The sequence below is a fragment of the Leuresthes tenuis genome, unplaced genomic scaffold (genome assembly GCF_036924035.1).
Source record: "Leuresthes tenuis unplaced genomic scaffold, fLeuTen1.0.hap1 SCAF_15, whole genome shotgun sequence".
Lineage (NCBI taxonomy): Eukaryota > Metazoa > Chordata > Actinopteri > Atheriniformes > Atherinopsidae > Leuresthes > Leuresthes tenuis.
Window position 1 is genome coordinate 21842841 of NW_027325369.1, and position 121896 is coordinate 21964736.

A 121896-nucleotide genomic window follows, 5' to 3' on the forward strand; every position below is an offset into this window, starting at 1 on the left:
AACAAACGAGCTTATAATGTCGCAAAAGAATCACAGCAAACTGTTCAGTATCCAGGTTCCAAAGTAACAGCACCCCCATAACATGTTAAGGATAACAAGATCTGTTGTTAATGAGCCCTGCAAGTCTTTCCTTCTTTACTCATTCTGCTCTGTCTGCAGTCTCTGTCTGCCTGTACAGTCTGCTTCTCTCCAGTGCCAGGTAGAGAGGCATTAAAGTCTGAAATATGCTCCCGTAGTCATGTCTCAGTGAAACACATCATACTACATTTCCAATATTCCCACAGTGTTCTTGACAGCTCTACAAGCTCATCCATTTTATTTACCAGTGATTCATCATAATGATCAAGAGAAGAAATTATATGAACTTCCTCCTCGTTGTTCTTCATTTTGCTCTTTCTCTATATCCTAGACATCTCTTATGAAACTAGTCTGGATTTGATCTGATTTGGATCTGATTAGGATTAAACAAACAAGAATAATATGAATCTTATCATCAAGCTTTTGAAGAAAAGGTGCTGAAATATTGCTGTAATTGACAGTCAGATTGTTAGAGGCAGACAATCTTAACACCTTCTAGAATTCAGTTACAGGGGGGATTATTTTGTAGTTCTTGTGTCTTTGAGGTTTGAGGTTGAGTTGCGTGTGTGTGGTTTACAAGAAAATTCATGAAAGAATTTCTGCCATATAATCGACTTTTTTTTCCCAAATGTTTCCTTTTTTCCACGTTCCCTGTAGCATACACTTGTTGACAGATTGCTCATTAGTGTGACACAAACCTTCAGCACTGTCTGCAGTTTCTGGAGTTCAGCAACTCTCTCTCATCCCACAGCAGAGGGGAAAGCTATGAGCAAGTCTGCGCTCTACCTGTATGTGATAGCTATGGCCTAAGGGTTAATGGTATCTAATCACAGCCTCAACAGGTGAGGAGAGGAGATGGCTCAGACATCATGGCACCACATGGAATTCCTTCACTATCATAACGTAGATCAAGCCACACACACAGTAACCGGGATTTACAGTGAATATACTGCTTTCTTCTGTGATTCTGAATACAGTAAATAGTGTGTACTATAAAACAGAATCAAATCCACAAGAATTCATATCAAAAGCAAAACAAAATCAGCATTGTTCAGGCACCTGTTCCAGTGCACACAAACATTATCATTGCATTAATCTTTATTTATTTACAAAGTGATCTTCCTGAGGGCAGCGTTTGAAGTCGTTTGACCTCATCCTCACCTCTACAGCACAGAGCCTCATCAGACATAAAAGCCAACCAAAGGGGGCTGAAGAGGCCGAACCTCCCCAGGGGAGGGAAAAGCAGAGGAGTGGGAGGAGATGGAGGAGGAGAAGGAGGAGGATGGGTGTCACTGTCTCTACAAAGGCCTCTTATCCTCTTGATATCAAAGTGCTGTACTCCCAGCTTAAAATATAGTCAGAATGCTCTGAGTCATGATGAAAGAAAGAAAGAAAGAAAGAAAGAAAGAAAGAAAGAAAGAAAGAAAGAAAGAAAGAAAGAAAGAAAGAAAGAAAGAAAGAAAGAAAGAAAGAAAGAAAGAAAGAAAGAAAGAAAGAAAGAAAGAAAGAAAGAAAGAAAGAAAGAAAGAAAGAAAGAAAGAAAGAAAGAACTGATTCCAAACATCTCTGTACTGCTCTAGTCTCACTCAAGAAGATTATGTCAGCAACACTCAGATGACTGACTAATAAGGAATATATTGTATAAAATTGTGTTTTATATACTGTATATGTACATATGTATATATATATATATATATATATATATATATATATATATATATACATTCCTTACCTGTTTCTAAGGCACAACTGGTTGCTCTGCCCTTTTTTTATTTGCTCTCTAAAGAGGAAGTATTTAGGATGTAGGCCAGATGGGTACACAGCACTATTGTGTGGTTGACAGAGAGACGACCTTGTTGCGCCTGTGTGTGTACTTGTGTGTGCACATGTTCGTGTGTGTGTTTGTGTGTGTGTGTTTAATCAGACAGAGAGGGGGGATTAGAGACCAGGCACCTGGCAGGTGGAAACAGTCTGTACTCATCTGATGTCCTCCTGTCCTTCTGCACTGTCTCTCAAACAAACACACACACATACACACATAGAATATGTAACTTGCTCGTAACCGTACTGTCATATCAAAGCGCTTACAACGATGAATTTTGTGTTTGTTTCAGAAGTAAGCATACATGATAACTTGTGACCAGAAGCAGATGCTGAAATACTTAAAAGAGTCTGGGAGTCTTCTAGTTTCAGAGTTTAAGTGAGTTACAAGTCAGCAAAAGACACCATGAGATTTCGTAATCCATTTTGGTGGTACCTCGGTTTTTTTTTAACCACAATAGGTTGCAAGATGAAACTTCTGTAAGAAGTTGCTCCTTAATGTTGAACTACTGTAACATAACCAGAGTGCATGGTTGTTTGTCTGTGTTGGCCATGCGAGCCCGGCGACCTGTCCAGGGTGTACCCCGCATATCGCCAAATGGTAGCTACGATTGCCTCCTGTCTAGATTCTTAAAGAGTGCCTGTGGCCAACCAGAAACTGTAAATTATGAGCATTTGTCCACATGTCCAATTTGTAGTATTTTAACAACCAAAGCTTCAAAAATAGTGTATTTTTGTTTGTTTGTTTTTTCATCCCAAACTACAAATCATTTAATTTTTGGTCACTATTTTTCCTTTGAACAGCTATTTCTCTTTTGATTCTAACTTTGTCTCTTAATTTAAGTTAAACTGTTTTTTAGTTACAGTCAGCTGACAAACATTAAGCTCAAAATGCCGCTCCATACTGACTTCTGTCAGCTATCCCAAAGGAGTACTAAGCACTCCATCTGTTACGGCCTGCTCAAAGATAGTGGCTGAACAAGAGTTATCTGTGTTAAGTTTAAGTAAATATTGTAATTAAAGTGTGAGATATCTCATTAGCTTAGGTTAAAAGTAACCTACTGAGGACCGGATGTCAGATGAGAGAGAGGAAGCTCTGAAGATGTCAAAAAGAGGAGAAAAGAGGGGACAAATAGGAAGGAGACACATTTTTAAAAAGAGAAAAAGAAATTAGGGAATGAGGAGTGAGTACAAACTTATTTTTGTTCGAAACGTGCAGCAACAAAGGCTGTTAAAGTGCAAGGACGTACGTTATACTCCGGTGGTAAGGAGGGGGAGAAGAGAAGAAAAGGAAGGAAGGTGCATCGGCAGTGATCAAGAAAGCCGGCGATCAAGGAGGGCTTTTTTCGGCTACACAAGTAGTAAATGGCTCTGCAGGCGCCTGTCACTCTGGAGACCAGCATGGGATGATCAGCGATGATGACGGGAGCACAGACCTATGTCAAGATGCCGAACCCAGCTGTCAATCAAACCCTTCTGCCCTCTGGGATGACAAGCATGGGCCTTAATGCTCCTGAAGAGGCGGAAAGATGAAGATGAATGATGGAAAGGCAGGACAGAGAAATCAGAGAGATTAAAATGAGACATTCTCATCTAACTAAGCAGCATAATGTTACATCACTTTGTGTGAAAAATCAACCAGGTAATTGTGTTACTTTGTGATATTAGCGATATTAGTGAGTGAAACTCACAGCTATTTTCAATCTGGGCTTCATCATGGAGCTATCCATCTGGAGGAATGAAGAATTTGATGTCCCTATCCTTAGTAGGCAATGTGACACTGTGTGAACTTGTAATTTGACAGCCAGAAAAGGCCCTTATGAGTCATCCTGCAGCTATCTTGGACTGTGACCCTTTAGGCCTCTGGGGATCACTGAGGAATGACCAGAGAACTAGTACATAACAGCACAATGGAGAAAGAGACTCTATCCCACAGTCAGTATTTGCTGGAACTGTTTTCAATTAGTGCTTGCTGACTCTCAGTGTTGGTCTACCACATCATTTCAACTAAAAGCAACTATAACTTATAAGCACAATGTTTGGTTTGGCGAGGGGAACTTCATCCTCATCTCCTGTCTCTTGTCAGTTATAATCCTCAAACATTTGTGCTGTACCTAGCCTTCAGCAGTATTTTTTCGTAAGTTATGAAAATGTAGTTCCAAACAGTACTGCATACGAATATCACAGACCACACAACTAGCAAAATGTACAAATAAAAGTTAAACAAATAACAAAATACAATTAAATTTGCATACAGTAGTGCTTCGATAGCAAACTGAAGTCAATTTTATTCGTTTATTAGTATCAGAAATACATGTAATTGAAGGTTTCTGGACCAGAAAAGCCTACTCTTACATTCAGGGTTTATGAAAAGCTGTATCTTACGCCAAACCATGATCTGTTTCTGACGCTAGCTGAGTCATTTCACTGCCTAAACCTTACATACTTATAAGGGATTAATCTGTAAGGGACCAAAAACATTTGCCTCTGACACAGGCCTCCAGGACAAAGGACCTGTGACTTATACCACCATCACCTCTTCCTACCTCCTTTTAGGATCTTTGTTATTGATTTATACAGGAAACGCTGGAAGGTTAACTCTTTTCTGTCAATATATCGCTGCAGCTAGTGTGTTGCCTAACCAATTCTAATGCCTTGTGTGTGCATATACGTGGACTTTAGATGTCAAAATGATGTATCTCTGGTTTGAGGGAAACATGAAAGTAGCTTTTCAGATGAAAACTTGGTTAGACATCAAAGTTTTAGTCACAGGAAAAAGCTTTAGTGAGATTTTAATTCAGCAAGTGCATTTAAGGTGAATTAGGCAAATGGAACAAGTGCTTCCAAGCTCAAAAAAAGAGCCATTAATGTTCAGAGATTTGTCTCTTTTCTATTTTACATACCGTAAGCAAAAGAAATGACCTACTGCAGCATATGAGGTGGAGCTTTTTCTGCACGTGTGTGCTTAACAGTTATGTTCTGCAGTGAATGTACTGTTATGTAAATTAAGTTATGATATGTACCCAACAATAGATTTGGTCCAGTATGATATCCATTTCAATGCCAGGATTTTATTCAATTTCCATTTCAACCACGGAGTCAACCCAGTAGATGTTTACATTCAGTTATCCCAACACTTTGTCAGTCTGGTTCACAATCCAAGACAATTTGACCAAGAGCTTTGATCTCGACATCAGAGTCTGCAAATTGCACTTTATGCCAGAAATATTTGTATTTTTACTTAGTGTGTGTATATGGACGTGGCACAGAGACACACACAGTCTGAAACAGCTTTCAGGGTACACTGTGAACCAAGAGAAATAGGCAAGAATCTTTCGGGGGCCCAGATGTACAGTGTCCCTGAGGTGATCAGAGCCATGACCTGACACGCCAATGTCCCAGCATGCTCTGCAGATGTGGGTCAACTGACATCTGTTTCTCACTGCAGCCTGGGCTCAGCTCGGCCCAACCAGCCCGGCTGCCATATTCATCCTAATAACCACTCCCATAATCACCAGGGATTATTCTAATATTAGTGAGCGTGCACACACACACACACACACACACACACACACACAGATGAACACAAACATGGCGATTGCTCTGATTAAGGTATAGTGCTCCATATGGTTTTTTGGAGGGTTTTGGGGAGGATTTGTATGTTTTTAGCCTTTCAGTGAAAAGCCTTGAAAAAGCCAGCTTAGCGAAGACTAAAGAGAGTCCCTGCATAAATAATATTGGAAAATAGCCTGAACAAGGAGGGGTCAGGGCGGGTGAGATGGGGCCTGCCAGCAGAGGTGCTCTAACAATGAGAACGCATCATGAGGCTGCTGCATGGAGATCTGGCCTTGAAGCTATGACGAGAGAAGGGAGACAGCGGTGTGCTATTCTGTCTCCATAAAGGAGGGATTATGAACCACTGACAGGATGTGTGAATCAAGATGGCACACTCAACACACAACAGGACTAGAAAGAGACCCTGCAGGGGGCTGTCAAGACAGAGCCCGAGTGAGCTGGGAGGATTACCATATAATGATGAAAGATGATGAAGACTGATGAATAGATCATTGGCGGTTTAGATGATGGTGGGGCAACTTGCTTCTGTGAGGAGCTGGGTTCTTAAAGCCATGAGTTTCATTGTAATGAACAGATCTTATATGTTTCTTTCATGTAAATAGGCTTTTTATTTTCCACTTATCCATCACAAGTCTTGTTTTGAGTTTTTTTTTTCTCTAAGAGATCTATTTGTGGAAGTCATGGCCTGCTGGTGTTTATGACTCTCACCGGAGCCGTAGTATGGCTTTTTTTCACACACACACACGCACGCTCACACACACACCCACACACACACACACTGTTGGTCCTTACTGCTGACGCTCAACTTCATTCTTTGCTGCATTTGCATCTGCAGTCACTACAAAGACCTTGTTTATGACTTAAACGTCCCCCCTGCTAAAAAAAACACACACACACACACTATGATAGAGACTTAGACTGGCTGCATCTCCCTCTTTGTTTGATTCGGTGTTATGGGACCCATCGGATCACAGCCCCCTGCAATCCCAAGCCTATATGCACAAACACACATGCACAGCAGTTGGCCTGGATGGTTGCAACAGCCTCATACTAACGACAGAGCCATAAGCAGCACACCACCTAATCACCTCCAGGCTGGTCTGGATAATGACATTTGTTAAGGCTTTGACTCAACCCGTCTGAGTAAGAAGGCCAGTCTGGCCACCTTTCCTCTCACTCATCACTTGTATAAATTGAGAAACTAACAAACAGCAACCCAAATGATTCAAAGCAGTTGGAGGCTTTACATTAAATTAGCGAGTCTCTGGTGTTTATGTGCATGCACTCTGTGTGTGAGTATAGAGGGCGTTAGTGAAAGGCCGTCCTGCTTAGCGGGTGGTGGCATGCAGGCAGGTTTTTCATGAGAGGGGGAATCTGTTATGCAACATGTGAGAGCCTGCTAATCTTGCCAAACAGCCTGCTCCTCCTGGCCACCTCTCGGCCCGCACACACACAAATATGCACCCGCGTACACCTCCTGGCCATCATTCTAGCCATGCATGGCTACACACCCAGGTGGCCTTAATGGGTTTAAGAGCAGTCGGAGCTCCTACTGCACTTCTGTCCAGACCTGAGCCCTCCTGTCTCTGCATGTGACTGCACAAGAGGACGCGTGAGAAGTCACAGTGCCAAGAAATCACCTAAACACACCAATGTCTTAGCTTGTTTAAAACGGAATGGGATAATGATTTAAAGATATTTTTGCTTTGTTTTTACTTCACTGTTTGTCAAGATGAATTTGAAATGGCTTGCAGGTACAATGACAAAGGTGTTTAAATGTTATAGGAACAAAAAGTTGTCCTCTTTGGTTTCCAACCCTTAATGATAGTCCTAGCATCTGGCAGTTGACAATTCTGGATACAGTATGTGCACTTCATCAAAATGAAGGGGAAAATAGCATCAGGTGACCTGTCAGGGTCAGGTGGACTCACTCACCAAACTACCTCTAGGAAGCATTACTCAACATAATGACATATGCTAACGGGCTCCCAACTGAGAAGCTCAATCTGCAGCACGTGCACTTAGACTCACCTTTATGATGCACAGACAGAGATCCAGTCCAAGAACACCTGCAGGGTATAGACACCCTGCTGTAATTCCCTGATCTCACATGTGCGACTCCACAAGCCTCCCCTGATGAGCAGTGAAGTGCGGCAAGGCTTGAGTTGTTATTATTCCTAAAGTTGGACAGCACTATTCCAAGTTCAGCTTAATAATCAGTTACTTATCATTATTCTGCAATGCTACTTTTATTTTCAATTATTGCACCCTTTGAACATGTGAATTAAACTAAACTCAGTCGCTCTGTAAAGTCAGCAACGTGTTAGATGTCTGTGAATATTAACCAGTGGCCTAAACTTCCAGGGCACAATCAACCCTGAGAGAGTTTTTCAAAGTGGTTTATCAGTTACAGTTCTGGCTTATTTAATTTGTGCCCACAGCATTTCTTGCCATTTGGCCCCTGCTCCACATTATGACAACTTTGATGTGTTGCAAAGCTTTAGGCCCTCTCTACATCCACAACTGCATCACAGGGGCACAATAAATACTTTGATAACAGCTCAATCCGTAACTCAGGCAAAAACAAATAACACAGCGGTCCTTACAAGACTTCTTTTGTCGTGGTTTGGTTCTGGATTCGTGAACCGAACAAAACAATCGGTTCCAGATTGAGTCAGACTTCTGTTCTCCCCAGGGGGATGGTTTAAATATATCAGAGTAGAGAGAAGCAGGAATAACAGTGGAAATGGTGAGAAAGCAATTGAGTGGGGAGGAATGAGTGAAACGGAAAAGAATTCGACCATAGTAGTGTGGGAACATTTGGGTTTAAAGGGAAAATGGATGCAAGGGATGGACGGTCGATAAAATGTATAAAATAAACCAAATCTTTGAAAAAGGAATGAGACGTTTAAGAAACAGCAACTCAAACATAAAAGAGAGTTTAATTTATTACACTCAAAGCAGTCATTAAGGAAGCTTAAACTGGGCACAACTTGAAAAGAACTGAGTTTCAAGTGAGTTGTAAGGTAAACACACAAATGAGTGCTCAACAAACCAACTGGTCACTGTACCAAACTAAACATATTTGTGTCCACACAAACAAAAGAATATACTGCGAAATAATTTCCTCCCAGTGCCGATTTTAAATTTTTTCTACACCATATGATCCCTTTTTTCACTTGATTGTGTATACAGGTTTTTGGGGAAAGTCAGTAGAAAGAAGTGACGTTGATATCAGTGTCTTTTAAAAAATGTTGTAAATCTCATCTATTACTTGTGCCTACGCCATTCCAACTAAATAGAAGTATTTGCATCAACTCCAATTTGAAAATGAATGCAAAACTGACTCGGGAATCAACCTGCTGTGGCAAAAATGACGTTTTGTGTTTCTGCAATGAAAAAAAAAAAATACAAAGTGGGTGAGCATTTCTGAATTGCATACTCCTGGCTGCTGCATGCCAAGGCCATGTCACTATCTGGAGCCAAGAGCCAAACCTGCGATTAAGGAATGAGTGCAGTACCACATTAGTCGCAGGCGCCAAGATGTTAATCATGTCCTTGTTGGTAATCTTAGGCTTACAATAGGGACAAAACAACACAAAATGGCACACAAAAATCTTCAAATTGGATTTGTAATGTCCCTAAAAGGGACATGCTTTGTTTAGTGAGCTGCATTTTGTCATTTAGGATATGGAGGCTAAACTAAATGCCGCTAATGAAAAGATGCTAATTTATTCTGATGCCAAAGTTTTTGTTTTATTGCATTTGTGTTAACACGAAAGACTGTCCCATACCAGATTAAAAGATTAAGTTTAATTATGATAATGCAACCAGAGGTTGTACAATGAAAATATACAGTCGATATGTCGAAGCATTTGTGCTTCGACATATCGACTGCACAGCACAAATTTATGGATTAAGGAATCAATTATCAAGCCAGAACACTACCATTTTTTTCATGATGGAGTGAGGAAAGAAACTGCTTCAAAGTCTGATGGAAACAGTTTCATGAATTGCATCGAGATCAGGTTGCAATCGAGAAATGTCTGAACGAGCTCAAGTCCTGTGCATGCTACTTAAGGTCAAGTCAAGTCATATCATTTCAAAACAAAACCAATTCTTGTCATATTTCTTTCTGTACTAGTTTAGGCATTCCCAATCTTATATGGTAATAAGAGAGGTCGCTCTCAATTGACCTCCATGCATAAATAAAGGTTCTTAATGAGGGTTTGTTTGGTGGAACTGCTGAGTTTGATACAACTTTAGAAGGTTTTCAAGGCTAACACGCAGATTCACACTGATTAGCCCTGTGGATCTTGAAAGAAATGGAGAGCTCCAGAGGCAACGATCAATAGCTGTATTGAATCATTAACTTTTCAACTTCCCATATTGGAATACAAACAGCTTTACAAAAGATGACACAGCTATGAAGCAAAAGGTAGTTGTACATCATTTGAACTTGTCACATTTGGAACGTGGCTAACTTTAACGAACCTGATAGTTTGGTGTGTTTGGGAGATAGTTTGTGGCAGAGTGCAAGTGAATTATTGGGGTGAAGCAGAGTTCATTTTCAATCTCAGATATGGTTAAATTGAACTTGCTACACACATTAATTTCTCATCAACTAGCTTCACATTCCACTTTCAGCATCTAACAAAGCTTACCGTGGCCTCGTTTTGACAGTGCTGTTCTGCAACATCAAAACTGATCGACGCTGTTTCTTGTTTTGTAGCTTACAGGAAATAAGGAGGTCACATTCATAAGATTATAAGAATCAATGTTCCCTCTCTCACATGCGCAAACACTCGCACGAGTGCGTGCTTCACTCTTGAGAGGACGGAGCAAAAAGGACCTGGCATGGGTTTGGCTAAGGTCCAGCTGCCTTCACACATACATGCACTCACCAAAACACACACACTTAGTCCCCATCTTGGGTGATTACATAGCCTTTCAAACTCATTTACACACGCAAGCAGTCAAGCTGAAAACTAATTTGTTACAACATACACAAACAAGCACACACTCATGCTCTGACACTCACACCTACTGATATGGACATAACATCAGTGGGGCATGGATAAGAGAGGTGGTACAATGTAGGCTAAAAAAAAAAAAACAACACAAATTAGCACACATGAATGCTCACACATAAACCATAACCATGTCCAATTTCAATTCCAAATGGTGATAAGTGACAGCAAATTGACACGACAACCATGAATTGTAACATCAGACAATATGAATCCCGTCACAGAAAGATTTCAGTTTCCACTGGATCTCTCCCTCCTACTTCTCAACCTCAGCGCTGCATCCTCCATCATTAGGTCAGGCAGTGCCTCTTTGGTCAGCTAATTACTCATCATCAGAGTTTCCACAGGTGTGGTTGTGGACTTTTTCATGTGTGCAGATAAGAGGTAGGGACACACTGTGCAGGAAAGAGGCTGGTGTCAACTGAGCTTCCATGCAGGGCAGTGGGGGAATTTAGACAAACTGCTGCTGTGATGTAAAGATAAAAGTTTTTGGGTGTGCGTGGGTGCATGTGTGTGTGGAGGACAAAGACAGTTCTTCAGTTGTTGTGTCCCAGAGATGCATCCCCAGGCCATCTGACACCTCTTCCTGTTTGGACATAAGGCCCCTTAGGACACACACAGCTGTGTGCAAAGCTCGCTGACTCTTTATGTGTCCTCATCCACTCACACGGTCACTCACACACACACACATACATCTCAGCGTTGCCTGTTAGCTTGCATACATCAGCCTTGTTGGTGACACATTCTCCTTTTCATGTGTGACCAGCAGCTCTCGGTCACATGAAGGATCTAACAGCAGCTGTGAGGAGCACACAGAGCAGCATCTGTGTAGAAACATGAGTGTGTGTGGATATGCATGAATGTATGTGTGCAGTTTAGTCTGAGCCAAAACAATTTTTTTCCTGACATCCCCATCACCTCTGTTGTATTCAGAAAGTGACTTTGACTTAAGAAAAGACTGCAGCAATTGAATTTAGAACCACAGCTGCATCTTTGAGTAGGATGAGTCGACTATCACAAAGTACAGACACAAAAAGGATTATACAAGGTCTCGTATCAGCTCTGTCTGAACAATTTCAGCCATAATGGGATATTTTTCTTTACCATCAGCATGTTAATATTAAGTGAAAATGACATTCATACAAGCTATAAGCCACAATCCTGTCCACGCACTAGATGATCGCATGTGATCAGGACTTCTAAACAGTACAGTACAAGTCATCTCACTGAAATAATAATGTAAGTCATTATAAGAAGCCACAAAGTCCACAAAAGGAAGAAGAAGGGAGTTTAATGGAACAGCAAAATGCACCCTCAACCATGAGCCTCTGTGTGATGTAATAAACATATCTCAAAAATATATGGGAAGCCCTCTCATCGGGAGCCCACTACAGCAGCATGTTAATGCTCATGGTTTAGGTGTGATTTATCAAAAATGCACATAAGAGTATACAGTTTTGGAATCCACACAGTGTGCTCTGAAGGACATTCATTTAATCATGTGGGTTAGTAACTATTTTGGGTTATAGCAGAATTTGTGAGCAGAATCAGAAGTTTTAACTAGCCACATTTTAGTGTCCCAGATTCTTATCTCTTGAGCTTATTATAAATCCAGGATAAGTATTATAAGGTTTGGAACCCAACTGAATGTCTCCTTTCTTATTCATAGTGATAATAGCATCATTTTGATTATCACTACACTCAAAATCATTATCTTAGGAAACAGCATGAGTCTGACACCTTTTTTTCTTATACACAAATAAGTAAATAAACAAAATTGATAAAAATATTGAAATACAGTGCCCACTATTGCTTTAAAAAATATGGTATCTAACAGGAGTCAATAGATCCCTGGGCAATGTGCAGGTTAATATGTCAGTAAATGTCAAAGAGTTCAAAACTGCATCTCCTACAATTTCAGAATATCCTCTAACAAAAAAACTAAGAAAAACAAATTTTCTTGTCAAAGAGTCTTGTACAACCTGCAAAGTAGAAACTCGGTGTCACAAAAGTGAGTACACTTGTGATATCTATCAAACTGTGAGAAATCTTGAAATCCTTCAAGCAATTTTGAGTAATCCTTTGACCTTCAGCCATCCAAGCTAAATATAGATTGTTACAAAATGACCTGCGAATACCACAACTTTTACAAGTTTGACTTGGGCTGTTCGTCTCCGTATGCCGTGCTCCACATGGTGAAGAATCACCGGACGAAATGAAAAGACTGCCTGTGAATCGTCACAAAGATAAAAGAGTACTCGAAAGCCGCGGCAGTGAAGCACAGTGGTACCATGGCTTTCACAAAACTAGCCACAGGATTAATAATAAGAGCAGCAGTGATGCCATGGACAGTGTACTACCGGCATTATTTTGCTCTGAAATGCAGATGGGTGAGTGCTTCAGACATGGTGCAAATCAAACTTTTCTCCCATAGAGTCTTACTTTCTCAATCTGAACTATTAGTTTGCAATTTTTCATAAGCCCACTCTTTCAACATAAAAGTAATGCACTTATTGAAAGGTGAAACCATTTCAACTCATTCAACATTTCAGCAGTATTGGACAGGTGCATACTTACTGCTTTGGTTTACTGTATATGAATTAGTCTAGAACTGCCAGAGCATTTCCATCTATGTTCTTGTGTCTGCAAGCTTTGCTGCCGTTCTAGCCTTGGGCACTCTCTAGCATGGTTTAGCATTTATCCCATCCACACAAACCTTGATAAGGGAGAAGACATGGTGCATTAGTGTAGCATCTTAGCCACCAAATGCACGTACTCCCTGCTTTGATATGAGTGAACCTGAGAAAGACGAAGGGGATATCTTAGCTGACAGTGTCATGTCAGCTGGCCTTGATATGGGACTTGACACCTAGTATGTGGGAGATAGAGGAAGAGCGGAGAGACCCTTCTCCTCATCTCTTGGAAGCAGGATTAGAATGTTTACTCACTAAGGTCTTTAGCCACGCTGGGGCAAGACACACGTGCAAAAATGTACACACTCTGAGACACATACAGAGATACTGTACATGCAAACACAGACGAAAGAACAGACATGCGGTGTGTATGTATGATTTCAGTTATATGAATACACGCTTGTATCAATCCAGTACGTTCAGCTGGCCTGGCCTTGTTTTGTGTATTTGTTGGTGCTGAGGTCTGCACCCATCTGCTCCTATGTGTGTGTAATCTGCCTCAGACAGGCTACAGCGCTTAGAGGGGCCAGACTGCAAACACTGCACTGGGATGAGACACCTGCCACAGGGCTAAGACCACAACCCTGACGCACAAACACACACACAGATGGAGGGGCCACGGTTACTAGGGACAAACGTGTCCACAGTCACTTAATTATTGCCTAAGCGACGCAACATTCGAGTGTTTTGTGCTGTTTAAAATCAAATTTTTTGCACTGAGAACTGTGTGTTTTCTGCATAGTGTGGATTTTGCATCCCAACCAAATATTCTAATTGGTTGAAATTAATCGGAGGTACATTTGACAGTTCCCTAACTACAGTGTTCGTAATGCTCCTGGTGAAGAAAGAAAAAAATCTCCACTTATCCTCGTCTTGAAGTCTAGCTTTGAGCATCTGCTGTCAGGGTGTCACTTCTGAATTTAGCAAATGCCCAGGCACGAGGTGGCTGCGTTCTAAACGCCCAATGCTCAAAGGAGTGTCTGTCGTGCCGCGGCTCTGCGTGCCAAATCAGAGCTGGCTAGGAGCTCCCTATAGGCGAACAGATGGCCATTACTATCATTTATAACTTATTAGGGCCTATAATCCTACCTGCGTCAAACACGTCCCAACGCTTGGGGCTGGCTCTCGAATTTTTCTGTTTTTTGTTTTTTTTTCGCCTCATTTAAAACTGTTCCGTGTGCCAGAAAACTCCCTGTCACGATTTTCTCAGTTTTTTTTTTCTATCTCTATCTGTATTTATAATCTGCAAACTGCATGATTGACACATATGTGCAGAGATAATATAATATGGGGTTATCGTTTCGTTAAATCAACATTCAACAGATTGCCCCGTGATGGCGCAGAGCTGGAAACTGATAGTGCTGGATGGTAATGCCGGCACAACATGTGGTAGATAATCATTTTCACCAACTGTAAATAAGAATCATACAGTTATATGTATTTTCATAACATTGCAGTGTTTTTCCCAATATACTGTAATCATTGCACTAATGAGCAGATCTCCTCTTAAAGTCATATGTCACGAGCTCAGAATACTGAATGTGTTTATGAAAGTGCATCTCTCTTGACTGAGAATTTTTCAGATTTTCATTTTTTATCACAGTGCTGATGGTGTACCACACTGATATTCTTAATGCTGGCAGAAATCTGCGTCCTAGCAAAGTCCTTCCTCCTACTTTGTCAGTCTCTCAGTCTGGCTCCACGAAGGCAATCGTCAGTGATGCCTCACATTCACCACCTAAGCAGGTGTGGGCATTGACGTTTCTCCTGTGAACAGGCTGCATCTGTCATGTGGCAAAGAAGAAATAGCTCCAATCAATGTCCCCCTTGGACACACACACACACACACACTCATACACTAACACACATGTTACACTAATGCACAACCCAGGCACATCTGCAGCAGACAAAGATCTGTGGAACAATCACTGTAAACCGACCCAGCGAACACTGAGAGCGATCGATGAGACTGTCTTCTGTAGAGAGTCAGCATCCTCTCTGAACTTCAACATAATCACCACCAAGAAAGGCCTGAGACATCCTGAACCTTTGACTTAATGTCACACCTCCCATCTGTCACCATTTTGCAGCAGCTACTTTGTTGCAGCCATTTTGTGTCCCCGCCATTTAGCACTCCGTTGAGTTTCAGCTGGGGATGCCAAATGGCGCATGTGAAACACCCCCCCTCCACACACATACATACCCAACCCCATCATTTGTGACCATTTGGATGACAGACAAATAGATGGGCAGACAAGCAGGCAGACAGAGAGACAGAAGGAAGGCAGATGACTGGCTTTGGTGAGCTTTATGGGGATGTGTGCGGAAAGACGGACGGACGAATGTGTGTCGACAAACAGACAGACAGATAGACAGACAGACGGTATATATACATGTGTGTCTGTGCTTGCGCACGTATGTGTGTGTGTGTGTGTGAGCGGATGTCATACCAGGTTGTGTGTTCCTGCAGTGGCAGAGATGAGAGGGAGAGAACAGGAAACTGCTCTCCTGGAGACAGATGGACTGCCATGCTGTGGACACACACATGCACGTAGTCGCACAAACTCACACACACTCAAAGTAACACACAACAGTGCAGCCAACAAGAGAACATATCAGAGCACGACTGTTGAAAACAGAAAAACACACCAACATGCTGGCCTAAACAGGCACCACGGACACAGATTACACACAACCGAGATAAAACAGATGAGAAACGGAAAGTATGTGAATTCCCTTCCTTTGAAATCCTCAGAGTCAGCTGCATAGAACTTCTTTGTACGGATTAATAAGGGAAACTAGCCTTGTTTGACAAACTCATTGCAACTTTGTTTCTGTTAAAAATCGAATGAATGCCTAAAATGCTAAATCCACAATGAATGCAGCGAGATGCTGGTTGACAAACACACTCAAGCTTATAACAGGTGTTAATCCTGCCAGCTTCAGGTATGTGGTGACAACCTTCTCACACCCAACTTGAGAGCTCTGGCGGATCTAGGCTAGGCCAGGTTGTCACACAGGATGTGTTATGTGTACACACACATGCACACGCTCACACACGTGCTCTGCTTTTCTCTTCACTTTTTCTGCCTCTCTTTTGAAGAGCGACACATAGGAAAGGAAAGGAACAGGAGAGTGAGGGAGAGAAGATGAGAGAGTTTTCACAGACATCGACTCCAGCGGCGACAACAGCAGAGTCACACCGTGTGTTTGGGTGTTTCAGCGAGTGTGTGAGCGAGCATCTGTATGCATGTGTGTGTGTGTGTGTACCCGAGTGTGTTTTAGGTGTGTTTCACAGGATTGCCAACACATCTCCTCGCAGCAAGAGCCCTATAGGAACAGAGACATCTGTGGAGTGAAAGGACGCCAGCTTGCATGGCCGTCTCTGGAGATAGGATGGAGAGGAGAGGAGAGGAGGGGAGAGTAGAGTAGAGGAGAGAGGATCTCCAAACCTTGTCTGTCAGCTGATAATTAGAGGGGAAATACTGTGTACTTTAGATGGAGATGAAATAGTTTAATCTGAAAAAGTTGTCCAATTATGCATTAAGTTATAAAAAAAAAAAAAACTAGTGTCTGTTAATTTGAAATTTGTACCCATTTTGCAAAATATTTTAGTGAAAAGGATTGAAAAAGACAAACAAACATTAATGCCACACTTTAAAATTAAGAAAGAAAAGTCAGGTATGCTCCTCCCTGCTGATGAGTGAGAGCTGTTATAGCTTATTGCTTGGTAGCAACGTGTACCTTCAGTGAATATAAATGGTTGAGCGAATAGATATTGAAGATGTTGGCCTTCCTCAGCAATTCATCCATAACCCTGCGGCCAGGGACTTCCACCGCAAATGGAGTTGATGACAATACAAGCAAATGTCCTCCTTGTGTGTACAAGCAGGCGCACTCAAGCAGATGTGCACCACAGACCTTGGGAGTATGAGCCAGGGAAGAGGACACAGGTGCACCTGCTCTGTGCTCTCGATGAAAGGTCAGCCAAACTCAGACAGATGCAACTTTCCAATACTAGAGTCTAAACTATGATATTACAAGAACTGTTATAATAAATGCATCTCATTATGCACCATTAATATATACTAAGCTTTGTTGTGTGCACAATTAGTGCTAAAAGTTTTTTCCTGCATCTAATCTCCCTCTTTTTCAAGAACACTTCTTTTTTTTTTCTAAATAGCCATCATTGCCACACGTGGCTCCAACTTGGTTGCCAAAGTGCATTTCCAACGATCTGAGCAGGTATACATGAAAAAACATGTGCAGCCGGACTAGTGCCAGGAGAGACAGAAGGTCCGCAATGATGTTTCACTACATAGATTATGCAGATACTGCGGTCAGAACTAGGAACAGACAGCATGTGGGGAAACAGAGAGTTGGAGAAAGAGAAGACAAGAAACAGACGCAGAGACAGACAATTACAGACAGAAAGAAAAGACAGAGATGGGCGCAAACACAGAAAAAACTAGCAAGTGTACGCATGAGAGGGAGAACATGTGAGACAGGGAGAGGGGAATGAAGCAGAGCATGTGTGTGTGTGTGTGTGTGTGTGTGTGTGTGTGCAGGCTACAGCTGGCAGAGGGATTCCCAGAGCCAACTGCCAGTGTAGTGGAGCTCCTTAACAACTTCACAGGCCTCTCAGAAAGGAGCTTTAAAGTGGCCACATGGCCTGGCCAGCACAGCAGAGCAGAGCAGCAGGCTTTACTTGGGCTCTGCATACACACACACACACACACACACACACTCATTTGTGCAAAAGCATTCATACACACACAAGCTCAAACAAGACTGAACCCGCCAGCTGCTGACAGGGACAAGAGTGTCCAGAGCGATAAATCTGTGAGCTTGTGTGCATGTGAGTGCGGAAGGGGGTTAAGCAAGAAATAGCAAAAGAGCAAAAAGCCTCATCTAACTTGAAATGCTATATGAATAATCAAACAGTTTCAAGCAACATTTTTGTATTTTTTTTAAAAATAAGAATCTAGGCTGATATTCTACTCGAAGCAGCTTTGGTGATGTGCGCCTCACAGGTATCTGCTAACCTTTTCATCTCTTAGAGAGCCACCTCTGTGCACTAAACAGAAAACCGAATTCCGACAACTGCTGTCCTCTCCCTCCTCTGAGCAGGAGTGAAAACATGTGGTACATGCAGTTAAGCAAAGCAGCTTTGCTCTTCGTCGTTTGATTCCTCTGATAACAGTAAGCAGTGGCTGATCATCAAATGTTCTCAACGAATTAAGCCTCCTAATTTCAGAATCTCTGCCTGATCCCTTAAATGCTTGGTGCAAAGTAGAAATTGGTTCTTTTATCGCTCCATTCATATGCTAGATTATCATTATCCCTCTTTGGAGTTGGACTTTGAGGAAGAGGTTTGGAGACTGGGGAAGAGAGAGGAGGAGGAGGAGGAGGAGGAGAAGGAGGAGGAGGCCAGTGCATGAGATGCCATCACACTGTGGTGAGACAAATATCTCCTTCTCTTGCTTTCTCTTTCTCAGACCTCTACTAGACGCTTGTCTGTCTGGATCAGCAGAGTATATTTTCCAGGGGTTGTTCAGTGACAAAGGTTTTTCAGTCAGGATTGCGGTCTTCCCTTTTTTTCCCACCATCACTATGCCAGACCACCACTATACTAATGGTGGGGCATTAGCATTTCAAGGAGCCTCCATTAAGGAGGGCAAGAAAAGCTGCTCTCTGCGGGGGGAAATCCATTTTGTCCCAGGCTCCAACATCTGCTGCAGCCGTCCCAGCCAGAAGGACGCTCGGATAAAGCCGAAGAGCCCTCTGATTTACTGTAATGACAGACAGACAGATAGACAGGCAGAATGGATGACCATATGCGGAAAGAGGGAGAAAAAGGAAAAGACAAAAACAACTTCTGTCTCACTGTCTGTCATTTTCTGGTGCTTTCTGTGTGCATGTGTCGATAGTGGGGTGGGGGGGTCATGGGAAAGGCAGGCTGCCAGACTCTGACAGTAGAATCTGCTCGGCAGAATCGTTTATGCCACCAGGATGGAAAATGATATTAAAAAAACCACATACACGGATGATAAAATGACATTTTAAGAGAGGTGGTAAGAGGACATCTGTAGTCATAATGAGAGGGCTCACAAGCTGGTTGTCATCTGGCCCCACATAATGGCTGAAAGACCTGAACCAGAAAGAGAAGACAAGTCAAAGAGAGTGACAGAGGGACACAGGGCCTTGATCCTCGCCCCATCTGTCCTCTTCATGTAACTCCTTCTATCTCCTTCATCCCTCCCTCCCTCTACAGTGGTCTCCTGTTTGTTTTGGTCTAAACCTACTATAGCGTCACCATACTAAAGCCGGAACAGCATGGAGGTGAGCTGAATGACACCCTGGCCAGCTGGGAGTTTTTAGAAGAAAACAGAGACAGAAAGACATGTTCAAACTGAGAAACAGAAAAACACCAGCACCAATTTCAGGTCAAAGCCAGAGAAGAATGCATATTTTATCTATACTGTCCTTATAAAGACAGAGCATATTGCAATTCTGTGACTTTTTCCTCAGCCAGATAGAGTACTTGTGATGTCATGGCGCCACAGTGCCGATATTTTTGTCCATCTAAATAATGCACGATTGATAATGGCACATTCTCAAAGACGAACAGCATCAGGAGATACTTAACCACCTCTGGATTGCTGTGACACAACACGACCCCGCTATGATTGATACTGACTGTTGCCACACAGCAAAACAAGAAACTCACTCCAGAAGATAAACACTGCATTTTTATTTTTTTATTATTTTCACAGCAGCATATCTGACTGTTTGGTTGGATAAGTCACGCACGCTCCTGTGTCTCTGTTTTGTACCATCTTCAAGAAGTAAAGATACAGACACAAGGTGTCTGCTGGAGTTTAAACAGATGGAGGGCCTCTGCTGGGAAGGCTTTTAAAAGGGATTTCTGACAAAAAAGAAAAAGAAATGGAGCGAAAAATGTCTCAGCAAGACTTTTATTCTTATATTCAGTTTTAAAATATTCATTGTTCTGCCTCTAAATGTTTGATTAAGACACAGAATACACTGTGAGGATGAGCTGTTTTTCTTCAGAAGAGGTGACATGTCCGAGATATTGCCTTGCATCAGGAAAATCTCGAACCAGTTGGAAACAACTAAACAATATGCAAATTAGCTTCTGAAAGATTGTTGTCATTTACAAAAAAATAAAATACCATTTTAATCACTCAATATTTGATTTAGTGGCTTAATTAAGATATTTTTCACAGTGTGCACACATGCCCACAAGCTGCTCGGTCAGCCTCAATAAGTCTGTTGAGAGGAAGGAAAAGGGCGATGATGTCATCAAGTCGAGCCAGTGCATCGCATCATCGGCTGACCCCAGTGATGTCGCCTGTGGTGAGCACCTGGCTGCTTTCACCACAAGAGAGCCATTACATGTTAGAGGGGTGTTTAGAGCGCACAGTCATTACACACACAAGCACAACCACACACACGTAGAGCCAGCAGCTGGTATGCAACTCCAACTGGACAAAACAATAAAACTTGGAACACCACAGCTTGTTGGATAGTAGAAAAAAACCTGGCAAATTTGGAGAGATCTCTTTCTGTCGCTGTCTGCCTGCCTGTCTCTTTCTCTCACACACTTTGGTGCCACCCAGCCTTGACAGCACAGCTTTCATGCAGCACCACCCTGAGTAATGCCTTTTTACTCTGTGTGGTCCAGACGTAAGTCATCCAGGCCACTTGCTCTGCTCTGTTTACTGGTGGGTTACTTCTCACACGCAGACACCCGTCATCTCTTGCACTATCTCTGCAGGTCTGGTTCTGAGCTCCATCCCTCCTAACTATCATCTTTGGTGTTAGCTCACAGATCAGGCACCTCAAAGTCTGGAGCTGTTGCAGATGAAGCACATGCTGGCTCAGAGATGTGTTTACAAGAACTGTGTGTGTGTGTGTGTTGGGGGGGGGGGTAAAGTGTGTGTGTGAGAGAGAGAGAGAGAGAGAGAGAGAGAGAGAGAGAGAGAGAGAGAGAGAGAGAGAGAGAGAGAGAGAGAGAGAGAGAGAGAGAGAGAGAGAGAAAGAAAATGTATGAGATGTAAGAGCAGAAGGCTAGCTTAAAGTGTGCTACAGTCAGCAACACTTTAAAAGGAAGGCTTGTAGCGCTCTTCCCGCTACTGGATCACGTCCAGTGTCTATACACGTGCGCGCAAACACGCACATACACAGAGCCAGATGGACAGCAGTGCTAAGGCTTAGTTTAATGACAAAAGGACCCTCAATCTGGACATGGATTTATCACTCACTTTAAAGTCCATCTGCGAGAAGTTTGGACTGAAAACACAACTGCTCAATCTCTCTGTTTTTCTTCCGCTTGCGTTTCAGTCAAACCACACTCACACACTTTACAACACAATAAGTCCCATGCCTTCCTCGCCCGCATCTGTAACAAATCTGAATGATAAATGTTTGAAGACAGAGGGGAGCTGCAGGACTCAGATTCTCAGGCTGGTGGCAATATCATAAAGGCATGTAAGCATAGGTCTTTATTTCATGGGTATAGTGGCGTCCAGAGGCCTGGCAGCATGTGAGGTGGGGGGACGGGGGGTTGAGAGGCAGATAGACAAGTAGAGTGACAGCACGGAGATAGACTAGCTACCTATTTATAGCCCAGGCCATCTGCAGAGCTCCCTCTTGTCTTTGGTCATCCTGTTCACAAAGGCTTGGAGGCAGATTCCAGCAGCCCAGCGCCCAGCCGCTCCATTCACTATTCATTCCAGAGCCGGCAGCACCATATGGATCCGGCCCCACTGCTGGGCCCTGGCCGGCCTGTTTCTCCCTCTCTATCTCTCTCCTCAGATTGACATGGTAATGAAGCCTGGGTGGCTTGCAAAGCGTTCTCCTTTCTTTTTCCGCTCTTTCTCCCTGTGTCTTTCCCCTCTTCACTCTCAAAGACGCTGTGCTTGAGCATGACCGGACACCCCCTCCTCCTCCTTCCCTCCTGCTCTCTTCCTATTACCCTGCCTCCTCCTCCTTTTGCAGTGCTCTCCTTCTGTCTTTCTTTATAAGCAGCCCAGACACTCTCCCCCCTGTGCCCACTCTCAGACATTCAAATGATCTCATTTGATTCCCTCACACCTGTGAAGAGCTAATGTGACCTTAAGTGGCCAAGATGCGCTCTTGCCAGTTTTACTAAACACATGAACATCTCCATACCCATGAAGACAGTCGTATATTCAAATAGCAATGAGTCAAAATGTTGTGTTTTTTTAATCACCATTTTCACATGTTGGGAGGAAGACTGGATACTCCCCAAAACCACATCCTCTTTTTCAGCTCACATCCCCTTTCCAGCTTGACTATCTCACTTCAGTGAGGCATAAGAGGCATAAAGCGGAAATGGACTCAGAAAAGGGGATTCCACACAAGGAAAACTATGAATGATGCTACAAAGAGCAGCCCCTTGAGGGAAGTTGGATGACTGTGTAACTGAACCCAAACAGACCTGTGAGCCTCACTCTGTCCTGCTTGGTCTTAGTTAACAAAAAACAAATGTGGCACTTTGATAATGAGTCAGCGTGTTTTTCTTTATGAAGATTTTTTGGATATCTCTTATGTAAGAAGAGAACTTGAAGGTGAGCAGTAAAATAGTGACATTATTACGCAAACTGGGAAAACTTCCCAATCCAGCTTCGACCCAATGCATTTGTTGTACTCTTTGTATTCTGATTTATTCACAGCGTCTTCCAGCATAACATGGGATTACCAACGGTGGGTTTGTGTTCACTCATGCGGTTTTATCTTCTAATAATGATGCAGCTAATCTGGAAAATTTCTCGGCTTGTTTACAGCTTCCGGCCACGCATGTCCCAAGCTGATGAGTGCGGTCTTACTACTACTGATACCAAGCAAGGCAAAAACATGTTAAAGCTCTCACTAAAGACATTTTTCTGAGTTTTTGTCCTATCTTAATGTCAACAGGGGAAAAATAACAAACTGAATCATGTTCTTGGACATGAGTTTTCCTTTCTTTCCCATACATGAAAAACAACACCATAAAGGATATTTCTCCAGTCAGAAAGAGTTTCTTTCTCAGTAGACTGCGATTTGTGTTTCATGAGGGATCCTTATTTTTTTTAACACGGTTTGGGTTATGATGGACCTCCTCATTACACCTAAGAAACCTCCATGCTGTAGGTTACCGGAGTAGCAAGTCCCACCTCATCTAAAAACAAAATACAGTGCAAGCACAAAAAACACTTCTCGTTGAAATATGTTCTCTTTTTCCCTATTAATCACAGAGGGGCATGAAACATAACTGTGGTGGCATGTAGTTGCTGTGGTAATATTTTTAGAGGTTAGATAACATTAAAAGTACATTAGTAGTCAAAGGTATCACTCTTGCTGTGGTGTGGCAGTCACCTTGGGATCTATGGAGCCTGAGGCCTAGGCCAGCCTAGTTAACCATGCATGCTGTGCTAAGCCTAACCTAATTAGGTGCCATCCCAATGTCAACACTGCTGTGTTCAGAGCCTGATAAAAGACAAGCCTTTTCTTCTGCTACTCATACTGTGGCAGGGCTACGAAGAGTCGAGTTAGAGAGACCCTACCATCTGCAAGCTCCGTGTGTGTGCGTGTAGGTGCGCGCACGAGTGCATGATGCGCTCATGCTGTTATTTTGCTTTCAACTCTTAAAACACTTGCTGAGACCTAAGATAACTATCTCTCTGAAAAAAAATGAATAATAACACGATACTTTACATCTTATGTACAGCAGCTCCTGACATTGTATACTATATATATATATATATACACATATATATATATATATATATATATAGTACTGTGAAAAGGAAGAAACATTTTTATTACAATGTTTTATGTATCCGGACTAGACAAAAAAAGAATAAAATATATTCTCCTTACCAGGTCTTAAAGTTATGTAAATAAAACATCAGATGATCGAACAAACAACACATGACAGAAAAGAAATCCAGATGCAGAAGTGAGTGAAAAACTACACACATCCTCACTGCTTCCAGGGAGTTAAGACGGTAAGTAGCAGCCAAAGAGGAAAGACATCAGCAATTATCTTAAAAAAGCAATTGTTGCTGCCCATCAATCTGGAAAGGATTTAGAGTTCATCAGTCTCCAGTGAAAAAAGATTATTCACAACTTGAAAACATGCAAGACAGCTAACTTGCCAAGAGACGCCCCACAAGTTTACCCCAAGGTCAGACTGCACAATGCTCAGTGAAACTGAAAAAAAACTCACATCTCAGACTCTACATGCCTTACTATGTTAAATGTTAAAGTTTATGGCAGTACAATCAGAAAATGACTGAACAAGTATGACTTGTTTGGGAGGGCTGCAAGAGAGAGCGTCTTTAGGTTGATTTGGGCTCGTTTTGCAGCTACAGGACATGGGCATCTTCCTCTTATTGAGTTGACTATGAAGTCCTCTGTATTCCAAAGTGTTCTAGAGTCAAATGTGAGGGCATCTGTCCAATATCTAAAACTTGGCTGAAACAGGGTCATACAGCAGGACAGTGATCCCAAGTACAGCAGCAAATCTACAACAGAATGACTGAAAAAGAAAAGAACTGGAGTGTTGCCATGATCCAGTCAGACTCCAGACCTCAACCTCATTGAAATGCAGAGCTGGATCTTAAGAGAGCGATGCACCAAACTAATGTTGCAAACCTCAATGAACTAAAGCAGCATTGTTAACAAGAATGGAACAATTTTTTTACAACAATGTGAGAGACTGACAACATCCATCCATACAGTTTCTATACCTGCTTAATCTAATTCAGGGTCATGGGGAGGCTAGGCCTATACCAGCTGTCATTGGGCAGGAAGCTGTGTACACCCTGGATGGGTCACCAGTCCATCACTGGGCAACGCAAAGACAAACAATGTGCACCCCTACTCACTCCTACGTCTACATCAATATAGAATCACCAGTCAACCTAACATGCATGTTCTTTGGGACGGTGGGAAGAATCCGGAATGCCCAGAGAGAACCCCAGCGATGAAATATCCGCACAGAAAGGCCAGTATTCAAACCAGGAACCCTCTTACTGTGAGGTGACTGTGCTAACCGCCACACCACTGCACCATACAGAAATTATTACTTCAAGGTATTGCTGCTGAGGGTGGCTGTACAAGTCATTGAGTCAAGAGGTGTATTTAGTTTTTCACACGCTGCTTTGGTATTTTGTTTTGGTTTTTGTTAAACAAATAATGATATGGTGTAATATGACATGTACTGTTGCTTATCCAAGGTTGTACTTACCTCACTTGAAGACCTAGGAGGGACCTGATGATCTTTTTTCATTTTGTCCTGAGACACAAAACCGTAGAATTGACAGAGGGTGTACTTTTTTACCATGACTGTACCTCTCTCAGCTGTGATTTCATGCCATGTGTATTTTGTGATTCCTCTTCAGTCTGTGTGCACTCTGATTTAATTCCAATGTGTTCGTTTATCATTTCTCATTTAACCTCACATCCTGAGCATCATCAAAGCATGGAAACACTTTGCATAGAAATCCCAATTAGGGTCGATCAAATATGGCTCCTCAAACACACACACACACACACACACAGACAGACACGTACACATGCACTCAATGCTGCCTTTTTAATGTTTTCCACTAATTCCATTTATACGGATAAAACACTCACAAATAGATTACCTGCTACATACGATCCTCCCTTTCACAGTGAAATGGTGGCACAGAGCCACATCCTCCCACTGCTTCTTCGTCCATTAAAATACAGATGAGAGCATTTTACAGCGCGGGCCAACAGCAACGCCTCCCAGCTAATCCACCGACAAACACAAACATCAGATGAATTATCTGTAATGGAGAGGGCTCTGTTCTGGCACCGCTGACGGAGAAATGAAACAAAACACGAGTTTATTTTGGTAAATATTTGGATTTAATTTTGATTCTGCTTTTCATGTACGTAATTAGCTGGCAAATATAGATCTGCATGGAAACACTTGCTTTTTCATCGAGGGTGTTGGTGTCTTTAGGTACCCTTCCAGCAGTTTTTTTCACTTCATGTGCTTCCTTTCTGTCATGGTGAAAGTTTCTTTGCTGTCAGCATTTGAAGAGTTTGTCAACTTCAGCTTCTAAAAATGCACTTTAAGAGGGGAAATCCGCTCTCTGAATACTCCATGCATCCATCTATCCGTGGCCAGCAGCACACTTGACAGTTTCACTGGCTCAGGAGCCAAGCAAACAATGCTGCTCTGACAAGCGAATCTCTCCCGTGTCGGAATCTCATCTACTTAAAGCACTATTTATTCAGCACACATCCTTTTAATGCCGAATCTTGGCAACGGTGCATGAAATTCAGCACCTTAATTCCATTAGCTTGTTACTCCAATAAGTCCCAATAATCTAAGCCTAACTGCAACACATACACTGACTCAGGAAATACACAAACCATAGCTGCTCCCTTAGGGGCATTTTAATAACACTAATAGCTTTTAAAGGTTGATTCATTCTGTTGATATCTAGGTAAATGGCCACATTAACCTGTTGGCTGAGACTAACTGCAGTGGGGTTTATCATATGGAGGACATTAAAAACCGGTGGCAATATGAGACACAGTAGGTTTTAGGGATGTTTGATATAATCACACCGCAAAGATGCCACTGCTGAAGAAGAGCTGTGATACAAATGCTTTCGCTCTCCTGTTTGCAGCTTAGATTCCCACCATCGTGAATGAGCCGCCTTGTGCTTGATCATAGTCCACAAACAGGTCTGAGGCTATTGTTGATAAGAGACTGAAGCGTCTCTTCAAATGGGGCTTAGCGAGTGTCATTCAAAGGCTCTGCTCTTCATCTCAAAAGTGACTCAGCTTTTGTTAGTCAAGGCGAGAAGAGGGTCCTTTAAGACCCAGATGCCATTGGTGGGAAAGAACAGATCAAACCCCCCCCCCTGACTGAGAGAACCTCAACGGCACAAGACAGATAATCTATGTGGAAAGTGAACAAGAAAGTAATAGGGATATTAGGAGCACGGCAGAGGAGAAAGGCATGAGAGAAAGTGTGTGCTGGTAGGTCTGATCCAATGTGAGCCGATGAGATGGGTGACGGGCAAGGAGGGGTGAGAGATAAGAGCCAAAAGAGGATTAAGGCCGTGAGAACCTTTGTTGTTGTGATCAGTTAAAAGCACTGGCTCTCAATGATCCACCTGACCACTTCAGTGTGCTTGCAGCAGCGAATCTGCATGCGAGAGATGACAAGACACCTTCAGCAGCCCATAGAAACGCTGCACACGGGGCCACGTCCACAGCAGTTTGGACAGATCTTTAAGAGCTTTGGCTGTTGTTTTGTTTAAGAGTCTGAAAATAAAAATGGCACATAGCAGTGAGAAATATTTATCATTTCTGTTGTGTATTCCAACTATGTCTTGCTTTCCACTAACTCTCCTCTGTTAACTCAACGTCTCTACTTTGATACTTATCGCTGACACTTATCACATGACTTTGTTGCTGGGAGTGACCCCTTCCACAAACATCATTTGATTCACAGTTAAAACTTTAAAAAAGTTTAAGATTGAAAACATTTGAAATGATAAATGACAGATTGGGAGGATTTTCTCCAGCTTGAAAGGAGCTTTGAAACAGCATTTAGACCTTCGTGTTGGGAAATAAAACCATAATGCCTTATTTCATAACTTCCTGGAAGAATCCTGGAGAGAACAAGTTATAGATGTGATTTAGCACAGGGGGGAATAGATAGAAACCTCTTAGAGAATTGCATGTGTTGGGTTCATAAGCAGTTGTTGACTTGTTTGAAAGGGTTTTTCCAGTTACGAAAATCAAAAGTGAAACTTCCAAACCATCAAAAAATTGATCTCCTCTGCATTTTATGGGGAGCTGTCTGGGGCGTTTTGACCAATGACCTCCATTTGTTGTTGTCACTGAATTGTCTATATACAGTGGTGTGTCCTGAACCAGCGAATAGGTTGTTAAGTAAATGATTTAGAGAATTTGGACTTTTGCTACTGCAACACATATTTTTTCACATGCTCTGTAAACAATAAGTAACGCTTCAAAGACAGTCGAAAGCATCTTGGCAGGAGTGTTGTAAAGCTGAAGGCATGCAGGGGAACAGACTTTGTTGTTCTTGTATTGTTTGAGCATTAAGAAAAATGCTTGTAATATTAAAAGAATCAGGGGGGGGTTCATTAGTAAAGACATTTGTAGGGAGGCCCTGGAGTGCACAACATGCCAACAAAACCAAACTGGAGTTTTTCTGGGTTTTTTTTTTTTTAATGCTGAGCTCTCTGCTTTATATCTTTACTATGAATTTTGTTTTTTCCTGAGGTGTCATGTACTTTTGTTTTATTTCCTATTTTGGTATTGTGTTGTGTGATTTTGTTGATTGTACCTCAGAGCTACCATACATATCTTTAGTGTGACCACATTTGCTAAAGCCCATAAAAAGCAGCAGAAATCACTCAAACTTTTCCTGTCATTGTATGTCAATTCAAAAAGCTCTTGAGGAATGAGCATTACGAACATATTCCCACATTAGACTTAAATAAACGTGCCGCTCACAGCCTCCTGGTGCGGCCATACTCCAAACACCAGACACATCATTTACCCCAGAAGATATAACACGAGCACGGGTGGTCAGAGATGGCACAGGACGCTGCAGTAAATCAGCCAAGACTGGCCTGTTCTCCATTTTCACAGAAACAAGAGTGTTTTCTACATTAACTCTCTCTTCCCTTTGTGCTGTATAAATAGATAAAGATTGAGTAAGAGCGAGAAGACTGTGGTTAGAGGGAAGTGGGCTCTGCTGCAACAAAGAGATACAGCAGAAGGGAACAGAGCTCTCCTGAAGGTCGAACTCAGTCCGAAGAGTTTTTCCTCTTCCGCTCTTTGGTGCTCTGCTCTGTCTGCACAGATGTACGACATGAGCTTGAAGTGGCTATATAAATAGAAAGTAGGAGTAAAAGTTACAGAAATTTCTCATCAAGTTTCCTCTCTTAATACCACAGTTTGTTAGTTTTGATGAAATATTTCGTGATTAATCTGATCGGGTTTGAAAGTGAACAAAAACAAAACATGAGTTCGTTTAACATACATCAAAGACAAAGAACACATTTTCACGATCCATCCAAGTCTCTGGAGAGTTTTTGCTCTAGGAGAAGGCCAAAATCTCTTTCTTTTTCCCTTTTAATTTGCCAAAGAAACTCCTGCAGCTTGTTTATTGAGCTATTTCAAATTAAAAGACATCTAAAATGCTCAGACTGGAAGTTTCTGTAACTGCTGGAGGACATATCCTCTCCTTCTTCTTCTTCTTCTTTTTTTTTAAAATGAGTGTGGCAGTCCACACTGATTGCTGCTCTAAGATTCAAAATAACCATACTCTGTGGGAACCAATCACACATGACTCACAACATAGGAACAAGGCCTAAAATATTGCTTACAAATAAAAACGTGTGCATTATGTCACTTGAAAAGAGAGGTGAAAATGCAATCATAAGATCTTTATCTTGTTATACTAACGGCCTTGACTGAGAGCAGCAATTAACGAATGCTACGAAACAGAAAAATGATCATGCGTTATGGAATTTTTGTCATTACTGAGTCTACTTGACCTTATACATGCAGGAGTGATTTGATCTCCAATTTTGTATGACTTTGGCTGGACTACCATGTTCACATGCATTTTAAAAGTCCAGTTTTGGTCAGAATAAAACAACAATTTGTTTTTCTCTGGTGTCATAGATGTGCTTTGTGACTTACCTCTTGTACACAGCCATCAGAAGTCTGTCAGGATTCGTTACCTGACAACACACATGCAAAAGGAAATATCACTTTAAGTTTACCCTGTGTGTATCAGATTAAGTCTCAGTTGCAACCGTAAAAGAGTCGTCATTGTGCGTCACAAATAATGTGAAAAATTGGATAATGCTGGAGTGTATCCCTGTTACTAACACAATGCAAGCAAGGAAGCAGACTTAACATTACCCAAGTTTAGAATCATCCATGATCTGCTTCCATGCAGTGACCAAATGACTCACATACCACACAGTAGATGTTTCAGTCTTGAATGAGACATTTTATTCAACTTGTAGCCTAAAAAACTACTGAGGTTATTGATTTATTTCTTGGGTGTTGAGACTTTGTTACTGTAAGTTACTGTAAGTGGTGAGCTGTTTAGCCAAATGCTAACAATTGCAAAACTAAAATCCATTTCACATTGTGCATCAGATTTGGGAAGACCAGGAAAAAGTGTAGCCTTTAAAAATCGGAAAAGTCATCAAAATGTATCCAAAGAGGAACAGACCTGAGGCTGTAGAGTGAAAAATCACAGTTTATGGAAGATGTTGGCTGATGTTTCTAGCTGCTCACACTGACATTTCTCTGGGCAGCTTGTGGGCTTCTCAACCACTTTGGTTGAAAAATTGATCATTTGATCCAATCAAAAGCTCTAAATGAAATAGGTCCTGCATTGAGATGGTTCCATCTGCTATTGTTTCCCATGGAGGGGCAACACACACCATGAGAAAGAACAACCTCATTGAAGAAAAAAAACTGAACATAGAATACAGTTTCCAGCTAGGTGTTATGACCATCCACAGGGGATTTTAGTAAAACTGGGTTAAACCTAGCGATAGAAGTGTGATGGGAAGCATGACCAGGAGTGAAATTCCCAGAAATTAAACTCAACAACCAACCAAAACTTGGTTTGTCACACCCTTGCACACAACAGTGTTACCACATAATCCAAGAAGCCTGTGGGCTAGGTGGTATTAGAGCCTAGTTTCAGGTCTCATTTACAAGTTCTCAATTCCCCTTGGAATAGAGGAACCTGATAAACTGTACCCTGGGATTGAAATAACCCCTGCATCGTCACAGCACTCACTGAAACGTCTGTTAGGGAAGAGAAGCCCAGACCCAGCGACATGACACTGTTACTGCCTGCACCTACTGCATCCGAACAGTAACCGACTCGGTGGTCATTAACACAGCAGTGTTAATTTTGCTAATTTACCGCAACACAACTCTGACAGATAAGCCGTCCCAGCTTCAAATATACACACAGTCTCAACTCTCATCTCCCTGCCTCAGAGAAAATCTGATTTCCACAATCAGCCTCTAACAGTTTGTTCAACTAGTAACCACACTGCCACAGTCACTGTGAGAAAGTAGAGATATGCAGATATCTGATCACGGGGGCTCAGACTGCTCGCTGCAGCGGCAGCTGTGCCGCAGTGATAGGTGGGCGACGCAGCAAAGTTAACCTGTGATTGTGTGCCAACGGGCAATATTGCCCAAAAAGTTAGACTGCAGCCAACTTTTCCACAATGACAACTGTTTGGCAGTTGCCTTCCACGGGATCTGATTTGAGTAACTTTGGATGACTGTTTGCTTGGATTTTTCACATTATGATTGCAGGTTACAACATCACTCTGGATCTCTGTGGCTCAGCTGTCCACCTCCATCCTTTAGCCAGCGGTGTGTTGCTGGTGTGTGTGTGTGTGGGAGGGGGGGGGGTTGGAGTGGCCACTCCACGGCCAGCCAGGAAGGCACTCCGGCGACCATGGTGCCTTTTGTCTCCCTGTCCAATCTGGCCACCTCCTCCCTTGCATCCACCCAGTGTGTTCTGCCTGTCTGTGCTCCTGCTGCTGCCACCTCTCGACCTGCAGAGCCAGGCCACAGTGGATGCTGCTCAGAGAGCAGAGAGAGTCCCATCTAGACAGAAGGAGAAGGTGAAAAGAGGATGAAGGTTGATGGAGAGAGAGATATACCAGGTGTGTTTTAGTCAAGTCCAAAAAAGCTGGTTAAAATCAGGACTATTCTTTACCTTGGTGTAGAAGCTTCTTTTTTCTTTTTTTTGAGAAAAAAAGAAACGTACCAATTCATGTTTCATACCACTTTGGCACCTTGCAAATTAGCATTTTTTTTGCACTATTTTGCACCAACCTCTTACGCGATCAAGTGCCATCCAGTCAACTAAATAATACAAAGATCAACTGCTAAACTAATCTGATTATCTGGAGGTGGTGAAAGTAATCCGGCTCGTAGAATGTGCTGCAGTCACATCAGCCCGTTTGTTTTGTTGTGTGCGGCGGTTTTTAGGGACCGAACATGAACACACCACAACGCCGCTGTTTGGGGGTGTATGATAAGAAACCCCGCCCCGCAGGGTCGACGCTGCTACAAGAGTCCCAGCGCCACTGTGGTGTGTACACTCCTCCACGCGACAGGCGCGTGGCATCCAGATGAAGAGGAGTGGAACACGAGACTCATTTCTCTGGGACCGTGGAAGCAAACTATTACTTAGACTTCTCGGTTGATATCACGTAGAAGGACTGTCAAAGAAGTGTTATCCAGGGTGTGAGGCGTTTTTATTTTTTATTTCTAAAGCGCGAGTTTTGCACAAATTTGTAATGTGTAGGCTACATATAGCCTATAGATAGATTTATACAACTGTCTAGTTATATCTATCTGTCTATATATATCCTTCAATCGCGCCGTTGTTTTCGCCCCAACTTAATTATCATTTAAAGTTCAGCTACTTTTTTTGGAATTGAAACTACGCACAAAATAGTGTCACTTGAGTCCATGGAGACGTTTTATCTTAACATCATTTTCTGTGTCGGGACTTTGATTTCAGGCGAGGTCACGGAAAGAAAAAAAAAACTTATTTTTTTGCTCTTCCTTTTATTGTGCTCATTCGGAATTTTCTGTGACCAAATTAATATAATTTGGTCATGAGGAGAAAATGAGCGAATCAGCCTCATGTCTACCCTGAAATTTAAGTGCAGCTGCAGGGAGGAGAACCAACATGAAGACCGGAGCGCAGACAGTGTGACGCCGGGCTGCAGGGCGCACTGCAGCCGGCTGGCAGCTCCGCTTTGTTCTCCGCACCTTATCTCCTGAACCCAAACTAATAGGCTGGTGACCGAGAAAAGCAGGGGGGGAATAAAGAGGCTTTTATTTGTTTGCTGAGACTGAGGAATGTCTTTGAGTTTCAGAGGGACATAAGAAACGTTAGGGAGAGTTTAGGAGACTCGTAACTCTGCTTGAGCCTGGGAAAGTTCAGCCGTTTGCTTACAAACTTTTCTCCTGGTTCTCGCCTTGGTAAAGCAAGCTGGTCATCATAATATGCAGCTTAATGGATATAAAACGCGCATTAAATACGATCTGCCACAACAATAAGCTCGTTCAAAGTTCATAAACGTGTGAAATGTCAACCTTTCATTTCTTGCATCATTTTCCGTCTTTCATATTGTGCCAAAAGTTGAGTTACCGGCCCCCACAAAGCAGCAACTGTGACTGCAGTGAAAGGGAAACAAAATGATGGATTTCAGTGGAGGAGGCGTTCAGCTCCATTACCCCCATCAACAGTCGCACTTGTGCAAAGTAAAACTACTTTGCTGAGAACATGAAATGTGTCCATACATGTGTTTCATTGACAACCTATTTAGGCTACTTTTAGTTTTACATTCAAGCTTCTGTCTTGAGATTCAGGTCGAGATCGTTTGAGCCGCTTTAACCTCTTTAAAAAACTCCCTTTCATAACTTTGCATCACATTTTGTAAAATCATCTCGTGCTCTGAGCGTCTAATCTTCCAGAGAGCAGAGAATGGTGTCAAAAGTAGACATAAAGTCAAATATTTTCCCATGAACCCTAACGGGGTTCAGCAGAAAAAGGAGCAGAAACTGAAATCACCCCACTTCACATTAGCCTATGTGACAAAACTTGGTTGCATTCCATTACATTTGTTTCGAGGTTGCGCCGGCCCCTAAAGACAGTCCCGCGGAGACCCGAAGCCGTCCCGAGTTCTCACTTCCCTGGTTCGGCCCCCGGGTTGATCAGCTGAGAACCACCTCGGACTGACATCCCCGAAACCCCGTCTCCATGGAAACCGCCTCAGCGGCGCCGCGAGGGCTTGGCTCGAGGGCTGCTGTGAATGGGGTGACGTCACGGCGCCGGCGCCAGAGAGTCTGCTCCAAAAGGCAGAGCGAGACGAAGAGGGGAGGGGAGAGAGAAGGAGGCAAGGAGAAACAGGGAAGAGGAGGAGGAGGAGAGATTGGGTGAGGCTGCCGCCGGTGGAGCGCTCGGCTTTGCACCGACGTGCTCTTGCGCCAATTCATCACCTGTCTGTGAGGCATCAGTCTGTCAGGGGCGTCGGGCGAAATAGGTACACAGCTGTGGGAGCGAAAGGAAGAAGGGAAGATAATGGAAAATACCTATCGTACCAGATGTGGACACGGACAGCAGGAGTTCCAGATTATGTTAGAAATGCATAAAACAGCTGAAAGAGAGGCTGCGCGTGAACAGAACCGCGCGTAAAATACAATGGCACAGATGGTGTTTTGCTGGATATAAAATTGAAAGAACAAAAACAAAGAATCTTTCAGAACATCTCTGATATTTCCGACCAGTGTGTCCGGACTCAAAATCACCATTAGAGTATATACAGTGCAAAGACACGTCGGTGTGACTTCTCTGTCCATGAATGAGAAACCTGCTTCTTCTGTTTTCCACAATAGCTGCTGGACTATCTTCGACTTTTAGGATTTCTTTCTTTCTATCTTTCAGCTCATAGTGTGAATTAACAGAAAGCAATTAATTCAAATATTTCCTTCCAAAAGTCTCGGAATTTAAGTGAAATGTATGCAGGTCGTCCCTTCCCCTTGAACAAAAAAAAAACAAGCTTCGATTGATTTCGTCTGGATCAAACATAATCCTCAAAGTCAAAAATCGAGCACATCACAACAGCCTTCACCTGCCCCTGGGGGCAATTACTTAGCGGAGAATCAAATGGCTCCCTCTGTCAACTCCAGCTGAAGAATGAAGCGTGAAATTCCTACAAACAAATGGCTCATTCAGAAAACATTAAAATGTCAGTTGTTGTTAATCACGTCTTCACGTGCTCGAAATGAAAACCACATTGATGGCAGTTAAGTTTTCAGGTGAAGACTAGGTGCGCGGGACACTTGCCTGATAACGTTTGCAAAAACACACAACTTTCACACACATTAGGCCTTGAATCGTCACGAAAGGGCTGCGTAAAAGCAATCCGCGTGAATGTCGCGCACCATCCCTTAGATTTTCAGAGACTATTGTATGTTTCCAACAATGAATAAAGAAACAAGCATCACCTTCTGAGATCATACAGATCCCCTCAGTGTGTTGTATGCTCTTAGGGTCACGTTTACCCCCACCCCCCTCCAAGTGGAAGCTGTTTCAATCTGCCACTTAAACAATTTCCTGACGCACTCTTTCCCAGTTTGATTCTCAGCCTCACACCGGTTCGGGCTGTTGTGAATTAAGAGTCATCAAACGCGCCCGATACGGTCCCCTGCTCCACACCTCCGACACCACACGCCGACTGAATGTGTTGGTACATGTAGAAAATGAGCGCCGGCTGATTGAGAATATACTACTGTAGCTGTCAAAGAGACAGACTCTTGGACTTACGCGCAGATGTTCCTTTTTCCTGACTGCTCCCTTTGATTTTCAAAACCATCTTTCAAAACAAATCTGCTTGATCTTCACCGCAAAACTATAAGCTCACATTTACAACGAGCACGCAAAAGTGCTGGCGCGTGCTCAAGCCTCTCCTTGTCAACTGACATCCATGCGAATCATTAATTTTCTTGATCAGAAACAGGTAAGGGCTTAATTTTCCAAATTGCCCACCGGAGCTGCTGAGGCGCCCTCTGGGTTCCGCCTCCAACATGCGTTGCCACTGGTAACGCGATGGAGAAGAGGCGTGGTTTGAGTGAGAACAGCCAGTAGAAGGCCAATAAGTCGTTGAGTGACACCTTGGCCGCTCCCTATCAGCGCTTTTGACCCGCCCACGTCGCACGCACAAGCTGCTGCCTATATAAACCACACTGACAACTAGGTAATCCAGTCTGATCGCTGATCGTCTGACAAATACCGGACTAACAAGAAGCAAGATATCGACAGAGGCAGACCCTATCGCTTAACTTAACACTGACAAAATGAAAGCAATAAGCCCCGTGCGGTCTTTCCGGAAAACCAACGCGAATTTATCAGAGCACTCCTTGGGAATCTCTCGGAGCAAGACCCCGGTGGATGACCCGCTCAGCCTGCTGTACAACATGAACGACTGCTACTCCAAGCTGAAGGAGCTGGTGCCCAGCATCCCCCAGAACAAGAACGTCAGCAAGATGGAAATCCTGCAGCATGTCATCGACTACATCCTGGACCTGCAGATTGCGCTAGACTCCAGTGTCGCACTAACCAGCCTGCATCACCCCGCGCGGCCGGGGCAGACTCCATCCAGGACCCCCCTGACCACCCTCAACACAGATATCAGCATCTTGTCATTACAGGTAATTACACACGCACCCCGAACGGAAAGCCATATCCCAGTGTGTTGTGAAATAGGTTTAGAGGCTTTTCATTTGCGCGCATAAGCAGCGCGCCTCTGTAGCCAATGCGTAACTCGCACAAAATGGCTTGTTGGAAGGGAAAACGGCATGTTTTTCCCCTCTTTTGTTCCGCTTCAGCCGAGCAAGATGTTTGACTTGCATCGCGCTGTTGCAAAGCCAGACACCTCGATCGAAAGCTGCGTTAAGACCTAACATTTGGACTGTTTGTTTGTTTGTTTTCAGTCCCCGGAGTTGCCATCAGACCTGATGACAGATGACAGCCGGACTATGCATCGTTAAAGCGGTAAGTAGGCTGTCCTCATGTCTGCTGCTGCATTCTGTCCAGGGCTTTTAGGCTCCGCTACAGCCTGTCTCCCAGTCTGCTGGAGCAGAATGGGCTAGAATTACCACTTACCGATCCATTTGTTCCCCTACTAATGCCGTCTCACGTTGCTGTAATGGTCCCAGCATTTTTATTTTATATATATATATTTTGTCAGTGTGTGTGTGTGTGAGAGCGAGAGAGAGAGAGAGGGAATGCGCTGCAGCACCGGGGCGTCATTTCTGACACGGCACGGACAGTTGGCTGACTTCAAGCCAGTTTTTGGACATATTAGTCCCGAAAAAGAACGATCACATTATTTCATTGGCAGCTTTGGGGCTTGCCTGTGTCAGAAAGGTGACCCAGATTAATCCAATAACTGCGTGACTCGTCAACTGAGGCCAAAAGACGTTTAGCTGGCAGATATTTCGCCTTGGAGTTGGAGGAATTACATGGAGGATTTTCGCTCTAGGCTGCTTGTTTGACTGTATACAAGTAGCTGTCGTCAGGGTTGTATTATACCCTCTTGTGTCTATAATGAAGAGCATCTGCAACAGGAAAATAATGGCTGTTTGGATTACTGCTACTACGATGTCTGCACATAATTGGTACAAGAAGTGGGTAGGCGCCAGCTGAGCGGCAATTACGCTGATTCTTCCCCAGATTGTAGGCTGAAGTTGTGCGAAAAGTGTGTGCGTGCGCGGCGCCCCTATTCCCCATCCGTGTGTGTGTGTGTGTACATCTGGAACGCAGGGTTTGCTTAGTATTGGGAGTGTTTGGTTAAATGTTAAAAACTGCGGCTTCCTCCCTGGCGCCAGTCTGTCCGGATCTCTGCCCTGTTTGCGTTTTCTAAACACGCCTCTCTTTCTCAATCTTTTGCAGGTGTTTGGTCAAGACGCAAGAACACACACACACACACACACACACAGGACCTGGGGAGCAGGACTTTCCCCCCTCCAGCCTCTGTCCTCCAGGCCTGGACTTTTTTTTTTCTCTCTCCCTTTTTTTAATTTTAATTTTTTTTCTTCTGACGCTGAAATCCAGAGACTTTTGCTTATAATGGGACAATCTTATGTGATGTGTTTTCTGTTTGGACACTTCATTATTATTTAACTTAAGACTTTTTTTTTCTTCTTTTTTTTTTAAGAAAAAAAAATTGTGGGTCCTTTCTGGAAATGGAAGGCGCGTTATGTTCCCTGCTGCGGGAGGAAAAATGAGATTATTGTCACAAGGATTATTTCCCCTCCCTCACCCCCCTCACCCCCTCCCTCTCCTCGTTGAACTCTTCGCTTTTTTTGCGGAGGTGGGAACATGTATAGAACAGACAACTCGGTTAGTTACTGTAAAAAAAAAAAAAAAAAGAAAAGAAAAAAAAATTTAGTCTTGTCTTGTCAGAATTGTTGGCACACGAAGGACTGGACGATGTTTAAAGAAAACAAGGAAAAAAAACAAACAAAAGAAAAGACAAAAGTTCAAATGAAAGAATGAAATCTTGTTAACTCTCCTCCGGGAGTTTATCTTGTATAGTTGCAGGAATTTGAAACTTCTGCAAAAGTGTAATGTTGTACTTAATTATGCTGAAACTTTTTATAAAAGTAATGTAAATTGTACCGTTTTTATACAAAATAAATCAAAAACACAAGCTGAACATGTTTCATTTGGGGACACTTTTGGAGGTGGGGGAGGGGAAGGGTGACTGTGCGTAAAAAAAAAAGCAAAAACCGTACGTTTGGACTGTACTTGCAGCAGTTTTCTGTGTGGGTATGAGCGCCCTGGTTGCACATTTGAGGCACTTGAAAACAAATCCCACAAAGTGTCCTTATCAGACCTGCAGTATGTGACCCGTAGTGGTTCAAAACACAGCGTCAACGCTTCCTCGGGGCAAACACGACCTACAGGCTCGTGAGTTTGTTTGGAGATTATTTGGGGCGCCACAGACTGACTGACTGCACTTTTACTTTCTCACATGCTATGTAAAGTAAATAGGATTAAGCGGTTCAGCGTGGCAGACTGAGCCTTTTAAGCACTGGGCCGAGGCAATGCCGTTTTTAAAGGTAGACAATTATGGAAATTTAACTTTGGGGGGAGAGAACTGAGTCCGTGATGCGTTACTGATCCCCATGAATGTTCAACCGATTACTTAGGGCAGTAACTGGTTTAGTTTTCAGAAGAACTTTAAATGGATCAGGCTGCCTTTCACCATATTTGCCAAATTAATCTCTATTAAAACTGCATTTGACGGATCACACGTCTAGAAATGAATAATATATGAGCTTGTCACTCGAGGAGGGGACTGCGGTTCCAGTGAAAATGAAGAAAGTCAAAAGATGATGGAATGCGCTGCCAGGCCCAGGTGATACGCTGGGGAATTCTACACCAAAAAAGCCTTAAATGACTTAATTACAGGCAGTCACTTTAGAGCTGGTCTAAAATGGAACTTGTAGAGGATGGGTTGAAATGGGTAGGGGGTGGCTTAGAGGAGTGATACTTTCATACCACCAACCAGCAGGATGAAACACACGTGACTTTTACTCAATGGGGTATAAAATGGGATGCGTCTTGATCTTGAATAAAAGCCTATAAGATACCTGGGGATCTTATAAGAACCTATAAGATTTGGATTAATAGAAACTACGTATTCGGTTCATATGAAAGTACCAAAAAAACTCTCCCTTCACATGTCAACACTCCTCAGTTTGAGTCTTGTTGGTCTGTGGTTTGACTTGTCTTCACCCCAAGTCTGTTACAGGTTTGTATGGAGAGCGCGCCATCTATCGGACAACAGCCGTCCTGCACGTGACGAGGCCCCGTCGCCCCTGTCTCCTAAAACTACCTTCGATTAAATATGCTAAAATATGCCACAAAAAACGAGTTAAAAACAAGTGTTAGAGAACGCATTGCGGTTCATTTACAAATTAAATCAAGCGTACTGCCACTTGATTGTGCAAACTGCTGGATTTCCTGCAAAGAAACGCAGAAAAATCAAGGCCATTGATTCATTTCAAGTGTTTATTGATCTATAACACAAGTTGTTCACAAACAGACACTAACTTTAGAGTCCAGCGCATGCATTTCTTCTATCACAGAAACATTGCTAACAATGAAGTTCACTTCTACGTATGTGAAAGGTTTCAACTTTACACCACGGCACCGCACAATGCACTCTGGGAGGGTTTCAGTAACACCGGCAAGCTTTTTCAGTCAGGACTACCTTTTCTTTGAGCACCGCATTCTAAAAACAAACGTTCCCCCGCTAGACACACCAATTTCCACAAAAACAGCACCACATTCACAAAGGAGAGAAGTCTACACACACAGCGGTACGTTCTTGTAACATGAGAAGTTTTTTCGGTAACATACAATTCCAAAAGTCATCTCATTGTCTTTTAAACTAAAGGGGATTTTTATTTCCCCACCAAATATTTCAAGCCTTTGGATACATCACACTTGATCTGCACCTCCAACATTTTCTCCTAACAACAGAACGGATATCTACTCTAATTCTTTGGAGCACATCACAACATCAAGACTAGAATTCTGCTACTCGCTACATCAAGAACGACTCCCTACGCGACCCATCTTAGGAAGGAACACGCAGCTTCTCAGAGGACACTCTCCCTCTCATCTCCCAGGCTGACGGTGCACAGGTTCTGGTTGTGGTGGATGGTGGCAGCCGTGGTGTTGGCAGTGCCGCTGCCAGGGGTGATGATGACAGCTGGCGGGATGACGAGGCTGGCAGAGGAGGTGGTGGACTCTGTGCCTGTGATGTTAGTCTGCTGCTGATGGCTGTTGTTGGTGTTAGTGTTGGTGTCTATAGGGCCGCTTGTGTTGTTATTCAGGGTGGTGTTGCTGGCGCTGCGGTTGAGGTTGCTGACCTCGTTGGAAGGCCACCCCTCATCTGGGCTGCTGGCCATTAGGCTCGCTTCTGACGCAGCTTCGGAGCAGATGGACATACGGGCCACCGTGGCATCCTGCAGGCCGCTGAGGCTGCTGGGGAGCAGGCCTCTCTTCTTCACCAACCCCTCCAGCTCCAGCTCAATTAGACTGGGATTCAGGGCTTCTCTCTCTCTGTCTCCCTCTGCTTCCTCAATGGAGGGGTCTGAGGAGCTGTCACTGGAGCGCGTCCCTGAATCAGAAGAATCTTTCTTATCCAGGAAGAGCTCTGTGAGGAGGCCAGGCTTGGTCAGCAGCCCCGCGGGCTGTGAGGCTCTGTGTGAAGACACAGCGCAGGCGTTCGCCTCTCTGTGGAGGAGAGGTGTGGTGTTGGAAGATTCTTCTGGGCCTTCTTCTGAATCTTCCTCATTGGGCAGCCTGTGATAGTATGACCCAGCTCCCTTCTTCTTGGAGCCTGAGGTCCTAGAGGACAAGCTGTTGTCCAGCTTCTCGTCCTCTTCACTGATGGGGTCCAGAAGCAGAGCATCGGCACCCGAGGCAAAATCTGTGGCGTCGGTACTTTTGGAGCCTCTCTTGGTGAAGGGCTTGCGGCTGTCTTGGTCAGTCCCTTCCTTGGCCTGAGGGGAAGGAAGATGATTCAGTAAGGAGAACAAAGAAATATACAGTATTCTGTGCTGCTGGCCCCCAAGAGGCCTCAGAGGAGGGGATTCCTGTCTCTCCCTTTAGTGCCAAGAGAAACAGAGTATAAGCCAACAATTAAGAAATACAAGAAGCAGTGATGTCCATTTTCCCAGTCCACACTTGGACTCTTGCCGTTGTGCAGGCCAGAAAAACATAACAATTGAAAACAAAAAGTTTTAGAGCATATAAGCTGGCCTCAGAGCTGCATCCATACAGTTAATGAAAGTTAACCACCACATATTGTCTGTAACTGGAGAGTGAGAAGCTACACTCTAATTTGACTGACATATTTCTACCACTGGTGATGCTAAGACAAAAACAGAGACAGTGTACTTGTGACTGTCCACCCACCCCTTTGTCCTCTGAGCTGGAACCCTGGAGGAACTGTCCAGGGTGGGGCTGCACAGGCCTCTCCCCCCCACTGCCGGACAGTTCTATCTGGGCCATCTGAGCGATGTACTCCCTGTAGGCATCACGGTACTCAGCCTGCTGCTTGTCTGTCAGCTTGCAGATGTCATTAGAGGATTCCTGAGAGTTGAGGCTGGACATGCTTGAAGTGCGGTTATTTGCCACCTGACAAGACGAGAAAAAGTTGGGTTGGCATGCAGACTCGGTTTGCTGGGGTACATGTTTGTATTAAAGATTCCTTTGCTTCAGTGCTTTACAATTCTGGGCTTTAAACCAAGACACAAAAATAAAAACATACCATAAACGTGTCACTTACAGTACATGCATTTCTCCAGATTCTAGGCTCCATTTGGCTTTCAACCAATGAAAAATTCAGAATATGAGGAGTGAAAAAAGTTGCTGGCACAGAACACAGATGGAGTGGCAATGAAAGCCGTGCTGTGTTTTCAGTGCTGGGATTAAATTTGAAACAATTCACAAAGTGAGACCATTTAAAATAGCAGCAGAGCCAGCTGCCTACGTGTGAACGTTTGCTCGTGTCTCAGAGATTTTGCAAATTGGGAAATAGGGAGAGTGAAAATAACAAACAGGGGGCCCCTTGACACCTTTTGGTGTGCTGCAGTGTGTGTGTGTATTTTTAATTCTGTCAAATTCAAGAGCAACACAAGCTTACTCTGCCATGCTCTTGTCTCACTTAAAACCATGATACTTCATAACTATTGAGGTCATCAACACATTGGCTCGGTGCAGCGAACACGTGGCCGTCCCACAGTTTGGGGACGTGACCTTTTCCAATACCATCTGCAAGTGTTGTACACTCACACTTATGCTTAAGAGAAGAAAAAAAAACTGCTACTTTTCATCTCTTTTGCATGTGTATATCTGCAAATATAAAGCGTGTGCACACACTGACTGTCTGCCTGATCACATTTGCTGCTTCAACATGTTTACATAAAGCTCCTGATGGGAAGACTGACCGGCCAGTGGGAGTTGTGGCTGCGTCTCGGAGGCTCCTCCAGCCCCACTCCGCTGAGCTCCTCGAAGCTGAGGTTGAGGCTGAAGGCCGGTGCCTCATGCTGGGCTCCCCCCGAGCGTCTGCTGGGCTCCCCGTGGAGTACACTGCTGCCCTGCTCACTCGCGGCTCGGGACTCATCCTGAAGCACTGCCAGGTTTTCAGCGTGACGTTGCTCCATCACCTTGAAAATATGCCACGGTTCAATATCTGCCATGAAGGAGTCATTTGAATGTGGTTTCGGGATGCTGTGGAGTCGATTCCTGTCTCAGGCACCCTCAGTTTGCCAGTCGCTAAGACGGCCGCAAATTCATTTTACAAAACTCGCTGGAGAGATGGAGCATGGATAAAAGAAGAGCCCGTTCAATTTTAAAAGAAAAGACAGAGTTAAGACACTGGCCCCGGCGGAGGATGTGTTTTCTCATGTGCACGTGACGTACAAAACAAGTATGTTAGACAGCAACAACAATAAAAGCATGTGCTTGTGAGAGGAGAATAGCGAGCTGTTCCTTAAGTAGAGCTACTCAGCTGTGCTCTCCTCCCCAACAATAACCTCCCTTCATCTAGATATCAGCCGGCCATCTTGAACCAGATGGCTGTGGTTACAGCATCCTGGCAACACAACACTGTTTTTTTTTTTTTACATGGAGCTGTAAGGCCACTGCACTTTCCAGCTGCTTCTATGTGAGCCCTGCATCCAATCTTCAGCAAAACACGACCAATCCCGGACTCGGCTTTGGTATTAGGAGCACAGACCGACGGCTGATGAAGCGGGGCTGGCTACACGTGTTAGTGATTTCAGCCCCGGCTCAGCCGACTGGACTTCTGGCCGACTGAAGACTGCGCTTCTCGTAACACAGATTATAAAAATCTCCATCCCAATAACTCAAAGCAGAAAAAGATGTCTTATTATGAGAGAATGTCTTACGTCGTTTTTAGAATAAACCAAAGCTGTCATGAATCAACAGGAGGGCGCTGGCGGGGCGGACTGTCTGTAAAGTGTCCCAAAGAAAATGACATTTATCAAAGCCTTCACTCCGAGAAGCAAAGAGGTGGCTTCACTTGCTTTTGGTGAAGTGATACTTTCTTTGTCAGTTGTCTCAACAACAAAGATCTCCACTTCAGATCCAAAAAGATGCTCAGAACAACATTATTAAAGTAGACTGTGAGATCCCTGTAGGAAGGCAATTCATCTCACCGTTCCTCTGAAGAGCTGCCAATCGCCAAAGTTCATCTCCATCTCTTTCTTCAACTCGTCAAGGTTGCAATGAGTAAGCACTCGACCATTTATGTTAGCCTGCAATGGACACATTCAAACTGAAATATTTCAACACGCAAAACCAACACAATGTAATAAAACATAACCAGAGACTCAAAAGTGCCAGAACAGAAGTTTAAATGTGTACCTTTTTGATGGTAGCTGCGTACTGAGGCAACATGCTGAGGTCCATTCCATCTATCTGTTTGAGACGCTCACACACCGCGTCGGTGCTCAAAGAGCTGAGCAGGACTGCGGGACAGCTCTGCACAACGCACGTCCACACAGAATAAAGAACAAGTTCAGGGATTATCAGGGGAAAGTCGCAGTCTGTTAGAGCAGCTCATCATTCCTAAAACACTGATTAGTGCAAGTCGAGCAATGGTTCCATGCAGGCCTGTAACTGTGAGGCACAGACAGATGCAAAACCACAACCCCACACAGCACTTCTCTCTATCAGTCACACAATTTAAGAGTGTAAAGTGTAAGAGTAAACTAAGCTGCCAGCCTATCCAAATACACCGTTACCTGCTCTTATCCCTTTTCTCAGTGTATATATAAGCGCAATAAGTGTGTGCACAACACTTAAGGGATGGAGTCTGTAAGTCTGTGAGCCGCACTGAGCGCTCGCTGCTGTTGAGAGGCTCCATGTGAGTAATACCAGTTGCCTGTTGATGCTGCCTAAGGCCTCACACACAGCCGGCATGCCAACCGCTGGCACAAAAACCAAACAAACTTCATCCATCCCTCACCCCCTCTCCCTCTGGCTCTGCTCGTCTCTGTGACAAGCAAACTCCTTGGTCCTTCCTTTTCTTTCTTTCTCCCTCCCTCCCTCCCTTCCTTCCTTCCTTCCTTCCTCTCACATTCCTTCCTTCTTCTGACCTCCTACTCTCTTTCTCTCTCCCATCTTTCCCTCCTGCTCCACCCAGCTATTAACACCATTAAGACATGGCTTCAGACTAAGCCCCCCCCCCCCGGCTTTGTCTTTGGTTTCAAGGGAAAGAAGAGCAGAGCTTAGCTGGACTGTGAGTGGTTGTTAGACACAAAAAAAACCAGCTCATACAACACAGAACACAAAAGTAGGTGCCAACTTTGTGAAATTGTGGGGATGAATGCTTGCACTCAGAGCATTTAACTACTGTTCATGTCATAGGTTTTCTTACATCAAGAAACTACGTTAGTAAATCTGACAGCTATGACAGGATCTTAAGGTGTCTTTAAGTCTCCTTCTACGGCATGCTGACTAGTAATGGAACATGTTAAGTGTTAAAGATGAGGTAGAGATGATGGAGAAAAGAGGCTGAAATGCAGAGATAACAGAGGCCATGAAACCAGAGGTGTACCTGCTTTAATTTGTAAGGCAGCGACTTTAAATGCTTGATAAGGAGACAAAAAGAAGCAAACAGACACAGTCAAAACCACAGATAGAGATTCAGAACACTGTGAAACTGAGACTGTACCTGTGAACAAACAAGGCGGAGAGGCAGAAATTAAGACAGAGAAGACAGACAGATAAGCAGGGAGACAGTGGCACACATGTTGAACTCGTCATCAGGGGATATGAAAGCCACAGACAACAGTGTAGACATTTATCCGTCTCACAGCAGGGGAGGAGACGGGTTCTTTACAGCAGCCAGCCAGCGCCGTCAGCCTGGAAATGTAGAGGCTATTAGAAGTAGAATTATAAGACAAGAGGATTTTCTTTTTGTTGGAGTCACAATCTTTGCAGACAGAGCACAGAGAAAGGCACAGAGACAGAAAGAAGGACCCAGCGAAAGGAGGAGGCACGTACAAAAAAAACAGAAGTTTCATTTCAGGGAAGGCTCCTTGATTTAGACAGCACGCGTGTCTTCTAGGAACACGAGTGAAAGCGTGAATGTCTGTGTGTGTGAATCCGCCCAGTGTGTGTGTGTGTGTGTGATAAGACTGTAATTACAGCTGGGCTGAGCTCAGGACTGGGCAGAAGGATGGGGAAGAGGAAACAGAGCTCTGTGAGGGAGGAAGCGTCTTGGTATGGAGATAAGCTCTACCAGCGCTGGGCTCATTGTCAGTGTACAGAATGTGTATGTGTGTGTGTGTGTGTGTGTGTGTGTGTGTTGCCAGCCCCAACAGTTGCTCTGATGATAATCCCAGCAGCCAGAGGAATCCATACTCGCACTTACATCAGCTAGGCAATTACACTCGGCTAGGCCTGCTTACAAAGCCAAGGAGTCGCACACGAATACATGCACACACATCTGCAAATACATTTGCAGATTTGCAGAAGTATAAGCAGATGAAAACACTACACTGTGAGATTAAGCATGAATCTAAACGGGGATGAAAATATGACAATTTATACGAGGGAAAGAGGCGGAAGAAGATATGAGGAGCAAAAAGTGGTATAAACTTTAAGATACTGATGAAGGTATAAAGGGCAGGATTTAAACATTTTTAAAGACAAAATCCAGACCGATAAGAGGCAGTGAAAAAGAACATTAGACAATAATCTATATTTAAATCTTTCACACAGCTTCTCTCAGTGCTTGCTGGCAGGGTCCTGATAAGTGGCTTTGTGGAGCAGATATCTCCTGAGACGTGTTATCATTAAATTGTTCTAATAGTAGCTGCTCTCTCTGAAAATGTGTGAATATCTGAATGCAGAAGTTTGATTCTTTCTCTCCATGCAATATATGAAATAATCAAAAAGAAAGAAAAAAAAAAATCCCACATTCTGTCCACTAAGACTTTCTGATATGAAGGACCCTTTTGAAGTCATGTCTATTTATAAGAGAATTAGAAATTCAACTGTGCTGACGTCAGAAGTAACTTCATTCAGAATGTTGTCATTATTATAGTCTAAGCGCCCCCTATTATAGCAAGCATGGACTTATAGTCACATCTCATGCAGTCTAGAAGCCAATCGGCTATCATCTGTTGACTTGGTCAACGAGAATGTCAATGTTTTAGGGTCTCTGGTTCAGTCAGCATATTTCTGGGTCCTTTAAAAAACACATTAAGAGCTATGCTGTCATCAGAAAATAGCCAGTGGCTTTGACATTCTATTTCAGCCAGTGTGTTCAACAGTTTTAGCTTGCTAAATGACTGGTAGCATGCGAGCACACTGAGCCAGCTAAAAATGTGAATCGTCAGCGTAACACGGACTACGACAGAAACCAGAAAGCTTCCTGTAGCTAAATCTGCCAAATTGCGCACGTTAATGTGAAGATTTCTATGCACGTTGCAACAAATGCAGCCTCGGTATTTTAACATCCAACGAGCAGCAGATTTGATCACATTTGGTTCTTCAGGACTTTCTCAATCAAAGCAACAAAATACACAGCCTGTCATATATGCATTTTATGCATGCAACACAACAAAGTAAACAGTTTAAAGCATCCGCTCAACAGGCAGATTACAATGGACTACTTCTGTTACACAACTGTGTGTGTATAGGTGCACTATATGTGCTACTGCGACTATTGATGTTAGTCAGGTTACCATGGTGGGGTCAGAGGGGCTCGAGGGGAGGCCTTCTCTAGCATCCTCTGCAATAACATCCTGATATGGGTGCAGAATGGAAACAAAGTTGTATAAGAAGGAAGGTGAATAAAGGCTTAGTTCATGACCATGCAGTTTATGGCATAACCTTTAACTTTTTTTATTTTAGAGTTTGGCTTTCAAAACAGACAAACAGCCCAACCCCCCCCCCCGCCGTCAGGGTCACGAGCTTCGCCGTAGGCGAGCACAGGAGCAGTGGAAACAGGGTGAAATTAAAACCAACAACAGGCAAAGGAAAAAATGGAATGCTAAAACAAAACATGATTAAAAAAAAGGGAGGAGGGCAGGTAGATGGGAGGAGACAAGTAAGTGAGAGAAGAGGATGTGTTAAAAAGAACAGTAGGTCAGACTTCTGTGATTTGCTCATGCAGTTGATTGACACAATGGACTTGACTGCAGGCTAAACACTTAGCGGTGAGACTGTTTTATCACCTTAATCTATTACTAAGTGAACGATGAGAGCAATGACACCTGCTAAAACCTACAAAAAGAAAATCCTATGAAACATTATTGATTCGTAATATAAACACTACCACAAATATATGAGCTGCTGTAATCATCAAATGTGAGATGAAAGGACATAAGGAAAAGATCTAGTGCTTTCTCTTTACTTACAAGTCCACTGGCATCTTGGGGTTGACCGGGTGGTTTAATGGAGGGGCGTGAGGATGAGGGGACATGGTGGGAGTATTGTCTTGGCAGGTGATAAACATGATGGGGGAAATAAGGCTACAATGGGAAAAAGAATGGATATAAGGATGCAGATGGGGAGGGGAGAAGAGGTAAACAAAAAATGTTTTTTTTTTTAATTAAAAAAAAAAGAAAAATCACAAGTAACTTCAGACAAAAAGACGTGGGGAAAAATATACATGCAAAATTAGATTTTTTTTCATGGTCATATGGTACAATCAACACCTGTTCAGAGCAAAAACAAGATTAACAGCAGAGTGCATGCTGATATTGCGCAAAAGATTAAATAAAAATCGATCACATACAGTGCTGACATTGAACAAAGTTTTGATAATCAATTCAGGGACATTTTCCATTTCTGCCTCTGTATGGACAAATGACAGATTAGCGCAGTGGGGAGGGGGCTGGTTATCGTGTCTCACCCGGTTGTAGAAGGGGTGCTGAGGGCCAGTCATCCCACTGAAGTAGGAGCTATGAGGCTGAGGAGGCAGCGAGCCAGCAAAGGAGCCTGTTGGGGAGCAGGCAGCAGAATGATGGCCATACCCTGACTGGGGACGGGGCACTGCCTCTTGTAGGGGCAGCGTGGGATAGTTCACTCCTCCCAAGTGCATCTGTTCCCTGGCCGCACGCACATCTAAGAGAGATGGGAAAAGAATGAAGAAAAAAACGGTTTGAAAAAAAGTGTTTTTCTGCGATGCTGACGATCATGTCTTGGCGACGACTATAAAGACCCTTTAGATCCACCCACACATCACTAGATTAAGTTTATTCCATCATCTCAGGGGAGTTTAGACAGTTGTGAATCCAAAGAGAATAATACATATCAAACAGTTGATGCACGCAAGAGGAAATTTTCTGGATGCTCAAAGCACTGCAGGGGGACTACAACAAGAGCAGTGTCCATGGCATGTTCTCCTTTTCCAAAACAGGAGACAATCAAACAACTAAAAGTTAAGAGAAAATTGGAGCAGGTTACAAGAATAGTCAGCGGCTTATTCCATTCCCACTTTGATTCCTGTACTAGTCTGTTTGCACGCAAACAGAAGACATCCTGATATTATATGTCAAGTGATAACTTGGATGAAGGTCCTTGCTGTCCCTGATCGAAAAGAAAAAAAAATGATCCTAGTAAACAAAGCAGACCGTGTGAACTCGAATGCTTTCCCATAAATCTATTGGACTTTGAGAGGAATTGAGTAGGAGCTAAGTAGGGAACTTTGATAAAACCATCCAAATTAAAGTGAAATAAGCCCAAAGACAGAACAGTGTTGCTCTGTGTCGCTGGCAAGAAAGTATGAACCAGAAACAGAAGCAGGCACCAGAATGTCTCCTGCTTATACAAGTGGCTGCTGAATGACACACTGAGTGAGACCCAATCCAGCCTGTGAACACAATGGGGGCCTTATGATGTGAGTCAAGCTCATGGGCGGGTATCACTGACAGCACTGCCCACTGGCTGGCCACAGGACACTGGGCACCAAGTACCAACCGGTCATGGAGGAACTAAAGGGGGGCGGGATGACTGGGCAGTAGCATTGGTCACCTTCCGCTCCCTGTGGATGTGTGTGGAGGTGAAAACACCCACACACAGAAATAAACACATGTTTCATGGACACATACACTACACACACCTCAACACTTTTAGTCTGCACTTACAGACTGGACATCTGGTTGTGGAACTTGGTCAGCTGCGCCCTCCATGACTCAATGTTGGCTGAATGAAACAGACTTTCTGTGTGTGCGAGTATGTGTTTTCTGTGGTCTCGTAGCAATATGATGCGGCAGCTTCGCACTGGACGTCATTGACACTCCTGTACAGCCTTAATGGCTGCTGACGCACGGTAGCACAATTGCGGTGCTTTGCGGTGCACTTTTATATCACATAACAACAAGATGAAATTTGGAGCAGCGCTACGGGCAGAATGGTGACAGCGAGTGAGAACATTGTTCTAATTCTACAGCGCTTGAGTGAAAACCTGCTCGACATTTGATTGTTTGGAAATCAGAAGCAAGCTGTTGGTTATTGAGAGTCTCTGCAGTGGGTGATTTTAGAGCAACCACTGCCACAATTCTATGAGTAACGTCCCTGCTAATTGAGCTAGCTCTGAACTCAATGCATCAGATAAAAGACTACATGCTATGGCACATTATATTTAAAAAAAAACAACAACTCAACTATACATTCCAGCTCAGGAAGGCCTGTAATCAAAAGCTGCAGAAGTAGGAGTTGAGTTGGACCGAATACGTTTGTCAAGCTGCTGTTCCAAAGTTCAAGATTAAACCTTACTGTTCTCCCTTCACACTCCGCAGTCAGCTACAACATTATGGCCTAGTAGACGGCACTTTCCAGCACCATCATCCAAGCACCAAATGGGGAAATTTCTTTGGGTGCAATATCAGTTCCTGCTGTAGAGTGCAGAACCCAGCCATGGCAGGTTGTTGCCACTAAATCAGTAAAAATATTGAGCGTGTACAGACCTGCAATGATCTCCCTGAGTTTGGGGTCCAGGTTGACGGTGCAGGGCAGAAACATCTCCACGTCTCGAGCTGTAAGGACAGGCGTTCTGGAAGAGAGGAAGACCTCAAAGCTACGGATGTCGCCATCGATCTCCAGCAGGGGTTCGATATCCTTGGTGGTGGGGATATTTTTGGAGATTCTTCAGGGAAAGAGGAAACAAATTTTATTTGAGAGGGTGTTAGTGCACTGCTCATTTTTGCTATACACTCATCGAGATAGAAAAGAGACAGAAAATGGTACAATAAACTGCACAAATAAGTCAACCTGTCAGTTTAAAAAAAAAAGAAAAAAAAATCTGACTTGTGCATCCAAAGCGGAAAATGCAAAGTGTTACAAAGTGACAAAAAAGAAAAGAGGAAATAGCAAGCACTACTGTTAAGATTTAAAAGATATGCCAACGGTCATCATCATCATGAGAGCAGAGAGATAACTGGATTTAGAGAAGGCACGATAGTAAAAGGGGGGATGTTTGAGGACAGATAGAGTGAGGGATGTTATCTTTTCTAAGCAGAGGAGGAAACCTGAGAAGATGACAATCAGAGTCATTTAGCAAGCAGCAGACGGAAGCACGTCATGATGCACTGCTGTGGTTAATATGATGTTTGTTATCGCAGGCTCTAAATAAACACCATGTTTGGAGATAGCTCCAATACAGCATGATATAGTTTTTCCAGCCTACACTGCAAGAAAAAACTAACCCAAAACTTTGTATGATACGTATAATGTAGCACACTGTGTTTAAAATATAGAATATTATGATTTGAATTCCTAAACTGAAGATTAAACTAGTAGCTCTGAAGTGGCAACAGCATGTTTGAAATAAATGTAAAGTACAATAATTTCAGTTTAATCAAGGACAGGGTCATAGGGGTCCAAGGATTTAAGGGATGCAATTACTAACAACTCAGATCACATCTCATTGATCCTATCAATCGGACATGAAAATATGAAACTGGGAGAGACTTATGACATTGGCCATTCATCACAAGAGTGAGCAGTTCTTATCAGATGAATGAGGAGACTCCACTCGGGAAGAGACATTTTTCTCATCTCCGCCTCCATTTGTCATCCAAACCCTTCATCATTTTCTCAGTAAATGCTTTTCTCCCTCCACATCCTGCTTAACCTTCTTTCCATCCAGATCAGCCCCAGCTTAGCCTACTCTCCATGCATCACGCAGTCTGTCTACTGGAACGCTCTGCTGAGATGAAAAGCTGGGTTTTTCCCCAAGTCTGATATGTTTTTGAGAGTGAACAGAGGCGAGTCTTTCTGTTCCTTGATTGGATGATTAGTAGCACTGCTGCAGCACGCTAGCAAAGTCAGGATGAGGTCAGCAACTGGCGAGAGTTCAACACAGCAGACTGTTAACTAAAGTTATCCGCTAACTTAATCCAGTTAGGCTGGTCAAAATGTCGAATCGGCCCACTCAAGTAAGGTTCTCATAAATCAGTGATGAGTAGTCAAAAACAAGACTGAAAACACAGTTCCAAGTTACATAACTTCCTTTGGCCTATGCTCTCCTGTCCAGACAGCTTCCAGTGAGTGAACAGGTAGGGGTCCAGTCTTCTGCTCAAGGACATTTTGACAGGACAGATGGTCAGTGGTGGATGCATCTGCTGCTGCAGAGCTTAAACCTTTGACCTTGTGATCACAGGATGTCTCTGACCAAATGAAACGGGTCTGGCAAGGAAAACTGGGATAGGGGTGTCCGAATGAGATATTTTGACAAGTTAAATGCTTTATTGGAAAAATGTGGCATTTTTTCTCAACTCCCCCAAAAACTACCAGTAAATCTTTAGGTGGGGGTGGTGCTAATTAATTAACTGACAAGAAAAATGAACTAAATCGAAAGTTTTGCATCTCTGGGTAATCCTGACCTATCTTTTCAAACCCATACGGTTTTAGTAGGAGACATTTACCTCTCAGAACAGTCCAGGTGGGCCACACCAAGCCACTGTCACTAGTTCAGCCAGCACAGACTCACCTGCGCTGACAGACAACAGAACAGGCTGTGAGTGGGCAGCACAAAAAGGCACAGCGGGCTCAAATGCACAAAGCCCTCTCAGTGCTTTTTCAGGGAGAACCTTTAACAGGACCCAAAAGGTTGAGGAAGCTCCCTGCTGGCACACAGATGAACCCTGCTCGTGTAACCTCTGCTGCAGAGGATGAGAGGGCTGGTGATGGGATAGATTATACAGATGTGCACACACACACACACACACACACACACACAAGAAGCACCAGTGATGGTGACAGCACTATTGCTAACTGAGAGATCACTGACAAAAATAACTGTAATGTCAACCGCAGACACCTGGGCAGGGTGGATGAGGAACATTAAGTGGTGTAGTGCATGTTTTTGTGAGTGGTCCTTTTCTCATGAACTGCTTTAACCATATACAGACAGAGATGCCCGCGCTTTCCCCCCCATTTCCTTACTGATGTTTATTTGTGGGTCTGCAGACACAGACTAAAAGGAGCCAGTGACTCTCACGCTGACAAACACACACATGCACACAGGGCGCTTCCTTTTGCCATACAAAGATCACCCTCCAAACACTTAAGGAATCTTCTGTCTTTTTATAGAACCATCTATCATAACTCTATTAGGGTAAATTAAGGAAGCAAAACAACAATGAAACTCCACTTAAAATACTTTAAGCCTTTTATTTCCTACATCTGTTAGCCCTTTAGGAGTAATGTATGTACAGCTAAGAATGTCAATCAAGGTCAATGACACACAAATAGAACATTTAACCATATCAGCCACAGAAACCAGCGTTATGCATATCTAGCTTACCTGTGTGTTTCCTCTCGCAAGCTCTTTACCCACTGAAAATATACACTAACACGCACAGCTGCGTCTTCCAAAGTCAACCAGAAGAACAAGTCAAGGACATGTCTCACTGAGTTACACCCGGACAGATGGAAAGAAACGGGAAGACACTGAGAGTCAGAAGTCCATTTCTGATGTTCCCAGGTGAGTCGTCGGACGTATCTGCAGCCAGAAAGACACTGAGCAGAGCTCCGACTTAAACTATAGCTCATTAGGTAGATGTTAAGAGAACAGAGAGCACCAAGAGAAATAACAAAAATATGTGACGGGCCAAATTCAATCGAATAAAAACTAATCAACATAACCCATCAAATGCCATTTGTAAGTGAGGTTTAATGGTCGAATGCAGTCAATTTGGATTTGACATTAAATAACTGCCACAAATGATTTCAGATTTAGGCATTCTTATCAGCAATCAGTTGCTCAATGACAATATGGCTGTTCAGGTTGGAGCACTCAGGAAGCCATTGTATTATTTTCAAGCATGCGAAGGATGAACGTGATAAAGGCCAGCAGGCATCTCAGCAGCAGTTCTTACACAAAAAGCCTATTGATAGAGCTAAGCTTATAGCTTCAGCAGAACAGGCGCTTCGGTCCAACTACTCTCTGTGTGGCAGGGCCACTGAGAGCTTGTCCAAATGCTAATAGGTCCCAAAGCTGACTGGAGCATAGCCTTTCTTCTCCTCTCAACCTCCCACACATTGCAGCTGATGGGAATGAGCCCGAATTCATCATCTACTCCTTGCATACACTCTTTGGGCACAGAAAGTATGAATGTGCCACTTGACTTTGCTTTACAGCTGCCCTCTGTGCTTACGGACAACATTCGCAAACACACCACAAAGAGGTGGTCTCTCTGCCAAACATTTCCATAAAGGGACCCAAAGACAGTGAGATGCCAGGAGAACAGACGAACGCCTGTGCACATTGTGTTTGAGAAGCTCAAGAGTTTCAATGTCAGACACTGTGTGACCAGTACAACAATGTGTGGGTGAAGAAGTTAACCAGGCCTGGGTCCGGCACATTCCTCTGCCGGTCAGAGTCATGTCAGAGCCGCTGGCAGTGTCTGCCAAGCGCGTGGATGAAAACAGCGAGCTCCTCTCAGGGAAAACAGAGGACAGGCAAACTGGCGCGTGGACTCGCAGCAACAATGCCGATGGAAGTTATTGTTACAGTGGAAGATGCCAAGGCCTCTACCACCCAAAAAGCAGAACGAGAGAGCAAAAATGTGTTTCCACTTTAAATGACGCCATGTTCTTTGTCTCCTTCAAAGTCAGATGCATTTCCTTGATTTGAATCAAATGCTTCAAGTACTGTGGACCTCAGATTTTCTCTCATTTGGTCTTTCATCCTCATCTTGGCAGTGCCAACTGACAACTTGCGGCAGTGTCTGTTTTTCATATGCATTTGTGGCAAAGTTTAGTTCAGAAATTGAAACTCTCATGTACTAAACTTGACCTGTGCAATCCCGAAGCAAACCACAGAGACGAAGCAGGCTAATGGGAAACACACCATGCTGATAGAAAGCAAGCAGCTTCAGAATAAGTGGCCTCTCTGCAAGACGGGCTAAGGACTCGGTGGTTCCCTGAAATGTTGATTAAACTTAAGTGTAGCGCCAAAATGGAGCCTCCGTGTGCCCAGCCCCTACAACCTTAACTGAACCCTCCACTAAGAGCAACTAAGGCCTCGTTCTTGCAAGTAGTAAAGCTATAAACCTCAGATTGGTGATTTACGCAGATGAGGGGAGCTTGAAGCATCCTCGGACCACGGCAGGGTTTGCTCATTGTGACATTAATTGCACGATGAAGTTCAAATCAGCACATGTGGTTGTTTGATAGCTATAATGACCAGCTGATATGCCGCGTGAAGCTGAGTTGTTGAGTGGACGGCTAAAGTGAACACAGCTTTCTTCCTGAGTGATCTATCCAGGTGCCACCTCAAAGTACTTCTTGTTTTGAGAGTGCATCAATCTCCCACCGTGAAGTGCATTCGTCAACAGAAATTGCTGTCCAGGCCTCATTCTCTGCACTTTTTGTGTTCGATGGTCAAAACAAATGCTTTTCCACTTCAATATGTGCGAATTAGAGTCACAGATGACGAGCCTCTCCTGATCATTGAGAATTTGCTTTGAAAGCAGATTACTTGAGGGACCCCAGTGGAAAAATCTGATTATCAACTCGGAGCATTACTGTAGCTGGCAGCATGATCATACACCAAATTAAAAGCTGCTTTTAAAGGAGGGTTGCTGCCATTTCACTGTGGTTTATACACACACTTACTATGAGAGCCTGACTTCTATTGACTTTTGAAGGGCTAGGATTTTAACATCAGTTAAGGGTCAGGCGTGTGTGTGTGTGTGTGTGTGTGTGTGTGTGTGTACACATCAAGAGTGCCTATGGCTCCCGCTGTGGCTGAGTGGGGAATCTCACTGTCTGTTTAAAGGTCAGCGCAGACCCTCTTGCAACCCTGCACTGCTATTTATAATCAGAGCCCCACCTTCCAGCAGATCCAGCACAAAGAGACAGCATAGCAGGAGGGAGATGAGTGCTAATGCTCAACACGGCAGAAATTCCAAAGTATCGGACAGATGCCTGCTCTTAAGCCCCTCAGTCTTTTTCTCTCCATCTTAGTATCGCAACCATATGTTAATCCAACATTGTCATCACTGATGGATGACTGCGACTGAGCAGAGGTCAACCAGAGGTGTAGTGAGGCTTTTACAGCATCTGAAATGATAATTTGCGCTTTGCACAAAAAAAGAGAAGAGAGCAGTTCTCTTGTTTCAGACCAATTAGACTAATCTTTCAACCTCGGCTTACAGGCAGAAATGAAAAGGGCTTTAAGGATTTTCTAATGAAGAATGCTGCATGAAGTTCTTTCCGTCCTCACGTGGTGCTTCCACACACACACACACACACCTCCTGTGTCACCTGTACCAAGTGCCTGTGGCTGTCCTTTTTTCTTTTCTTTTTAACATTTTAAGCCGCTCAGCAGGGGCTGAGTGGTGCTGGAGCTAGCTGAGGCTGATTCATGCCTTAGTCACCGCCAGCAAACACCTGAGGGATTGAGGAACGGTAATACAGGACAAACCAACACGCATACACACACTGAAATGAATTCAGCAGAGGACCCGTTTCACTAATACAAACAGTCCTGTGGGACACAGGAGACATGTGCATGAATCTGTGTGTGTCCACCACCTGGACTATCTCACTTGGAGCAACAGCATCACTTGGGGCTTAAAATCCTCCCAGAACGTTAACAACCAATGACGAACGTCTCACGAAGCAATCCTGCTGGTATCTGGTTCGATCCTCTACAGCATTCACGCACATTGATTCCTTTACCTCCATTTACCTCCTGAGACTGAACTCTCTCCTCTCCCTGTCTCTTTATGCCATTTCTTATCTTTTTTTTCCACCCCTCTCCCTTTCCCATCTTTATCTCACACAAAGCATACTTTTCCCCCCCTGTCCCTGTCTGTCTTTATCTGCCATGTGGTCTGTCAACACAGTGGTATGTAGGTTCAACGCTGCTGCTCTCAGTGATTCAGCCAGAAGCCTATTGAGACATAGGTGACTTCACACCTGTCTTCACAACTTCACACACATCTTTAGGGCCTGTGGAACTGGGAGGTCAATCGCAATCAAATGACCAGTTTTACCCCAATTTTCAGTAAAACAGCTTATCTATTGGGGGGGCTTCAGCATGAGGACAATGGGAGACAATAAGAGAGAGAGGGTGAAGAAATCTATTTGCCACACATCTAGAATCTACAACTGGACAAAAAATTATATGCACAAAAGGACCAAGTAGCAAAGAACAAAGACTTTTCATTTTAGGGCAAGACAACTTAATAAGTCTTCATTAAAAGAAAAGAATAGGATTGCACCATATTTGCCAGTTATAAAAGACATAATTAAAGGATACCACATAAAGGGACTCAGAAGCATGAGTTTTGGAATGGCACTTTTAACCCAGCACATAATTGCAAGTAAATTACAATAATTGTGCCAATTAAAGTAATCCTGAATGAAGAGAGTGTCATCTTAATGTTTCGGTACTTAGAATAAGAGTCTCTCTAATTAAGAGTGAATTGCTGGGCTACATATTCACTCAGATTTAGATTGGCAACGAAAAAAAAAAGAAGAAAAAAGTGTCCAAGAAGTACCTGGTTCTACTCACGTCTCTGAAAGGATGATTGTTTGGTGGATGAATGCAGGGCCAAGCCAGCAAAACGGAGCGCATGAGAGGATTAAGAGATCATAGATGGATGGAAGAGATAAAACTCTTAAGCTGAGACCAAACAATTAAAAACTTAAAAATGCATAGAGTCTGAGCCTTTTCTGCAAACAAAAAGGAAGCAAACACGGTGGCACTTAAGTACCAAACACAACAGTTTTACCTGAGAACATTTTCCGTGTTCTGCTTCCTGCACTGTGTGTGTGTGTGTGTGTGTGTGTGTGTGTGTGTGTGTGTGTGTGTGTGTGTGTGTGTGTGTGTGTATTTGTTGAACACAGCCTGCATCTCATGGTCTGATTAATTACACTGATTCTCGGAGGAGTTAGGGGTGACATATGTTCATGCACTGGTGTGAGAGCTAGTTCTGTGTGAGTGCAAAAATGTGTGTGTGTGTGTGTGTGTTTGAGCAAGTATTATACATACCCAATACATTAGATTTACATACAATTTGATATGTGTGCATGTTCAAGTGCAACTGCAACGGCTCATAGTGAGGGCTGAGTGTACACAGGGGTGTTTGCGTCTGGTGTGTAGCATAAAAGAGTTTGTGTGTGTGAATGTGTGGGTGTGTAATGAACAGAAGCTTCAGGTGCAGCGCCAGAAACACACTCCTGAGTGCAGCAGGGGCATCCTGGCGCAGACAGGGCACCAGATGTCAGAGCAGCGCAGGAACCTGCTCAGTGGACCAGTGACACTTTTTCTAGAGCTGAGAACTGGATCTGCACATCCAGGAATAAACTCTCCGATGGCCTGACAAAACCCGCCCTCGCAGAGGTCCAAATATTGTGTATGAACCTCATAACCAGAACTACTTCTCTCAAACAAATCACAGAGGGCAAAAAACGCACCGTTTTCATTTTCCTAACTTCCTGGCAAGTCAGATTTTTGCAGGACAAAGCCTAACAAGTCACTGAGATAGTTTGTTAGTTAGTTTCATCGTACATTTCTTTTAGGTGCTTTTCTCGCATCCTGTTAATTAGGGCGTCATTACGCTTGGTTTAACTCTCAGATCATCGGATGCAAGAAGATGTATGTGTAGCCATTGTTGTTAACAGCAAACTAGCTGTGTAACTAGCTAACAAATGGCCAATGATTTCAACATAATTTCACCAAATAATAATGGCCGTCATTCACCAAACACCAGTCCTCTTCAACCCTTCACAATAACAGGCAAGAGTCAAACAGAAATGTATTCAAGCAACAGCCTGAACAGCTACAAATAGATTTAAGTATGTTAATTTCATGTTAACAAAAAAAGGACTAATCCAAGGTGACTTGTGTTTTGTTTTCTCTTCATTTTTTGCAGTTTACTGGGCAAGCTGTAAGGCTGACTCACTGCTTGAAGTGTAATTTTTCAGGGCAAAAGAAGCAACACAAACATTTTAGCTACGCTCTGGCAATGTTTTTAAACTAGATTACTGTGAGCCACTGTCGTCTGCAGTTAGAGACATTTTTGTTACACAGAGTAACCTTACATTACTTTGGTCTGCAGCCCCAATGTCTTCCCGTTAATGATGGAAATTTCTGAGCTTATTAACCGATTACACATTCTCCATCAGATTAGAAAGGCTGTACTGACCTGCTGCTGCTCTGGGAATTAGCATTGCACTTGTCTTACAACGGCACTTCACATTCATTCGTGGACGCTTGTTATTGCCAAGCAAGTCGCTAAAAAAGCTTTTAGCTGTTTTGAAAGCCTGAGTTTACATTTTTTATGTCTTTTCTTGAAATCAAGTAACAAGCCGTGGAGAGTTGTTGTGGAGAGTTGATATTATGATGCAGGTCAGTCGTGGAGGATTTCATTTTTAATTTAACCGGCTGGACGGAGCATACATCCTAAACTGAGACACGTCGCCACATTTGAAGGATCAAACCATTTTAATTTTGTACAGAGGAAGATTTGTCCCCCCTACAACTTTATGTTTTATCCATCCAAAGATTTACAATGCCTAAATGCAATAATATGTCTGCTGAGCTCTGTACTGTGGCATATTAAGCTTTACAAAGAGGAGATGAGAGGAAGAGCTTGTTGCCTTGTGACTGAGATGCAGGGCGACAGTTGACCTATAAGGGGCTGAGTCACCCCCGCGTTCACTTCACCACTAATATATTCACTTAGTTATGCTCAGGGGATGTGCTGTTCTGTTGTGTAAAAATGGCTGAGCACAACAATTTGTACAAATACATATACAGACCACATGGCAGATGTGAACATAGCTGGTCTTGTGGTAATAAAATGAAACAATGCTAACTATACAAAGCGTACTTGGGAATAGTTCAAGTAGAGCTCTGCAAAAATGTGTACAGTGTGCCATAGTGCATGTGCGTAGTCATAAACCCTGTTGACAAGGATAGCCAGGAGGGGTAGTGATCCATTTCTCGAGCAGACAAACAGTCAGTAGCAACACCCCGAGGTTCTTTGAGGCCAGTCAAGTGGTCGCCCATCGCTAACGGAAAAAGACAGAACAACTCATCCGGAACAAAAAAAGGGACCTAAAGAGCCTGAGCTCACAAGAAAGAGGAAGAGATGAACAGAGACAGAAAAAGATATACAGACAGAGGCCTGAGTCTTATCAGAGGAAGATTGGTGCAAGAGATAAGGCCTCTAGACAAGGCGTCGTGTTTAGCCTGTTTGAGGCTTCCTGTCATCATCATTAAGGCAGCTTCTTCGATGGCCATTGCAGAACAGAGCAACCATTTGGAAAAAACAACCAGCAAGTAAGAAGATAAAGTAAGACAGGACAGTTAGTTATGCTGGAGTCTTACAGCTGTATTAGAGAACAAGCATATCATTTCAGTGATATAGGATGTTTTACAATGATAATTGCAAATATTCCGACATTACTTGAAGGGTTTTCGAATAACCAGGACAAAGATATGCCCCAGAGAGGTCCGTTTTCCCAAGAATGCATAGTGTTTAAAAAGGCCCACCTCACACAGCGATTATTTAGTTCAAACTTAATATTCAAGAGCCACAAAAAAAGTGAAACGTAGTACCTTTTGTCCTTTGAGAGCCAAACAGCAAAAAGCAAGTCTAATGAGGCAGAGGTTTGTGTTGGAGATGGGGGATGGAGAGCTGTCTGCTGAATCTAGCTGGCTGAGTAGCTGACAGTAACAGTCTGTGACACTTCCCTGCCGCAGGAGTCGTGGGTGCTAGTGTATTGTGACAGAGTGCAACCTTTAAAGGCCAGCAATTGATGCACAACAGAATCCAGTCCCAGCGACTCGGGCTCTGTCGGCCTCCTCCTCTTGTATGCGGTTAGCACACCTAAAAGTATTCGTGATTTCACAGACACGGGTTCTCATACTGTGCATGCACACAGACATGTAAGTTTCCCTTTTTTGCTGCACATTCGATGTTAAGTTGTAACTTGTACAGTTTTAAGAGTTCCTTTGTGAATTTGAAGAAGTCCAGGCAGTATTTCAGTCTCCAACCGCCTCGAACATTACGATCATTTACAAAGTCTGTCTGTCAGTTGCCAATTAGTGTCGCTCTCACAGCCATTGGCACTAAATGTGTACAGCTGATGTAGCCCCCAAAGAACGGAAAATCCTCTACTGCCACCTGCTGGTTATAGTTACTTCATTAATTTACAAGGAACAGAATTAATTATTATTTACTGACTCCAATTATGAAATTTGTTCCGACTAGTTAATGTCCTCAGGGAAGTTTAGATGTGTGGCCTTCAGTTGAAAAAGAGGCATAAAAAGTATAAAAGACAGCAAAAGATAAAAAAAAAAATGTGAATCCGATAAGTGGCAACACAATTAAATGAAGATGCTCTTTGTTTGTGAGTGTATACCTCTCATAGATGGTCTTGAGAGTGACTTGATCAGTCACTCCATCAGCCTCTTCCAGGAAAAGGATGATCCATGACGTCCTGTAGGGCCACTCCTCTGTCAGGTGGATCCACGACGCCAGACGATCCCAGTTGAAGATTATGTGATTAGCCCGCAACAGACGACCTGTGAAAAATGTTGCAGAATGTTAGGGGCCACTGGTCACCCTGTTATTCCCATCTGGAATAACAGAACATATATTTCTCATGATCACCGGGATGTGATGATTTTGATCTAGGGGCGTAATCAGAGGCTTCCATTATAAACTTACACAGAAGCTGGTTAACATCAAACTTTCAGCACTAATACTAACCGCTTCTGGAATGTATTCTCTGTCTTATCATTGTATTTTTACATCAATACGGCCCTAAACCCCTAAAAAAAACCCTGTTAAATTAACTTTAACGTTTAAATAAAGAAATTACAACATTCAGAGTCCTAAATCATACAGTGATTCTGTCTTTACCTGTGATAGAAACAATGTTCAGTAGTCTCCTCATGGTCTGTGGGCTGATGTCACAGAACCAGTCCTCGGTCACCAGTAGCTTGGTCAAGTCGAAGGACATTTGTCTGGTGATGGTCCTCTGCATCTGACGACGGCGGTATGTGTCCTTAACAGACAAATTAACATTAAAGTTGTTCATTAGTCATGTCTGGACTCAAAATATTTCAAGGTGATGCATCTCGCCAAAAACTAATGGTTTGTTTATTAGTTCTTACAGTTCTACTTGCACAATCCAAACAAGGTATCTCATATCGAGTGGCATGGAATGCTAAAAACATAAATAATTCAGATTCTACTGTAAAAGATTGATATCAGGAATCAGATGCAAACCCAACAGAGCCACAGGAAGCCCATGTACTGTGCAAGGAAGTATTAGGTCCTTTCAGCTGTCTGAAGACAAAGCACCAGTGAAACAGAAGCATTTACAGCTGAGCCTAGAAGAAAGTTGAATGCACAATCTGCATCATAAGACATGTCAGGGTCACCATGTGATCTCAGGTCAAGTCTTCTCAAGATTTATGTTTGAAATGACTGCGGAATATACGCAGACAGGGGGCAAGGCCTCGATATTTCATGCTCACAACAACCGATGCACCCAGGTTACAACAATCCAATTATACATTATAAACTTTGGTAAACTGGTGACAACAACAACAACAACAAAAAAAACTCATTATGCTCAAGAATAGACGTCTGCTACAACCCTTTAAAGTTGTTAACAGAGTCTCTCTTTCTTTAGCTCTGAATCCTCCCCATCTCTGAATGGGAAAAACATACACAGAAGTTACCAAAGAGCCACTGTCCAAAGCTGAAAAGTCATGACACACAGGCGAGCTATTGACACAGATCTGCAGGAAAAACATCTGTGATGGTATCAGACAGCTGTCATGGTCATGAGCCAACGTGAGGCTTTTGGTTGACTTTGAAGTTGTAACACCAGTCTCATGACCTCTTTCTCGGAGAGAGTGAACATATGGCCACCACTCAGTCAGAACTGAAAAGGTCTAATCATACAGACAACCCTGTGTAGCTAACCTTTCAATGTACACCGACTTACATAGTAGTCTCAACATATCAATAGATCATTTAGATTTTTTGGGACTTGGGAGTTTGAAAGGACTGAAAAGCTGATTTCGAGCAGAAATTCTTCATTCCATTCGGTTCCAATAGATCTAATTAAGATGTAGTGGTAATTATGTTATCCGCAACTTAAAAAGCCATATGAAAATGGCATGGATCTAGTCCATTTTCCTCTCCTGCCCTCATTTTAATCTCCTCTTGCCGAAAGAGGGCTCTCCTGCCAAAATCTAGCGAGCAACAAAAAAGAGAGGATTGTGCTCCATAATAAGAGGACTAACACCAATAATTGAGGGTACTAGATAAACTCAAGGTACAAACAAATGTCAAACAAACAAACAAACAAGCAGGAAGGCAGGAAGAAAGGGGGGGTTGTAGGAAGGTCTCGCAGGAGGGAGGAAGGCATCAGCGACAGCAGCAGAGTCACTTAGCCTCCTGCCAGCAGACCTGGTGCCAGTGTTTTGTCACAGGGACCCACTGCTGCTAGGCCTTGTCATTAGGCTGTGGCAACACAGCAGGAAGGATAAACAGCCATTACATCAATTACACCAGGAACCTTGGCCGCACACTGAGCACCTCTCTGTTTTCAACTATGTGTGTCCCCCTTATTTCCTATGGCCTCTCCAGTGCGACGCCTGTGCATTTCTTAAGCCACAGTGAGGGTTTCTAAAACAGCGTTTCTACCCAAACCCAATATTTGCAGATTGTGAGCAGCTTATAAGTTAAAAGAAAAACAGAGTATGCTTGTTAGCGCTATACAGACATATCTAATTTGGAATTACTATCATCCTAGTTTCATATTTCTTATTTTGATGCCATCAAGAATTTTAAAAATCTGCTTAAACAGTTTTTTTCCATTTTTAATCTGCTACATTTCTTTTTTTTTTAAACTGGGTCAGGAGTCACTAATGTGGGTCTGCAAACCCCAACAGAATATCACAGGTATTAGTGGCCTGTAGAAATATGGTTGCATTGGACAGAGTTTACCCTTCGGTTGAGGGTGTTCTTGCTGCCAAACTTGGCCTGGTCTTGGGCGAGGCTGTTCTGGGACAGTTTCCGGTCCATGTCCTCATGCCATCCTTAAAAAAGGCCGAGAGAAAGGATAAAATACCACTCAGTTTGACTTTGTAACATGATTTGAACACATCTTTGTTCATGAACATGTTGAATCTGTTACCATCAGCAGGCAGTCCGTCTCCGTTGGTGGGGGCTGCCATGCAAAGTTTTTTGGCTGTACTGAGTCCTCTGCTGTTAAGGAATACTGGCAGATGGACAATATTCCTCATGTAGTCATGCCCATTGATGTTCGAGTCTCTCAGCACACTATTGAGGTTTTGGTTGATAGCTTTGATGATAATATGGGGGTCGCTGGCAAAGATGGAGATAAAAGGACCCTTGGAGAAGAGGACCCTCACCTATAATGAGAAAGAAACCATAAGGAAGTGGGTAAAGAACAGTTCTCACCATATTTCATGCTGCAAACATATGTTTTCTAAACTAGGATATATTCCTGATGTTTTCAATATGTTTCTGAAAATGGATTGGAGTTGGTTGAGTCATATGAAATATTTAGCACAGCAAATCTTTTATTGTTGTGTTAACAACTTGTATGTAAAAAAAAATGTAAAAAAGGGTGCTTCACATTCTAATCAGTTCACGACTCAACAGCTTAGGGCAATAGTCAGCTGTAGTGCTTAAACTTAATGACTCCTGTGAGAGCCAACTGTCTGCAGCACATGGGGCTGGGGATTTCCTCTCTGCTAACTAAAGAACATTGTCCAAGTGTCACAGGACATTGATTTGTGCTAGATGCATTCATGGTTTGTAAACGTCTGGCCAACACCCTCAGGCTTACCCCACAGAACAATGAAGACCCGTACCTGCTTTAAACACCATCAACTTAGGCGCCATCACATGATGTCTGTAACTTTAATGCATTTGGGAGCAAAAGTGCACAGACTGCAGAAAATGTGATTCAATTTGGACCGTGGTAAATAAGTAACCTACATGAAATGGATTTCTGAGTGGTGTATGAAACATTCTCAACAAAAGATGGTTTCAGAGTGACTGGGAGGTGCTTGCAGAGATTAGAAGATTGCATTAGCACACAGGAGGCTACCATCTTCTCTGGGATTACTTCACCAAATAATAACATTTAGCCAAAGGAAATTATATTACAGCAGCTGGGAGGAAGAATCTGAAGCTGGAGGCAAGCTAAGGCAACTGGGAATACCAAGGCATGGATGTGTGGGTTCTGTGAGGACAGGTCAAAGACCCGATGTAAGTTCAAGTCCCATGACAGCTGCTCTACAACGATTCGACTCAAAGTGATAAATTTTCCTGAGTTGCAGGTGTCAAAAAAATGCAATTATTCCATTAACTTGTTTTCATCTGTTAACTGGACACAGTCAAGCCCTTGTAAACACACACCGTGTCCAGCATCTGCAGCACTTTGTCCTGTTCACAAGCGTCTAGCCCATCGATGATGACAGCCATGCGCGTCTGGTTCTGGGTAAAGCCGTCAATAGTTTTGGCCATTTTTGACATCATCTCAACTTCATGCTTCAGAACCTGGTGAGAGAAAAAAAACAATGGCTCAAAGCAATTTAATTCAATGTTTATCCACTTAAGAAAATTGATTGTATTGAGAAGTACAACTTCATAACTTCATAAGCAAATGGAATGTCCCATTAGCTATGACAACAGGATGTCAAAGGCTTTCCATTCACAGTTGATTAGGTGCAATTGCTTAAGTGTATTATTCTACCTTCATAAATCCCTCACTCTTGAGCTTATGCAAGTTGTTGGCAGCACTGTGCAGACGTTTCCTCTGAGAGTTGAGAACAGAGTCGGCCACCTGCCACCAGGTCTTACAGTTGAGGAGTAAGGCCAGCCCCACCACGCTGGCCATGGCTATCAGTACTGCATTTACAGTCAGATTCTCAGGGTCCACCTAAAGAAAACAGTAAATCAACTTAAAAAAGCACAACATATAGGCAAAAAACATCAAATGGGCAAGTTTCCTCTTCTGCTGCTTTTTCTGCTCACATCTATCTTGTCACCCGTCTATAAGCTCTCTTGAAAACCACAAAAAGAACAAGAATTTCAGCAAATACCAACTATGATTCCACATCAGACAACTCAACACAAACAACTGTGTTATTGTAGCTAGTAGAGACAGGACAATGATTGGTAGGTTTCTTCATTAATGGCTTAATATACCATAGAAAAGACAAAAGGCGATTCAGTGTAACTCTACATCGACAGAGATATGCAGAAACACTTGCTTTAACCCACCTTAAAGATAGCCAGCAGTGCTACGCCAGTGATCAGGCAGCAAAGTGTCAAGGAAAACAGCACAAAAGAGGGAACGCAGCAGGTTTTCTTCCATTTCTGTCCTGTTGGAGGAAGGTAAATAACAATATAAAACAGATACAAAGGGCACAATCAAACTAAAAAAAACCTCACATATGAATACTATTTGAAGAAGGATGTTATTAGTGAGGAGAGCGTTGGCTTGACTGTATGTACGTGCATTAGTGGAGGAATAGCTTAAAACGATGATTATTGTATCTAATTTGTATTGGTCTTGTCGTCTCTGTTACCCGACCTTTAAACAAGGCCCAAAAAGCTATGGAAATAAATATTCAGCATAAGAGTCAACACTCCTCTTCGTCATGGATGGCCTCTCCAATCCTCTGCTCATTATTGCAGAAACTTAGAAGAGCATGTTAAGTCTGCTGTATAGTTTTAAAACAATCCTCTTTAGGAAGGCCCTGACTCTCCTGATGGTCATTACATATTTGCTTATTGGTGTGGAGTAAGGTCGCCCTTTTGCTGTGGTGGTGTTTATGACAGCTTTGTCATAACCAGGCACAGCGAACAATGTTTTGATTCTTAGTCATTTTGCATAGAGGGTCCTGGTTTAGAGAGCTCTTCTTTATTTTACTTATATTTTGCTTCCACTTATACCAAAATGTACTTAGCACCGCATTTGGATTAAATTACTAAAAATGACAGAAAATCAGCACCTTTACAAATATCATCTGATGTCATCAAATATTCCTGAGATATCTTTCTCAATCAGTTATTCAAGTCAGCATTTGTACATTTTCCATTCTTTAAGCACTTTCAGTGTGATGCCGTGTGCCAACTAAAGAATGATTACACGGCAGACACAAAAGGGCAGACAGCGGTGTTACCTTTGATTTCATCATTCATGAAAACCCTGAAAAGCCTGGTGGCTAGGAAGCCAAACTCCCTCTCACAGGCATCCGACAGTGTGGCAATCATTTCAGCCAAGGAGGTCTCCCCTCCAACACTGGACAGACGGTTATAATCCGTGAACAAGAACCTGTGGAGGATGTAAGAGATGCCTTGCTCAGTTACACAGCTGCCTGCAGATGAAACTTAAGTATTTGCAAACTAAGGTAGAATTACTGTATAATTAGTATGACAGTGTTCAGTTTTAAAAGTCACATCTAGTGTTTGTCTACATTTATTTGGTTAGACGTTTTCAATTGGATTGATATGCTACCAATTTCACTTCATTGACTAAAGTAAGTGTTTCTTCTGTGTGTATCACCTGACAGGGAGGGCGCGGGTGGTCTGCTCAGGAAGTTCAAGAGGGTTGACAAACATCAGTCTGAGCAGCAGCTCCAAGTAACCGATCTGACGAGCCAGATGGGTGCTAATGACCCACGCCCAGGTCCAGCTTTCCCTCTCACGTCGGCTTCCAAAGTATACCAACACTGGATAGAGAAAAACACAAACATTCACACAAACATATAGAATATATATATTTATTATCTTCAAATATTTTGGTATTTTTTTTATCAACAGGTTCAACTCTTAAAACTAAGAAATTCAACTGACAAAGTTGATATTAGCTGTGTTATGGCACCCTCTAGTGAGCACTGCAACTACAAACACTTTTGTCTGAAATCTTATGAAAAACGACACACAGAGCTGTGTGCACTGACATCTATTTAATACTCACCATTATGTCGCTTTAAAGAAGTGTAAATAAAAGCAGAACCTTCCCAATTACTCAACATGCAATTTCTGGCTCGTTTGCCTGCTCACCAAAAAAGATGTAAAGCAGGGCGAGGAGGCTGAGGGAGACAGCGATCGCCAACTTAGGATCCACCGTAAAGCCTAAGACGACAGCCACTGAGCCGCAGAGCAGCAGCGTGAGGAAGACCACCAGCCAGGAGAACTGGAACAGCGGCTCTATTTGCTGGCCTGCGAACGTCTTCATCTCATCTGATGAACACGAGGCAACAACAGCATTTTCATTTTCTGCACTCTTCTTAAAAGAGGACCTTCGGATGCAGAAAGATTACTTACCCTCAAGTTTTTTGAGAAGGAAAGACTTGCCACTCCCCCACTGAGCGTACAGGCCAACACAGATAGGTGGCTGCATGGTGGGCTCGCTGAGGATGTCCGCCAGAGCACTGCTATACAGGTCGTAGCCCAACATGTCTCCATCTGACTCGGAGGGAGACAGGTGCTCTAAGAGAGAAAGACAACGACGTTTCCAGAGAAAAGATTAGCAGTGGAGGGAAAGTTCAAGTGAAGACATTTCACAAAAGAACAAATCTACATGCTTGTTTCTTTATTTTCTAAAACAGTCCTTTAGAAGAAAACGTGAAGACAGCACATACTAGCTCCAAATATCTGCGTCAGGATGCTTTTCTGGTGGGTGCAGTCAATGTTGTACGGCGTTTCTCCGGCTTTGTTGGGGCGGTACAACAGGCGGCCATCTTTAGGGTTCCTCAGCAGAAGCTCAGCCAACTTTCGGCTCCGTCCGCGGATGGCAATATGGAGGGCCGTGTCTCCTTTCTGAAGGAGTAAAAAACACAGAACTGACTAATTGCTGTTGAGAAGAAAAGTGAAAACACACTCTAAACAGCCAGGACACTAAAACGTCTCATGATTTGGTTTTGTGTGTGTTAGACAATACCCTGTCCACTGCAGATACTTTAGCTCCTTTATCCAGCAACAGTTCCACTATCTCTATGTTCCTCATTTTTGTGGCTTTGATAAGCGGGGTCTCTCCTTCCTAAAACACAAAGAAAACATTTCAATAAATTAGGGCATTACGCTCTGGTTTTAAAAAGAAAATTATTTCACTTTTGGCCTGCAAATTTCCCAAAAAAAGAAATAAAAGTGTAAGAGTGTAAGGCCCACATATCTGTTGCTACCAGTTGAGTATAATACAGTAAATTGAAATGTTTTAGGAGTAAAAGAAGAGAAGTCACAATAAAGACTTTCAAAGGATAAGACAGATGGCATTTGAAACATTTACAAATGACTGTGTACCTTGGTGCAGCTCTCTGTGTCGGGGTTACACTGCAGGATGTCTCTCACCATGGTGGCGTTCCCTTTCTCCACTGCCCAGTAGAGGGCGGTCTTTCCATCCTGGTGCCAAAAAGGAAAAAGCAAACATGAGCTTATTTTACTTTAAAAACAATCAGATGGGACAGAGGAATACATAAAAAAAAAATAAAAAGAACATGAACAAAGATGGATAGTTGGCAACGCTGTGTGCTATTCTGTATTGTGCAAAGCATCTTATTAATGTTAAGCTTTTTTCATGTTGTAGCTTTTTAATTGAATAATATTTGTGCAATTCAAAACCATGGATCGGAGTTCATTTTACCAATAAACAAGAAGGGAAAATAAACGCTCTTGAGTGGCAGTGTGATATTTCACATCAGAAAGACAAAGCGGCCTCCTGCCTGCTGTCAAACATCAATAAGGCAGCAGAGACAGCGGGAGAGAGGCGCCTACCTGGCCTCTGACGTCAACATCGGCGTATTTGTTCAACAGAGCTCGGACCACCTCCACATGGCCTCCTCTCACTGCTCCTATCAGCATCGTTTCCCCACTCTGACAGAGTTCAGGAAATGGAGAAACAAGAGAAAGTCAGCCACAGTGACACGTTTTTTTATTTCACTTGCCTCGTATTTCATGTCGTATGTCACATGTTTGTGTCACACGGCAGGCTTGTAATGATGTGGCCGTGCGCCTCACCCGGTCTGTAATATTAACGTAGGTGCCGGCATCAAGCAAGTCCTGCACGATCTCTGTGTGGCCCTCCTTGGCGGCAATGGCGAGAGCCGTGTTGCCATCCTTATCGGTCATGTTGACATTTGGGTTTCTCTTCAGCAGTTCCTTGACAACCTCAGTGTAGCCACCTTTCACAGCCACGATCAGAGCCGTCATTGAGTTCTGGAAAAGCCCAGAAAGAAATCATGTGCACATTTCAAGGGTTGCTCAAACCACTTTCTTTCCTCTAAATGTTTGTGGATGTCTTTTTTTCTTCTTCAAATGTTCAAATAACAAATACTTTGGGAGACACTTATGTGATAATTCATTATGGAGACTCTTAATCACATCCAAATGAATGTCTCTGCAACATTAACTCCAATAAAACTGTCAGATTATTGATGCTGCATGTGGAACAGCCACATCATTTAGCTTGTGTCAGCACAGATGCAACCTGACTCGAAGGAGCACAGATGCACTGTGTCACAGTCGCAATCAATTATTCAATATTATGGCTCACTAATGTGTTTATGACTCTTTTTGGCACTACAATTAGCAATTTTCAATATTTTCTCAAACTTCATCGTTTCAAAAACAAATTTAAATTGCGGTTATTTCAAACGTTTTATCCGCATTCTCACGTTTACTGGTAAGAGTGACCCGGCTGAAGCTTTTAACAGCCGTCTCACGGGGTCCTGGGGCATGTTTGATCACATAGCATCTTGTCCACCCCTTATATTCCAACAGTAACAGCAGATTCTCACTCAGATCTGTCACAGACACCAGTTAAGACACATTTTCATTTTGAATAATGTAATTGTGTCCAACATGTTGACTGCTATTCTATAAAATGCACTAACAAATTTAAGCATAGGCAAGTCTTCTGATAAATACTAACTTTAATCTGGAAGTGCCTCACCTCAGTGCTCAGAGTAATATTCCACCACTTGTACACAGTTATTTATAAACTTCAAAATCAGGTGAGTCACCTCAGCGTGATAGAGTGCATTGGAAAGTAGTGACATTGACTGACTGAGAAGAGTCATGACAGACATAACAGAGTTCAATTTTCCTGTACTGTAAACTGGAGTTCAACTCAATTCCAACTTGCAACTTGAAATAGTTTGCTAGTCACACAGAGGGTAAAAGTGCTTTTATTTCAAGAACACGTGACAGTGTTAGATATGATGAATGCTACCGAGAGACTACTTACTGCTCCTTCCTGATCCACATCTGCTCCATTGGCCAGGAGGTGCATTACACTCTCATAGTGGCCCTTCCTGGCTGCCCAGATCAAAGGAGTGGTGCCATACTGCGAAGAAAAGAAGAAAATATAATACAAGTGGGTGGAAAGAGGTGTTTCAGTTAACATCCCACAACGTTCTAAATAACTACAAAGGCCGGATAACATATAGGACTCAGACTGGGGGAAGCTGGAGGATGGATACGGACTCCACCCAAACCACTCCCGAGATTATCTATGCCATTTAAGAGAAGTAAATGATAAACATCTGTCAGTAGGTAGTTACCTTGTCTGAGCAGTTGACCTTGGCTCCATGCAGCAGCAGAAGATGGACAATCTCTGCATGGCCTCGACCCGCCGCCCAGATAATGGGGTAGACGCTGTACTGTTGGGCCAGAGGACAGCGGTGAAGTCATGCTGACAGCAACTAATGATCAGTGTTAGGCATGCGGTCATACAAATGCTTTAAGTCACCTTAAACGGCACGACACTATGTGCTGGTGAAAAGCAGGGTTGTGCGCATGCTTACATTTCTTAATCTAACATTTACAACTTATCTAAAACCACATTAAAAAACATACATTCCTTCTACATAGGACAATGAATGAGACAGATGTGAGCACAGGTGTTAGTGATGTGATAATGAGGGTTCAGTCTCAACACCTGTCCAGTGGTGTTAGGGTTAGCTCCTTTTTCTAAAAGCAGCTGGGCCACATCTGTCCGACCTTTGTAGGCTGCCCACATGAGAGCAGTCCATCCTCCCTGAATAGGAAAAAGAAGAGAGATGATTTTGTGGGGAGTTTAATGGTTGATAAAACAATGTGAAGAGGGAAGATTCCACCACATCGAGAAAGTGCTTTAAACCCAACATACGTAACAATTCAGAAAGTTTCATTTGATTATGGGAAAACAACAGTATTAAATCGGAGGCTGACAGAACAGATCACATCTAGGCATATTTTGTGGTAGGAAAATCTGCTATTTATGGCTGGTATGACACATTTTCCAGTGAGGGAGCGATATCACACAATGTGGTTGGTTATAATCCAACTGCGATGACTGACTGTGACCTCTGCTGTGCAGCTCAGACACACCCTGAACTGCAGGGAGTCACTTCACTTCCTAAATCACTTTGTAACTTGTAACAGTTAGAAAATTCTAATTCATTCTAATAATTATCATTCATATTATTATCATTGCATTTCTATCCCTTGAGCTATTTAGTCCCAGGAAATGAATACATTTATTCTATCACATGTGCTTTTAGTATAATGAATGTGCAGAGAAGCTGGTATAGTTTGGTAATGGATGGCTGTTTGGCTCCGAACAGACCTGAACCAAATGACTACATCATATCTCTGCCCAATGCCAAGACAACCAGAGCTCGGTAAATGGGTTCTCTATTAGAGAGGAGCCCTCATACAGAGAGTAATCTAATTTTCTGTCCATTTACAAGTTAATGGATTATCCTGTTGAAGCAGCACTGGAACTGCTGCATCTAATAGAAAATAAGACCTCACAGTTCAAACTTCCGGGATTTCAGCCTGTCAGGATGGAAGAGAAGACGCCGCCTCTGTTTTCGAATCGATATCAACTGTTACACCAGATAAGTCATTTTAAGAGCTTGCACTTGATCCAACTTAAACACCACTAATCTTGTATTTTGGTAGGAATATTGCTTTTGTCTGGTAGCAGGTAGTACAGACTGGTAAAAAGTAAGCAGAGAGAGTGAAGTGAATAACACAAACCGGTGGCCCATAAACTGGAGGTGTTTCATCATTCTATCATTCAGTGTTTTTCAGACTGACTTTGGATTATTGCAAGTAACAATACAGTTTTTCATACAAATTTATACATATATATATAAATGTAAGTGAGAGATAAGCAGATTTTACACAAAGAAAAACATTCCAGGAATGCTCTTTATTCTCACCATGTCTCTGTGCTCCAAGTTGGCATTGTTCTCCAGCAGTTCCCTCACCACCTCGAGGTGTCCCTCCTTAGCTGCCGAGATCAATGCCGTCCAGCAGTCCTGCACACAGTGACAGCCTGTTACTCAGCGAACTTCCATTAGACTTTAAATCCAGCCGATAAACCATCAGTCAGACGAAATACATGGCAAACCGCTGTACCTACCAGCTGGTCGTACCAGATGCTCATGGGAACACGGTGTCGCATTGAAAGAAAACGGAGTCGGAGCATATGAGAGACAAGACCGACTTGAATACTTTCCAACTCTTCTTGTGTGAGAGTAAGCACAAGTTTGAGAGTACCATGTGTAATAGCAGGTTAGAAGAACATGAGATGTTAATAAGAGGTGTTTGAACTCGTGCGTGCGTGTATGGGTGTGTGTGTGTGTGTGTGTGTGAGGACTGGCCTCTGAGGATACAAGGTGTTGCCTAGTGAGTAGGTCCCTTCATTTAGTTAAAAGAGCAACGGCAGAAGTGTGTAATAAGGCATCATTATGGCTTATACTGTAATAACTGAGGGCTAAGCCAGAGTGGTGAGTTCAGCAAGATGGAACGTCGAGGCCTTTAGGTGAGTCTTCTTCCTTAAGTGGAGGATGCGGTTACAGTGGCCGCATTGTTTTTCACCTGTGCTTCGACTCAGCGTGACTTTGTGTGTTGGGCTGTGCTCGTATCAGGTAGTTTGAGAGGTCGTGTGTGTGTGTGCATTTGTGAGCTTACAACATCATCCAAGTTGACATTGGCGCCTCTCCTAATGAGCTCTTGCACTATCTCCAGATTGCCCTGTTCTCCCGCCACCATCAGGGGAGTCTGTCCATTCTGAAACAAGGACACAAGGAACCGAGTGAAACGGCAACTTCTAAGGTATCAACAAGCCAATTAATTGCACTACTTTCTGTTTAAGAGCTCAAAGGAATGAAATTACCGATGAAAAAAAACAGATAAATAACATAGGCTATAGTCATCTTTTCTACTGGTCAGATTAAGGGACACGTTTGGTTTTATTCTCCATTTTATATTATGCCAGTAAAATAAGTGCTTGTGTTTTACAGCTTTATAAAACTGAATTGAAGGGGTTTTTATATGTTTTGTTTAATTTTTAAACAATAATGATCTTAAAAGACCAACCTAAAAGATATCTGAGGTAATTAAGATAATTATACTTGAAAGCCCAAGTCCAAGTCAGTACTTTTTATGAATACTCTGGATCTAAAATCCCTTTTCCCACAGAACACTTGTTACACAATCCTAAAGAGCCTTTCAATCCTGCATAATCCTCGCCGACCGTCCTGAGCCAGCAGTGAGCTTGTTGCGATATGGCTGACTTACATCGCTCCTGCTGTCCACATCTCTGAACTTGTCCAAATGAGCCTTGACGGCCGCCAGGTTCTCCTCCTCCACATAGCTGAACAGGCTCTGGACAGCCAGAGAGGTCATCTTCAGGGAGGTGGTGGTATCCATGGCTGACTGCTAGCCACCTGTACACCCCTGCGAAGCAAGAGGAAAGCAGATCTGCGTTCACAGCAAGCAAAAGGCAGCAGCAACGTCTGTTTGGCACACGCAGCTACATGTTGGGCACTGTGAAAAAGACAAACAGAGGAGGTGAATACGTGGTAAGGACCAAGGTGTGGTGTGCTTTTGAAATAAAATAGCACGGTCAGAACCTGGTGCACTCACAAACTAAACTTTACAAACACAATACTAGAGAAAGAACTTGTTAAAGCTCGTGCAATCAAAAAGTTTCATCTTAATATAGTAACAGGTGTATATAAAAAGACTTAACCACTGTAAGTTTTCCTCTGTTTGTGTGTGTCAATGCGCATCGTTTCCATGCAACGATTTGTCAGTCATTTACGTGTGCCCTGAGCTTTCCACGGCTGTTTTCAGACCATATTTATGAAATTAAACTTCTCTCCACAACACGCAACATGGCCTCTACCAACACCCTCTGGTGGCCTAGATTATTCGCTTTGATCCAGTTATTGGAAAAGTGTCTGGTGCGTCTCTTTTTTCAACAACTTTTCACATTACATTTTGTTTTTGCGCTGAACAAAATCAAATGGAAATTAAAAATATTTGGCTGAACCAGGTGTCTCTCAAATGTGGGACAACAAACTTCCAAAGAAGAAAAGACATTTGCAGCTTTTAAAGATGCAAACACAATGACACTTTAACGAGAGCAAAGTATCCCCATCAATCAAGGACGCCATTTATAGTCAGCCTTGAAACAGGTGTGCGTGTGCCACCGCGCACTTTAACCCAGTTACAAGCCCAGTGAGCTCCAGCCCTCCTCAATTCTTTGTCAATAATTCCTGTCAGTTTCAGAGAAAAGAGATCAATGCAACACAACCAGGACAAACCCAACAAACATAGCCACTGGTTAATGTTAGCCTATTTGTCTATAGGCTAATTGCAATCAGCAAGCTGAATATACGAATATAAACAGATGTTAGGTCGACCGTGATGTCATAAAAACAACTCATGAATGTGAACTAACAGATACTCAAACGTTTTAACAATTTTTTGTGTGTGTATTTCAGAAAGCTCGGATGTATGTTTCTAATAGCCTGTTAAAATATGGTTACTGCCCTGAGCACGCTTATTAGACGGAAGCTAACAGGGGGCTCTTTGCCCCTTTTTTGTTGGGTCTGTCTGCTCATGCTGAAATCATGAACTGAAATTTGTTTTCTCGGTATAATGACAGCAGAGCAATCGCAATGCTCTGTTGGAGATAGTTAACCAAGTCATCAAATATAAATGAAGTCAAACGACAGTCATTAAACTTTACTTTGATGTAACAACGAACGACTCTCGCGATAGGTGCACCCGACTGTGTGTGTTCCAACTCTTTCAAGGCCAATCGGTGCTCCTGCACCTCCACTGAAAGCACACTGGCTATAAAACTGGCCACAATATATTTCTTGTATGGACAATCTAGTAAGTCTATTCACATAACTCCATTCCAGGATATTCTCTTTAACAAGGCTGCACCATTTGAAAGAATTATTAGGAACTAAGACATAAGCAGCAATGCAATTTCACTTTAAACTCCTTTCCTCTCCACTAGTGTAACTTTTTGGTCGTCACTTCCTCCAGTAGCAACAGTTTCCCCAGACATTTCATTAATTCAACCACCAGACAAGAGAGCTGATCAAACACGATTGCTTTAACCATATTAGGGAATCAGCCAGGCGATAGAGAAAAATAAAAGTCATTAATAATTCATCATATTGGGCTCCTCCATCATGGTCAGACTTATTTCCTGCCAGAGTAATGACATTAATGAGCTGCAACTCAGCTGGCTCGGCAAGGGGTTTCACATAATAAATACCAAACATGCTGCTCAATATTTCATGGTAATCCTTGAGACAAGCTTCTCAGGTTCGGGTCGATAAACACTTAAATGTCACATGCCTGTTTGGCTGTCAGTACAAAGGCCCAATAACTCAGTCAAATGTAGAGAAGCCAATCAATGCTTATCTACAGTACACAATCTTTTTTTTTTCCCCAAAGTCTGATCCTCTTTCTTCAGTCAAGGATCATCCGCCAAACGCTCCTCCAAATCTCTCCGAGTCAACAATGAACGGAGACAAAAAAAAGATTCTTTTGTTTACAGTGACACCGATAGGAGCCTGTTGACACACCCTCCTCGGCTGCCTGTCTCTCAGCACAATGGGTGGATGATTGCGCCGCACAAGAGCCAATCAGTAAACATTTGGGTCTCTGTCACACTTCAACAACAATTACGCATCCCTTTAAAGCACATTGCCAGTAAAGCCTAATAGATGCAAAAACCACTAGCATAAGAAAAACCTTTGGAAACAAACTACTGACGAGACAAAACTCTGCCACACAGCCCCAGTGAAACACTAAAGAGGGTAAAGTGAGGAAAGCCTTACCGCGGTGTAGGATTTAAGTCACTGCAAAGTCACCAGTTGAACACGGATACTGATTCCTTACCCAGTCCACAGAGTATCAACAAGCACTGCCGGCTAACGCTCAGCATCCCCCCCTTTTACTGAAAGCTGAATATCAGATGAGGGGGCAGGCCTACGCCCATCTCTCCCTCACACAATAGACACACACCACCACATTTCCATTCATTACATGAAACGGTTCAGCTCCCACAGATGCAGACAAAAGGATGTTGAGAGCAATTAGGAGGTGACAAATTTGTACCATTTTTTTCTTTTTTTTTAATGCAATGCAACACATGAACGTTACAGCTGTTATTGACAATAATAAATGAACCACGAATAGCTTTTAAATGACCGAATTGCTGCTCAATTAGCATCCAAATGTGAGACCAAGTGTGAAGTTGTCTTATTGACATCAATCAAAATAAACTGAATTTAGGAAAACATCAGAAGGAGTTATTCGGTCAGAGGAAATAGTTTTTATTCTAAATAACAACTTTCAAGATTATTAAGTTTGTTATTTAGCAAAGATACTGAATGCACCCTGTGATGTGAAGATTGGCTGCCGAAGTCCGATTTTCGGTTCAATATCTATAAGATGCGGTTTGATCTCTTGGAAACACAACATAGAAGATTGCTTGGGCTTTTAGAAAACATTTTGCGTATTTTTCACAATGATTCTGACATTCAACTGGTCACAGAAACTAAATATTTACAGAAAGTGATCCTGACTGCAGCCTCGGTCCACTTTTTCCCCCTAACATAGATTCTAAAACAGTCATGAAGAACGTAACAGACCATGGATCTTCTCTAAAGTTGAATATGGTCCAGCATTTGTGTACAGTAAAAACAGAGACCACTGGACACCATAAAAAAAAGACAGATAAAGTCCCAGTCAGTTGTGCTGTTTGCTGAACATATTTAGGTGGAGGTGGTGACCTGAGCAGGCAACACTGGATAGGATCTCTAAATTTAACCAGTCAGCTCTTTATGGCTAGTCATGTGGGTATGAAACTGCTGAGGATTCAGTTCATACTAGTACATACCAGGGTCAGCTCCAGAAAAACGGGTTAGCTCGACCGTCTGGAAAACTTTAAAAAGTTCATCCGAAACGACTTTGTTGAGTCTGTGGAAACTGCCTCTGCTGAACACCATGTGAACGCATGAAAAACAGCCAATACACCGTGTCAACTTACAGACAGTGAACATGCTGTGCCCTTTACGCCGTTTCCTGCCTGCGTTTGCGACGTTAAATTCTGAGGCGAAACACAGCGAGTTATAGCAAATCTGAGGACGCGTCATCAAGATGCCAGAAAGGTAAACATCTGGAAGACAAACACACGCGAAACACACGTATCACGTGGATGTAAATATAACCAAGCAGAGAAAAGTAAAGAAATAATGTGCTTTTTTCTTTTGTTTTTGAAAAACAAAAGGGAAATGCTTCAAGCACAGACTTCCCCGTATTTTGTTGGAGGAAGCGACGACCAAACTCGAGCTAGCCAAACTCCCAACGGCTAACGTTAGCTCTCCGGCGGCTAACTCCTCAACAGGTTCGCACACTTTTAACACCTGTAAAAGCGCAAAAAAAAGTGCGGTTCAAAACTTGACGTCGTCTTACCTAGGCGGGGCTGCACTGTACTCGTCTGGAAAAAGGATTCTGACCCGGAATATCCAGGGGAAAATGTTGTCTTCTCACGTCATAATGTATTGAACACAAGGCGGCTGTAACCTGCCCTCACCCTGCTACACAAATATGATTATAGCTCCGCCCACTGTCGCTGGTTACAACGGCGGAACATGTGGCAAGAAGAGGTCAAAAACCCTCCCACGGTTAGACAATACACAACCCTGAGAGGGAAAAGTGGAGCAGACAGACAGCATTTATATGAAAATATTAAATAGTTTAAAAGTATTTGCTTTTCCACTGTATTCAACTATATCAATAGAACGTAAATAGCGGCAGACATGAGCGCCAGGCATCAGTAATGATGATAAGCCAAAGCCTTTTCCAGGAGTTTTTTTCTTTTCTTTTCTTTTAATCTTCTTGTGCGATATTGCCACATTTCTTCATTATAAGTTTGTCCAACAACAAAGAATCATTTAAAGGTTTAAAGACGCTTCTAGGGTGCAAAAACGGCGTCTAGAGGCTGTAACTAAAGTAGGCAACAGGTGCTTTTTTCATGACGTCATTATCATAACCATTCATTTCAGTAACTTAAATGGCCCTTTTCCAGTAATTCTTTTTGACTGATTTAAGTAAGCTCACATAGCCTTACATTGCAAGGCTACCAACGCAGTGGCAGCTACATTTAGCCATCCATGATTTTATAATTTATAAATGGGATATTCCTGTTGAGACACGTTAAATGTCCCCTGTTAAAAGCATAATTTTAGTACAAGCATGATCATGTTGACAGATTTGTGTTATGAAGCAGCTTCTACCAAAAACAACACTTTTTTTCAGTGGCTATAAGAGTGCAGGAGCTGTTGTGCGTCTTCTTCTCTGCGTATGCTTGTTGTCTGTTGTTATGAAACTTTGTGCCTGTATCAATTCTGACTCAAAAAAATAAATTTAAAAAATCCATCAACGGACTGAAAACAAGACATTTATAAACCCATGTCTGTAGTGTTTAAAAATAATTTCTCTTTATTTTTGCCACGTAAATCAGAATTTTAATGTACTGTTATACAAATCTTTCAATAAATTTCCATCTGACACAAAAATAACCATTATGTTACACAGGCGCGCACACACACACACACACACACACACAAACCCACGCACACACAGGCACACTTACACACAAAAACCAACATGCGCCATTTGTGATTTGGCACTTTGGACACATGGAGCAGTTTGCATTGATCTGCTGGTTTGGGTGGCCATGCAGTGCAATAAACGCTATGTTTATAGAATGAGATTCATTTCCCTCCTCTCCACTCCCCTCCCCTACACACATCCCAGGCTACAAATATGGTTTACTCGAACTCACACTAACATGTACGGATCACATGAATACTGGTGAACACACACAGTTATGGCAGGATTATGCATGTTAGAAAGTCTTGCAAAGAAATAAAAAGGATGTCCCTACTTCGGCGCTCACCTCCGCTGCTTTGTTATTACGTCACATAACACAAATGCAACTCAAGTTACGGCCCGATTTTAGAGAACGAAGAAAAAAAAAAAAAAAGAGCACAACTTCAAAGAGTAACAATAATGTGAGATTATATCTGCTCTAACAGATACTTCAACGCGTGTCGTTTTATCATTCAAACAACTGTGATTAGATGCCTTCTCTGTTCCACATTTTCCATTTGACACCAGAAAGAAAAAGAAAACAAAAACTTTTTGAACTCAAGTGTGTTGTAAAGCATAAACGGCATGATTTAAAAGGCTTGAGGTGAGCCGTGGAACATGAGGAACCAGTGTCTCTTACACCATACAGTAAATGCACCCCAAAACATCCCCTAATCTAACATTAAGTGCACACAATATGAAATAAGATCATTTACCACAACAGCTGGTCTATGTCTTTGAATTTTGTACAGTATTATGTCACATATATGAAATATCTGAATCAGATTTCTTCGCAGACAAATGCAGATCGCACGATGACCCAAATCGGAGCCCCAATGTGTGAATCGGTTCATCTGGCTTGTAACCGTTATGGCTCCAAAATCTTTTTAATCTTTCTGTTGCATTTGTAGGATCTAAGACATTAGTGAGGGTGTAAATAGTTCCGTCTTTCACCGCACTGTTATAAGAACCCTTTGAGTTCAATAGTCAAAAGGAGCCATTCATTTGAACACGGAGGAAACCTGTGGTGTGACAAATATGAGGAGAAAAAAATAATAAAACCCAAGTCAAAAATCCTTTAAAAGAAAGAAGAAATGAAAAAATCCCTTTGAAACACACATTTATACGATGAGTCATGTTTGCCACGAAAAAGCAGAGGATATGAAAAATATATATAAAAAAAAAAACAGAACAAAAAAAAAAAAAAAAGCAGGAATCACTTTACTGACTCAAGTTCCTCCTTTAGACTTCACGCTGCAGGAGATGGCCGACGTCTGAATCCCACTTACTGGTTCTCTTTGTCTGGTTTTAGTCGATTAATCCCAGATCAAAAAAAAAAAAAAGCATTAAGAACGCATTTCAAATAGTGTCACAAACATCTAAATACAAAACACGTACAACTTGAATTCTTCTCGAAGAAAGAGTTTTAAAAAAGACATAGAAATTAGACAATAATTTGAGGATCCTAAGGCCTGTTTGAAATTGGCAGCTGATGATAAAGGTTATGTCTCTTTTACATGTACACATTTTTCTCCTCCCGCCTAACAGAGGCTTGTATCCAGACAATGACAAAAACCCTCCACATACTGCACGTCGGTCCTGATTGAATAACACAATGCCACTATGTTGTGGCTGCATTTACGTTCTTGCAGCCCGCCATCCAATTTCTTTTCACCTGCAGAGTACATAGAGGGTTTAAGGCAGCTTGGAAGTCTTTATTTTTCCCTAATGTAAAGTAAAGTAACCACTATCGCTTGTTAGTTTACACCGTAGCCATTTGCTTCATCTTGGTCATCTTGTCATCCACGTCAGAAGTGTGATTGCCGTCATCCTTGCTACTGGAAATTTTGTGTTTTCTGTCTGGTAGGATTCTCAGAGGTTTTTGGTTTATTGTCAGGTAAACACACTTCACACACTCCAGCTCTCCGTGTCGTTGCTCCTGCTGGCCACGGGACTGCGCTTTGCCGTCCCCGGGCCTCATGTGGCCTTGTCTTTCTGGTTGCAGTTGTTGTCTGTGCTGTTGTGATCTGCCTGGTTGTCCTGCGCCGCGTCCTTCTGCCGGTTGTCCTGCAGCTCTTTAGCCTGCCGGCGTCTCTGGACAGGCAGGGCCAGTACCACCAGCAAACACAGGAGGTGTAAGCAGAAGTACCAGGACCTGCAAAGGGAAATTGAAAGGGAATTATTATGGGAAGTACTTGGAAACTGAAGCAAAATAAACCAACAAATAAAGAGGATTCAAATTCTACTGGCGCTGATGACCCGATTACTTCTCTTTAGCCGCAAATAATTTGACATGTTTTGTGATATTAATAGAAACTCTGGTGACTGATTAATGTTTCATAACGTGCAGTCATCGGGCCAAAAGTTTAATCTGTCTGAATGTTAGGCTCATGAGTCTGCTTTATGCTGCCTGTCTGGCAGCCACTTGCTGATCACTGGATCTTTATTGCATGGCAGCGACTGGGCAGCGTTAGGGCCACACGTTTTTATTTCCTCATCATCAAAACTGCACATCCTCTTCCCATTAAACTGTCTTGTTAACTGTTAAAGCCTCACAGCGGCGGCACGGGCTAATAAAAGCGCTCATTCTTCCCAGTGTGAGCAAAGCCCTCGTTTGCATCCCTTGTATTACAGCCCAAATTCCTAAAGAGATTTTGGACGCTGTGCAAAACTTTGCTGAAGAAAAACAGAAAAGAATGTTTCGGATTTGTGGAATGTTGAAAGTGAGACATTTTACCGTTCCATGTAAAGCGTTTGCTCATCTTGAATTTGATGGCAGCAACACGTCTGAGGACAGTTGGGACGGCGCCAGGTTTAACTCTGTCGTATCCCCTCTCTTCTAACAACTATCTGCAAATGTCTGGGAGCTGAGGGGACCATTTCATGGACATTTGGGAGAGGAATGTCATCCAATTCTTCAGGTCTGAACTTCAGGACGGTTCAGCACGTGGACTCCTCTGCTACTACAAAGCCATGCTGCTGTACTAGATGCAGTGTGTGGTTTTGCATTGTCTTGCTGAAATATGCAAGGCCTTTCCTGAAATAGAAGATCTCTGAATGGGAGCATATGTTCCTCTAAAACCTGAATATAGTCTACTGCTTTTCAGATGTCCAGCTTGCCAGTTCCATAGGCACCATTGCACCACCAGAACATCAGAGGTATGGTGGCTGTTGAACGGTGACCTGATGACAAGCCGGATGGTCTCCCTGCTCTTTAGTCCAAGATTTCCCAAAGATTTAAATACGTCTGACCACAAAATAGTTTTACACTTTGCCCGAATCCATTTTAAATCAGCTTTGGGCCTGTAGATGTAAGCAGGGCTTCTGGATCAGGTTCACATATGGCTTCTCCTTTGCATGACAGAGCTTTAACCTCCATGGCACAGTGAACTGTGTTCAGAGGCAATGATTTCTGGAAGCGTTCTTGAGTCACAATTTGTAGATGCAGTTTTCTGCAGATTGTTGAACCTCTGTTCATCTTTACGTCTTACAAGACTCTGCCTCTCTAAGGTGCTCTTTTTATGCCCAGTAATGTCACTGGCCTGTTGCAGATTAATGTAATTACTTGAAACATGTTCCTCCAGCTGTCTCTCTTTACAGCTTCTGACTTTTCCAGCATTTTCTTCCGTCCCAACTTCCTTGTTGCTGCCAGCAACATATTTTCTATGTTTCATACATTCTACCGTGAACAAAACATTGGTTTATGGGACCTGTAAATCATACTTTTGTTTCATTTTACACAGCTTCACTACTTTGTTTAAATTGTGGATGTACAATCATCTTATCCAACAGCACTGACCACAGTTCACTCTACTTGTATAACCTTGCAGAAATGCAGAGGCATAGTATTCGGTTTTGTACTCTGCAGCATGCATTGCATCAGTATGACCACACATACCTGTAGAATTTGAGCGAGGGTCCTACGGTGAGTAGAACAAATGGCACCACTGTGTAACTAATGGCAACCTGGGTGCACGCCCACGTGATGACATCATAGATGCGCCTGTACGAGTCAGAGACCAAGAAGTATGGTCTGATGTTGTGCCTCACCTGAAAGAAAAACACGAGATAAAAACTTTACATTCCACTCATTCCACTGTGACGTCAACTAAACTCAAGCTCAGCAAACTGACCTAGTTTCACAGCAGGCATTTACCGCCTGCTTTTGCTTCTTATCTGCTCATCTCTCCTTTTAGTGCTGTCACTTTCTGTCTTTTTCCATCTAAGAACTCTTCAGAGAAATCTGCCTGAGCATCTCTGAGTGGCTGTGGCCATTAGTTATATGCCCTAACTGGGTCAGGATCCTCCATGTCCTCTTTCAGATAAAAAAAAAGGATAAAAGAGCCTGCAGGAGCTCACCTGTACAACGAACTCCACATTTAAACTGCTCTTTCCTAGTTTATCATCCAACGCTGTACTGCATTTCTACTCAACTCCACATTAATATCCTCTTGTCTTTCATGGTTAATAGAGTGAGAAAGAATGTGGAGCCACATCTTAAACTGAGGTTAAAGTTCTGTACTACCTCATTATCTGTTTAATCTCCATGATGTGACTTCGCTGTGTGTTATTTTGTCCTGTAAGTAGCTGTGGTGAATCTAAAGAGCTCTTTTACTCCTTTTGGGGCATTGCAAAACTTTCTTCATCCATTCGGCTTAAAGAGTGAAATCGACACATTTAGTATTAAGGTTGTCCACGTTTGGGCTGTGTTTTGCTGGGACAATCTGCTTTGGGAACTGCACAGGCCTTAAACTATGTGTGTACTCACTGCACGTGCGGCCATGGTCATGCCGATGCCCGTGAAGAAGGTCAGGTAGTAGCCGGGGTAGACCCCGTGCCACATGGCCGACAGCAGGAAGGTAGCAGCTGTGGGGTTAATGGGACAGCGCTCATAGCACACCCTGAGGAGAACGGCACACATTTAGCGCTCAGTCAGAACACGTGCAAACAAATTAAATGAATGAGCACATTTTCATCACAGATTAAACAAAATGGTACATCGTAAAATACTCAGATCTACGTTTTTGTGCCGACAATCCTTCGCAGTCAGGACTTTTTCACGCATACAGAGAGCGTATAAGGTATTAGATTCTTTCATACTGTCTCAGGTCAGGAGAACGAGACTCCGTGTCTTCAGTAAAGATCATTAAAAAAAAAACTAAAGAAAAAAGCTTTTACCTTTTGAGCCAGAGAGCTGTTTGAATGTTCCAGTTGTCTAGAAACAGTTTGAAACTCGTGGCAAACTGAAATGAGATCCAGAATGATATTTTCAGGCTGCAGCTGAAACAGCTCCTTTATCAGAGGGGAAGGAAGCTCATAAAAAGGATTCAAACCTCAATGTCCAGGATTCTGAGATTTGAAATCAGGTCCCACCGCGGGGAGCCATCTTTGTTGTATCCGTTGAAGCCGAATCCTGCGGCGTTGTTGATCGCATCGGCTGCAAGAGAGAGGAGTCAAAGTTTCTGAGAACAACAGAAACAGCAGTAGAAACTGGCCCCCCGCTCTGCACCCTTGGAGTACATGTGTCTGTGAAGCAGTCGCCAACATCATCATGTGGATCTGGACACCTGGTTTTCTTTTTAAAACTCAACACTAGATGGCACTGTTACATCAGGAAATGCAGTTAAATAAGAAGGCACCCCCTCCCCCTTTTTTTTCACAAATTTTTCAGCAATTATTACACTAATAAACAAAATCTATGAACCCGGAGCTGCTCAGAGAGTTCAACAAAACAAATGCTGCAACAGCGAATTGTGTTATCTGAAGATCTTGTTTTCAACTGACTGACCCAGCATAACAGAACCACTTACAATAGGGAGATACATATAAAGGCTGAAACTAGTTTCACTGCCACGAAAATCCATTTTCTATCCGCAAACATTCAAATGTAAAGACATACAGGGACAGGAGCCACGCGATACTCACCGAGAGTCCAGATGAAGTAGTACTTTGGCCTCAGTGCCAGCATCGCCAGGTAAAGATAGATGACCTGGAGATAGAAAGGTGTGGACTTGACAAAGTCGTCGTCTATGGAGTGGTCCACTGGGAGCAGCTTGTACAGCGACAGATAGATGCCCAGCGAGATGGCGCATGTGCACAGCTTGGAGATGACATCGTTCTGGGCAGATGAGGGTGGAACACAAAGAAATAATCCAATTACAACCCCGGTAAAATGCATTGTGTGATAAGGAGCGTGAGACATGACGCTTTTTCCTCACAAATTCAGGTCAGCTGAACCGAGGGTTAAATTCAAGTGAGCATCAACGTTGTTCCTTTGTTTCACTCCGTTTCTGGCTACAATGAGATAAATACACTTTCATACTCGAGTGTAATTACACTATCAAAGAAATTTGGAATCAAAACTCATAAATGTCATCAAAGTTGAAACTTTTACTGTATCAGATTCACAATAATGTTTCTGAAAAGAAATGAATTACCCTGAACACCAAAAAAAACTGTTCCGCTCTCGACCAGCAAACTGTACCCAAACATGCAACAACAAAAAAGAACTAGTTTAAAGTCCAGTTTTCTATGGTAACCCCTCATAACACAACTCTAAATGTAGCTCAGTTTTACCAGTGCTTACCAAACATCACGTTTGGACTTCTATCCATGTGGGAAAAGCTGCGTATAAAGCTTCTCTGTACACTACTTTTCTTTTTTTTTTTAATGAACTTTCAGATTTTTTGCTAAATGGCAACTACACTACGCTTCCACTGAGGTGCGTTGTACCTTGGGTGAGGGTTCAGTCTGCTTGAACTTTCCGTTCTCCTTGCCGTTGGCGTTCTCCTGGTGGCGCGGCTGATAGCCCGTGCCTTCAATGAAGGCCATGTAGTCATTGTAGGAGCACGTGGGCCCTGCCAGGATGCCCATGAAGTTACAGTTGTAGCTCAGGTACTCCAGTAAGCTGGGCATACGACTTTAGGGTAATTGGGAAGGAAGGGAAGACAAATTATTAATAATAATAAAAAAAAAAAAACTTAAAGGGGGGGGGTGTCAACTTTAGAGAATATATTGACTCATTAATAGCATTAATAGCACAGTACATGTTCACTGAGAAATCAGAATGGACTATTCTGTTGAACTGAAACAACAGCGGATCTGTTAATTCCTCACCCTCCAAGTAGCCATCTTAGAGTTAGCAGATGACTCACAGCGGCCTTGCAAATATTTGTAAAACACATGCTCATACATGGAGCCTTAAAGGTACACTCACTTGTTCAGTCGACCATCATTTTATTTTTAATATTATTTATTTTTTTAGTCAATAACCACCTTTAGTTTGGGTAAAATTGTCTCACACTAAATTTAAAAAAAAGACCCGAGTGCCTGAAGTCTGCATTATATCTGGTGGCCAGCAGGGGGCGACTTGTGGTTACAAAAAGGAAAAAAAAGAAGAAGAACTCGTTCACACTGAAGTCTGTGGGAAAATGACTCTGCTTCTCATGTGATCTGACCTCTGCAACCATTTTCCCGATGGGTTCATAATATCAATTACTAGTTTAATGACTTTTTCAGCGAGATGATGCTCACTATGGTGCCCTTTTGGTGAATTATGCTCCCATTTAGAGTAAAAGAGACTAAAGGGTGTGTTTTAGGGTGGGGCTATATAGTGCTTGACAAGCCCCTACCATATGGGATGGGCAAAAATTCAATATCTCTCTGTCAGATTTACAACTCAACTCATCATCCCATCACTTTGGATATGGCTATTATTTTAAAACAGACCATAACTCGCCCGCTTGTGTGTGTTTGTGTGCATATTAATGTTGGTTTAAGTGTAAAATCAGCATTTGTTTTTTGTACTTTTCGGGCCATTTTTATGATAATTTTAATTTTTCCATGGGATCCAAAGATCTCAAAATCGTGGATAAACCAAGAAGTGACATAATGGTGACGACGCCCATCTTTTATATCATTTTTAATGTAAGCCCTCAAATGAGTTATTCGGTTTATTTTCAGGAATTCTGACAATCGAACATGAAGAGTTATCTGGAGAGACAGATTTTTCCTCACGCTCCCCCCCCCCAAGTGTTTTGTGCCACATAAAGGAAAAAAATATTTTGCTACTTCCAGCTCACTCTCTCCATCTGCACTATTGCTACAAGTTAACTCCCTTTTAAATAAAAATACAATTTCTTATGCATTTTTCCTACTTATGCATTTTTGATACAACTTGGCTGCATTACAATTTTAAATAGGGGGAGGGATTGGAGGATTTGAAAAAAAAAAAAAACAGTTGTAGAGCAGGATGGATAGAGGATTACGGGCATTCCCAAAATATGACTCAATGTTAAAGGCAGTCATTGTGTGGTTTCCTAGATACAGAGTGCCTAACAACAGCTGGACAGCACCAAGAGAGAGACTGAAAAGGGTGGAAGGGTGTGATGATTTCCCAGTGCAGAAAGCCATAATGCCTCTACGAAAATAAAGGCCAGCACCCCTCTCAGGCAGAGTTCATGAATGCAAGATTAAAAGCCTTTCAACTAAGGGGACTCATCACCTGAAGCATTAAAACATACCTGAGTCACATACCTGATAGCTAGGTATTTCTGACTGGGAGTCAGCTGCGCCTCTCGCTTGGTCAAACCTACAGACAGATGCAGAGACACACTTCCGCTGGAACATGGGTTGTTATGCACACATACAGAACAAATCTCTCTAGTAAAGAGAGTACACTTTACTGGCTTTGCAGCTAAACCTACGCTCAGGGACTGGTAAGGATGTGTGAAGGGCCCTGCAATGTAAACAATACCACGAGTGCAAATAAGAAAAAAAAAAAAAAAAAAGGAGGGAGGATACAAAAGAGTAAGCAGGTGGCTGTGTGCATAACCTCATAAGAGGTCACCACCCACCACAGGTTGTTCCACTGTTCAGCCTGCTCTTTTGTAATGTAGACCTGTGGCTATGCAACTCATTACACCCGATAAGCAAAAAGCTCCACAAACAGAGCTGTGCTTAGTTCAATTTTGTTGCTCCTCTGGCCACCACTGAAGCCCTAGCAAAAAAAAAAAAAAAAAAAGACTCACTGTGTCATTAATATATGCAGCTGAAATTTGATGGGTCTCTTCTTTACAACTAAAGAGGGAAGAGCTGTGAAGAGAGTGCGTTTGAAATTTCTCCGGGGTGTGATAGTTCTCCTAAAATGGGGATTACAGCCTTCTCATTAGATGCACAGCTGCAATAAAAAGCAGCGACCTGAGAAGAATTTAAACACTGAGCACACATCCACACTCCAAAGCACTCACACCAACACGTGAACCGTCGTTCGACTCCTGATATTTTCCTATCAAATATCCTGAAGGATATTTGGACTCCAAGCTGCTCTGCCTTCAGAGTCAGAGGCTCTGCAGTGTTTCCGTGGCACAGAGCCGACTCGCAACACGTCTTACCTCGATTCGGACGTCTTCTAATAAGTGGTGGAGATGTTGCCATCGCAGCTTAACAGTATGCAGCCCAGTCAGATATAGTTTGTGCTTTACTTCAGGCATGGAAGTTTTATTAAGAGAGACGAGAAGTGCACACTTGATCGCCGCTCCATTACATAACTATGATCATGCTCTCTTTCTGGTTCACTAGTCCACTGTCAGAGCTGTCAACCAGCTCAGAAACGTGGCCATGTGATCTGGTTTTGAACTCGACAATTTCACTTCTCTCACATCTGGCATTTTTGTTTCCGGAGTGCATGCACACACACACACACACACACACACACACACACACAGAGAAAAAAAAACACTCGTCTTACCGTCGTGTATTTCGAATGCCATGCTGGTGATCTTCTGCGTTATAACCATCATGGGCCTAACACGGAGGAAAGAGAGATGAGAACGTCCAGCACACCCAACTCACATTTCTTGCAACGCCCGACATATTCAATAAAAACTTTTTACACCCTCACCTCTAAAGCAAAGCCGACATGCCGTGTAAAACAGCAGCATGCAAATATCCCCAAAACCCTGGATGCAGGGCTGTAAATCTTTATTTGCACGGTTAGTTATTTACCGCTTTGGCTTACTCGACAGGATAGTTTTGCTAACTACCATTCCAAAAATATTAGAGGAATATTGTTTTTAATGGTGTCATTCGACTAATGGGCTTAGATGCCAATTTATCCAGTAATAATAACAGTACCGACTGCAGCTGTGTAGTCACAATGACAAGTTTCCTCCTGGATAATTACAGGCTTCCTTTTTTTTTTTTTTTAAAGTATCTTGTGGCTGCTCTTTCCATATTTCCTCTCTAAACTATAGACCTCAGTCTACACCTATGCTGGTAAGGCCTCGTCATCCTGAAATGTGAAAGCAGGATAAGAGTAATATTGCTCGGTCTGTCCGCTTATGTGTTATCTAGCCTGAATTTGGATATGTAAAGCGCCTCCATTTTTCTATCCCTTTTTATTCACCATAAGTGCAACAAGTTGAAGCAGCTTTTCATTTGCCTCAGGAGTCAGAAATCTGTGCTGGAAATGTCGTCACGCCCCGAGCTGAAAGCGCTTTTCGTTTCTCAAGCTCTTAAATTTGCTCACCGCTCAGCCTGGTGACATATTAACAGTCCAAGTTGATAACAACCCGCTAAGCTGTATTTTACAAACACCGTGGCGCTCACTGATAAAGGTTGGACAGTACAATATATGTACACTTTGTTTTAGAAAACACTAAATAACCTCCTGGTGGTGATAGGTTTCTTCCTGGCAACTTAGAAACGATGACCTCTGAGCTCAAAGGGAACGCATCATAAGTTGCAGAATGAAAATAAGCAACCAGCCAGAGATGATCTGCTCTTTCAATTGATGAAAATGACCGATTTGAGCTCCTTTGGCAATAAGAGGCCCGGCTGAAATCGTATTCATAATCTCAAGCAAAACAGAAGGACAGCCGATATAGCTAAAGCAAGGAAGCCTATGGCCTCTCAGAGGCAGTTAAGAGTTTGCATTGGGTTGCTTAGCAACTAGCCACCCCCACCCTGCTGGGAGTGCAGGCTGTCTGAATTGTCAGACAGTCTGGAGGAGTGGGAACCCACCACCAGGAACTGTGGTCCCCGTCACCCTCCTCCTTCAGGCACAGCTGAGCAGTGTGACACGCTCTTGTTTCTGTTTTGCTTAAGACTGCCTGAGCCATAGCCGACACCCTCCCGATTCGTACAATATATGACAGTGTATCATTTCTTAGCCTCGTGACATCATTTTTAGCTTAGAACATAGTGATTCACGTGCGATTCAAACGAAATTCTTTATCAAAACAAGGATGAAAAACAGCCAAGGGCTCTGTGGTGTTAAAGAGTAGCTTACCCTGTGAAATCTGCAGAGTACATGCCGTAGTCGAAAACGTAGACTCGTGTGATCTGACACAATATCAGATAGCCGAGTGTCACAATGAAACAGTACCTGGGCAGAGAGAGAGAAAAGGACGGAGGAAATTACTACAGTGGGTCACAAAAGCAGTCACAAACAAGAACTTACGCAGCCAACCAGCTATGACATTTTGATACTTAATTATTAACCGACGCAGCAAGGCCTTTCAGACAGGGCACCTTGATACACATAATGTAAAGCTCCCTTTATTTTCAGCTCCGAGGCTGAGCAAGGACATTTTTTTTCTCTTTCCAACACAACACAAAACAAAAGGCATTGGCCTCAGCAACGGGCCGGCACTATGGAGAGAAGAGGGGGTCAAAACTGTGGAGAAGTGGGGAGATAATGAAACCCTGTTGGTGGAAGAAGACTTAGGACAACACGAGCTTTCAGGAGAAAGCCGAGGACAGCGCAGTGCTGAAGCCTGTGGTACAAAGCTGTTGCAGAGTCAGCCCAAGTCAAAAAGCTAGCTTGATAGCACGCCTCTGCTGCCAACAATAAGAGGATTGTGCTGCTCCACGAAGGAACGCAGCACACCAGCAAGAGCAAGGCTGGGATGGAGAAAAGACACAACGGGACCTCTTGGTTCTGGGAGCCCACTGTGTCTGACATCAGCCGATCTGCCGCCGAGCAATTAGAAGAGCTGAATCGAACGAGGAACTCACAGTCATCCACCGTGACGTATTTTCAGAGAGTTCAGGAGCTTTGTAGCGAAAGTCAAGACGAAGACTACACACCGCTACTAATCAGAAAACCCTCAGAGAAGGCAAAGCGCGCACTGCAAACAGGAGATAATCACTGTGCGGTTCTTTTATGAGCTCTGAGATTTCTGCGTTTGCATCCAGCCCACACTTGGCATCTTAGCGGAGGGCACAACAGTTTACTCAATATTTCTCAGCAAAGGCAATCCATGTGCTGCACAGATACATTCAGGTGCCAGTTAAAAACGTACGTTTTATGGATCAATATTTCCAAGCAGGAAACACTAAGTGGTATTTAGTTCTACTCGCTTTGAGGCGGACAGAGTCATTCTAAAAAAAAACACAGAAAACTCCTGTGTAAAAGCTACAAACGTTTGGGTCAGTCAACCCAACCCTGTCCACAGCTCACTGTGGTTATCAGAGAGGCTGTCAGTGGGTCTACATGAGATTCATTTGATTATAGCTCTAGTTGCATGGTTGTTGCACAAAAGCGATGCACAACGGCGCTCTTGGTTGCGGAGACAACAACCCCGGGAAAAAAATCTCGAATACAAAGTCCAATTCCCAGTCCAATTCACCGCATCCCCTTACTAATTCATTTAGCCATTAATTCGATTCTTTACAGTGCCATGTAACCCCCCTGTGTGAGCTGTATGAGCTGCAATGACCTCAGCAGGGACTCCATTCTTTATCATCATCTGATTTGTGTTTGTGCAGTTCACAAGCTTGGGGGGGGGGGTGTTTAATTTTCACTCCATAAATTGGACGGAGCGGGGAAACCTCAGCCGGCTGCTTTCTCCTGTGGTGAGACAGTGGTGGACAAGTGGAGCTGCAGGTATGGATGCACACTGCAGATGAGGAAATGAAAACAAAAACGGGCCACAAAAAAAAGCTTTTGCACACACAGGAAATGCCTTGAGGCACAAATTCGGACGCGTGTCTCTCCTATTCTTACACGCAGCTGTTGAGCAATAATTCACTCACACACACACACACACACACACACACACACGCGCGACACCCTCACAGTCATGCTCTCTCACTCTAACTAACAAGAGTTCCAACTAAACAGCCCATTTAAGTTGGAGAGTCTGGCACTAAGGTGGCTGGAAACCTCCACATGGCAGCCTGTACATTTCCCTCATGGAAGCAGATTATTCCCCCTAAAGGAAAATAAAGTAAATGGCAATGACAGCGCGAGAAGGATATGCCTTCAAGCTTCACGCGAGATCTATTTACATATAATCTGACAGCAGTTCGTGCTCGTTTTCTTCAGCGGTTTGACTCATCGTTATTTTGTTGCGACTCTTCCGTTGCATCCATTTTTATGATTTTAAGAGGGGCAACTCCATAACGGTCACAGTCTATCTAATTGGTTCCGCCTTATCTAACAATTTCACAGTTGCCATCAACCAGCAGGCAGTGCTGTTCACACTTGAAGCAAGTAGAGAAGCGTGTAGAATATTCCCCCTCTGCTCACTACGTCCAACAGGTGAGCTGTCAAAGGGAGCAGAAGGCCATCAGTGGAGGAGTGAATGATATGAAATGCGATGCTCGTTACTTAAAGCGCTTCTAGTCAGTCTACGGCCAGATTTAAGCGACAGGTCCACACTCGCGGTAATTCCCACAGTGTAGAAAAAAAAAAAAAAAAAGAAAGAAAGAAAAGATTTTGCAGCTCCATGAAGCTGGAATACCTCGCTGAACACATTCCCCATCAGAGCTGGGTGCCTGAGCGGAGGCCCAAAAGTAGAGAAGTCGTGCTACAGTGTGCTGGACTGAAGAGTGGTGCAACGAACAGGGTTTGCTCCAAAAGTTTGAAGGAGCCCAACAGGGAATTCACAATAGAAGCGAGATGTGAGAAAGCATAATTAAAGCCTTTGATTAATTCATTCCCAGTGGCCTTTGGCTTCTGCGCTGCACCCCTACTTTTAATAGTCTGCTGTCTGTCTGCAGGCACAGAGGAGCACATGAGCTGTTTTTACAGGAAATCAACTTTAAATTGATTACATGAAGGCAAGATAGGATGAAATTAGCTGTGTCTTTTCCTGTGTGGATGCATTTGGTTGACAGGGCTCTCAAATGTATCAGGACTGATACATGCTACAGAACAGCTGCTTTAGTTTATGTGTAAATCATTTAAAAGGAGCCAACACTTTACTGATTTATTTCATACCTTATACAAGACAATTGAAAATGAAGTGACACCTCTATCTGACTTTAGATTCAGGTTTTTAAATGGGTTTGCAAATTTAAGGGTTAAAAATTAAACTTATTTAGAAGATAGAATGAGCCTTGGCTATCCATGCGGTTCAAAGAGCAAAGACCACAGGTTAAAACTGGGTGGATGTTTACACCCAAAGGGACAGAGTCGCGGTTAAATCTCCACCCGTTTCTGTGATAGCAACTCATTTTTTTTATGCAAAGATCCGAGGCAGAGGGTTCAACAGCCTCAGCAAACACCAGCATGTCAGAGTGTCCCGGGTCTATGGTTCTCCCCCTCTGCCCCCGAGCTTCGCCTTCACGTGGAAGAGGGGGGGGGGGGACTTTACCATTCAAAGCAGTGATGGTGTCTTGTGTTGGCTTGGCTTGGGTGACGGCTGCCTTTTTCAATTTTTAAAGAGTCACAGTGAGAGGGAGCAGACTCTGCTTTGCTTTCATATCCTCTTACACAAGAAGCCCGAACACCAGGCTTTACAGACAGTATCGCTGTTTGTTCAAAATCAGAACGTCATTTTCTTCCCGTCATTGGGTTTTAGTTTCTAAGAGCAGCTGCTGTTGTGATTAATATGTTGTCTTAGTATCTATTTAGAGAATTCTCCCCTGGGGGGGAAACTGGCACACCTGCAGTCATGACCCTAAAAATCTACAGCAGTGTGAGAATGAGTGTGTGTCTCTGTGTGTGTGTGTGTCTCTGTGTGTGTGTGTGTCTCTGTGTGTGTGTCGATGAGCCATAGTCACAAATGTAGGCCTGTGGACAGAGTCAGTGTCCTTGTGACCCAGACTCACAAACCTCACAAACACAGTTAAGCTATTTAAACCAGAGATAAAGAAATAGGTAACTCATAGGAAGCATTACACAACAACTTGCATAACTTGGCCAAAAAAGATTTTATAGACGACTGGGCCTCTGAAAAGTCAGTCATGTGTCCGGGTAGTTTCCCTGGTGGGAAACCATGCGGCCAAACCAAAAAGAAACGGAAATAAATGGCTAACGTTTTGGAATAAGCGTAGCTCTTACTTGTGCATGTGCTCCAGGCTGGCGAAGATCATCACACTGTAGGAAAGCCCACTCTGTACCAGGAAATGGAGGGAATACCTGTGGAGACACAGACAGCATAAATTATTGGGAGCGCCACTGAAGAACTCCATTTCTGTTGACAAACGCCCGTTGCTTCGTGATAAGAAAAATGTGTTTTTTCTTTTTAACTTCTTCTTTTTATAGGTTTTCATCCCCCAACTGTTTTGTCACCCCCTTACTAAACCCCAGTCATACCCTCCAGGGTGTTACTGTCGGTTACAGGAGGCTGTGATCAACAATGTGTCATCATAGCACTAGGTTCTTAATATATTCCCACATCTTCCAGCTGCGGCGGTGTGTAACATCGCGCCATTACGTTAAATCAATGCGTGCACGTTAATCAGACTCTGCCTTATTTATCCAGTTCTCACCCTTCTTGTGGCCCACGCACACACAGTGTACAAAACACACAGTTTAACAGCAGCAGCAGATGGGTTTTTGAAGGGCACAGTGTGTGATCCTACCGACGTCAAGCCCTCCAGGAGAGGCGAGATGCCACACTGTGTTAGCAGTGAGTCAACAAAGAGGACAAGGGCATCGGGGGCTAGCAGAAAATATGGGGGCCTAGGGTGGTAAGGGCACAGCGAAGAAGAGGGGGGGGGGATGAGAATGAGCAACAAAGAGGGCACAGATGAGATAAAACTCTTACACAAGACATTGTGAAACTTCTGGCACGTACGCCTGGAGTGAATTAAAAACAAGCGAGAAAATGTGTTCTCACGTTGAAGCAAAGTGAAGCCATTCCCTTTCAGTGCTTCAGTTGTTCAGCCTTCTCAGATTGTTTTCTTTTTTTTTTTGTCCCCGGTGCCATTTAGAGACAAGCTTTTGTATCTGTGCGGAGTGGCAATGCATCCTAAAATAAAACAAAACACTCTGCACCATCTGCAGGGAAACTCCTCGAGGACCTGCAGTCAGGTGCCCTCTGAGAAAGAACAGCGTTAGCGTGTGTGTAGCACGGCGAAAGTTTAGATGACGTGTGTGCGTGTGCATTAAAGTGTGCACTTCAGCAAAAAAAAAAAGAAAAAAGAGAAAAAAGAAAGGCCTGCAGAGACGCATTCATTTTTACCCCTTTAATGAGCAGGTTACAGAAAACCGGTACCAAGACCGCGACAGAGTGTTCTGTCAGCTCCAGGACAAATGGTGCCACTGTCACTGAGCCGTTCTGTTCACTAATGATGATGAACCTGCCGGCATCAGACCGTTACAATTGACTTGTGAGTGCGAGGTCCTCTCTGGCCGTGGCCCGACTTTCTGAGGTGGAAGTCCACGGCACAAAATGGGATCCAAGTGCGGCAAAATGCATCAAATGTCGTCGCGTGTCCGGAGGGCAACCTCACAAAACACGAAGAGAACATGTTAGAAATGTGAAAAATGGCTATTCCTGCTGGGTTTACGGTGCACGCTCCTCCCCCCCCCCCCCCCGGCTTTGGTGACGGTGGGATTTGTCAAAGATAAAGTGCGTCTTGTCACTTTGCTAAAATAAGTCTGCAGTTAGGAGCCGTCACAGAGTTTATTCCTAAGCCTTTGCAGCCATTCACTACAGCGGAGTCAAACTGGTTTTGCTAAGTTTGAAGGGATTGTGAGAATTGCCCTGACGACCACAGATAACACAGATTTTGTGCCGCCTGAATACTATCTCCCGCTGCCTGTGAATTATGCACTGTGTTAATGCATTTTACGCCGGTACGCTGAAACTTGGTCTGCTTTGGCTGCGAGGGTATATCAGAGCAAAGTCTGCACTCGTTTACTCTAAACACAGTATTGGCAGGAGCTTCAGCAGGAGATGCCAAGCTGGAAAATGGGAGGTTTTCAAATAGTGGGAGAGGCTCAACTAAAATCCGTTTATACTGACAAGGTGCAACGTATTGTGAGCGACACAGTCTGTGCAGATGTGAGGTCAGTGCAATAAAAACACCAGCAACCACAGGGATTTAATAAGGAGTCGCAAATGTGACTCAAGTTATATGCATCCATACATCTATTTTCTGCTGCTTAAGCTAATTTGGGTTCATGGGGAGGCTGGAGTCTATCTCAGCTGCCATCGGGCGAGTGGCAGCACACCCTGAACAGGTTGCCGGTCCATCAAAGGACCAAATTAGACAGCCATGCACGCTCACGCCCACTTGTAGGGTCAATTTAGACTCATCAATTAAGTAAGAGATCACTTTTGTGTTTGTGGATTATCTTAATAGGATAAAACAGCCTCGTCTGAAAAGATATATACATTTGTTTCATTGAAGGGACAATGCTTTGGTAGGTGACGCTGACAAGAAGGTGAAGTTGTTTACACCACAAATAATATCCAGCTGGTTGAACTGTTACCCCGCGCTGACCAGGTGACACTTCATGCCGGTCAGCGAGACGTTTGGCCACTCCTCCGTAGGTCTGCCCTCGTAGATGCACTGACAGCAGCAGCACTTTGGGAGAAACCGTGCCAGAGATACAGAGGGTTGTTTATTACGGAGCTCTGTAATTGGATATCAGTTACTACCTGACTGACTGATTTACTTTGGTCGGGATAACTGGAAGGAAGCGGGGGTGAGGGAGAACGAGGAAGGAAAGGGATGAGACATGATGGGAGAGCCAGAAGTCCATCTGTCTGATCGCTTATCTGTGAGCTGAGCGTTTCAGAAAGATGATTCTTTGTTAATTTACAGTTTCTGAAGAAAAAGTGCTTTTTTTTTTTTCCCCTCTTAAAAAAAAAAAGCAACCTGTTGTCATGGAACCCTGAAGGAAATCATAAAACCACAACATGAGTTTGGGGAAAAGAATTCTGAGATATATGGCGTACTAAAGGAGAAATAAATGTGGTAGTAGTGGACACTTTATTACATGATATGTCATTATACAACATTCTATCATATATCAACAATTGAACCAGGAGAAAAGCTGTAAGCCTTCCAACAACCTAGAAAGATCTGGAAATGTATTCATGATAGCTTGTAATTAAGACAAGGAAGTCAAAAGAAGGAAGAAGGGAGGGAGGGAGGAAGGAAGAAGGGAGGGAGGGAGGGAGAGAGGGAGTAACATATAAAAGGACAGACTAGATGGCAAGTACTGAGCTGCAGGACACACAGAGTGGTGACTCACCAGCCAAAGCAGAAGAGAGCCAAGTAGAAGCCCAGCAGAGTCGCCACCACATGTCTGATAAAGGGACTGGTCTTGCTGGGGTGGAGGTAGATCCGAAACCACACAGCCATCAGCAGGGCAAACAGCTGACATGCCACAAAGTTCACCTGAGCAGAGACACAAAAAGGATTTTAAAAAAAGATGATCATAACAAAATACCGCCCTGCATCAAAGAAGCAAAGGTTTCACTCATATGTTAAAGAGATAAGGAAGAAAGGTGTGGCTGACTACCGTTTCTCACAGTAAGACATAAGGAGAATGAGGGTGAAGTTATGTTTCAGGTAACAGCTTCTGCCTGACAGGTCAGAGGAATGCTGGCTTACAGCGGATGTTTGAGACCTTGCTTCATCTCATAATGTCTCCAAATGTCACAGCAAAGCAGCTTTACTCCAATCAGCCGTGAGATTGACTGAAACCCTCAGGGAACGTCAATAGAAAACTCTCTGTCCGATTACAAATAGTAACAACACTGTGTTAGATAGAGAAGACATGCACACTATATCCTATCGATGTGATGAAACACCAACAGTGACACCACCGTGACCACATTGTTTGATTGACACTTTCTGACATTAAAACGGCAATGCACAGAGTGACATTTGTCTTTATGCCCACATGTGTTCTCACGGTGGGATGATGTTAGAATAAATATCAAGCATTTCTGTGCCCCATCTCGCCTTGATATTCCTCACTCTTACGGCACATTTACGCACGCCTGATTAGTGCAAAGTAAAAGACTGTTGGTGCTCTCTGCCGTCTAATCTTTGCAAAGGCAAACAGGAAATGCACAACAGACACAGAAATCACTGAAGACATCGCGTGTGTAACAGTTTAAAAAGGTCAAACGGACACTTAGGCTGTTTTGCACCAGGCTTATGTTTGTTTAATGTCCCGTGAAACGAAGCACGTCTGAACACATAACTGCTCACCGACGTATATGGGTCATGTTAACGGATCCGTCTGGCCATAAGCAATGAAAGGCAACAGACACCATGAGTACCATCCATTATCTATGGATCCTGCATGATTAATGAGAGGGATAGATATAGCCCCAAAGTACGTAGGTCTTCTCGTCTGCATGAGACGTAGCGGCAAATCATCTGAGGCATCAGATGTCATATTCGGGGGTTTATAGCAGCAGCAAAAATGAAAAAAAAAAAAAAAGTTGCTTTTTTTTAAAAAAAATGGGGCTTTTTTTTTTATTCGTATACACGTGAATGTAGAGTTGTTATAGGTACTATTGTTCAGGGGAGGAACCCGAGAGGGAGAAGCTAAAACATATGGCTGTGAGTGGCTCCTGATGCTGAAGTCCAACCAAGAAGCAATGCAAAGGGGAACGAAAAGCTGTTATCTGCTGGCTATTTGTTTTCTATCAGAGTATGTCATTTCAGCTTCAGATTGTGTTTGCATGGCAAAAAAAAGAGCAAATTACGTTTGCTCCATCCGCCTGTTATTGATCATATGCAAACAACCCGACCCAGCTGCGTGCCAATAGAGATTAGATTTTATCGATACCGTCTGCAATCCTACAACTATGAACAATACAGTAAGCGGGCCTACTTTCAGTCTGTCATACCCTCACTGAGGGGAACACGCCTTGTTTGCATGCATCCTGGGAAAATTCTAGTGTAACAGATAAAATTAAAAAAATTACTCCCAAATAAAATAAAAAAAATCTAATTTAAATCTAAATTACTGCTACAATTAAAAATATTTCTGCCACCAATAAGAATAATAATACTGATAAACTAAAGCCCAGGAAATGACAATGAATTCCATCTCCTCTGACTCTACAGCTTTGGAAATTATTTCATGCTTTGATTACTTCAAGCTGCAAATTTGTAGAGGAGAAAAAAAAAAAAAAAGAAAAAAAAAAAGAAAAAGCCTTGCCGGGTAATTTAATGAAAAAGCTGACTTGTGCACCTGCCCACAGGATGACAGACTGGCTCTCTTTCAAACAGCCCACACTTACTACAGTCATTGATTGATTTAAGAAACCAACAGAGGCAAAAAAAATAGCCAATAATGCCAGATAATGAGATGGCCTCAGAAGCACCTCAGCGTTTCATATGCACGCCTAACCACAATAAAGGTGTCTCACAGGGCAGTGAAATTATTTCATAGCGAGAGCAAACATCTACAACATTCGTCTTTGTAATAGCCTGAGTCACACAGTGTGAAATCAGCCCCTCCCTGGAAATCAGTGCATTGCTTTGAAAGGAAGGAATTTCATGTGGGAGAGTGGGAAGGACACAGCAGAGGAACTGTATTGTTCAAGGCAACAGTAAACCGGAGCTGTGAGGGACTAAATGTGACATGAAAAACAACACTGTGGGAGTCCACCCCCCCCCCCTTTCTATACATTAAACCACCCAAAAGTTATTTCTGCTCATCAAAACTTTGCATTTCTAAGAATGAAAACCCTTCCTTTGTGCCTTAGAAGTGACTTGGGATGCGCCCGATGCTGGTCCCGCGTCTACTTCTGCTCACCTAGCTGCAACCGCTCACAAGGTGGCCTCGTGGGGAACTCGAGCGCGACGTGGTTGCTTTGGGAAATGAGTGAGTGAGTAATGGACAGGTGTATGCAGCAGAGCAGAAACCTGGCAGCAGCTGGGCAGTGTGTGCCCACAGAGGGGATTAGATTACTTCCCCATCAGCCGCCTACTGTCGAGACAGGCTCAGGTTCTACAACACCCGTTAACGATCACGCTCTGCGTGTCAAAACTAAGATAAAAACCGATGAAAGTCGATGCCAAGTTACCACGCTGCGTCTCCGTCCCCTTCTCCTACGGTGGCTGGCTTAAAGAGTAGCGGGCTTTTGGCAACGGGCCAAGTTGCTGTCATCTCTCATAGCGGACAACACAGAACTTCATGGGTGGGAACTGTGCCGTCCGACTCTGAGAAGACGCACAAGTGGACCTGTTGATTAAAGTCTGCTTCATCAGACTTCACAGCTGAGCTAATCACGGATACACACTCACTTCGCTGATTAACAAGCTGAGAACCTCTTCAAAAGCAGTACTTGAAGGAGTCGTTTTGTTCCAGAAGCACAGACTCATTAATCTGACGTTTGGGTACAATGTGAATTATGAACACTGATCAGCAACATTAATTACAGCCCATCAGGGGCTGTAGATATAATCAAAACGCTCCCTGCTAGGCAGACATTCTAGATGAGATGCGAGAGATGATATTCTTTCCTGAGCAAAGCTCTCGTGAGCACATGCCAGTTGACCTGCTAAATTTCACTCACGCGTGGGATTTTACACCACGGTGATTTTGGTCCTCGAGTAAAGACGCTTTCGATATAAAATCCAAAGAATTGTGGGATGTGAAGCAACTATCAGCTCATCCCTGATGGAGCCTGTTTCAGCAAAGTTAGAGCATCACCGAAATGGTCGATTTAGCTTCACCCTCTTTACGTTTGTGACGCAAAGCAGAAGGATTTTGTGAAAAGACGGGGCTAAATGTGTCTTTTTTTCTTTTTTTTTCCCCCGCCCGCCACCAGTGTGGAGACTGCAGATTACTGAACAAACACTTTGCAACAAACATGCGTCTCAACCAGAGTATGTTGTTTTTTCATTTATAATAAATGGATCCCTTCTTCCATTATTGATTCCCTCTGAAGTCTATCTCACCCTGGGGTAAAGTGCTCTCCTTCTTTCAGAATGGAAGACTGAGCAGTCTGGACAGCAGAACAGCTGCAGATTGAAAAAGAAAAGAAAAAGTTGAAGCACACTTTTTTGGACTAATATGCTGCCGTAAACCCACTGAAACATGCAACTTGTAGAACAGTAAGACTAAAGATAGTTCATGTACTTTAGGTGGCACTGTGGTTTAAATCGTGGCCACATTCAAGTTCAAGCAAACCACAAAGAGCAAAAATAAGCCGTACAGATGAGAGTTGGGCAATTTATCAGTCACCCCCCCAAAAAACTACACTGTTTTGATTATTCACTGCTTATTTCTACCCAGACTTGCATTCCTTTTTCAGCAGGATGATGTCGTGATGACAGTGGAATTGGATGGGCTTAAGCCTGGGCTCTGAGGAGGCCAGTGAAAAGTCTACCTGTGAAAACGATGTCTCATGCTTCCTGACCCTTTGACAACTTCAGCCCACGGAATCCTGGCCTGAATTGTCACGTGATGCCGCCCCGCAGACTTGAACGGATGCAATCAATCTCCAATCGTTATGCTCAATTTTCTTTCTTGTTCCAAGATTTTGGTGACCGCATTTCTTTCTTTAAGACGATGCTCTCCTTCCAGGTTTAAATACTGCATTGGACAGATCTTATCCCTTTTTGTTTTTTTAAATTCAGACATATTATCTTGCCTTTCTTAAACAGAGTGGCATGTTTTCCACGACCACAGAACATGTCTTCTGATGTTGTTTAAGGAAGGAAGGAGAAGCTGTTCACTGCATCAGTTAATAACTTACTGCCAGCTGAAAAATATTAATCACTGCAGTACTTTTCCCCACGGTAGGTTCTCACCTGCTCACTCAGTTAAATCCAGATGGTGACTTTTGATTTGGACGGGTATGTGTTACAGAGGGAATAGACACTCCTTACTGTGTCTTTAGATTTATCTCAGTACCCAACAATAACATTTCAGTGTATCAGTTTCATACTGTGGATCAGAGAGGAGCAGGAAGAGAGACAGACAGTATGCAGATGTTTTGATGGCTGGCAGGCGCCAGTGAGCGATTACTGCTCGGAGGCAATAAAGCTATCAAGCAGCTCCTCCTGGCAGCTGTGGCAAAGGGCACTGCTCAGCTTTGGGAAGATACATTCAGGACCGACTCGCAGGACAGGCAGAGGGGAGAAAAAAAGCTGAGGAAGTAGGAAGTCGTCGTGAATGCAGTGGAAAAGAAAGAAAAGCCCGCTTCCTGAAGCTCATCGTTGAGTGGAATACAGCGAACATGCCCATTTGTTTGCATAAAGGACCTCACAGCTGGAGCAGCGCACCACAGTTCATCTCACCCTTTCATCACAAAATCACTTCACATGCAACTTCACCCTTTCTACTTTCTGCATGAATTTGTGCCTGTGTGACGGCGGCTCGACAAGAATGCTTTCAGCAGAGTTTCTGTGCTCCAGCACTGAGATTCTTCATGTTCTTTCAGTTGATGACGATTGAAAACAGAACTCCGTGAACTCCGGATCACTGAGGGAAGCAGCCCATTGCATCATATTGCTATACCAGCATAACGCCGGTTATTGCGTTAGGATCACAAGCAGCAGATTCAGCTACAGCCCGTTACTTTTCCGCTCGTTTGTTTTACACGGGAGCAATATTTTCATGCAACATGCAGCGCTAAGATGGCATAGCAGGCGGGTGAATTACTTAGACCTCTGGGGACGTGAATATCGCGCTATGGCAGGTGGCATAAATAGCAGCAAATATCAACATGCAGCATATCAGGTCAGTGGGGAAAAAAAAGAGTCACAATCGGCTCAGGAACAGCATTCGCATTTGAAATTTCCATAAGAATGTTTACATAATAGCCTGTGTCAAATGATTTTCGATGAGGAAGCAGGAGAAAACACATTGCATAAGGTTCCCATGGAGCAAAAAGACAGATAATCATCCTCATAAAACTGGTCAGTTGAGTCTGACCTGCTCTCTGCGGGTGCAGCACACCTTTCCCACAGGAGAGCGCCTTTACTTGGGTGATGACTTTTACTGCTACAGTAAATACCAGCGCTCTCACACACACAGAGTCCTGGCTTAATATCGCTCTTCTTAAATAGTATCCCACCCTCCCATCCCCTCCCTGTGCCCAGTCCGTGTTTAGCACCAGGAGACTAAAATAGTTCCTTTCTGCATAGAGCAGTGCATGCATCCTTATCCAAGCACAGCCCACTGCGACTGGTGTGTGAGTGTCTGCGCATCGGTGTGTGAGTGTCCACACAAAGCAGGAGATAAATTTAGACTTCCATTAGCATAAAAATCCCCCCCACCCACCCCCCCGTCATTAAGTTAAACCCTTCCAACACTCATCCACTCGTACAGCTTTTGCGATTCATGCCAGAATGGAGGGGCGTCATCAAAACCTCGAAGTTAAACCTAAATCTAGCGTCACAATTTCGTATTTTCTTCTATGCAAACAAGAAACTACGGCGCTCCCCATATACTGTCCTGATCCTTTTTGGCAAGCACTATTTGACAAACAGCAGCCGGCGTCAGTTTCAGTGACAGGTGAGAGCTGGCGTCGCTTTTCTGTTCCATTCCCACAAAGGATGAAAAGCAGCCGATGATGACGATGATTTTTTTTTTATGTTTTTGTGTGTGCGTAAACGTTCTAAAGCATGGGGGAGACGGGCCCAGATCGTTGTGGAGATGCAAGAAAAGCACACGATATCAGACATGGACAAACTTTCATTTGTGTCAGCTGTGATGACGCAGGTTTCAAACAGATGCACAGAGATGAACAATTTAATGAGAGAAGGCTACAGCAGAATGCGCTGTCGTTTCATCCTCTGCCTTTCGACCCAATCCTTGCCAGGAGGAGCAAAATGACAGTGATAAAAAAAGTGTGCCAGTGCTCTCTCCCACACGCGAAAGCACACATTTGCGCGTGCACGTGCGCTCTCTCTGCAGCCAGAGACACTTCCAATGTCTTGGCTACTTAAGTCTCAGCCAATGAATGTGGTGCAATTGGTCACAGCTCCTAAAGACAAATAACTTGTGTGTGTGTGTGTGTGTGTGTGTGTGTGTGTGTGTGTGTGTGTGTGTGTGTGTGTGTGTGTGTGTGTGTGTGTGTGTGTGTGTGTGTGTGTGCTCTCGCTCCGTGCAACTAGACAGGATGGGAACAACTGTGTTCTTGTTCTTTCTTTCAATACAACAAAGCCTCGATTTGTTGTGTGCCACTGGCACTGCGCCCTTTGCCCACTTGCATACATGCATATGGCCATCAAAGAAAGAGAAGTTTAACAATTTCTATAGCTGAAGTCGAGTCTCAAGGCCGTCAGCTGAAGAAAGCAGGCCTCAGCGTGCAAAACCAAGTGCTCTCTATAAAACAAAGCCATCGAATGACTGCGCCACCTGAGGCCGAATTAGTGCTTGCGCTAATGTTGTAAATAATGAAAAAAGTGTCTTGTGGACAAGAAGAGCCCCAAGTAAGCTTGTACTGATGCACAAAGTCACACTGGAGTTCTAAATCCCGCAGCGTGCCGCTCTCTTCTCGAAGCTGATCCACAGATCCCAGTCAGGCTCAACGGTCAGGCTGGCTATTAATAGCCAAACAATCAGCCATGCCCCACAAGGCAACCAGCAGTGCTGAGCCAGAACCATGCATACGACGTGTGTAGCTCCTCTCGTGAAACGCGAGCCCCTCTCAAGCATAAACTACAGGGCTGCTTTTGGTTAGCTATGTCATGTGTTCCCCCGAAAAAAGCCCACCCTGATGAAAAGCTGTACCGGTGAGGTCACGTTACCACGGCAAAGGCCGGGGCGCATATTTGTACGTTACTGTGTCGATGCAAAAGTGACTGTAGCAACAGAAGAACACAAAGGCAGACAAATTCCTGTGTAAATAAGGAAACATTTGTTCTCTGCAGAGGAGCCAGGCAGAATTTAGCTTCTCATGTCCGGGCTTAAAACTCCCAGATAATGCAGTTGGGGATGAAATCACTCCTGCATGTATACACTCAACCAGACTCAAATGAGCCTTGGTGCTCTATACATGCTCCAAAGTTGAATCTTTTTGCAAAAACAGTAGCGTGTAAGAGTACATCAATAGAGCCAAAATCCCAAAAGCTGCTCCGATTGACATATTTTTCCCTTTCCTTTGTCAGACAGCTAAAAGCATCAGAAAATGTGATTAAAAGTCAGCCCATTAAACTAAGCGTCGACTCGCAGTCACTTAGAGCATTTCCAAACCGTCACTCTAATCTAATAAAATCCCGTTTTTATAACCAAAGCATTATCTGACCAAAGCCCCATTCGAGTTACTTAAAGTCAACATCTGTGCAGTGCATCCAGCTGCAGTTTCATATACGCAGATCTCCCACAGAGAGTCAGAGGCAGCAGAATGTCTTGGAAGTTTTCTCACGTGGGCCGACGCGCCGCAGCGTCAGACATGCTTTGTTCAGTAACTTTTCCGCCCCTGTGCATGCACACTGGGACGGCTGAATGGTCCATTCAAGCAGGAACTGTTGCTCGACTCGTGTAACAGTGCTGACCGAGTGAAGACAATTCTCTCAGGCACAGTTCTAGGTTTATATCATATTTTTGGACACTCCCCACTCTACTTCCTAAAGGGCTTTGTTAACCAAACCTACCCCCTTTTTAACACGTGTAACTCCACGCAGAAAGCTGTGAACCGTATAATCTATAATGAAGTTTTACTGGCTTTGTCACAGAGAGCAAAACGGTGGCAGAAAGAGGCATATTATTAAAGAGGAATCTGCAGAATGAGCAGCATGCACGGCAGTGACCAACTACTATCCAGCATTAACAAAAATGACTGAAGACTATTTAAGAAATCCATCAAATGAGTTCCTTTTGCCTGTGGATGATCGCTCTATAAAATGACTTCCACAGTTGCAGACTTTAAAGTCCTCTTCATGTGATATCTGGATCATTTTGAACCAATCCAGATTTTCCAGTGGTGACGACCACTGTGGTTTCCCACATCAGTTTAAAAAAATAAATAAATAACTCCAATAGTTTACCATTTCACTGCAACAGACGGGGCACGAGAGTCAGGGTCCAGGTTCATCTAACGTTAAAACAACATACCCGAACACGCTGAGTCAGGGAGATTTAAATAGTGAACACAGAAACTGTGCCTGCTGCATAATCTGAGGCAGTCGAGAGGCTGATGTTTTACAGCTACTGGTTCACTTGTGTATACCGATCCTTAAATGCAAGGTTGCCATGCTCTTTTTAAGTAGTAATTAAACAAATGCACTAAAAGCTTCATGGATGTGACATGAGAGCGCGTTCCAATGCTGGTCAAGGGCAGTAGGTGTTGTCTCCTCTTCTTGACTGGCTCACACCATCTTTCACACGGTGCTGCTCAGTGAGTTACTGATAAAGAACAGCCAGTAATCTCCAGCTTTTAACCAATCTTTAATCAGCACACTCGTGCTGTTTGGACAGGGGCACAGCTGTAATGTTTAAAGGCAAAACGCTGAAAGGGAGGGTGTGTTTCCATACATGATCAGTCTTGCTTCAGTAATGCTCGCTGCTCAAATCATAGCGTGGCACATCTTGATGGGATCCCAGAGATGTCATATCATCGCTTCTTTGAGATCTCTTCTTGCACCGTGGCGAGTCCCTTTTTAAGCCAACTCAGCACCTGTCTGAAATAACACACTTTCGAACACCACAATGTAAGGGAAAACACCCGAGGCACATACATCAGGGAAGAAAGAAGTCAAAAAGAAAAAAAAAAGTGGAAGCCATCACTAAATCTACTCCCTAAATCCCTCCATGTTTGGCTGAGAAAGTCTGGTGGTCAGCTCTGCAAAGCCCTCCAATAACCATGTTGAGTAACTGGCATTTGCAGACTGGGTTAATGTGTAGTTCTGCCACAGCAAAGCTCAGATATTCCACTCCCAGAATCACCTTCGTCAATATTCACCGGCGGATGTTCCATCTGAAACTTTACGACCGTAAAAATGCAGCATGTTAGAGGTGCCGTTTGAGTGTAAATGTGCTCCTTTTAATGTCGCAAAGCAAATACAACAATTAAACAGAACAGAAACTGAAACAACTTTATTTTGGCACTGCGGTCACCCTCTACATTAATAATAGTAACACAGGAGACGGAGGCTGCCGGGATTTCAGAGGATGGCGTAATATCCAAATGACCTGTGACTGACATATAAAACTTCTGCCGTGTGATGGACAGACTGTTTTAACTGGTTGAGGTGTTGGATTTATTGATTTGCACGGCATTTTGTTGAAGGAGCAGCTTGGCTACGCGAAACACGAAAAGCTCGCATCCAATCGCGTGTCCTTCAACGCTCCATTTCTGCAGCGACGCGCTCCTCCATCGCGCACCTCCTGTGGCACAGGTGACCACGCCCAAGGGAACTGGAAGTGCCGAAGGTCTTCAAGAGTGACCACGGCGAATCGATTCTGCATTTCTCTTCAGAACTTTTCAGATGACAGCGCAACTTGTGCCACAAGAGAGATCGATACCCGCATTGGAAATCTATTGGAGCGTAGAGCCACTTAGAGGTAAAGTGACTGAGAGTGTGTCCGCGCTCCAGTGAAGGTGAATCAGCTGAATTACCTCGCTGACCTACTTCAATGGACGTACAAGCGACCGTGCAAAGTCACGCCGGTTAATATTCATGTCCCCTCTTTTCTATTGGATGCATTTCCTTTCATCCCAGTGGATTCCTGGCCAAACACAGCGAATGAGCAGCTGCGCCTCTATGCCATGCTCACACAGTTACTGTCGGCCTGTCAGAACACTCAAAACTAAAGGCTAAAATATTCTTAAACCACACCATGCATTAAAAACAGCTTTAAAAGCAAGACCCACGTCCCAGCCATAAGCAGAGGGCTTGCTTGTTAGTCAATTTACAGCCCGGAACATTAAGTGCATCTAGTTCGGCCTGTAATTTGAAGCTGGTTAAGTGACTCCCTGAAAATATGTTCTCCTTGTTGACTACATGCAAATGCTAAACTGGTACTCCGAGCCAGAGAGTGTGGGCTTTTTGAGCGCAGCAAACCCATCAGACCTCACCAGCACTACATCATCACAAATGGAACAAATGACTTAGCGAAGCTGAATCATCTCGACATCCACGCTCGTGGTCACTGCGAACACTTAGGGGCAGCCGCGCAGATTCCCCAGCCGTTCTGCATCTGCCCACCTTGGTGTTTTTGCGTTACCATGCACACAACGAAACTAAAGAGAAGCAGCTAAAAAAAAAACCACACACATCAAGGGGAAAGATTCAGATTTGAATTTCTTTGCATCCATAAACCACGTGTTTTGTATGACATTTGATGCGTCTGGAGTGGGCGCTTTGAAAGTTTGAGAGTAGGGACACGTCCACGCCGGAAGTGGTTTTCAGTACGTCACCACACCAAACTGCCATGCCATGGCAGAATGAGAAAATGCCCTGAGTTTCAAGAGCCTTTCTTTTTTTTTTTGGAACCGAGGACGGACCATATGTGACGTAAGGGCTTTGGCTCTCTCTAAAGTAGCATCACTCCATGATGAAAAAGATTAGGGCCCATTACAAACTTTGGCAAGAACCAAAACAGAAGCGCTACGGACTCGCACGAGGTCAACGCATCCGTCCAAACTGGAGCAAATTGATCTATGCTGATTATATGTGATGAGAGTTTATAGCATCAACGCAGACGACTCATCTTCATCCAAATTAAAGCCTCACACGAAGCAATTTGAGCTCAATAAAAACCTGTGGATTGACCCTGCTGAGGCAGTTATTAGCACGTCTTCAGTAATATTTCACACATTCAACAGACAATTAAATACATAATCATAAAGTCTTAAACCTTTTATCAACAACAACCAGTTTGTGACCAAAAACTGCACCGATTCTCATCAGCTACTCTAATGTTAACAAACGCTCTCCCTTATTCCCCAGGAGAAATCACACATGCTTGTATTGTTGATTGTGTGCCATAATAAAGGAAGCAACCAGTAGCACTGCATTACACTGAGCTGGTGGAAGGAAATCAATTGGAGGAATAGCACTCACCAGAGGGCTGCAAATTAAACCAAAGGGGAGAAACTGACGAGACCCGAGGGCTTTAAAGGCCAAACAACAGTCCCCCAGCAACAGGCTTTGAGGACTCTGGAAAGACACCTCAGAGGAAAGCCAGCATACGATTCCCAAGGGAAAAACCTCCCATAACTTCAAATACATTCTACAAAAAAAAAATCAATGTCAACAGTTTTCATGAGATCAAAATGGGGAGCGCTTAACAAGGAAAGCCCAAACCTCGGTTCCCCCCATTTTGACCCGTCTCTTTGTTATATGACGGTGACTTCTGTCACTGATAGCGGGGGAATTGTCAGTGGATGAAAAGAGAGCCGGGAGTCAAACCCTCTGCACTTGGCAGGCTTAAAAGGCCTAAAACGCAACACCCGGAGTGAAAATTTAGCGGCAACAACAAAAGAGGGCTTGTTCTGGAGATAACAGATGTGGCCGTGCGCTGTGACAAACTACAGTCCAATATGTCGAATAAACAGAAGACTGATTGTACAGCTGGGCCTTTTGTTGCTACAGGACGCACAGCAGAAGCCCGCCTGCACATTGTGAGTCGGTACCTAAAAGACCGTCTCGCCACTTCAGGCGTTGCTTGCACATCGAAGCGACTGATGAGCGACAAAGTCGGCGTATTGACTGCAGATCCCTCAACAGAAAGGTGTGTTTTGCTAGATAAAATGGCAAAGGGGAGAAATTTCTATTTTCTTTAGCAGTTCCATTAAGTCACTGGATACAAACTGTGTGCATGTGCCAGGCGTCATTTTCCTGTATGAAGAGGAAGGCGTGTATTTGTCTAAGACAGCTGGTACGCTCTGCTGACACGCTGCTGTCAACAATCGGCCTAAACCACACAGAAAAAGGTCACTGCTGACACTGAAAACATTACATCGTTCAAGATCCCCCCCCATTCAGAATTCAGAAAAATGTCAAACAAATAACCACAGCAAAGCCAAACCCTACACTGTCGCGTCAGCCGTGTCGTACATATAGGCTGACTAAACACAGCAAAGCGCAAACGGAAATTTCCATATTGTCGCGCTCCTCCGAGACATCCTGCAGATCTGTGGAACCAGAAGTGCTGTCAGCCTTCTGACTCCAAGCGTGAGTAACCTGGAACAAGTCATAACAGGCATCTAATAGAATCAATATGAAAAACAAATACAGCAAACCTTGTGTATTCAAATGCAAGATGATGAAACTGAGCAGAAAAGCATTTGTTTCTTTTCGTGAAAATATACCTTCAGTTTTGTTTTTTTTTTGGTAAGACAGACACAATAAAGGTACCGCTCGACAGCAGTTGAAGCAGCCAAAGTGCCTTAGATGTGGTTCTTTATGAGGTCATCAAATGCAACCTGCCCTACACTACATAAACTGATACAGCTGATGCCCCCAGGGGTCAAGGTGGGGTGAAAATAAGTTTGAATGGCAGAGAGGACCAGAAACATCATTTGCCAGGTTCACAGGGCTAATAAAAACTGAACCTGCAAAGGTTCCACCGAAGAGATGGAATCGCATTCATTTAAATCGCTGGTCCTGTAAATATTTGCTATTCAGCAAGTTAGCTCTGCTCCGCAGTCCTACAGGGAAGGAGAAAGGGGAGAAGTCAACACCTGCATTTTAAAACAGCAGAACTGCAAGTCATGTGCGACGTGGTGACGCAAAACAGGACAAAACCTGTCCTTAATGTCGCTTTTTTTAAGCTGGAAAAAGAAAAAAGGCCTCCTGGCAGAAACGGTAGCTTGGCATAAAAGTATGAAACGCAGCCAAAGAACTTAATACTCAAGGTGGAGATGAGGGGGAGTCGGACGAGATGGGCCAAAAAGGGTTTTTCTCAATGACCGTCGCCTTCTTCACGTCTTCAATCTGCAACTCTTATAACAAGCAGAACAACTAAATAAAGACGGAGCGGGACGAGGTTGTATTGTGAGCATGGAAAAGAAAAGAAATGAATAACATCTCCAATATGAGAGCGGGTGAGTGGTGTTTGTGTGGGCAGATAAAACTGCAGGAGGAAGTTTTATTCAAAGTAGTGTCAGCGTGTTACTGACAGGGGACGAGCCGAGCGAGATGGAAGCAAAAGAAGAGAGGAACGAGCACAAAAAGCATTGTGACGGTTCAGATTTCACAGCTGCAGTTATAGCTCGGACACGGGCCTACAACCCATGGGACAGGAGCACTTAAGATACTTTACTATAAACAATACTATGACAGAGGATAAAAATTACCACAACTGTCCACACCGATTATACAGCATCCAAGTGGATGTATTGATTTATGAGGCGCTGACCAAGGCGCTGGCACAGAGGAGCAACCAGCTGGCAGGAAGCTGACAAATAACACGGTGACACCTGTCCAACAATGGAAGATGACCCATGATAGGCCTTGATTGTCTGTCCTACTTGGACAATCTCCCTCTTTCCTCCTCGGTCAGCTTCCTGTCTGATACTGGTAAACAAGCACGTACAACAGGAAACTTTCTGTGTCTCATCGAGCCAACGTGAATAACAGGGAGGGCACGCCGGGGTGACCATAACGTGCATATGGCTCCACTTGTGAGATTTCTGGCGGTGCAACATTCCTCGCAGAGGCTGCGATCCTGCCGGTTGCAGAAAAATGCAAAACAAATTCCAGCCGCACATGCGGGCTGGATGGAGAATGAAATATGGCCACCGAGGTCTGCAGTTTGAGCAACTACAGGACGTGGATTTAATGGCGAGTTCCAAATGGTCCACGCAGTCAAATGCTTGCAAGAAAAAAAGGGAAAATACTACTTTAATGGACTTTTAAAGAATCAGTGACCATCGTCTTCTGCATATGACCTCAGCACTTTACAAGAGCCCAGCTAAGGAAACAAACTTCCTCACAGTCACACCCATGTAATGCCAGCTGTGTACGACTGAGGTGTAGGGAGATAAGCCTCGATGTCTCTGTAACAAAAAAAAACAAAACAGAACACTATCCACCTATGAGATTAAAGCAGGAAAGGTCGCACGGTGGAGCAAGCTGTAGGGGATGGCGCCACACGTTAAAACCTCAAAATCAAAGTGGAGCCGGAGTCAACCTGCTGTGGTTAAAACAGGATACATCTAGCTCACCTCAGACAAGCCACGGCCATACTTCAACAAGTCAGAGTATGGTCAATGGCTGATGGAGCCGATTCCACATACCTTAAGCATCTGATCCAGTCTGACATGACTGGACAGAGCCATGCACACACACACACACACCCCCCCAGGCTACATCTTTTGTTCGAGCTTCTTCTTCTCCTGGAAATGTGCTTTGTATGAATGTGAGACAGTTGATGGGGTGTGATGCCTGTTCAACTAACCGCTCCTCGGAAGACGGCCTAATGTAAACTAACATGTCATTTGAGAACTCCAGACACGCCACACCCACGTCAGCTACGTGCCACGCCGCTCCAACGATCCCTATCACGACTGCACGTTTCTAAACTTGGCCAAGTTTTGCTTCACAGATGAAACTAAAGCCTTACCTCATCACAACAAGAACCCCCACCACACACACACACACACACAATTACTTTGAAAAAGGGTGCAAATTGAGGAACCTACCAGAATCGAGCCTGATCCAACGTCTGATTTGAGGAGAAACACACCAAACCTCAGATTCTCAACATTTCGCAGCTCACTTTTGGGACCATCTTGCACTGCATATTCTCTATGGTTTCGCAGTGAAAGTGAATCATCCTGAGCTGCCTAAGCACACTCTTCTGTAGCTAACTTGTAATGTTCATCTAAGAAATATTTCACTGGTCTTCCCCGACTGCACGGTTGACCCAGCGGACAGCAGATCCGAGGGTCTCTGTGGGGTCCTCAGACCCCAGTTTGAAAACTCCTGGATCAGGCTCTGTGCATTAAAAGGACGAGACAAAGGGCATTAGCTCCGGAGTAGCTTGACAAGCGACTAAATGATGTGAACCACCGTCAGAAATGTTGTGCACTCCTATTCAGTGAACCCGCAATGTATATGAAGCAACGCTAACCCCAGCGGTGCGCATCAGCCTGTGCTAACGTCATGATGGCTAACTCTGATTTTTTTTTATAGATGTATATGTCGTTTAAAATATGATCCCAACTCAGTCGCCTCATGGGTCGTTATTTTCCCCCATCCAGACACCTACCTGGTCGACGGGGAGATTGATAATTTCGCTGATCGGCTGCAACAGAGTGGATCCGGTGCATGATGCTGTCGTTTGGGTAGCCATGCTTGGACGGTGTCCGTAAATCCCTTTCTTGCTCCTTCCTCCCGGTTCACTTCACCCCCCTCGGCTGCTGCGGTGGTAAAACAGTGCTGCTGCCGCCGCCGCTGCTGCTGCTGCTGTTTTTTTGCGACGAGCTGGGCGCTTGTCATCCACAGCACACAACTAACAAAGAGCACAAACACAAGGCGAGAGGGACCGCCTGACCTGCCTCTGTGTGTTCCGCCCGCGGGCGTTATCGCTTTCTATAGTGTTGGGGGTTTTTTTTGGCTAAGAGTGGCAAAAAAAAAAAAAAAGAGCAGAACTTTTTATGGCTAATTTTGCCACAGAGGATTGTGTTTGAACTCTGCTGTGCTTTGGTGGTATATTTAATGGTCCATAAACAGAAACGTGGGCCTTTTAAAGGTATATCAGTAACTCAGCCGGCGTTTCTCCTCGTGAGCATGCGCAGCGGCGTCAAAAACCCCCTCACAAAGAGCCGCATTATGAAATATCCTCGTTGATTTTTCTTTTTTACTCGAAAGAATACGCCGACACGTCATATTGGCAAAAATATCTCCGTCTGGTTTATTCGTGTTTTCGCTAGTTTCACACTTGAAAAAGAAAGAGCACGGTTGCTATGGCAGTAGAGATGGACGTGAACTATCTTGATAGCAAGCTTCCTTTGACCAATGTAGAAAAAATGGTGTTGGCATGAGGAGGGGGGGTGGTGAGAGATGGCGGCCCAGCCCTCTGTCTCAACCATCTATTTTAACCTAATGTTCGCTTAAACGGAACTCTATCCACTAATCCCACGACTGCGAAAGAAATGCTGGTTTTAATGTACGTCGAGGTTACTTGAACAGAAACTGAACAATAGTGCACGCGCCCCCACCCCTCTTCACATGTATGGCATTCCACATGTGAAGGGTAAAAGAATGACGTAAGGTGGGCGTTAGATACGACTCATTTGCGAAAACTGCAACACAGAGATGCCTTAAAAGTGAGCAGCAAAGCCCACATCTGCACATCTGATCCCGGCCTGGAAATAAAAGTGGAAATCACCAAAGTTGGCACACGTGGCAACTTTTAAACAAAAATAATGGGTCGCGCCCCTCTTACAACTATGTGGAAGTTAGTAGACTACAGGACACCAGTCTCTACTCCGTTTTAGCTCAGTTTGCATCCATTAGTGTTCACAAATCCGTGAGTTCATTCATCCACACCGTGCACTTTGACTTTATCGTGTTTGTGACACAAAAAAGGGGGGAAACGAATCTCGACTTTGCACTGCTCAATATAACCTGCAGAATGAAGTCTCTGTTTCTCTGTCAAGACTAAAATGGACAACTTGAACGCAACTTTTGCACATGAAATTAATTTGGGTTGTTTCATAGTTATGTAACGGCCTCGGGGAGTTACTTCCTTGGCATCATTTTCTTTTCTTTCTTTTTTTTAAACTGTCAATCAGCACCATCTAGTGGATTCAAGTAATTTGCCCCATACGGACCCTGTAGTGAAGAAAAAAAAACATAGCAGAATAAATATTAATTTCTTATCTAAAATAAATATTTTCTTTAGATGAGGGCCTGTTTTGACTGAGGCCATGTTATCATCTTTGTTTAAAGCAGTGATGCCGAAGTTGCTTTTGCACCTCATCGCATTGACCAATAGAGGGCAGCACTTAGTTACTAGAAGCGGCCCATCTGAGCTGGTGGCAACGTTGCGCTTAACTCTCTGAATTGATCTATTTTATCAAACCCTTGGATGTTTAAGATATTCAAAAACTCAGCGCTGATTACCCTTTTGTTTTTGTTTTTTTAAAGAGGAGAATTTACACCATTTGTTTGTCAGGAGACAGTGAGCAGAGGATAAGTCGAAAATCAAGGGAGGAGTAAAGTTTTAAGACCAGAGTCAGTGGGGCAATTAACAGTAAAGACCTTCAAGTGTCCTGGAGGATAGGCTCCAGTTAGCACGCCTTCTATTCCTGTACTTCCTGAAGTGGAGCTTCACTGCATAATACATGAGAGGAGATATCTGGATTGTCAGCAAAGGCCTGGCTACTTCTGGAAATGAATTCTCTAAAATAGAGCTATGTCTGCGGTGCCTTGAGTGACATTAAATGTATTTATTAATACACTTATTTATATATTTATGACTGAACTTGTGCCTAATGAGTATGATTAAACATGAGTATGTCCCAACTATGTCTTAACTTTCACAGAAGTTATTTCATGTTCCAGAAACATTGAACTGTTGCACTTCATCTGAAGTTTTTTGAGTCAGGTCCTTTGCTTTTAACAGCTTTGCATACCTGATTTTGAATAAAAATGTCTCTAAATGGACGGCGGGTTTTCCAACCCCTTGGTTTTCCCTTTAGTAATGCATAAATATGACTAACAACATCAGGTTTTCACAGTCCATAAAGTAGATTTTTTTCATACCTTGTGATTTATTTCTTAAGAAAAATGTTCCAGTTTTACTGTGCATATCCAGGAGTGACTAAAGTGTATTAGTCCTTGCTTGAGATAACTGGTGTCACAGCCTTGTGCAGCAAAAACTTCAATACATTTTTTCCCAGAACTGTTGATCATTCATGCACATCTTCCTCCAGGAATTCTAAAGGCAGGAAAGCTTCAGTTCTGGGATATTGTTGAGTTTCACTGCTTGCTCCGTGTCATTTCACTACATTTCTACTGATTTAAGGTCAGGACAGAAACTTGTTTCTACCAGAACCTTTCTCTGAGATTCAGTTCACTGGGATAGTTCGAGCCTTTCCGGCTCAGATGGAGCAAAATTGGCCCCAAAATCTACTATCGCCATGTTTCATAGATGGAATAAGAATAATATTTTGGATACATTGTTTTTTCTCCTCCAACAGACATCTTACTCAAACCACTCAAGCTCTAATTTGGTGTTATTAGTTCTCAAATTCTTTTTTTCCCACCAAACGTCTTGCTTGTCCACACGATCGATGTGAAACGACATGACTCCAGCGTTCTCTTTGGAGAGCTGTGGTCTTCTTATTGCAGCCCTTGTTGTTCACTGTTTTCTTGAGCCGATGTGAGATGACCATATTGGTTCCTTTGTGACCTTGCAGACGATAACACTTCTTTATCTTGGAGTAATCTCTGCTGGCCAGCTGCCACCGGAGAGAAACTTTCAAACACCACTGTATGTGGAAAATGACCATGTACACTTTGGGGGTCTATTTCTGCCTTTTAGAAATAAGAAATGTAAATGATTTAACAATCCCATTAAAAACTGCATATTCAACAAAAGAAAACAACTTATATGAAATTACATTTGTGAGCAAAAAGCTGTATGATGACAGAACACTGAGCTGTCAACAAAGAGATTTCAATCATCTTGAGGGGATGTAAGACAAAATGGCTTATATGGCATTATTGTATGTTAATTATTTATGTCAAGAATCCCTGAAATCTCCTTCTCTCTTCCTCAGTGGACGACGTCACAGCACTGCTCTCCAGAAACACTCACCATGTACTTAATGTACAACAGCTCTTGTATAATAACCATTAATCATTCAAGAGTATTCACAGACAGAGAAAGTATGACATTAAGTCGAACTGCTAGATCACCCGGGATTCATTGCATTCATGTCACTCTGCTAAACCGCACTATTGTTCCTCCTGAAAGACACCCAATTAGACCCACCATCGCGAAGAAAGACGCATTTTGTTAAGTTGGCATTGTCATGGCAACCCTATCCCCTTCCTCTCTGGCTGTCTCCCAGACTGACACTCCATTGAATGAGTATAGAAAGAAAAAGAAAATGGATGGTGTGAAATTGCCAGGGGAGGGGAAAGTTCTCACTAATCTGTTTATAAGGATGTAGCAGCATGTAAATGTTGATGTTGTATAAGTTCCCACTTATTCATAATCAAGGCCAGGTAGTGCAACACACTGCACACGTGATCATCTTTCTATCTACTCTTCTTGTTCCTGTCTTGACCTGTATGGCAGATTTGTACAAATCAAGCTGTAGCTGATGTGTAAGCGCCTTATTTAGTCAATAGTCCAAGTTTTGCACTCAGTCTTGCTCCTCCAGGGACACGCAGCCTTTCTGTTTATGGATCAGAAAGGAAGCGTTTTTGTGTTTTGGGGTCAGACTGGAGAAGGCTGCTTGAAATAGAACAGGTCCTCAGAGATGGACATGTTCTGTTTATTTACCACCACAATTCTCTGGGTCTAAACATCACATTTTTTCCCCCTCGTCTCTCTCCCTCTCTCTGTTTCAGCTTAGCAGCGCCTGCAGACACAGAAAGCTTACTCGGCTGGCAAAGTGTCTGCCGTTTTAATGGTTCTATGATTCCGGTGAGAATTCTCAGGCAGCACATTATCATCTTGACTCAAAATAGTCCAGCTGCACAACCTGCGGGAATCACTGAGATGAAGCTCCAGACTGGGGCCAGTTTTTCCGATCAATGAACCAATCAATAAATGGAGAAAAAAAATCCTAACTGTAGTATTCTGGGAATATGATGCTTGTAAACTGAAATACAATGGGGTCATGGGTAATTTTGTATAAAGAAATTAAATATATTTGTGTGTTGGTTTACAATAACATTAGTACTGAGCAGACTTCTGAGTACAACAGAGAGCAGATTTTGCAACAAACCACAGCAGCTACACATCACCCAGCTAAATCTCGGAGAGCTCACTCATCCATCCTTCTCCCACATCAGCTACACATTTGGGAAGCATGGAGTCAAATTTGTATACACCATCTCTTTCAGTGGGAGTAAGATGAGCTCTCTCAGCTCTTTGTTTCACTTCATGCACAGGGTGGGGCACTTGTTCCGTTTTGCCTCACTTACAGTCTGGCTGTGTGATCAGTGCTAATGTCTCCTCTGTTTTTGACTCATTCTCCTTCTACTGAATATAAAAGATGTAAAACATATTACTGATCTTGTCATTGTATCTCAAGCTCACAAAGACGTCAGGTTCCCTTGGTCATTTATGGAAAATAAATGAAAGTCAATCAATCTCTCCAAGCATGTGTGTTATTTCAAAATGTGTTTTTTGTTTGTATTTTTCAGTTTCCAGCGATGGATACGCAGGATTTGCAGTTGCTTTAAACATCAAACTTAACTTTAGGGAATGGTTTTCATGTTTCTGCATAAAAATAAGATTAAGTTGTGGATCACTGTAGCCAGCACAAAGTTCAGTAGTACTACACAAAACAATGCAGCATGCAAAGTGGACACACAATAGAGGCTTCATGGGTGGGGAGGTGTGGGAGTGTTTTGGGAGTGAGGACAGCAGAATTTAAGGAGGCCTGTTGGGTTTCACAGAGTTTCTCATCATGCTCACATTCAGTCAGAAATGGATTGTCTTTCTGAGCCATATAAGCCCGGTGGTGGTATAAATTATTTTTAGAAGTTCTATTGAAGATCAATAGCGCTCTCATGTGCGTACTGTAATGCATCTGGTTAGCTTAGCTCAGCTGAGATTGAAATGAGGGGGGAAACTGCTCACGGGGATCAGTCCAAAGATAAAAAAAAAATAAAAAATGACCAGCTCTTCTTTTGAGTCTCATTTCAGTTTGAGTAGATAACAACTGCCTCAACTTTGATCACTGCTGTGTTCCAAAGAAATGAAAGAATTAAGATGAATGGATAAAAGCAGGATGACAAAGAAGGCAATGAGTCATCTAATGTCAGTCACACAGCTTAATCTTTTAGCTAACCTGATAAAATGCATTAAACAATCCATCATGGACGTTTCAATAACCAAACTGTGATGGATGTGAAATGACCCTCATTAGCCTTAGTATTGATCTGACACAGGCAAGATGTCTTCCGCACATTCCTGCATTACATATGATAGGATTTGGTATGATTAGTTCTTTTTATATTAACATAATTCCATGTAGTCAGGAAGATGGATGAAGTCAATAGATGTTGAGAAACTCTGAGTTACAGACTGAACTCATTGCCCCTCCATGAGCATTCCCAGGGGATACTGACAGATTCTCTTGACACAGTACAAACTTGCCGCAGTTTATTCTTTGCTGGGCTTCACCATGCTGTGGCTCTGGTTCTTCATTCTCTCTCAACACAGCAGGTACTTTCACAAGATTGTGAAATGAATCACACAACTGCAGCAACACAGAGAGCAGAATGCAAACAGTCCTGAGGTGCAATTTCATCCAGTGCTGTCTCCTGCTATCATTCGATCCCTCTTTAATGCAGCCACTTGAAATGCCTGAGTTGTTCTCAACTCAGCTGTTATGGTGTCAGAACAAATGTAGTACAGCCTGGGAGTTGGCACCATGGCTGCAGTCCCTTGGTGAACCTTCGATAGAAAGAGATTCTGCTTTAGATTCATGCTGCTGCAGAGCTGCACCGTGAAAGGATTACTGAATTAAGTTATGTATATATGCCTGGACAGCCAAGATTTTGAAAGATGAGGTTCAAATTGTCTCTAAATGTCCACAAGGAAGTTGAAGCAAACAAACAAAGCTGAATGAATACCGACAGGGAGACAATTACTGTGAAAAGCCAGATTGTGCCGCAGAATAACCACAACAGAAAGGCGGAACCAACAAAACAGAGACATAAAAAGTTGCAAAATATCTGCAGAGACTAAGAGAATGCGGAAGATTAAAAAAGAACCGCAAGTCAATGCAAATTACCGTTTGAAGATTGACAATGGCCACAAAGGCTCAAAACAGCCACAGAGACACTCAAACTACAAAGAGAGGCAAACAAGCAGATTCAAACCAATAAAAAATATATGGGAAGAGGAGAGAAACAGATGCACAACAAGCAGAAAAAGACATTAACTAAACCACAAACAGATGTAGAATTACTTCACAAAGTCATATAAGACCACTAAAAGATGAGTTTGACTAAAAAGAGCTACAAGACTAATAAAAATAGCTACAAAAAAAACAATAATAATAGAGCCTACATGGCCACAGAGAGATACAGAAAAAATCAGACCCTTTGTAAATGTTGTGTGCCTCTTGCATTGTGTAGAAGTGATGGTGGTGGGAATTTTATAGAAGGAGACATGGATCTCAGATGGTCTGTATGCAGGAGGACAGTTAAGCAGTAAAAGCTGGCGTTTCTGAAAGTGTTTAAAGCTTAGAGAAAAT

The 121896-nt window shown here is 43.2% G+C and overlaps 3 protein-coding genes across 8 annotated transcripts; 1 reads left to right on the plus strand and 2 right to left on the minus strand.

Moving 5' to 3' along the window:
• Positions 1–36070: 36070 nt before the first annotated feature.
• id2a (inhibitor of DNA binding 2a) lies at positions 36071–38541 on the plus strand. Of its 2 annotated transcripts, none has more exons than XM_072365204.1 (3): positions 36071–36538; positions 36821–36902; positions 37815–38541. In XM_072365204.1, the coding sequence occupies exons 1-2, from the start codon at positions 36185–36187 to the stop codon at positions 36875–36877; spliced, it is 411 nt and encodes a 136-aa protein (XP_072221305.1). In that variant the 5' UTR covers positions 36071–36184; the 3' UTR covers positions 36878–36902; positions 37815–38541. The 2 variants fall into 2 exon arrangements, with proteins under 2 accessions (XP_072221305.1, XP_072221304.1); XM_072365203.1 differs by having other exon boundaries at positions 36072–36538; positions 36821–36881; positions 37782–38541.
• A 1353-nt stretch (positions 38542–39894) lies between these two features.
• kidins220a (kinase D-interacting substrate 220a) lies at positions 39895–79343 on the minus strand. 3 transcript variants are annotated; one of them, XM_072365202.1, is made up of 33 exons: positions 79202–79343; positions 74993–75151; positions 74384–74482; positions 73630–73728; positions 72360–72458; positions 71983–72081; positions 71667–71765; positions 70439–70636; positions 70196–70294; positions 69725–69823; positions 69366–69464; positions 69067–69244; positions 68750–68914; positions 68486–68665; positions 67986–68151; positions 67603–67754; positions 66698–66798; positions 66168–66353; positions 65831–65971; positions 64578–64815; positions 64388–64479; positions 62285–62429; positions 61782–61944; positions 50861–51039; positions 48805–49016; positions 48308–48421; positions 47633–47692; positions 45496–45528; positions 44301–44417; positions 44093–44191; positions 42860–43078; positions 41826–42047; positions 39895–41410 (listed from the first exon to the last, which is right to left on the minus strand). In XM_072365202.1, the coding sequence occupies exons 2-33, from the start codon at positions 75122–75124 to the stop codon at positions 40502–40504; spliced, it is 5193 nt and encodes a 1730-aa protein (XP_072221303.1). In that variant the 5' UTR covers positions 75125–75151; positions 79202–79343; the 3' UTR covers positions 39895–40501. The 3 variants fall into 3 exon arrangements, with proteins under 3 accessions (XP_072221303.1, XP_072221301.1, XP_072221302.1); XM_072365200.1 differs by lacking the exons at positions 45496–45528; positions 47633–47692; XM_072365201.1 differs by lacking the exons at positions 45496–45528; positions 47633–47692; positions 79202–79343 and adding an exon at positions 77563–77645.
• Positions 79344–80207: 864 nt separating this feature from the next.
• mboat2a (membrane bound O-acyltransferase domain containing 2a) lies at positions 80208–114996 on the minus strand. 3 transcript variants are annotated; one of them, XM_072365193.1, is made up of 13 exons: positions 114714–114890; positions 98826–98971; positions 95676–95753; positions 91674–91769; positions 90132–90187; positions 88919–88973; positions 87116–87302; positions 86309–86501; positions 85717–85820; positions 85562–85626; positions 85152–85284; positions 84282–84433; positions 80208–82538 (listed from the first exon to the last, which is right to left on the minus strand). In XM_072365193.1, the coding sequence occupies exons 1-13, from the start codon at positions 114795–114797 to the stop codon at positions 82361–82363; spliced, it is 1527 nt and encodes a 508-aa protein (XP_072221294.1). In that variant the 5' UTR covers positions 114798–114890; the 3' UTR covers positions 80208–82360. The 3 variants fall into 3 exon arrangements, with proteins under 3 accessions (XP_072221294.1, XP_072221295.1, XP_072221296.1); XM_072365194.1 differs by lacking the exon at positions 98826–98971 and having other exon boundaries at positions 114714–114996; XM_072365195.1 differs by lacking the exon at positions 91674–91769.
• Positions 114997–121896: the final 6900 nt, after the last annotated feature.

Coding starts and splice junctions, on each gene's coding strand:
- id2a (XM_072365204.1), top strand. CDS start 36,185: ATGAAAGCAATAAGCCCCGTGCGGTCTTTCCGGAAAACCAACGCGAAT. Junction 36,539..36,820: donor TCAGCATCTTGTCATTACAG/GTAATTACACAC, acceptor GTTTGTTTTCAG/TCCCCGGAGTTGCCATCAGA.
- kidins220a (XM_072365202.1), bottom strand. CDS start 75,124: ATGGATACCACCACCTCCCTGAAGATGACCTCTCTGGCTGTCCAGAGC. Junction 71,766..71,982: donor AGGTCAACTGCTCAGACAAG/GTAACTACCTAC, acceptor TTTTCTTCGCAG/TATGGCACCACTCCTTTGAT. Junction 43,079..44,092: donor GGCAGCTCTTCAGAGGAACG/GTGAGATGAATT, acceptor CATATTTTCAAG/GTGATGGAGCAACGTCACGC.
- mboat2a (XM_072365194.1), bottom strand. CDS start 114,943: ATGACAAGCGCCCAGCTCGTCGCAAAAAAACAGCAGCAGCAGCAGCGG. Junction 87,303..88,918: donor CAGAAATACCTAGCTATCAG/GTATGTGACTCA, acceptor ATTACCCTAAAG/TCGTATGCCCAGCTTACTGG. Junction 85,821..86,308: donor CTACTTCATCTGGACTCTCG/GTGAGTATCGCG, acceptor TCTCTCTTGCAG/CCGATGCGATCAACAACGCC.